The sequence below is a fragment of the Furipterus horrens genome, unplaced genomic scaffold (genome assembly GCF_987537825.1).
Source record: "Furipterus horrens unplaced genomic scaffold, mFurHor1.1.pri manual_scaffold_7, whole genome shotgun sequence".
NCBI lineage: Eukaryota > Metazoa > Chordata > Mammalia > Chiroptera > Furipteridae > Furipterus > Furipterus horrens.
In genome coordinates, this window is record NW_028327177.1 from 119,030,219 (window position 1) to 119,174,397 (window position 144,179).

Genomic DNA, 144,179 nt, shown 5'->3' on the forward strand with positions numbered 1-144,179 from the left:
AGGACAGAATCAGTCTCCTGAAGAAGGGTTGTGGCTCTTTGTCAGGTAGGGAAAGTGATGCTTGGCAGATAGAACAGTACATGTTCACTGCATTCCTTCCATTACTTACTCAGCCCATGATATAAAGTAGCTACCCATTTACTAACCCTGCAATTAAACAGTAGGTATTATTAGCAAGTATGAACTAATTAATCAGTGATATTAAGCTATAGTGATAGATATCAGGCTTGAAAGTCATTTCAACTCTCATGCAAGTCATGGAAAAACAAGAATATTATTTTACAGAGAGCATACCAAGGGGGAAAAAAGATGAAACCAGAAATTACATGTGGTGTCTGCATAGTTATGTGTGGTACACTGCGAGCTCTCTTCCCTTCTAAATTCATTTTTCTCTTCTTTCACTGGAATTGAATTTTAACCAGGCATATCGCCATCTTTCTGGAGACTACATTTCCCACTATGCCTTGTGGCTGGATATGGCCATGTGACTTTGTTTTCATCTCTGGAGTATGAGAGGGTGCAACGTGTACATTTTCCACATTGCTTAATTAAAAGAAAGTTTCTGGCACTATAATGCCTTTTCTCTGTCCCTGCCACCTGGATACAGACATGGTGGTGACCCCACTTCCAGCAGAGCTTTCAGAGACACGAGGTAGAAGGAAACTGCGTCCCTGACTTGCTTCATGAAGAGCTACCTTCCCAGCCTTGGCTTTCCCAATACATCTTTAAATTAGAGAGAAATAAACCTCTACCTTGTATAAGCCACTGAATTTTTAAATCATTTTTAAAAATCTGCATATCCTATACCCTACCTGACACAATTTATAAAGTATTATATTGTTAACTAAGTTATGTGGAGAATCTCACGAAAGACTGTCTAAATCAGTTTTTAAAACACAAATAGATAAATCTACTTTGCCCTTAGAGAAAATCATGTCAACATTTATGGTTATATGAGGAACATCAAATACTTTCATATTACAAGGCCCATTCCTGCACCATTATGCTCTTCATTATCAGTAGGGCACCAATGCTTGAAGTTGCCCATAAAGATCTTGGAGCAGTCAGAGACAGTATGAGACAGATAGAATAGAGGTTCAGTGCATAGAGCTGGGAGTAGAATTGCCCAAGTTTCCCTTACTTACTTGTTAACGACGTATTCTCAAGCAAGTTACTTACATTGCTTAACCTCTGTGGCTTCAGTTCCATATGTGAGATAGGGTTTAATAGTCTCTAACGTATCAGGTGATTGTAAGCATTAACTGAGACAATCCACCATTAAGTAAGTTATTTAGCACCTGGTAACCATTGAATTAAAAAACAGATATTTTTATATTATATTATTTTACATCTTGGAGTCTTGATCAGTAAAGTACATCTTCGGTCAGTAGGAAGGACAAATTTTTCTAGACATAACAATAGTGATTGGGATTCACTTTTGGCACACACAAAATAGCACATTCTGTACTTTACTTTGGAAATCAAAAAGACTAAGGTATTGTTTTTGCCCTGACCAATATGGCATAGTTGGTTGGGTGTTGTCTGGCAAAGTGAAGGATTGCCAGTACAAATTTCTGATCAGGGCACATGCAAGTTTGGTCGTAGGTCGGGGCATATATGAGAGGTAACTGATCAGTGTTTCTCTCCCTCTTTTTCTCCCTCCCTTCCCCTCTCTCTAAAAATGAGTAAACAAAATCTTTATTATTAAAATAATCTTATTATTAAAGAATATGCTTTTAAAAAGGCAAAGGTATTTTTGTTGTACCGTTTGAACATATATGATATACTACCCACTAATATGCCTAAATGGCATAACAGTACAAGTAATGTCTTAACTTTGTTATTCTGAAAGTAGCATATTTCAAATCATTATCCAACAAGGAGAAAGAACTTATTGGAGGAAAATAATCAGTTTTGATTTTCCACGGTTTCGTAAAAGGACAATGGAATCATGATCACAATTATGTAAAGCCATTTCTTTGAAGCTTTTGTTCCTGTGATAGCAATTAGTTTCATTGGATTACTTATTCTTGGTCAGGAATGTACGTACAGATGGTTCCTTAGTAAACACCTTTCTACAGTGATTTCATAGTGTCGGTATGCCATATGAGCCCCTTCCATTTTTCCAAATGTAGTCTTAAAATGAGCCAAGAAAAGGGTAAATAAGCAACACAGTTTATATCATTCGGTTACTATCCCTGTTATTATGTTAGTCCCATTGTGTTATGACCAGCTGCTTGAATGACTGACATTCCCTAGACTGTGAGCTCCTCAAGGGCAAGCAGTATGTTGTGTTCATCTCTGCATCAGCAGTGTTTTAAGAACTGCTTAGCATCTGGTAGGTATCTGATAAATGTTTGATATGAATAAAAGTAAATATGTATCATATTATGAAAATCATCAACTTGCTACATGGTTGAACAGTGTGTTCTGGATCGATTGCAATGTAACAAATTACCACAGGTGAAGCTCTTTAAAACAACATACATTTATAATCTCACAGTTTCTGCAGGTTCAGAGTCTGTGCAAAGCTTACCTAGGTTCTTGCCTTCAGGATCTCTCACCTATTTGCAGTCAAGGTATTAGCTGAGGCTGTAGCTCTCGGCTTGATTGGTTTATATGGTTCCTGCCACAAATCAGTTCCTCACCAGTTGCAGGATTGAGGGCTTCAGTTTCTTGCTGGCTGTCAGCTGGAGGCTGCCTCCCATTTCTTGCCAAGTGGGCCTCTCCACAGGGCAGCCCACCACACAGCAGCTTGCTTCATCAAAACCAGCAAGAGAGAGGCTGGGTAGTTCATTTGGTTTTGGTTGTAGGTTCCATCCCCAGTCAGGGCATATACAAGAATCAACAAATAAAGTGGAAAAGTGAAACAACAAATTAATCTCTCTCTCTCTCTCTCTCTCTCTCTCTCTCTCTCTCTCTCTCTCTCTCTCTCTCTCTTCTCTCTCTCTCAAAATCAATAATAAAAATTAAAAAAAAAAAAAAAGAAACCAGCAAGAGAGAGTTTCCTAGCAAGACAAATGTAATAATCTTAAATAACATCATCATGGAAATGACATCTTGTCACCTTTACAATATACTGTGTGTTAGAAGCAAGTCACAGGTCCTTTTCATACTTAAGGGGAAAGTATTACATGTGGCATGGGTACCAGGAGGCAGGGACAATTGGTGGCAATCCTAGAGTCTGTTCATCCCAAGCAAGGCCTTGGTATAAGTAAGATATTAGTACTTGGTCCACTCAAGAATCTTGGTTAAGGTTACATGCTAATTTATGAGAATGTCCAGATGCTTGCTAAAATGTGTTAATGCTCCAAACACATGATGTAAGAGGAAGTGTCTTTCACAGAAGTCCTTACATTTTGAATGGATGAGTCATAACTCATGAATCAAAAATAGTTGAACTTTCAGAGGAGGTAAGATGGCGGAGGAGTGAGGAGAGGTTGCGGTTTTAGGCTCCGGAGACCCGTCTACAGTTTGGTCTAATTGCAGACAGAACATCTCAGTGAGCAGCTGGACATTGGCGGGAGTTGAGCCAAGGCACTGCTGGATTAGAGAAAATCCACCTGGGAACAACCTGTTTAGTGAGGATAGCGGAGAAAAAGGGGACGAAACGGGATTCCTGACTGGGGCGGCTGCCCGAGCTGTGGCGGGAAGCACACAAAGGATTTTTGGCGACCACAGGCTACCCCAGAGAGGAGTCAGGCGGAGAGCGGATCTCTGCCCGCTGGCAGAGACGGGACTCGACCAAGTGGCATTGGCGCTGAAGGACAGGAGACAGCGTGCTACCGGGCAAGTGAGAACATAATTCTCCTTTATATTTTTCTCTAGTGGATGGTGGAGACGGGAGGAAAGTTTGGGTGGGGTAGGCCGTTCTGGAGGAGCCCAGGCGCAGGGGCGCGCTAATCCACTCCTCAACCCTACCATTGGGTCGCGGGGGCGCACATAGGGAAGTGCTCTCATTCACTGGCCCAGGTGCGCGGGGCCGTGAGTCCAGGCGTCCCTCGGACATTCCCCAACGGACATAAGATCAGTGCCCCAACGGGCACAGGGAGGGCCCACTGAACACGCAGAGGACTGTGCACAGACACCCCTAGACAGCTCCCGTGGGCGTAGGGCCCCAGGCCGGAAAGCAGACCACTAGCGCAGGCTCTGTTTGTGCCCACCCAGACGGGTGAGGGAACGGGGCGGCTGCAGCACGGGAACAGCGGGAGGCGGCGACCCACGGACGCTCGATTCCACTGAGCGCAAGTGTCCCTGGCCCTGCCCTAAGAGGCGAGAGACCAACTCCCGGAGCTCGGCTCAGCGGGACTGAGGGCACGGGGCAGCGTGCGAGCGTGAAAGCACCTCAGCCCGGGGTCAGTGGGAGCTCTCTGGCCGCCTGTGCGGGCAGGGTCACCTTGGCGCAAACGGGGAACCGCCGCGGCCCAGCGAAAGAAGGAGCCAATCCCGGGGAAAGCGCTCGGGCCGTCCGCGCGGGCAGGGTCACCTCGGCGCGAACGGGGAACTGCCGCGCCCCAGCGAAAGAAGGAGCCAATCCCGGGGAAAGCGCTCGGGCCGTCCGCGCGGGCAGGGTCACCTCGGCGCGAACGGGGAACTGCCGCGCCCCAGCGAAAGAAGGAGCCAATCCCGGGGAAAGCGCTCGGGCCGCCCGCGCCGACAGAGACACCTTGGCACGAACGGGGAACCACCGCGGCCCGGCAGCAGTGGGTTCCAACCGCGGGGCAAACTCTCGGGCCGTCAGAGCGCGCAGGGGCTTACGCGCAAGGGCACCTCAACTGGCTACAGCGGGCAGCAAGGTAGCGCGCCGCGCCGGCAATCGCGGGCACGCACCATAGCGGCAACCGGGTGCGCACACCAGTCTGGCAAAAGAACAAGAACCTCTGACCTGCCACACTAGACCAGCTGCGGACCCAGAAAAAGAAGGCAACACACCAAGGCTAAAACGGAGTAAAAACATCGTTTTTTTTTTCTCCAAATTTTTTCTCCCAAATTTTTTCTCCCTTGTTCTTTCTTTCTTCTTAATAATTTCTTTTCTTTCCTTCTTTCTTTATTCTTTTCCTGGGGTTTTTTTTGGGGGGGGTTTTGGGGGGTATATATATATATATATTTTTTTTTTTTTGGTTCAATTTTTTTTTCTCTCTCTTTTTTCTTTCTTCTGTATTCTTTCTTTTCTATCTTTCTTTGTTCCTTTCTTGCTAACCTTTTGGGGTTTTTTAGGGGGGTTGTGGTAAATTTTTTATTTTCTTCTCTTTCTCTCTTTCTTCTTTTCTTTCTCCTATTTTCTTGGGGATTTTTTGGGGGAGTGTTTTTCCTCCACCTCTTCCAATAATAACAAACTTTATCTCTAACGTGTTGCATATAACCTCTCCTTCTCATCCTTTCTCTTTAATAGTGGTTTATTCGTTTGTGTGTCTAGCTTAGCCCCCCTATTACTTTAAATAATACAATATAATTACTATATAAACCCAAATACAATACAATCCCACTTTCTTACTATACTAAGTATTTTTCTATCCTTTTCTTCTATTTTTCTTAACATACAATGTAAATATTACTAACTGGCTTGCACAGTCTCAACTATTATTAATCTATCAACCCCTCTATCAAAAATTATATTTTTCCTCCCCCAAAACAACTCGTATCTATTCTTCTTATAGTATAAAAGCTCAAATCTCTTTACATTTATATTAATACGGGCTAGTTGGCTAACGATAGCAGGATAGAGTGGGGGATACTTTCTGAGGGTGTGGGTCTCCTGCCTGGGCTGTGTGTTTATGTCTTTAACAGCATATCCACAAAAGAACTCAAGACAAAGCAGACAGAGTGACTCTCAACCAAGTAGCCAGAAGGAAGATCCTATCAAAGAACATCTGAAATATAACCGAACAGCATAAACAAACGACATAAAGGGTAACTTAAGACCATCAGGCTCAGGATATCAAAGAGACTGCACCACTGAAACTCCCAGACCTTCGATAAAGAATATTACACCACAAAGGAGGGAAGTCAAAGCAGACTACCCCCCCAATAAATAAATAGATAAATAAATAAATAAATAAATAAAAACAAAAAGAATCCAACATGGTAAGACGCAAAAATAACCCCTCAATGAAAAGAAAAGAGGAATCCTCAGAAAGAGAGATAGACGAAATAGACATAGCCCAAATGTCAGACATGGAATTCAAAACAATGGTGGTAAAGAAGCTCAATATACTCGACATCCTTAAAATCAACTATGACAACCTTCAAGGAAGTTACCAGCAGCTCCAAGAAAATTACAGGGAACTGGCAGAGAACTACACCAGCATAAAAAAAGACATAGAAATCGTTAACAAGAACCAGGAAGAACTTAAGAATACAATCTCTGAACTGAAAAACACAGTAGAATCAGTCAAAAGCAGACTAAACGAAGCAGAAGATCGGATTAGTGAGTTAGAAGATAATGTAGAGAAAAACTCCCAGACAATACAGCAAAATGAAAAACGATTGAAAAAATATGAACAAGATGTAAGGGAATTACAGGATAGCATTAGGAAAAATAATTTAAGGATCATCGGAATACGAGAGGAAGAAGAAAAGGAACATGGAATTGAAAATCTGATAGGAGAAATAGTGACAGAAAATTTTCCGAACCTGATGAGAGGAAAAGCTATGCAAGTCCAAGAAGCACTGAGAGTTCCAATCAAGAGGAACCCCCAAAAACCCACTCCAAGGCACATCATAGTTAAAATGGCAACATTCCAAGACAAAGAGAGAATCCTAAAAGCAGCAAGAGAAAAGCAGCAAATAACATACAAGGGAGCTCCGATAAGGCTATCAACTGATTTCTCAACAGAAACATTACAAGCCAGAAGGGAATGGTCAAAAATATTTCAAGCAATGAAAAACAAAGGCCTACAACCAAGAATACTCTACCCAGCAAGGCTCTCATTCAAAATAGAAGGTGAAATAAGGAGTTTCTCAGACAAAGGAAGACTGAAAGAATACATCTCCACCAAACCAGCATTGCAAGAGATGCTAAAGGGACTGTTCTAGGAAAAAACAAGAGAGGAGAGGAACAGAGGTACAAAGGGAAATGAATAAATACACGTCAATAATAACCTTAAATGTAAATGGATTAAATGCTCCAATTAAAAGACATAGGGTAACGGAATGGATAAGAAAACAGGACCCACATATTTGCTGTCTACAAGAAACACACCTCAAAACAAAAGATTTACACAGACTGAAAGTAAAGGGATATAAAAAAATATTCCAAGCAAACGGACCGGAAAAAAAAGCCGGGGTAGCAGTTCTCATATCAGACAAAATGGATTTCAAAGCAAGGACAATAAAAAGAGACAAAGAAGGACATTTCATAATACTTAAAGGAACAATCCATCAAGAAGATATGACTTTGATAAACATATATGCACCCAACATAGGAGCACCCAAATACATAAAGCAAATACTAGAAGACCACAAAAAGGATATCAACAACAACACACTCATAGTAGGGGACTTCAACACTCCATTATCAACAATAGACAGATCATCAAAGCAAAGAAACACCAAGGATATACAGGCATTGAACAACACACTAAACCACATGGATCTAACTGATATATATAGAACTTTTCACCCCAAAGAAGCAAAATATACATTCTTTTCAAGTGCACATGGGACATTTTCAAAGATAGACCACATGATAGGTCACAAAACAAGCCTCAACAAATTCAAGAAAATTGAAATCATATCAAGCATCTTTTCAGATCACAATGCCTTGAAACTAGAAATCAACCTCAGAGGAAAAAATCAAAGACACCCAAACTCATGGAGATTGAATAACATGCTATTAAATAATGAATGGGCTAACAATGACATCAAAGAAGCAATCAAGAAATTTCTAGAAACTAATGATAATGAGCACACAACAACCCAAAACCTGTGGGACACAGCAAAAGCAGTCCTGAGAGGGAAGTTTATAGCAATACAGGCATATCTGAAAAGGCTAGAAGAATCTCAAATAAAAAACCTAACCACAATGCTACAAGAACTAGAACAACAACAACAAACAAAGCCTAGGGCAAGAAGAAGGAATGAAATCATCAAGATCAGAGCAGAACTAAATGACATAGAGACTAAACAAACAATCCAAAAGATCAACGAAACTAGGAGCTGGTTCTTCGAAAAAATCAACAAAATCGACAAGCCTCTAGCCAGTCTAATCAAGAAAAAAAGAGAGAAGACACAAATAAACAAAATCAGAAATGAAAGAGGAGAAATCACGACTGATACCTCAGAAATACAAATGATAGTTAGAAATTACTTCAGACAACTGTATGACAAGAAATTTGACAATCTAGAAGAAATGGACAAATTTCTAGAAACATACAACCTTCCAAAACTGAATCAAGAAGAAGTGGAAAGTCTCAACAGACCAATAACAAAGAAGGAAATTGAAACAGTAATCCAAAATCTCCCGGCACACAAAAGCCCTGGACCGGATGGCTTCACAGGCGAATTCTACAAAACATTCAGGGAAGAACTAACTCCTATCCTCCTCAAACTGTTCCAAAAAATCCAAGAAGAAGGGAAAATCCCAAACTCTTTCTATGAAGCCAGTATTATCCTAATCCCCAAACCAGGTCAAGACACAACAAAGAAAGAAAACTACAGGCCAATATCACTGATGAACATCGATGCTAAAATCCTCAATAAAATATTGGCAAACAGGATCCAGCAACACATCAAAAAGATCATACATCATGATCAAGTGGGCTTCATTCCAGGGATGCAAGGATGGTTTAATATTCGCAAATCAATAAATATAATACATCACCTAAACAGAATGAAAGACAAAAATCACATGATCATATCAATAGATGCAGAAAAAGCATTTGATAAAGTTCAACACCCATTTATGATGAAAACACTCAGCAAAATGGGAATAAAGGGAGCATATCTTAACATAATTAAGGCTATATATGAGAAGCCTGAGGCCAACATCATACTCAATGGACAAAAACTGAAAGCATTCCCCCTGAACTCAGGAACGAGACAAGGTTGTCCACTCTCTCCACTCCTTTTCAACATAGTGTTGGAAGTCCTAGCCACAGCAATCAGACAAGAAAAAGAAATAAAAGGAATCCAAATTGGGAAAGAGGAAGTGAAACTTTCATTATATGCAGATGATATGATAGTATACCTAGAAAATCCTATAAACTCCACTAAAAGACTACTCAATATAATAAGTGAATTTGGCAAAATCGCAGGGTACAAAATAAATATACAGAAATCCAAGGCATTTCTGTACACCAACAATAAAATAGCAGAGACAGAGACAAAAAAGAAAATACCATTTACTATAGCAACAAGAAAAATAAAGTACCTAGGAGTAAACTTAACCAAAGAGATAAAAGACCTGTACTCTGAAAATTACATAACATTGAAGAAAGAAATTAAGGAAGAAACAAATAAATGGAAGCAAATACCATGTTCTTGGATGGGAAGAATCAACATCATCAAAATGGCCATACTACCCAAAGCAATTTACAAATTCAATGCAATCCCTATTAAAATACCAATGACATATTTCACAGACCTAGAACAAATACTCCATAAATTCATATGGAACCAAAAAAGACCCCGAATAGCAAAAGCAATCTTGAGACAGAAGAACACAGCAGGAGGAATCACAACACCAGATATCAAACAATACTACAAAGCCACTGTAATCAAAACAGTATGGTACTGGCATAAGAACAGACATATAGATCAGTGGAACAGAATAGAGAGTCCAGAAATAAACCCAGGCCTCTATGGTCAACTAATCTTTGATAAAGGAGGAAGGAACATAAAATGGAGTGAGAAGAGCCTCTTTAACAAATGGTGCTGGGAGAACTGGATAGGGACCTGCAAAAAAATGAAACTAGACCACCAACTTACACCACACACGAGAATAAACTCAAGATGGATCAAAGACTTAAATGTAAGCCGTGACACCATAAAAGTCCTAGAGGAAAACATAGGCAAGAAAATATCAGATATCTCACGTAACAATCTCTTCACGGATACATCTCCTAAAGCAAGAGAAATAAAGGAAAAAATAAATAAATGGGATTACATCAAACTGAAGAGTTTCTGCTCAGCAAAAGAAAACAACAGCAAATTGAAAAGGAAACCAACCATATGGGAAAACATATTTGCCAATGACATCACAGACAGGGGACTGATATCCAAAATATATAAAGAGCTGATACGACTCAACATCAAGAAAACAAACAACCCAATTAAAAAATGGGCAAGGGACCTGAACAAACACTTCTCCGAAGAGGACATACAGAAGGTCCATAGACACATGAAAAAATGCTCAACATCATTAGCCATCAGGGAGATGCAAATAAAAACCACAATGAGATACCACCTTACACCAGTCAGAATGGCCATCATCAACAAATCAACAAGCAACAAGTGCTGGCGAGGTTGTGGAGAAACGGGAACCCTACTGCACTGTTGGTGGGAATGCAGACTGGTGCAACCACTATGGAGAACAGTATGGAATTACCTCAAAAGATTAAAAATGGAACTGCCTTTTGAACCAGCGACTCCACTACTAGGATTATACCCGAAGAATCTTGAAACACCAATTCAAAAGAACTTATGCACCCCTATGTTCATAGCAGCACTGTTTACAATAGCTAAGTGCTGGAAACAACCTAAGTGCCCATCTGTAGATGAGTGGATCAAAAAACTGTGGTACATTTACACAATGGAATACTATGTAGCAGAAAGAAAGAAGGAACTCCTACCATTTGCAACAACATGGATGGAACTAGAGAGAATTATGCTTAGTGAAATAAGCCAGGCAAAGAAAGAAAAATACCATATGATATCACCTAATACAGGAAACTAAAGAACAACACAGACAAAGGAACTAAATAGAACAAAAAGCAGAGTAGCAGTCAATAGGGGGGAGGGGAGAGGGAGAGAAGGGGGATAAGTAAGGGAAGGGTTTAATTAAAGAGCCTGTATGAAGGACTCATGGACATGGACAGCGGGGAGGGATATGATTGCGGGAGAGGGGGTGGGCTGGGTGGGGGAGAGAAATTGGGGGAAAAGGGGACAACTGTAATTGAAAAACCAAAAAAAAAAAAAAAAAAAAAAATTAAATTGACAAATTGAAAAAGAAAAAAAAAAAAAAAAAAAAAATAGTTGAACTTTCAAGTCACCAGACAGTAGATTTGTTAGGTCAAATGCCCACCTAGAAGTTCTTTAAAATGGTGATTGAAATGTGAACATTGAAGATATGCAACATCTCTTTGCTACTTTAGGAATTTACAGCAACAACCACAAAAAGTCTCATGTGATCTTTGGCATGCTCAGTTGATTTTGTCCATTTGAATAGCCATCCAAAAACACAGATCATGCTCACAGAGCATGCACACAGGTAGACAAATGCATGAAAACCATTAACAATGGGTGAGGTATTAGTTAGCTATTGTTGCAACAATGCTTCATAACAAACAATTCTAATAGTTTAATGACTCACCAAAGCATTTATTTTTCTTGCAAGTTGGCTGTGGTTCACATGATCTAGCTTGGGTTTGGCTAGGCCAAACTGAGCAAGACTGGACTCCAGGCTTTGGACTCAGTTCAGGTCTGTTCCACATGCCTTCTTCATTCTTGGACCAGCAGCTACATCGGGGATGTTCGTGTCCTGTTCACAACAGATGACAGAAGGATAAGAGGAACAAGTAGAAACATTCAATAACCCTTAAGGCTTTGCCTCAGAACTGGCACACAATCAGTTCTGCCCACATTCTATTGGCTAAAGCAAGTCATACGGCCAAGTCCAATATCAGTATGGTATGAAGATATACTCTGTTTACTGTAGAGGAAGGCAATGCAAAACCCCATGATAAAGGACATGGCAAATAATTCAAATACAAGTAGAGAGTAAAAAATGGGCAATAATGGGTGAAGCACAAGGCAGCTAACCTTGGAAGTCAATCAAGGTGTTTGTGACATTATAACGAGCTCCCTGACTGCTACTTTAAAAGAACAAGCCACACCATGATGTAACTAATAACTCAGTCCATCCACTGGTATCATACTGTGCTCCCCTGACATGCAATCCTCTATAAAGTACAAAATCTACATTATGGTGCTATAACAGAAGTAAAAATTTTACAAGCACAGTGTCTTAAAAATTATAGTTCCCATTGCAAATAAAACTTATTTTTTTGTGTGCCCATATACTATAAAGACAAGTCCTAACTATGAACAGTAATGGGAAATCATGCATATTCAGGGATAAGGGTTATGAAAGAGTTATGGGTTCAGTTTGGGAATTTTATTTTATGGACGGAGCCTCTAGTAATGTATGGCATAATACAAGTGAATGTTTAATAGGTGACTGAATAAAGGCTGCTGTGTTGTAATCCAAATAAAAAGAAACACATTTTCTTAGATGTATTATGGATAGTGTCAATATTTTACTCCTGTCTTTCTTTTTTGTTTCAAATTTTAGTAGTTTTCTTTAACTCATGGTTCTTTGTTAGTGTCTATTTCCTCAAAAATGAGTCAGCTTCATGAGCCTGGAAAACGGACATACTACGATTGTGTTTACTTTTAAATTCACAAACCCTCCACAGATCATCTGTTTTCAACTATTGTTTACCTGGGCAGTTAAAATGAATAAATATGGAGTAATTTTCATCTTTCCATTTAACTTGGCTTGTCTGAAGGACATTAGATGTTATATTGTGTTTAATTACTTAAACATTACGGTTAATTTAAATTACACATAGAAACACCAGAGGTTGAAACACTCGTCGTCGTCGGCAGCCGTCCGTCTCGAGAGACGATGGTGTAGCTTCTTAAGAGTCTATCTGCACCACCGAGAATGGTTGTGCAGTCCGACTCGGGAGTGACACGGTATCTGTCTCCTCCCGTGTTGAATCGACCTCTTACGATGACGCTGGAGTGTCCTCTCCAGCGAAGCTGAAGCTACAGAGCCCGGGCAGGGTGATATGGAGGGTCTGCTGTTGCCCATGCAGCAGACCCCCCCTCTCTTCGCAGCTGAAGGGTCCAAGGGAAAGACGGAGTCAATACAGCTTGGCTTCAGGTGCGCCGCAGGAGTTGCCGGTGTTGACTACAACGTCAAACCGCCTTAGGGACTCCGGCTCCGGATTTTCTGTCGGGGTTTACTCACTTAGCCTTTCCCCTGAAGAGGTATGCCGCAAGGCAGCGGAGGTTTTTTGGAGTCAGAGTTTTCCTTCTCTGATGTGCCCTGACTGGAAGATCGAACCAGCGACACTTAGCTCGCAGGCCGACGCTCAATCCACTGAGCCAAACCAGCCAGGGTAGGTTGAAACACTATATTATCAAATATACATAAAGAACATAAGGCTATTTCTTCAAATATAATGCTATGCCTTCCAAATTCTGTAGTGTCATAGTAAGTGTCACATATGTAGCCAACTCCTGATATCCAATTATCAATTCATTTATGTATGCCTTAAGACATGAACAGATGCATTCCTGAAAAGCTGGAGTAGAGCTAAATTCCATATACCAGACTATTCTCTCATTTAACTTCCATATCTTAAGTTAATATTGAAGGTATATTCCTTGGGCAAAAGCCTTTAAAAGCATGCCTACAATTTGGATTCACAAAGGGACTGTGTAGAGATTCTGATAGGCTGCTTTACAATTTCCTGTTAAAATGCCCATAAAGACACAGAAAAGGACAAAGACTGGCAATGGTACTATGGACTCAAAATGAGAAAGAAACAGTTGCCAAGGTCCAGGTGGGATTTCAGCTAACTGGTTTATTGATGATGATGAACTGAAATGTACTTTCTGTAAGCTCCTTCCTCTAAAACAGAATGTGACAGATAATGTCAAAAGCCAGTGAAAAAATTGCCACCCCCCTCACTGTCTGCATTTAACTCCAGCATACAGTTAAAAAACCAAAACTAAGTTTATATGCTCAACATTAACAAGCACCAACCGAGCCAGTGAAAGCTGAAGCCCCATCATGTACCATCTCTTTCCACCCCCTGGCCTCGGTAGTATCCATCTCTCCATGTATTCAGAGACAACTCCCACAGAAAGAGTGAGCATGTGTGAACAGAGCCGACTCCATCATGAAGCAAATCTGCCAGCTTCATTTGCCAGGGATCGAGCCAAGACCTTTTGACCTCCTCCCCTTCTTCTGGGTGGACTTTGGAATGGGTGCAGAGGTTTGGGACAAGTCACAGAGTTTCTATTACTCCATCCTCTGGGACAAGAAGCTCCAAATGTTAACTATCTCTTAGCCCATCATAGCACCTGCTGATATCTGCCTGGCCTTTCAGGATCCCCCTAACTACCCATACATTCTTCTTAGAACACATAGATCCATGGCTGAGGGGAAATTAAAGAGGGTGGTTGAGGACAGGAAGGTGGTGGAGACTACTTGCGACCAATAGTTCTAAAATTCTTTTAATAGCATATACCAAATATAGTTTAAATAATATAATTTTAAGGCTGATTTAACATATGTGTATATAAAAGGCCTGTCCAGAAAGTAGCTACCCATGTACTATGAAAAATAGAGACATTTACCGAAGAAGATACAAGATACAAGAAACATTGTACATGAGACAATGGCGCCTCAGTTCCCTTCAAAGTAGGCACTTTGGGACCTCTCACAGTTCTCCCAGTTGCCATCAGTTGTCCCATAATATTTTCCTGAATCTCTGATGGCCTGAAATCTCTTCCCTTTCAAAGGTGATTTTAGTTTTGGGAAAAGCCAGAAGTCACAGGGCACCAAATCTGGACTGAAGAGGGGCTAAACTGCCTGGGTGATTTGATGTTTCAACTAAAACCTCTGTACGAGACTGACACATGAGTGGGGGTATTGACATGATGAAGTTTGCTAATGACCAGTTGCCCCATAGCTGCAGCCCTCTGAATCATCCGACTAGTTTCCTTGGAGGAGTGTTCAAGCTTAATGCAAAATTTCATGCAGATTCATTGCTCAGTCATTTTGAATGTGACAGCCACACAGTACACATGCTCACTCAGTGGCACCTACCACCCCCACTGACTGGTACAGTGAAGTTGTCATTGTTCACACATGTGCATTCCAGTCCAGTCTCCTTGGCTGCCAGGTCACATGGATGTCACTGTTCTCATTATATTAACAATGGTTGGACTTTTTCTGGCCAGACCTCATACATAGAATTCCATAAGGATAAGTTTTGTTTTTTGAAAATAATGTTCTATGTAACATTTTTCCTTCTTATAAAAAGAAGATGTAATTAACTGACTCTGATAATTGTCATTTGAGTTATACATATATATATTTGTGAATTTTTGTATAAATATACTATACTTCATTACAAAAGAACCCCCCAAAACAAAGGAAAACAATTCAAACAGAAAACTGAAAAGACAGAAGTATGGAATTGATAAAGCTAAAAACAGAGATTACAAAATAAAACAACAGATTGAAGAATTGATAAATTGATAAGGCACTTCTTTGAAAAAAAAGACAATATAAAGAAATATTAGTTTTTAAAAAGTGGATATAAAAGCAAATAAGATAAAAATTTTATTGGAAAATTATTCAAACAATTTTATGAAATTAATGTAGCTTTGATACCAAAATCTAAAAAAGTAACACACAATTTTACTTATCTATAAGATCAAAAATCACAACTGATATAATTGTGATTAAAATAAATAAAAGTAATCAGTTATATTAAAATAACCATTTGCTATGATTTAGTTGTATTTCGGTTTATAATGAAAGGTTGCTCTAAATTAAGAAATTATATATACATAGCATCAAATCATTAGGACAAACCGAAAAACTCATTATCATCTTAGTAGAGGCTATAAAAGTTCTTTAATAAACATTCATTCTTGATAGAAACTCCTAATGAACCAAGAATAAAATTATATGTCCTTAATAACTATCTTAAACAACAGCCTAAATAATCCTTTTTTCTTAATTATATTTTATTGATTATATTGTTACAATAGTTCCAATTTTTTCCCCTTTGCTCCCTTCCGCCCAGCACACGCCCTAGCAATCCCACCCCCCAGTCCATGCCCATCGGTTGTACATACAAGCTCTCCCACTTCACCCTTTCATATATTCTTCTTTTTAAAAATAATTAATTAATTAGTTAATTAATTAATTATTTTAACAATAAAAAATAACAATCCCTCCCTCTTGATAATAAAATAGTACAGCTCTGTTTCCCAAAATGTTATTGAATATTTTGGGGGCAATTGACTAAATTTGTGGTCGTTTGTGGGGTTGAGGTTGGGGCTAGGAAGAATTAAGTTTGATTGTCTTCTCACAGGACAGCAAGATAACTTTTGGAGAGTTAAAAATTAAAAATAAAAATTGAAACATCAAAAGTCCATAGTTTACATTATGGTTAAATCTTGCTGTTGTACATTATATGGGTTTGGACAAATGTATCCATTGTTATGATATCATACAGAGTATTTTTACTCCTCTAAAAATCCTCTGTGACCCCCCCCTATTTATCCTTCTCTTCACCACCCTCCCAGCCCTGGAAACCACGAGTATTTTTACTATCTCCATAGTTTTGCCTTTTAAGAAGAAATACAAAAGGTCTTTACACTTATGAAAAATGCAAATTAAAGAGAAACACAAATACTAATAGTATTTTGGTCTTACAAATAAGCAACAACTAATAAAAGATAATACTCTAGAATTATTGGACCCAAAGGTATGAATTCCTATTAATCTCTTACTGCATAATGTCAAACTGGTTGCAGGTTTCCAGTAATTTGGCAATGTGTAGTAAGGGATTGATATAAATTCATACCTTTGTACCCAACAATTCCAGTTATCTATCCAAAAGAAATAAATCAATAATGTATATAATGATTTTGTAGAAAGATGCTTACCAGAAGGTTATGACAGACAAAGCATTGGAAATAACTTAAACTTTAAACAACAGGGAAATAGTTACACTCTATCTATGGAACGGAATATTATATAAAAATTTAAAACAAGAAAACACTAAAAATATAGTGTGGTATTATAAATGTAAAGGAAATACAAAATTATATGCAGTGTGATCCAAACTGGTTTTAAAAAATTGTATATAGCTATATATATATTACATAGCATTTATATAAATTGATATAATATAGAAGAAAAAATAAGAGAAAAGCACTAAAATCTTTACAATGACTCTGGGGTGATAGCTTACAGACAATTTCTTTTTTATTCTTTTTGTAGTTTCCAAATTTTCTACAGTAAGCACATATTATTTTTATAACCAGGTATTATTTTTATAACCAGAAAAAGAAGAGATTTTAAAATGAGCTCTTCTCTCTACAAACAGAGCATTCCACCCTCAAGTTACTACTGTGTGACAAGTTACAATCTGAGGTTTGCACTTTCTTTCATCCTTGATGATGGTTGATAGTGCTTTCTTTCATTTTAGGATTACTCCGGACTCCCAATTCCACGTTCTTCCTGGCTGCTCTCTGGGGTGAACCCCTTTGCAATTCATTTTTAAAAGATTAAAACAGCAACATTATTTACAATGACCAAAAGGTGAAAGCAACCTAAATAAATAGATAAGTAAAATGTGGTCTATACATACAATGGAGTATTATTCAACCTTAAAAAGGAAGGAAATTCTGACACATGCTACAGCATAGATGAGCCTGGAGGCTATTATGCTAAATGAAATAAGCCAGTCACAAAAAGACAAATACTATATGATCCCACTTATATGAGGTACCTAAAGTAGTTAAGTTCATAAAGACGGAAAGTGCAATGGTGGTTGCCAGAGGCTGGGGGAGGGGAAACGAGGGGTTCTTGTTAAATGGATATAGAATTTCAGTTTTGCAAGATGAGAGGGTTCTGGAGATTGGTTGTATAACCATGTAAATGTACTTCACACTGCTGAACTGTATCCTTATAAAAATAAGATGGTAAATTTTATATAAAGTATATTTTACCACAAAAAATATTAAAACAGAGAGAGAAAGAGGACATCAGGAATGACTAGAAAGCTCTGTCTAGCACAGGCAAGGAGCATTGCACCACCAGCAGAACCTTAGAACTGGGCCCCTGGGGCCTCACCTTTGATTACTTCATTACTAAATCTGGTCCTTGCTTTATTAATTCTGTGAAATGAAAACTCTACATATCAAGTTGTCATCAGTTAATGGATAGCTGAATAATTTGTAGCACACCCACGTGGAAATAAGCTTTCTCAAAGTCACATTCTTTCAGGGGCTCTTAATCTGAAGATCAACACTGCAAAGATAGTCCATAAGAGGATTAGGGTGGGGGTCTTTATTTTTGTGCAAAATTCCGTGTGTAATTGAATATATATATTTTTTATTAAAGAAGTCTCTTTGCTCTTAGCAGATTTTCAAGAGGGGCTGAAAGTTGAGAATCACTCTTACTGAGGGTGTTCAGCCTGCTAAATTTCACTGCCTACATATTTCAGATAGCTCTCTAACAATATCTTAAAGGTTCTTTAAATCAGGATTTTATGGATATAACAATTATTTGAGAGTGACCTTTCACTATTGGAAGTTTATGGTGGGTATTTTCCTCCCTTTAGCTTGAGCATATAACAAGCAAAAATGGTATAAGTTTGAGTTCAGTACATTCCAGATTCCTCTATTTTATATGAAGGGTATATTGGTAATTTTGTCTCCTAAACTATTCTTATCTTGTCTCAATTTGTGCTGGAATATAACTTCTTTTTAAAAAATCAAGTCCTTCATTTGTGAATATTTCTCCATCTTTTATGTGTTTGTTCACTCTTCATTTTAAAAGTAGTTTAAAAAATTTATTGGCAGTGACCCACAGTAAGAAATGCATTTTATAGTATAATGCACCACACATATACTCTCACATACATGTGTATGGAACAAAAACATCTCAACATAATACCCTGAGTGCGTGTGGAACACTGATATTTTTTTTTTCCGTTCTATTTCAATCACTCTACTCTTTGCTATTCTACTTTAGTTATGAAAAGAATTGCTACCGTGACCTTCTAAATCTGTGGCCCCCACATTTGGCTATACATTAAGATCACTTAAGGAACTTTAAAAAATACTGATGTCTAGGTTCATCCCTCATTCTCATCATCGCCCTCAATTCCCACCACTGAAGATTGTGGTTTAATTGGTCTGGAAAAGAACCTGTGCATTGAGATTTTAAAAGCAACTCCATGTTCTAAGGTGTAGACAGGATTGAGAAACAGACTTACACTGATTTCTTCATTCTCTGTTAGGTCTCATCTCTCAGTTTGAAATGGCATCTTTGATAATTGTTTGATGCTATCACAATTTTAAAATGTTTTATTACGTTTCTTTTATTTTTAAAATAATACTTATATTCTCTTTATTATTACTCAAGCGCATCTCATAAAAGACAGGCTTGCATTTGCTCCTGTACCTTTGTACTTGGATAAGCTCTCTCACAATTATCTGCAGCAAGTGGGCCAGGCCAGTGCTTCTCAAACTTAAATCTCAAGTTTCACTGTGCATAAGAACCATCTGGGATTTTGATTATAATGAAGGTTCTGATTCATTGTGTCTGGAATGGAGCATAAAATCTGGTTTTCTTATGAGTTTCCAGCTAACATTGATACTACTGGTCCATGGACCACACTTGGAGCAGCAAAGGTACTAGACAAAAATGCCTCAGCTCTCCTTTTTAGTTGGATCCATTTCTATTCTCCAGCTAGCTAGCTCTGTGCTCTTTCCCTTAGTTGCTAGTTTTGCACAAACCCTGATGAAGTGAATACTATTTTATTTCATTCCCACTGATGGACAAAGTCACCCCTTTATTGGGTATTGAGATAACAGGGAATCCTCCCCACAACACCAGATGGACAGGTATGTGAACATTATGAATCTTAAACATCAGACCGGCAAACACACACTTTGCTTTAGTGTTGGGTTGGCCAAAAAGTTTGTTTGGCTTTTTCCATACGATAACTCTAGCAGTGCTTAGTTGTCCTTAACTTCATTCGAAACAATTTTATTAGATTTTATTGTGACAGCTGTCATAGCAGCATGCATTAAAAAAAAAACATAAAAACTGGTGAATTTTTGTGCAGCCATTTTCAATATTGAAGATAGATGAAAATATGCAACATATTTGACATATTAGGCTTTATTTCAAGAAAGGTAAAAACTCAACTGAAACGCCAAAAAACAATATTGTGCAATGTATGGAGAAGGTGCTGTAACTGATCAAATGTGTCAAAAGTGGTCTGAAAAGTTTTGTGCTGGAGATTTCTCACTGGACAATGCTCCATGGTCAGGTAGATCAGTTGAAGTTGATAGTGATCAAATCGAGACATTAATTGAGAACAATCAATGTTATACCATGCAGGAGGTAGCCTACATATGTAAAATAGCAAAGTCAATAAAGTTATTGGAGAAATGAAAAATGTGTCTTTTATTTTACAAAAAAAGAAGGAAAAAACATGGAGATTTTGGCCAAAATAGTTGGAGTCAGAATCTCTGATTCTGTCCCATATTGTGCAGGTGACACACACACTTGTGTGTCACTTATGATACAATATATTTTCACATTGTAAGCACTCTTTGTAATTGTTGAAACTGGGTGATGTTTTCATAGCAAGATATTTGTACTTGTATTTAGATCTACTTTCCACCAAAGTAATTTGTTTGCAAGTCTCTCTCTTACTTCGTATGTAAACACTTTGAGAACAGGGACTATGCCTTACTCATCCTTGCATCATCAAAGAGACTGCTAAGCACTCAAGAAATGTTTGTTGAATTAAACAGTGGTAGTATTAGTTAGTAATCACTATGCTAATGCTCAAGGTACCACCTTAAACCTCAGTGGCTTAAACTAATTGGCATGTATTTAGTTCATTAGTCTGTGGTTCAAAATTTAGGTTGGGCTTGGTAGGTAGTTCATCTGATCCAGACTAGACTGACTCATTGAAGTGTCAGATGGTAGACTCACTATTCTAGGTGACAGGGGTGACTGAGCATTTGTCTCTCTCACCCACTAGTAGGCTAGTCCACTCATTGTCTCATGGTGGTGGCAAAAGTGCAGGAGCACAAGCTGAGATCACAAGCATTTTTCAAGCTATTGACTCTAGCAAGTTACTTGACCACATCAGAGTCAGACTGATATGGCAAAGGAGGGTAAAGAATTGGAGCCAGTTTTTGCTATTAATCTACCACAGTGGTTTTCCTTTCCTCCTTCAGCTTTATGATATCATTACCCAAGTCTGAGATTCCTGCATTATATGGAAACAGCACGTTAGCACTGAAGTCCTTCCTGATTTTAATTTTGAAACCACTAGTTTGCTCTGCCATAATAGAAGATTGATCTCAAGTGATTTAGTCAAAGGTATTAAGATCCAGATTTTTGCTGGAGTACAGCCTGAGTTTCATTATAGTCCATTCTCATGTCAGGTGTATCAGTTGCAATCCTATCCACCTGCTGGTGCGCGATCCTTCCAGGCACTGGGCCAATATGCAGGGAAGCAGACAGCCATGTGTTTTAATCAGCATCTGTATCTTGATGTTTTGGGTTTGTTCTTTGAGCCACGTTAAACAAAAACATAAAAATTACCTTAAAAGCATCTTGATGAAAAGACACTGTTAACAACTTTCTCATCAGATGGGAGGAAAAAACGTGGAAATAAGTGGTCAACAGCTCTGACTTCACTGAACCCCAAATAAAAATCCTAATAAATGCCTAGTTTAACAAAATGATCATAAAGAAACCATGATTGTAATAACAAGAAAAACTAAATAACCAATGTCATTCTCAGCGTCCCCTTTCTCTTCTGCCACAAGGAGATATATTACTTGAAACATATGCACATAATTGAGAGGCAAATAGAATTGCTTAAAAAGAGATACTCAACTGACAGCAATAAAATTTAGACCAAATATCAGAAAACTATTAAAGCAGCAGTAACATTGATTAGAGCATGATTTTCTTATTTGGTTAGTCCTAGGAGGACCATTGAGTTGCTATTTTGTTTAAGCTGGTGAAAAGGTAAATTAATCTCTTTTAATGGGCAGGAGATACAGAAGCTGTGCTTTCTCTCTTCATTACAAAGGATAGTTCAGGGGTAGTTGAAGCTTCAGTAAGAGTTTGGGGTTCAATACATTATCTATTTCCTGGAAAGTTAAGGGACTCAGAGAGAAACACACCTCAGCCCAGTGGAAGGATATTCTACTGGCCCCAAATAAAATTGTGAAGTAGGTCAGCTGTACTTTAAGATCCCAGCCTCAGCTCTTTCCTCCAGGATATGCTCCTTTGCAAATCATCATCAGGACCTTAAAAGGAGGCCTCTGGTTTTTCCCTCTGTTAAAAAGACCTAAAACTCATTTGCATGTCACTGTTAATGATGGCTAACAGGTCAAAGCATTTTTTTCCCCCAAAGAGACTAAAGTTCCTGAAGCAATATTTTATTGGTGAAGGTGTATATACCATTTCCACCCATAAAACAACATCCAAGCACCTTTCTTTTTATAAGGCAGGATCCTGAAGGTTAGAGTTCATTGGTATGTACAGAAACAGACAAAAGATATATGGCATATCAGATAGAAAATGCAAGTTTAGGGACTTCTGTTTAAATATGCCTGGTTGAAGACCTCTCACCAAAAGTACAGCAAAAAATAAACCTAAATGGCAAAAACAATAAAAGAGGAGACAATGGCAGATGGAGATGATTAACAATATTTTAGAAGACTGAATTCAGGTAACTGACTTGCATCAACTTTCTCTGCCAAGTTTTTGTGGGATAGAGGCAATGGTGGTGGTGATGGAGGTGGTTGTATAACACATTTCTTTCCTTCTACACTGTATCTTGCTTGAGGGTAGAGGGGGCTCATCCTGTGTACAGTGGCCATGCCCACAAAAGCTGGTTAAGCAGTAGTTTCATAATAAATATTGAATTGAATAAAAGGTTCTCTCAAAAACTGTGAAGGATCTGAGATTTTGCCCTACTTGCCAGCAATAGGTTAGCCTGCCATATAAATATGACAGAGATATGGGATTCCTGGATCAGAGACAAAGGACCTTACTACTCAAGTCACAACAAGAAGCATGAGCTTTATATTCACATAGGGTCCTCTTGCCCCCAAGTCCCACAAAGGAGATGTACCTGAGGAACCAGGGCTTAAGAAACCCCAGTCTTCTATAATCTTCTCCTTTGTGTCTCATGCAAGTGAAAGTTTGAAACCTTTGCTCTGGGGCAAACAGTGTCTTTATTATATTGGATAACAAACAAACCTTTTCTCTATGCCAGAGAGAGACATTCTCTATATTTTCCAAAGCTATTTGTTATATGAACATTCTTGAAAAAAATAGCAGATAACAAAATTGTCAGTCCTCCTGCTCATAAGACATACAGAAACACAAGAAATCCATTGAGAATTGTCTCCCAGCCTGTCTCCCAAGAGGGTCATGAGACTCTTCTAACAGCAAAACATACCTACTCTTTAACCTATGAACCAGTCCTTACAGTCCCACAGTTTCAACTATAAGTTCAGAAAATACCCACAACTACTGTGCCAGTTATTTGCCTATTTTTCTCAGCACCAAGCCCACTTACCTAGGGTTGCTTTGCGATGTTATGTTAGTACAGGGACTCCAAAACTCCACCTTCCACCTCACGTTCAGATAGATTCTGCCGATTGATGGGAGATCGTAAGGCAGGAGAAGAGGAAAGAGGCCCTCTCCTAACTTCCAGCTTAGGTTTGCATCCCTCCAGCAGGAGAAGACAGCTATAATTATAGCCTCCAGCTTCTCTTGTCACTTCCAATGCAAGCCTGCAGCCACTCCTCAGGGTTACACGTGGTGGCCATGCTGTTGTAATAGCAGCCCCACTACCCTCCCTCACCCCGACCCAATCAACTGTCCTAGCACCTTCCACACTAGCCCCAGAATCACACTTTCATTATGTCTAAGCCCTGTCTCCTTGACCTTCTAGCACCCATCTGGCTATGCCCCTCCTCAGAGATTTGAAAAAAATTGCTCTGTGGAAGTGTCCCTTCCTATTGTACAACCACACAGAACTTTTGGGTTCTAGAAACACCATCTCTTCCTATTTGTTTTCTCAGCCTTAGCGGTGGTAGCTTTTCCTGGTGTTTTCTTTAAGTTACCTCAACATTCCACTTACAGCCTTTCAACGCCTGCCTAACAAATCTCTGTATTAAATACCTCTGTCTGAAATAGCTAGCATGATCTTCGCTTTCTTGAATGGACCCTGGCTGATATACTACTCATATTTAGAAATGATTTCATATTCTAATCTAGTGTTTAAATTTTCATTTCATTTAAATTTAGTTTTTATTTTTTTCAAAGGACACAGTTCCAAATATCAAACAGTACAATAGGCCCTTGTCCAGTGGCAGCTTGATTAATGATGACTTAAGTGTTTTCTATGGGTGTGATAGTTTATCAGTAGGACTATGGGTAGGGGCAACAAGTGCATGACTGACAGCTATGGATAAACTAGCTACTTTGAGGTACTAGCTTAGTCTCTGAGGTTAAATAACTTACCTAAGAGCAATGATAGTCCATAGAGAAGAACTTTATTTTTCTTTTGGAAATATGTTCCAAATATTTACCAAGATAAGGATAATAGCATTACCCCATATAGGAAAATGTTTTTATTGTTTTTATTTTTTACAAATATGTAATTTTATAAAAATCATATTGACTACTATTGACTGTATCATTAATCAATGAGTTAGTTTGAAATCCTATTTAGAGATTGATGCTGTGACTTAATTTTTCTAGTCATAAGATATTGAGACTCAAATATATATGTTCATGTGATATCTCTCAGAAATAGAAATGTAATAATATAATGTTTTTTAGATGAAAGAAAATATAAAATAATTTTAGTGGTAAATTTTTAGTGATAAATAAGTAGATGTCACCTGAGCTTGTAATACTTTAATGTATCAGTATTTTGCCTAAAACATGTACAAAAGAAATTTAATATCAGGCAAATATAGTTATGGAGACAGATGTCCTCCTGGATCACCCTGTCCTTTAAATAAGGAATACTGGTTAATACTGATTAATTTTAATAAATGCTTTCACAAGATGTATATAAAGAGGCATGTCAACTGAATATTGTAAGTAGTTTCTTGAGAACAAATTCTTTAAACCCTTCCATTGCATATAGACATTTAAATGTTATCAAATGCTAGTTTAGTGTATTTTGCTATCATCAGAATGGGGAATAAAATATCTGGGGCACAACTAATAATACTCAGACCTTGCTCACATTGTTTCATGAGAGTCTACCTTTTATGAAGCGGATCCTATCTCTATGAATAAATTGTTCTATAACCCAGCTCATTCTGTTGGTTAAAATTGGGATATCACTGCATAATCTTGTTGAGAAAAATAGAGTAACATCTTCAACAGCCAAGTAGCTATTTTATTCATTTTCAATAACAATGTAAAAATGGGACCACAGATTGATTTATGCATGTGGCACTATTTGAAATAAACATGAAGAAATTATCTCTTTTACAGGGTTCAATTCTTCAAGGAATTGCAAGAGCATTCTTCTCTCTGTGCATTCTGTTAACGTTCTGTTGAGTTTTAACCATTTCTTTGCTTTCATACAATTTCAATGGGATTGGTCTGCTTAAAAAAAAAATAAGGTTATGCTAATGTAACATATATTTTACCTAAAGGAATATAAAAAGGACAAGGAAAATAAACACATTAAATTGAATAAATGAAATCATCTTAATGACTAGAATGGACCATTCAGGAATGTAGCTGAATATTACCCCAAAATGCTTGCTTCCGCCATCCTGCCTTTTTGACAGTGGATTGTCTTAGTTGCAGTTTTCCCCGTCTTGGTCTTTTGCATCCTTAATCTCTATCTGGCTTCTTTACTTCAGCCAGAAACTTGCTCACTTCTGTTCCATTGTAAGTTAAAAACCTTTTCTCCACTCTGCACTCCCCTCAAGCTTTCTTTCTATTGTTCTCATTCATTTTACCACCAAATCATGAAAGAGCCTCCCAGATTCTCTGCCTCCATTTTCTCACCACTTAACTCTTCAAAAAGTGGCTTTAAGCACAGCTTCTGAATCATCTCTACCTCCTGCAGGGGAGAAAGAGAAATGTTATTAGAAATGAGTACCCAGGGGCTTCAACCATATTGATAATGCTCTATCTCCTTAAATATTTTATATGTATAAAGTATTTTATTTTATTTTTTTATCATCCTCGCCCGAGGATATATTTATTGATTTAAGGGAGAAGGGATGGGAGGAAAGGAGGGTGAGAGGGGGAGAGAAAGAGAGACAGAGAGAGAGAAACATCCCACCTGCACTTTGACCGGGATCGAATCCACAACCTTTTGGTGTACAGGACGATGAGCCACCCTGCCAGGGCTATTTTATATTTTTTTAAGTAACTTCCACTGTCACTATTCTATTAAAATTGCCATGTCTGTCCGACACATAAAGAGTGCTCAGGAAATACTTGTCAAGCATGGAAATTAATAAGTTTGCTAGTTAGTATAACATATTCATATCATTTACTCTATTTCCTTAATTTAACCCTATAAGTTTGCTCTTCTTCGCTTTCATGCCTCACAAATAACTGGCACCAGTCCCTCTTCTGATGTTGTTTTCCCTCCTTTTATAACAAATCTCACACATTAGTTTACTTACCCACACATTTTCTTTCCCAAGAAGTCAGTTCTCCAGCATAATTCAGAGAGGAAAATTATATTAACATGGACTCTTTTGATTACAAGTCACACAATCTCAACTCAAAATAGCTTGAGCCAAAAGGGTGTTGTTTGTTTGTTTGTTGAAAGATTTTTGTGATAGCTAGCAGAACCAGAGGAAAAGCTTTGGGATCCTGAAGGCTCCTGAGGATCTCAGAGTTTCAGATTCTATTGCCATAAAGACACTCTTTCTCTCTTGTTCTCTCCTGCTTCTAATTACTTTAATTCTGGTTCATCTTGGTTTAGCTTTATTCTCTCCCAGTGGAGGTGGTTGGAGACATTAGAGGCAACTGAAGACTGGAGACAAGTAGAAAGGGAAGCAAATCCAGATCCCTAGTCCTTAAGCACAGAACCTGCTACTCTAGACAAGTGTTTTCCCAGCTGCCGGTAACCAACCTAGCATACTAGTTTGCTTAAACTAACCTGAGTTCCTTTTTGTCATTTTTTATTAGAGAATCCTGCCTTATACAGGTAAATGCTGGCTGGTTTGGCTCAGTGGATTGAGCGTTGGCCTGCGAGCTAAGTGTCGCTGGTTCGATCTTCCAGTCAGGGCACATCAGAGAAGGAAAACTCTGACTCCAAAAAACCTCCGCTGCCTTGCGGCATACCTCTTCAGGGGAAAGGCTAAGGGAGTAAACCCCGACAGAAAATCCGGAGCCGGAGTCCCTAAGGCGGTTTGACGTTGTAGTCAACACCGGCAACTCCTGCGGCGCACCTGAAGCCAAGCTGTATTGACTCCGTCTTTCCCTTGGACCCTTCAGCTGCGAAGAGAGGGGGGGTCTGCTGCATGGGCAACAGCAGACCCTCCATATCACCCTGCCCAGGCTCTGTAGCTTCAGCTTCACTGGAGAGGACACTCCAGCGCCATCGCAAGATGTCGATTCAACACGGGAGGAGACAGATACCGTGTCACTCCCGAGTCGGACTGCACAACCATTCTCGGTGGTGCAGATAGACTCTTAAGAAGCTACACCATCGTCTCTCGAGACGGACGGCTGCCGATACGATACGATACGATACAGGTAAATGATTTTTCACAGCATCAGTTAATTGAATTGTGAGCAATTCAGTAGAATATAACAACTTCAGAACGAAGTTGAATCCACCATACCATTGAAATGTGTCAACAGAAATTTTTGGCCCTGTTTAGAACTCCCCAAATTTTGAGGTGGTCCTAATGGCACATTTTCAAGGTAGGCAGACTCTTTCATCTTTAAGGAAGCTTTCATTTAAGAAGAAATATAAGATTTCTATTTATTTCTTCCAAATTTTCTAAATCTACCATACTAGGTTCTCAGATTTATGTACTCTCATAATACGCCTTAAGGATATTCCTTATCTCTTTCCTCATTATCATTCCTTGTTTTGTATACATTGATGTTACATTGAGCTTTCGCTCTCCCTTTTATTAAGGTGCTTATCCATTTACCAGTTTTATCTGAGTTATCATAGGAAAACTTATTTTCCCTATAAAAATAATTGGTTTTCTTAACTGCAGATTTACTCAATAGTGCCTAAATTCATAACAGTTCTCCATAAAGTTTTAACTATGGGGAATTTAACTTCTTATTTAAAATCTTTTTGGAACAGCCCAACTTCCTTTACCTTTGGCATTTGCAAATTCTTAGTCAATGACCCCTAATCATCTCTTCCTAGATGCTTTGGAAGGCTCCCATAAACTATGATGTGATGCAATGCTATGCTAAATTAAAATTTATGTATTCTTTGATTTTCTTTTTAATGGCTATTAGAAAACCTTTATCTCTGAGTAATGGGTTATTGAATATACAACATGATATATTTTTATCATTCTCTGTTCATGTTATCTGTATCAATCCACTTCTACATGATCAGGTGAAAGGAAATCCTGCATCTAAATTTCTAATGGACGCCTACATACATTGTTTTTGCATGCTTAAATATATATTCAGTATTGAAAAAAACAAAAAAACTACTGAGTCAAAAGAAAAAAGTTACCTGTAGTCCTGTGTTTCAAAATTTTACTGGAATCTATTGGCAATATCTAAGCTCATACTCTATTGCTGAGTTATACTTCCTGGGCAATATCTAAGTAATCTGTATTATGATGACCTGTATAGAAATGTGAGAGAGTTAGAATGTATGGGTTTTTCCTTAAAAACACCAATTCTGAATAATGACAAATTAAATTGATTTTCTTATTCAAAGACCACATTGCCTTCTGTGTTTATTTTCTTTTTAAAAACTAATCTCAACTATAGTAAATCCACATGTAATAGGATTGTCTTAGAGAGAAACTTAATTAAATCAAAAGAGGAGAGGAAATCTGTGTTTCTAGAAACAGAGCATACATACTTCGTAATACATTTTCTTTAGATCAGTGGTCTGTGAAGACTTCTTCCAGATTCAGGGTGATCTCCTGAGTGGACTGTGAATTAATGCCATGTGGTGGTAATATCTATACTATGACAACATATATATTCCTTGCTCTCATCAAAAGTAAGTTTACATTACCTATTAATTTCATTGACATTTAACTGACAGTAGAAATTAGGAGAATATAGTAAATAAAGTAGTACTTAGTTTCATTAATTTTTAAAAATCTATTTTTAGCCCTGGCTGGGGTGCCTCAGTTGACTGAACTCAGGCCTGTGAACCAAAAGGTCGCCGGTTCGATTCCTGGTCAGAGCACATGCTGAGGTTGCAGGCCAGGTCCCTGGTTGGGGACACACAAAAGGCAACCAAACATTGATATTTTTCTCCTTCTCTTTCTCCCTCCATTTCCCTCTCTCTAAAACAAATAAATAAAATCTTTAAAATGATATTTTATTGTAGTGAAATATATAGAACATAAAATTGCCATTTTAACTATTTTTACATTAATTATGTAGCACCAATTATATTCACAGTGTTGTACAACCATGACAACTATCTATTTCCCTTTTTTTTATCACCTTAAAGATAAGCTGTGTGTTCATTAGATAATAATGTCCCATTCTCCCCTCTCTCCAGCCCCCCATAACCTCTAATCTACTTTCTCTATGAATTTGACTGTTTTGGGTATTTTATATAAGTAAAATCATACAGTATTTTCCCTTTTGTGTCAGGCTTATTTTACTTAGCATATGTTTTCAAGTTTCATTCATTTTGTAGCATGTATCAGAATTTAATTTCTTTTTCTGGCTAAATAATATTCCATTCTATGGATCTACCACATATATTTATCCATTCACCAGCGGACATTTGGGTTGTTTCCATCTTTGGCTATTATGTATAATGCTGCAATGAACATGGCATACAAGTATCTGTCTACTCGAGTTCATGTTTTCCATTTTGGCGGGGCATACACTTAAGAATGGAATTGTTGGGTCATATGGTAATCCCGTTTAGCTTTTTGAGGAACCATCCACAATGACTGCACCATTATACATTCTCATAACCAATGTGCAAAGGTCTAGTTTCTCAGCATTTTGGCCAACATTTGTTATTTTCTGTTATTTGTTTATTTGTTTATAGCCATCCAAGTAAGTTTGAAGTGGTACCTCATTGTGGTTTTGATTTGCATTTCCCTAGTGACTGATGATGTTGAGCATCTTTCATGTGCTTATCTATTATATTTTTTTTTATGTGCTTATCATCTATACATGTTCTTTAGAGAATTGTCCATTTAGGATATGTACTTATTTTTAAACTGGGTTATTTGTCTTTTTGTTCTTGAGTTATAAGAGTCCTGTGTATAGTCTGGATATTAAACCCTTATCACATACGTAAGTTCCAAATATTTTCTCTTATTCTGTAAGTTATCTTTCAATCTTCTGATAGTGTCCTTTGATGCACAAAAGTTTTTAATACATATATACCAGATAAATATATATTATAAAAAAGAAATATGATTATATGTATACAGATATAGGTATATATATATAAATATATAATCATTTTGTGTACATCTCATATACTGATCATATATATTGACTTTATGTATATACATTGATCATATATATACTAATTTTTTATTTTTTATGTATACTTACAGTAGAGAGAAAGATAAAGAGAGAAAGAGAAACACTGAATATATTGTGCTTGGGCCCCATCCTCAGAGATTATAATTAATTTGGGTAGGGCTCTGAGGGGAGGTAGGTTTAAAAGTTCCCCAGGTGATTATAATGTCTAGCTAGGGTTAGGGAGCTCTGTGTCAAATAAAAGATAACAAATGGGAAACAAATAGTGGTAACAAATACTAAGAGTACCATGAAGCCAGATATCTGGTTTCTAAAATATGGCCTGGTCTTCAGAACTTGCAGATACCCCTCTAAGATTAGTTTCCTCTACTTCTTTCTGCAGGTGGCAGCAATCATTCTAGCACATACCACGAAGGATCCCATACCTAGAAACTCTCCCTCTTTAAGGTCCGGGCAGGAGAGCTAGATTCACCTCCAAACTTCTACCTCCCTGTCCGAGACTCTGTCTCTTTTCTGACTGACATTGAAGTGGTTACCTTCTTTAGAGGAAAATTAACCAAACCTGTAACTCATCTCAGAAAACTCATTATTGGTAGCTTTGCATTTTACTTTTCCTAGCACTGTGTAGCAGCCCACAGCTCCTACATGCATTTCCTCTCCCTATAAGAGGACTGTATACTCCTGTCTTGTTGAACTCAGGCATGGCTCCTGTGATTTACTCTGACCGATAAAATGACGAAGGGAAGAGAGTTCTAGAGCAGGGTGCCATGTGCTGGTTACTGATCCCAGGGGACGACTCTAAGCATTTCTGCTCACTGCATCTGGTATCAGAGTAACCAAGGGAAACACAGCATAGTGAAACACTGGATCGAACAGCACATAGAGGAAAAAGAGAGCAAGATCAGTTTCAAAAGTGTGTAAAGGTCCCCAAGGTTTGTGGGTCTCTCCAGCAGCCAATGCAGAGCAATTCCCCTAGGTGCATCCCTGTCGTACTGCAGAAAAAGGACCCCTGTTCCTTTCTCACAGAGACAGAGTAGTGGGGCTGGCCAGGTGCCATTTGAAGCACTCGCTTTGAGCAGAACAAAAGAACAGCACTGAGCCTGAAACAAGGAAGGGTATTCCCACACAAGGTGATAAGCCCAGCACAGGCTGTGCAGGCTCTTTATGTCTTGATAAGGCAGTGTTCTAGGCCCAAAGCCAATTCTTACATGGCCCAGTGGGGGTTGAAAGACTGCACGCAGGAGACTGCCTCTCTTAACCATTTCCTAAAGAGCTCAGAATGTTTGTACCTTTGACTCTTTCTCTCCCTCACCACTCATACTCAGTATCAGTTCTGTTAGTTCTTTATTCGTAGTTGCTTCTACTCCCTCACTTCTGCTGCTACTGCGGGGCATGTTGGACTATTTTCCTTGCTTTGACATGTGAATTTATGAGCAGAAGATGCAAGAGCCAGCCAGAAGTTCACCATATCCTCTGTTCTCTGCCATACAGCCTGCAATGTTCTGGGAAAAGACCACTCCATCAGCCTGGATCAGAGTGGAGATAACATGGGACAGTACATAGCTGACCCATGATAGATATGAAATATGAGCAAGAAATAATCCTTTATCAGTTAAACCACTGAGGTGGGCAAGTGGGAAAATTCAAGAGATGGAGAGAGGTGTTAAGGATGACTTCCAAGTCATGGCTTGTATAATTGGATGGGTATGGCAACAATTCACTCTGATCCCAGGTATTGGATTGTATGCAAGGCTTTGATAATCAATAGTGTGGAATTCTTCAAAAAGCCATGGAATTGTAGAAGCAGATGAGATGAAGCTCTGAGCAAATTTTGCATGAGCCACACCAAGGAGACCTGAGAGCCTGGGAACTCCACATCCCCAATGCAATGTCCGTGGGCCAACTACAGGAAATGGGAAGAGGGAAAGACAGGCAGGCAAAGCTCCATCCTGGGTAGGTGTGATGTAAGGCAACTGTTTTGGTCCAAGCAGGCCATTAGGGTACCTCACCTGTGGCCAGGTGAGCCTGGTAGTGCCAGCTTGGGATAAGACAAAACCATCTCTCAGGCTGCCACAAAGGACACAATCAGCAGATAAGAAGGGCTCTGCTGTGAGGATGAAGTTCAGAGACAATATACAAGTCCCTGGGAAGTCTGATAAAATCATGATCCCTGTGTTTATGATTCTGAGTGGCAAAGCAGGTAAACAAGCAGGGATTCAGGCATTGATGAACATGACATCATCTCTATCTCCCCCATGTGAAGCCTGAGTGATGCTTTTAGAATGTAATGAATCACATCACTCACCTGCTTAAAATATGTCAAAGGATTTCCTTTACTATAATCTTAAAAGCAACCTTCCAACCTGGCCTGCAAGGTCTTTTGTTGTCTGGCCTGTGCTTTCCTCTTCGGTCTCCTCTTATACCAGGTTCTACTCATGCTACTATAGCCACTGTGAAGTTTTTATTGTTCCTTTGAATTCATCATATTCTTATCGGGCCTCTGTGCATGAGTTGTTCTTTTTCTACTTCATCTGGTCAGCTGCTGTTCAACCTTTAGCCTTGACCTCAATTTTCATTTCTCTAGGAAAGTCTCTCTTATTGCTCTGATTAAGTCAATTTCCTTTATTATATATTCTTGTAGTACCACATAGCTTATGTTCCTGACCCTTATCAAAGCTGCACTTTTAATTTATTTGTAGTTATTTAACTAATAACTCTCAGCCCGCAATACTGAGAGCTATAGGGCAAGGGTCAGAAATTTATTTTTCTTCTGTAAAGGGCCTAATAGTAAATGTTTTAGATTTTGTGAGCCATAAAGTTTCTGTTACAACTACTCAATCCTGTTGTCGTAGTGTAAAACCAGCCATAGACAAGATGTAAGCAAATAATTCTGGCTGTGTTTCAATAAAAGTTCATTTACAAAAATAGGTGGTGGGCTACATTTCATCCACAGCCCTGAGATTTGCCAGTCTCTAATCTAGGATGTCAGACATTGTCTGTCTTGCTTACCACCATATCCTCAGTCTTCAGCACATCGCTTTGTACACAGTGAGTACCAATAAATAGTTACAGTTGCCAAAATAAATGAATTCTATTCATTGTCATATATATAGACTTGGCCATTATATCTTTGCTATATTTATTCAAATTGTATTTATAGCCTACCAGGAATACCTTATCCTCAGTCCAGTTTGGATTTTGCGTCTCAAGACCTTTCTTGTTGAATACTTATTTTCATAAAGCTGTCTGTGATTACTTGAATTTCCAGCTTTGGGGTTCTGAACTCTAATAGCAGTAATTTTTTGTACCAGTAACTTGACTAAATATACTTAAGAAGGACTTTACAGTTTAATAGGAACTTACCCAATTTTGGTACTTTGGGCCAAACTCCCTTGAGTCCTGTTTGAGTCTGGGAAGTGAAGGAGGAAAAAAATAATAAGAACCAAACACAATAAATACATAAATTATTCTGTTGCATTATGTCAGTAAGAATGCCTTATACTGTTACTAATACCAGGGTAAGATGTGGGCCCACAACACAGAACTCAAAGTAGATCTCACTGAAGAGAAGACATCTAAGGTAATTTCTCCTCCTCCTCCTCCTTCTTCCTTTTTTTAAGGCACATGTTACTAACATTTGATTTAGGATAATATCAGGAACTTGCTTTGATTCCCTCCACCCACTGAAACTTTTCATTATGAAAATTTTCAAGTATAAAGGAATACTGAAAAACTCAATTAACATCTGAACACCTATCATTTAGATAAAACAACTGTTAACATTTTGCCATAATTACTTTATCTTCTCTCTCTCTATTTTCTGATCCATTGGGAAATAAGTTACAGACATCAAGCATTCCATCTTAGATAATTCATGTGCATCTCCTAAAAGGGCATTCTACTACACAACTGTAATATTATTAGTAACACTTCCTTACAATCATCTCTTCTAGGCCATACTCAAATTCTTTGATTATTCCTCACTGTCTTTTATAGCAGTGTTGTTGGGTTTTCTTTTTTTTTTTAATCTATGATCCAATCCATTTGGCTATTGAGTCTGACTCATTAAAGAAAAAAATGAGAATTCTCTAATATAAAATATATAAAATGTCCAGAATAGGGAATAGCTGGTGCAAAAACACAAGAGGTGTTTAGGGGGAATAGCAGAGTAATATTTTATTACCCAACAGGCAACCTAATTGGTGGGAAATGACTCTGAAGGAATATGAAGAACCAGATCATGAATGATCTTGAATATTATTCAAAAGAGTTTTGAATGAATTCTTCTATTGAGGTGGGTTTTACCATCCTATAAAAGTTGACAATGTCAGAACAGGATACTCAACTATAAGAGCAATCTCACCAGCACTAGTCTCCTTTTTTACTTAGCTTCTTCTACTACAGCATTTTCAATGATCAACTTTTTAAAGTAGTAAACTATTGGCTTATAGCTGACCATGCCCAAGTCTTTTTCATAGGATAATGAATCTAACTTATTGTCAAAGGAACAGCTGAGCATGTTCTTTCATTAAGGGTCTGACTTGCCTCCTGAAAGATTACCCTGGTAGTCTAGTCAGCTAAAGGTCACAGGGGAACTTGATCCCTGTCTCTGCCCCCCCCCCCCCCCGGAAGCCTGTCAGTTCCCCACAGCCCTTCTAGGGGCAGAAAACTATGGGTACTGGTCATTTATATAGATAGGTATTTGCCTTTTCTGATGTAAAAGTAGAAGTTCTTTGAACCAGTTACAATTAGATTACCATTGATGTGAAAGCCACATGTAATTCAGAATTTTTTCCTATATTTATAGTCAAGGACTCAAAGGCCAAGAGAGGTTAAATGAAATTCTGTGGGGTCACACAACAAGACCGGAGTGAATAACTACTCTTCAGAGGGCATGGCTCTGTGCCAGTCACTGAGCTCTGTGCCTTATATAGGGTGTCTCTTTGGTGGGGTTACCCGACAAACTCACGTGGTACCAGAGGTACAGGTTGCTCTGACCTTTCCCAAGATCCTTAACCCTTGGGTAGCTGTGACAATGTCCGCTCACCAATTAGTATTTCAGCCCTTTTTAGTTTCAGCGATCTCCTTTCAGTTCAGTCATTCAAGATTTCAAAGTATAACTTCTGATTTTAATTCTTTCAGGTAAAAGCTTAGCCTTCTGGGTTTTCTTTTTCTCCCCCTTTTTCCCCCCAAGTGGCTTCTGGGTGTTTGGGGAAGGGAAAAGAAAAAAGACCCTCATATTCACACTGTCTGAGGTTGGTTTCCCCAGAAACAGCCTTGAGATAAGGATTCTTTAAAGAATTGTTCCCAACATCCCAACTCTGGGAGGGAGTCCTCAGGGGGCTTCTGTCATGCTGGTAATAAAAAGTCCTCTAACTTGACCTAGGTAGCTGTTTCACAGATGCATTCATCATTAGAAAACTTATTAAGTTGTGCATTTATTTGTGTACTTTTATGTATATATACTATATTTAAAAAATTATATCTATACATTTTTTCTGGATATGAATATGGAAGCAACCAATTTACAGATATAAGACATATAGATATGGATCCTATGAATATAGTATATGGATATAGGAGCAATCAATTTCTTTTAACATTTTGTACTAGAGCAGTATCTTTTTTAAAAATAAGAAATTTATTGACATATAATTCATATTCCATAAATTTTACTCTTAAAATGTACAATTTAGTGGTTTTTAGATATTTAAAAAATTGTTTAACCGTTACCATTATTTAATTTTATAATATTTTGATCACCCCCAAAAGAAACTCTCTGTGCGGTAGCAGTCATTTCCCATTCTTTCTTCCCCGCAAGTCCTAGCAAACACTAATCTACTTTCTATCTCTATGGATTTGCCTGTTTTTGACATTTAAAAAAAAAAGGAATCATACAACTTGTACATATGACATGTTTCACTTAAGATAATGTTTTCAAGTTTCATCCACATTGTAGCATATATAAGTACATTTCTTTTTGTTGCCAAATTATATTCCATTGTATGAATATTGCACTTACCAGTTGATGGATATTTGAGTTGTTTCTGTTTCTTTGGCTATTTTGAGAAAGGCTTCTATGAACACTCATGTACAGGTTTTTATGTGGACATGTTTTCATATCTATTTATATTTAATTACATAGAAACAAACACTTGGACATTATAAGACAATCTTCTAATTCATCTTTTAGATCAAGGAAGAAATCAAGGCAGTAATTATAGAATATTTAGAAGTAGATGACTATTATATTAACATTATATTAAAACTCACAGCATTACATCAAAACTGCACTCAAAGGAAAATTTGTTGACTTTAATGTTATCCCACTGAAAAGAATAAAAAGTGAGTTAAGGATTCATTTCAGAAAATTCAAACAGAACCAAAGCAACAATAAGTAATAGGAGGAGCCAATAAAAAATAAAAGTAACATAAAAGGAAGCCAGCCAACTAATGGTACAATTTCAGGCAAAGGCAGGTGAGTGGTAGCTTCAACTGGATCCTGCAGGGGAACCCTGTAGTTACGTTCTTTCCCAAAGCAGTCTTGACTTGAGGATTTAAAATGAAGAGATTGGGCTTTCCTATTCCCGGCTCACATTCCCTTTCCCCTTCCTCATCAATCATTGGGTAAGGTCCACTCCCAGGACACTTGTAGCTCTAGGTGGTAGATGGATGAAGCTATTCAGTAGCCTGAAGGCATTTCTCCAAAGAAGAGTCTTACCTAAAGGTGGTGGCATGGTGGGTCCACACAGAACCCGTAAAGAGATCCAAGGGGATCTGGGGCGAGCTTTGAGAATGTCCACCTCATGGTGACCTCTGGCTCTCCTTGTCTTTGTAAAATTGTTCTTTGTCTATGTGGTCACATCTTACCATGCAGGCCAAGAGAATGAACTGGATTACATAAGCTGTTGAAGGGGACAGCTTGTATTAAGTGAGAGTACTTTCCTGGCTTGGTTGGGACCTGGAATCCCTCTACTTGTGACCATGCATTATATAGCCTGTATAGATATGTACATACCTGTTTACTTGGCATTACTATGGTTCACATTAGCACACCTTCCTGGTCATGGCTTAGGCAGTTTCTCACATGGTTTCTGCTATGGGTGACTTTGTTCCTTGCCATAGTGAGTCCCAGAAATCCCTTTGGCCCTCATCTCAGTTACCTCTCTCCCCTTGGGAGCATGGGAGAACTTTGAGTTCTGTCCACACCTTACTTGGACATAGAAAAACTAGACCCTGAGTCTTCCTCTGCCTTTCCATGCCCTTGCTTGACCATAATGGAGCTGTCCCTGAAGTTGAAGTCAGGGCAGCCTGTAGAGCAATGTCCTCCCATACCTTAAAACGGAATTGAAGAAAGTCCCCTCTGGTCTTGTTATTTCAGACATGCTATTTTCAGAGGCACTCATTTCCTTCCCTGCTTGTTTATCTCCTTTTTAAATTTCTTCATGTGAGAAGCGGCAAGTGTGGTGCTTTACACTTCCTGTGTACTGTGTATTATATCCTCTTTACCTGGGGCACAAGCCCCTGTGGCCTCTGGCCACGTCAAAGGTGGATGGGACACTTATCTTCACTACGGAAAACATTGTCTGATCTGAGTCACGTCCTCTTGATAAGTTAAAGTGGAAGATAACGGAATGTAGAAATTCCTTTTCTTTTGATAAAGCCTAGTTTGGAAGTCTTGCTGCGTATTTGAAAATTCAATTTTCCAAGTCAGAGGCCAAACTATAGCTTGCTTGCTTTCTCTCTATCTCTCAATCTCTCTCTCTCTTTCTTTCTTTTTGAATTCCTGTTTAACAATCTTAATTTGCCCCAAGGCAGATGCATGCCTCAGGCTGCCTCTAAAGAGAGCTGTTTCTAGCAGAAAATTTAAAGAAAAAACACAGTAATGTAATTGTTAGAGCAGTACAATTCTGACCCAATATTCTGATTTACAACTGGAAGAGAGGTATCAGGTTTTGGTTTCTATTTAAAAAACATAACTGAGCCCTATCTGGTGTGGCTCAGTGGACAGAGCACCTGACTGCAGACCAAAAGTTTGCTGATTCAGTTCCCAGTCAGGACAGGACACATGCTGGGGCTGAGAGCCAGGTCCTCAGATGGGAGTAGGTGAGAGGCAGGCAACCAACCAACTGATATATCCCTCATACATAAATGTTTCTTTCCCTCTTTTTCTCCCTTCTTTCCCCCCTCCCTAAAAATAAATAAATACAATCTAAAAAAACAAAACAAAAACAAAAAAAAAAGCCAAAACCCTAATTGGTTAGGAAACGCAGTGCCTGAAACCAGTGTCTTCACCTATCAGCAAATAGGGACCACATGTGTATTTTATCTCCTCAATATTCCCCCCAGGGTGTGTCACCCAAATTTGTAGAAAGAGGCAAATGATCACAAAACTTATTATTCATTGCAGTAGACCACTATTTCTTCACAGCATACTAATTTTAGGAAGCAGTACAATTTCCTAGTTAGTGGTTAGTCACCAACCCTAGTAGCCTTTCATTTATTTCTCCTTTTGTCTGACACCAACATGGCTCTGCATGGTGCTGTTACTGATCCAGTCTTTGTTTAAATTTTGCATTAATTTTGACTTTAAAAAATTATACATTAAAATATTACATATCTTTTTTTTTAAACAAGGTTACGTTATTTCATTTTACTTATCTGTTTTTAGAGAGGGGGGAAGGAGAAAGAGAGGGAGAGAAACATCACTGTGCAGTTGCCTCTCATGTGCCTCCAGCTGGGGACCTGGAGTGCAACCTAGTTATGTGCCCTGACTGGGAATTGAACCAGTGATACTTGCTTCGCAGGCCGACACTCAATCCACTGAGCCACAGCAGCCAGGGTAATATTACATATCTTGATTACTGTGTTTTCTGGTACCCCCTTAAATTTTACACCTGGGGCAAGAGTCTCACTTGCCTCACTCTAGTGCTACCCAGCCCTTTGTCCTCATGGTTCAATGCCACAAAGCTTTCTCTCATGTCACTAATGGGTTCATACTTCCTCTGAATTTATATAAACTTCTCTTTACCATTGTTACGACCTTAACACTAGAGTCACATTTGTACATGTCTTATCATCCATCCTTCCTCGTTCAGTTATAAACCATTGGAGGTTGAAATCCTGTGGGTTTTTAAATTTCTTTTGATTAAATTTATTGGGGCAACTTTGGTTAATAACATTATATATCTTTATAATACAACACTTGTATACTTACTCCATTGTGTGCTCACCACCCAAAGACTAGTTTCCTTCTGTCACTATATATTTGACCTCCGTTACCTTCTTCGTCCTTCCCCCGCCCCTTTCCCCTCTGGAAACCACTGTTCTGTTGTCTGTATCTATAAGTCTGTTTTGTTCGCTGCTTTTTGTTTCATCCCACAAATGTGTGAAATCATATCATTCTTGCCCTTTTTCATCTGACTTATTTCTCTTAGCATGATACTCTCAAGACAATGGACTACTTACTCAGCCATAAAAAGATGAAATACTGCCATTTGAAATCCTGTTTTGATTCACCTATGCAACCTTCTAACATGTTAAAATACCTGTACAATAAAGGTTTACTTAAAGAATAAAGCACATTTAGCTTCATAAGGAAGAAGAGTATAAAATACATTTATTTATTTTTTTAAAGATTTTATTTATTTACTTTTAGAGAGAGGGGAAGAGAGGGCAGAAACATCAATGTGTGAGAAATACATCAATCAGTTGTCTCTCACATGCTCCCAGCTGGGGACCTGGTCTACAACCCAGGCATATGCTCTGACTGGTAATTGAACCGGTGACCTTTTGGTCAGTAGGCCAGCACACAACCCACTGAGCCACACCAGCTAGAGAGTAAAATACATTTTAGAAAAATTTATACCAGAATAGTTACAACTTTTTTTTTAAGCAAGAGTTCTTGGGTAATTACTGGGTTGTTGAAAAATTAACACCTTATTCTTGCATGATACAGTGAAAGAGAATTATTATTGTATTTCACTGAATTTCTGTCCCTTTTGCATACTATGACTGATAGTAGTCAGAAAGGTGGTAGAAAAATACACGAAGGAAACAAAGGATAAAATCCTGGAACTCGATGTTTTCCATTAATAATCTACAAAAAGGATAATCCACATGGAGATAACCAAGAGTTGATTATACAATTTATCTTTAAGTGATCTGATACAATGTTGCCATAGGATGTGACACAGTAGTTTATTTCTAAAATGTTAGATTCTGTTAGTATTTCCAGATCAAACTTTGTTTCCTTCTTGACATAATTGATTACTGCTCTCACTGGAATTTATTTTAAAGTAATTCTAAACTGAAAAACTGCAAGGAAAGTAAAAAATGCGTATTTCTCTATTAGGGCAGCTGTGTCTAGAATAGCACAGCAGAATCCTTTTTTTCTTTTTGCTATTTGATTTCTGTACCTCTTTATTGCTCTATCCATTCTAGAAAGGACAGGTCACTCATTAGTCTTTTGAACGAAAATTATTTGAACACACAGTTTGAAAACATCCTACCATCAGTAGTAGTGAATTAGTGTATGAAACAAATTTGAGGGTACTATAAATGAATTATGCCTTTTTCCACCACACAGTCAAGTCCTTTGTTACATTTCCCCACATACATCAGTTAGCTATTGCTGTATAACAAACAACCCCAAATTTTAGTAGCTTAAAACAACAATCGGTTGTCCTTTCTTATAAGATTATGGATTGACAGAGAGGATCTGCTGATCTGAAACAGGCTTGGCTAGTCTTAGGTAACCTCACGTATAGGTCTTGAGGGCCAGCCAATCTAGGACTGCCCAAGATGAAAGCTTGCCTTTGCCCCTCACATTATGTCATGCATAGAAGGCAACCTGGGGTTGCTACCATGGTAGTCATTGTGGTTCCAAGACAGAACAAAAACATGCAATCCTTTTCCAGGTTTAGGCTGGGTACTCTTATATTATTACTTCAACTGCATTCTATTGGCCAAAGTAAACCATAGACTATCAGGATTTACTGGGATCAGGTGTAAAGTGACATTGTATGAGGCATGGAGGCAGGGAAGGAAAACTGGAGTTGGCCATTTTTAGAATCAGTTTATACAATGTGAGATGTTCTCTTAATTTCTTTTATGACTTATCCTTCCAAAATACTTGAGGTAGAGTTCAGAATAATGTATTTATGCAAAAACACTTTTATATAAAAATATAAACATAAGCTTAGGTGTGGTTGGCAGAATTTTGAGATGATCCCTAAGATCCCCACCCATGGTGTCCATGCCATCTATCAACCTCTTCCTTTGAGTATGAACAGGATCTGCGAATATAATGGGATAGTTACGCCATCGGTTAAATTACTCACATAGCAAAAGTGATAAGAGTTGCTTTCATGATTATGTGACATTATATAAAAAATACGTCTTAGTGGATTAGAGAGGTTCTCCTGCTGACTTTGGAAGTAAGCTGCCATGTGGTAGGAGGGTCTGTGAGAGGAACATGTGGCAAGGGGTTGTGAGTGTCCCCTCAGAACTGAGACTGGACCCAGGTTGAGCAAGGAAGTGGGAATCTCAATCCTACATCTGCCCAAAACTAAATTCTGCAACAACCATGTGATCTTGAGCTCCAGAAAGGAATGCAGTCCAGCCATCACCTACATTGCAGTTTTATGAGACAAACCAGTGAAAATACTGTTGGTATTTGGGGGTCTTCCTCACAAACTAGCAGCTTTGGTGCGGATCTTGGCTGAGGCTCCGGGTGTCTGTGAGAAGCTTTATGACATCTATTTTCTTTGCATTGCTTTGATTTATGGCTCCTAATAGAACTTTAGGAAGAAGTCAGTTCTGCAGGGCTGGTTCCATGTGGGTGTATCTGTTAAGAAGGTATTGGGCTTAAAGGGGCAGAAACCCAATATTAACTCATATTTTATTATAAGAATCCAGGGGATTTTATGGAACCTAAAAATAAGCATGTGGCTGAGATTCAGGAATCATTCAAAACAGCCCTTGAAAACTTCTAGTAAATTTCAGCTCTATATTTCAGGCTATCTATTTGTTACAGAACCCCTGGGCTGTTCCACTTGAAAACAAACCCACGGGTTCTTTAGTTAGGGGTCCGATTGCCCGCCGCCAGAATTACAACTCTGAATATTATAGTTGAGTGAAAAGAAAATTGTTTATTTAACAGTTACACATATCCTTGCCTCCCCTCTACCAAACCTAGCCAGTTTTAGGGAGGTCAGAAACACTGTTTCCCTACTTTCCAAACACAGTTCAGCTTTACCAGCGGCTGCCAATCATTCAATCTGATTGGGGAGGTCCCTTCTGTGCTGTGGTGCCCTTCAGCTCTCAAAGCAAAACCGCCAGGATTCTCAGCCTCCTTGCAAACTGTCTTCTTTCTGTAAACCGCATGGACCTCCTCTCCTTTGTCAGAGCACCCCTGCTAACACCCACCAGCGAGGGAGACAGCCCCAGAGTGCGCCCCCCTAAAGTGTTCGCAGCTGCCTATATATCCCTGACTGCGTCCTCTGACTCAGTGGGTGTTGCCAACAGTTCTGACCATTCACAGAACCCCACGTAGGCTCTGTGTGCTTTCCGTACCATCACCTGGTTCAAGACTCCTCCTATCCACCTGAGGCCTTGGAAGCATCCAAGCAATTTTACATAATGAAAGACACCAGCCATCAGCCTCAGGCATGTGGAGGCATTCTGAAAGCTGCTTCCTTCTCCCCATCCCCCAGCCATAAACTCCGGGGATTTTTGGACTCCCCTGTTTCTGAAACATATCCATCCATCTATCTATAATATGCATATATGTAAATGTATATATTTACATATATACACATATGTTTGTCTATGTCTCTATCTCTACTTATATTGTTTTTTATCTCTCTACTTTTCCATAGAGATTTCCCTCCCAACTTTTCTAGCTGTTTAATGGGAACCATGACCTTAAGCCCTGATAGTTTGGGAACTTCATATCAGTCTCAAAGTGCAGTCCCCAATCAGCAGCATTAGCCTCACCTGTGAATTCACTAGAACTGTCAAGTCTCATGCCCCACCCCAGACCTGCAGAATCAGAAACTCTGGGGTGGGGCCCAGCAGTCTGCTTTAACAAGCCATCTTTAACAAAGTGACTCCAATGCATGCCAAGTTTGAGGACCACTTGTTTCTATTTTATGGCTTCAGCCATCTGGCTGACCAGTTTGTAATCCCAAGGTCAAAACTTTCAGTGAAGGGTTATGGGCACAGCTTGAGTCTGGGACCCACCTCTGCACTGATCAGCTTCGGCTCCACAGCTGGGTCATCTGGGCCATGCTGTAACCTCACTCTCCCATTGCCAAATGCTTGAACAGAGTGGAGATGAGAGCAGTTTCAAAAAACAGGCCATTTGGAAAAGAAGTGGGATGTGGAAGAGAATGCTACGTGGAAGAAACAATAGGAAAAACAAGGGCCAGACTGACATCCTGTGACCCTGAGAGCTGTCACTGGCTCAGCAAAGCCTTGACCAGAGCTGTCAGAGAAGTTAATGAGACCCAGATGCTGACCTGCTCGGGGGCAGCATGCGGAATGAAGCTCCCTACTTTCACAGGGATTGGCCTGGCCCCGGTCATGCTTTATTGCATTAAATGTCACACTGACTCATTTCTTCTTACTTTGCATCCCTTTTCCTGGAGCTGCTCCATCCAGTTTATTGCTCGCTTAGGTCCTGGAGGCTTTAGTTAGAACAGTGATCCTCAAAAGGCAGGTCCCTTGCCTCTATGGGTCTCAGGCTCTTCCAGGCGTTTCATAGCTCAAACCGTTTATATAATGATACTAAAATATTATTTGTCCTTTTCACTGTATTGACATTTGTACTGATGGTGCAAAAACATGACAGGTAAAATAGCTGGTTCCTCAGCCTGAATCAAAGCTGTGATCCCGAAGTACTAGTAATGATTGTCTTCACTGCCATGCACACCCAGTGTATGTATTTCAAAAAGGCAGTTTCACTTAAGAATGTCATTGATAAAGAAATATAAATGTTATTATATTTATTAATAAAATAAAATTTATTTGATCAAATTTCAACCCTGGAGTACATACTTGTCCTTTTAATGTTCTGGGTGACAAAATGTAAAATGCACATAAAGCACCTCTACACAGAAGGATGATAGTTTTCTCAAGAAGAAATACTCGAGCCTTGACCAGTGTGGCTTGGTAGGGCATCATTTGGCAAGGTGAAAGATTGCTGGTTCAATTCCCAGTTGGAGCATATGCCTTGGGTTCAGTCCCCAGTTGGGGACTATCTCTAAAAAGTAAATAAATAAAAGCTTTTAAAAAATGGAAGTATGTGGGCAGTTGTTTGAGCTGTGAAATGAATTAGCCACTTTTTAATGGAAAACCTTCTATTTTTTTTTTCTTGAAAGAATAACTGATAGACAAGCTATCGTGGTTGGCAGACACTTCCTCAAAAGTAAAGTGAGTCTGTCACTTCAAGGAAAACAACTAATGTATTTGTTGCCAAAGATAACATTTGAGCTCTTAACTGATAACTATAACTTTGGAAGACTTGTATCTACCACCATGAGCTTGACAGCTTCCCAATACTTAAAACTTTCTTTGATGAGATCTATGGTGGTATTAATCAATGTAATTTTTCAATATTGTATAATGCCGTATTAACATTTAGGAGATCTGCTTATCTCAGTGAACCAATATTTTCAAAATGACCAATTCATGATGTTACAAAATTATGTGTGGGTAAGAGATCCATTCAAAATGCAAGATAGACCCATGTATTTTAACATAAACGGCATTATGTTAAAATTTCATTAATATAGTTTGAGATTCCACATTATAACTAACTTTGAAGAAATGACCACTTGTAGAGTTTTAGTATAGTGTCAAAAAAGAATCCAGAAATGATCTGAAATGGCTATTAAAATAGTCCTCCTTTTCCAACTACTTATCTATGTGAGGCTTAATTTTCTTCATATATTTCAACCAAAACCACAGAGCAAAATATATCGAATGCAGAATCAGCTATGAGAATCCAGCTGTCTTCTATTCAACCAGACACTAAAGAGATTTTCACAAGTGTAAAACAATGCCTATTCTTCTCACTAATTTTTTTTTGTGTTGGAAAATACAGCTATTCTTCATAAGAAATGTTATTTATGTTAACATGTAATGGGCTTATTATTGTTATTTTTTAATGAATTAAAAAATAAAAAAAAATTCTTAGTTTTAATTTCTAATGTGGTAAATATTGATACATTAACCCATATAAAAGTTGTTGGAAGCCTCAATAATTTTCAAGATTTTTAAGGGGTCAGGAAACTGAAGAGTTTGAAAACTACTGAATTGGAGTGCAGCTAAGCTGTTGTTACTAAGAGGCATATAGAGAAAAAAGGATGACAAAGTGGTTCAAACAATATAGAAATTTCTCTTTTTAAGCAAGGGTCCAGAGATCAATAGAGAGGAAGTCGGGGCAATTAGGTCTCAGATTACTTCTGTCTTTTTGCTCTTATTCTATCCTATGGCTAGAATTCAGGATGTATATATTGTATCATACATATATTTATTTAAAATATTTTATAATGACATTTCATTATGATTGGTTTCTTTAATCACTTTTATAATTTCAGGATGATTGATTTCATTCATAATCCTTTGTATCTTTATATATTTAAAACATCATGTTGTTAAGGTCTCAGGGGGTTCACTGGCAGGCCAAGCCAGTCCGTGATACAAAATAACTAAGAAGTCTAAGGTCTTGTTCCAAAAAGGAAAGAGAATAGCCGGCAAGAGGGCAAGAACCATCCTTTTAGTGAAATGCACCCAGACTTTCTGTTCACATGACTTTGTTAAGAACTTAGTCACAGGGCCACATCTAGCTGGGAAATGTATTTTCAAGTTGGAAGGCCATGTGTCTTGCTAAAACTTGAGGATGAGTGGAGGTTAAATTACTACAGAGATAAAGGAATATTGAACACTGGGGTGAAGGACACTTCAGTCTCTTTTCAGGGTTCGATAGGGCTTTATTCTCTTTGACCATTCTCATTTTGCCTCTCTGCTCCTCATCCAGTCTCTGGAGGCTGTTCTTTCTTCTCAGTGATGAGTAAATTTGTTCTCTGATCATCCATCCCAACCACCCTCTTCTGAACAGTTACTCAAAATAGGACTCTGAAGTCAGTGTCATATCTGCCAAAATCAACAAGCTGGCATGTGAAAGTTAAAAAAAAGCTGGCAGGACGATCTCAAAGCATCTCCTCTTCCTCAGATAAACATTTATTAGTTACAAAGTGAAAACATAGTTGCTTTACAGTGGAGAAACCTGATAGACAACACCTTAATCAAGTGATCAAAGCTAACATCCCTAATAATAGACACATTGATAACATATATCCCCTGACATAAAACACCTCTGTGGTGTTCTTCTGCCCAAATCCTGAATTTTAATATTATCATGGCGAAACATTCAGCAAATCCAAATTGAGGGGCGCTTACAATATAACTGACCAGTACTCTTCAAAAATGTCAAGGTTATGAAAGACGAAGAAAGACAGAGGAACTGCCACAGATTAGAGGAAACTAAGGAGAGATAAAAACTAAATGCAATGAGGCATCCTGGATGGGATCCTGGAACAGGAAACATGGCATTAATGGAAAAGCTGACAAAATTCAAGTAAGGTCTGTAGCTTAATTAATAGCCTTGTAACAATGTTAATTTCCTGGTGTCATTAATGGTCCTATGGCTATGTGAGATGATAACTTTAGGGGAAACTGGATAAAGGACATTTGGGAACTCATTGTATTATTTTTGTAACTTATCTATCAGTATCAAACTATTACAAAATAAAAAGTAAAAAAATAAAAAAAGACTGGCAAGTACAGAGATGTCTTCTCTGGGTGGTGGCATGCCAAGGATTTACTACTGAGTGAGGGTCAAGGACTAGTCTATCTCCCTCCCATTCAAAGCTGAAGAAGCAATTCCTACCAGGCAAAGCTCTACTCAAGCTGATGATCCAGGAAGAGTACAGTAGAGCAGATTGTCAAGAAGCACTGGCTTTGGCATCAGAGAGATCTGGGTTTCAGCTTGGTCCCTCTTCTTAAGGACAGTGTGCCCCTCATAAGGTATTTACCCTATGTGAACCTCAATTTTCTCATCTTTAAAATGGGAGAATACAGTATGTATCGTACAGGATTGTTGGGGTATATTTAAGGACATAATGTCTCTGAAGCATAAACTAATGTTCAAAAAAAAAACCCCATTATTATTGCATTATAAAGAAAAGCCTGAGAAGAGTCTTATTACTATTTAAGCTAAAGCAAAGCAGCCACATAAGTATTTATAAAGTGCTTCAAATTTACCACATAATCTCCAAGTCAAGTTACCATTAGTGATGGTAAGGTCACTGCAGTGCTGTGGGCTTTAACTAAACTTACGGCACTGCTGGGGAATCTAATTTAATTGAAACGCACTCTAATTTGGATTACATTTTTTTTCTAATTTAATTCCTCATGCCTTATATTTTCACATAGTTGTTAGTGTATAAATTATTAATTTAGTCACTTTGTTTGATTATATTTTTTCTGGCATTGCTCATCAGTGCTAACGTGTTTAAATATTAGTCTCAGTGGTTGCTAAAAGCAAAGTTATGTAGGAGAAGAACACCCCTCCCCTCCCAACCCAAATCTAATAAAAATGCTGCTTTGTTTACATTGTTTCATGATACAAAGCTTGTGTCTGACCACCTCTGTCTGCCTAATCGTTTTAGTACTACTATCATTCAGCATCTCTAGGGGAGACTAAACTAGGGGAGTCTGAACTCCCCTGGGAGGTTGTTGATTTCCCTGGGCTTCCACAGCTCTTGCTGTGCCCATCTGGACCAGTGCTACTCACCGCGTGGTCTGTGGACCTGTCCCAGTCGGCAGACTCTTACTGGTTTGTGGAAGAAATTGAGAGTGAGCTTTCAGAAACTCCGATAGAAATTTGATGGAGTTATTCTATATTTGTTCATAAAATTAGAAAAGGGGCTTGTATTTTGTATTCTTTGCTTTTTCATTTCATTTTCTTTTTTAGTAATTTGTCGTGATTGTATTTGACCAAAGTGTTAGTAAGCTACACATTAGAAAAAGAAAGCACAAACTGGGTCTTTACCTACAGAAGGAGAAATACTGATCTAAATTATAAGGTGGATCTGGCAAAAGACTATCCAGGTAATGTGTAATTAAACGTAATCCATAAAAAGGAAGACATTTTTATCTAGCTCTACATATTTCGTTAATACAACTTGAGCTAACATTTCTGCCTAGAAGCATCTATGTTAGATTAGAGGCATTTGTCTGTGCGAAATTTTCTGTGCCTTGTGAACCTGCCTAAGGGTGAGTGTATGGCGGGGTGGTTTTCTGGCTGGGAACTTCATCAGAGCATGTATGCTAAACTGACACTGTAATAACTACCACAGTCATCTCTTGACTAGGCCCCTGTTTCCATCCCGGCTCGTAATTTATCCCCCATACTCTTGCCAGGATAACAATCTTAGTAAAACACAAAATTTCATCATGTTACCCTGATGCTTAAAATTCGTCAGGGATTTTTCCATTACTCACAAGGTGAAGTTCAAACTTTATTTCTCTGGCCCATGCATTTTAGAAAGATTATCCTTCCTTGTCTATCTCCTTGTCCCTCCTGGATTCAAAGAACGTCCCAGGTGTCACCTTTTTTAAAAAACTTTTATTAGCATCTGTTTTATGCTGACTTTACTCCCATACCGTAACTTTTCTTTAGTAATTTTTTTTTTTCTGGAGTATCTTTTTCTTCTGTGCAACCTCCTCTTCTGGTTTAGGAACAATCTGCCCTTTTTGAGAGGAGCATCTCAGTGTTCTCGGTGTGGCAGAGAGTGCTTCTGTGTGGGTTAATCCCCCCTGGAGATCTGTAAGTTCTGCAACACATCTTGGAGCTTTGTTCATCTTGATGTGCTCAGTATCCAGAGACTACATATAAAGCCCTAAGTTCAACATTACTCTGTGCATTTTAAACATATGCAGCAAAAAATCAGCACTCTTTTTGGGCCACTGACCTTGTGTGAAACCCCACTGTTTGGTCTGGGCACACCTGCCAACTCCACTATCGTAGACGGAATGGCACACATTGTTTCTCTAAAGTGACATTCTTCAGATACTTGGTGGCTTTTAAGATATGCATACCCTTGATGGCCTGGGCAGTTTCATGAGTGTTTTCAAAGTGAACTTGAAGTTTTGAACCTCTTGATTTGCATGACTTTGTGGGTTTTGGGGGTCAAGTGAAGAGCAAACCATTTTCAGAAGTTCCCTCAGGCCACTTACAGGAAGAACTCAAGTGTCTTCCTTTTTATGAAACCTTTTCTAAACCTTCCCCTGCACACTCCACCCAGGTAGAATTGACTCCTCCCTCTTTTAGGTGCCTACCAGTTTCTGGAACTGCATCAGAACTGCTTTAGTGGGGTTGAGAAAGCAAATAAAGTTATTTAGTTCTCAAATTGAGAGTTAGATGTTGAGTGATGCTGTTTGAGGATACATGTGGGGGAGGCAGTGGCTAGTGAACGCTGATGAAGTTCTGGAAGACATTGGAGAGGTGACTGGGATGGCTCCCCAGCCCTGAACTCTTCTGAGTGGTGCCTGGAGAGTGGGTGGAAAAGGCCCGCTTCCCTGCAAGAGCTCCCTGGCCTGGGGCACTGCTAAGGAAAGCAGAGTTTTACGTAACTGAGTAACTAGATTACAATTAAGTTCACTAAACCAGGCATTCAGCTCTTCACTGAAGGACATTCTAACTGGCACCCCAAAGCACCTAATGGGTGAAGACTAGTATTTACATTTATAACACATTTTTACTAATTAATTTTAGTGTGCTCTCTTTTCAGGTAACTCAGTTAAGAAGTTGTGCCTGAAGTTTCATGTCATTCAATCAAATGGAATATCACGGTTGTAAAGAGGTGAAGACCTGAAATAGTAGATTAGGCATTTGGTTAAATGCAGTCTGTATATGGAAAGAAGAGCTTCCGCTGTCGGCAGTACTTGGATTTAACACACTACTTCTTGATATACTGATGATGCCAGAATATATTAAGTTAAAAATATGTTCAAGTTGAATTAGCTTTATATTGCCAGTCAGATTGCAGAGTTTTTCAACTTGGATCTTAGTTATATATTAGCAACCATGGTTGAATTCCTTAATTTTTCTTTTTAAATGAAGAATTCTGAGAGCCATAGAGGTGAAGTGGATTGTCTAAAGTCACACAGCTATTTAATGGCTGAGCTCAACCCATCACCCAGGTATTACCCATATTTCCTGAATAAATATTATGACATTTGGCTTGACAAAGTAAATTTTCTGATTTGTAAACCTTTTAACGAGAAAGTCTTTCAGAGGTATCACATTTTGTAACCCGTTACACAAAGAACCTTCATCACTGCAAAGAAAATAAGATTGAGTCTGTCCTGGGATATCTATCTAGTTTATTTGATTCCCACGACCTCAATAGTATGGAAGGAAGATGTCCGTTTATGATCTCAGAGCTGGTGTCAACGTGTCTGTTCAGTCTTTGGTGTGACTTCCTGATTCTGTTCAACAGCCTTCTACCAGCAGTTCTTCACCAGTACCCCAGTCTCCCATGGAGTAAGTTATGTTGCTGAATGACTTGTGTTTGAATGTTTGCCACTGCGTAGAGGATGGAGAGTTTTGACACAAAAGATGAAAAGGCATGAACCTGTAGTAGGCAGGGCAAGTTGCCCACAAATGTTAATGTGCTCCAGCCCTGGCTGGGTAGTTTGGCTGGTTGGGGTGTCATCCCATACACCAAAAGGTCAAGGGTTTGATTCCCAGTCAGGGCACATACCCTAGGTTGCAGGTTCGATCCTCTATCAGAGTTCAGGGCTCTTAGGGAAGCAATTGATTGATATTTCTCATACCTCTTTCTTTCTCTCTTTCTTTCTGTCTCTCTCTTTCTCTTCCTTTCCCTTCCTAAAATCAATGAACATATCTTTGGATGAAGATTAAACAACCAAACAAAAAAGTTGATGTGCCCCCTTTCCATTGTATGGAGTCAGAGTTGTTACCGAAAAGTGGCTATTCAGTCATGAACTACATTTCCTTGTCCTAATCCCCACCCCTCCCCCATCTCTTACTTTATGTGTAGATGTAATCACCTGACTAGTCTTCACCAATGAAATGAGAGTGGAAGTGATATGTTATTTTCAATTCAAGGTTTTTTGCTCTCTTCCTTTCTGCTAGCTGGATACCTTAGGCATTGGTGAAGTCAAGAATATGTGGAATCTAATGAACAAACTGAACTAACAAGGAAATTTGTGACAGACTTACAGATGGAGAGCAGAATGACAGCTAGTGGAGGGGGGAGGGTAAGGGGTGGAGGGACTGAACAAAAAGGAAAAAGGACTCGTGGGCATGGACAGCAGTGTGGTGATTGCTGGGGAAGGGGGGTGTAAAAGGACTAAAGGGTAATGGAAAAGTACAATAAAAATTAAATTTAAAAAAAATTTAAAAAAGAATGGAAGGAACCCAGGTCACTGGAAACACCACATGGAGGAGAGCTGCCTGTTGACTAGGAAAAACTCCCTCAGACTCTTAGATAAACAAAAAATAAACTTCAGAAGTGTTTGAGTCCTTACACATTTTGGGTTTGTTAGAGCAGCCAATATTCCCCTAGATAATATAGAGCCTCTGGTTCTAAAAAGTTTTGTTTTCACATTGAAGGTAGACTTTCATCTAAAAATTAGTTTTAAGTATTTTTAAAAAGTATTTAATTTAATTGAGTACTCTAAGTGTTCAGAGAGGTCTCAATTTTCCCCAAGAGCTTAATAATGCAAAATGGATTGAGACACTTGATGAAGCATCTAATAAACAAATTAGGTGTCTAAATTTTGCTGATATCATGCTGTTCACTTCCATATAAATTAGCATTTAATTTTTATATTAATATATAGAGGTGAGGAATGTTCTTCTTTGGACATAGACTAATTTTTATATTTTATGTTCATTTTACATATTTTTAACCTCTTTCTAAAAGAGTTTGCAATGACATAAAAAGTGACTTAGCAACAAAGTTAATAGAAAATGCATTTTAAAAGCAGGATATAGAAAAAAGGACAAGAAAAATTTACAAACTATAATTGTTCATGTGGTTGCTCTGACTGAGTTTCAACTGTAAGTAAGCTTTGAGTCAGGCTGGGTAAGTGGGAGGCATGATCAATTACAACTCAGCCATCACAAAGGAGAAAGAGTGCTCACCCCTCAGGGGAGGCAAAGCTTTCTCTGGTACCAACATCTCAGAGAAAGGGCCTTCAACATTTTCATCTCAAGGGAGCAGGACCGACAGGTAGCAAAATCAAAACAGAATTTTTAAAACTCTCTAACTTAGTTTTGTGAAATGGATTTTTGATGGTAATGGAAAGGGAAGATTAGACTAAGTAATTACTGAAAACCTTTTGTTTATTTTAATTTCTCACATATTTTAACCTTAGAGAACTTGGTATAGCATGCAAATGGCAATCTCAGATATGTTCACATAAAAAATAAACCTTTAGCCTTGGCTGGTGTGGCTCAGTGGATTGAGTGCCTGCCTGTGAACCAAAGGATCCCTGATTCGGTTCCTGGTCAGGGCACATGCCTGGGTTGTGGGCCAGGTCCCCGGCTGGGGGCATGTGAGAGGCAACCACATATTGATATTTCTCTTCCTCTCTTTCTCCCTTCATGCCCCTATCTCTAAAAATAAATAAATAAATAAGTAAATAAATAAAATCTGTAACAAAATAAATAGATAAATACATCTTTGGCTCAGGAAAGGTAAGCTCTGGACCAAATTGCTGGTTTGATTCTAAAAGCATTTTGAACAAATTATGTCATTAGTCAAGGTAAATTGATGTTTGAAGGTGATTGTTTTGACTTCTTGATTATCTCAATGTATGACCTTGGAGTTTTCATAGACTGAGGGTTCTCAGGTTAGGATTCTAAAGAAGTATCCCCATATTAAAGTGCAAAGCATCCTAACCAGACATTTTCAGGTACAAGTCTTTCTCAGCTTTGATTTTATGTGCTCAAAAAATATTGTAGCTGGAGAGATGGTCTTTTAGTCACCATTTTTCAGATGAGAAGATCATGGTCCAAACTATGTTGATGATCAGCCAAAGGTCCCACAGATAGTTAAAAGAGAACTGATATCGAAGAACCCTAATCTGGTTCCAAGCTTGTTTCTACTATGTAACATATGTCTCTGTTAAGTACTAGTTTAATGACATTCTAAATGCAGTAAGGCTTTATTAAACATCATTGAGAGGAAGGACCACCCCAAAATATTTCTAAACTTTTTAAAATTTTTGCTTATTTCTATATTATCTTAAACTTTAGTTGTTTTCATCAAATACAGGTAAGCAATACAAAAAAGAACAACGTGAAAATATTGAAATAAAATTTAAAAATTGAAATATTAATCTCTAGTAGAATGATGTTATGTTCAGATGGCTAATACAGGGTATTTCTTCTATTCTCTGAAGATTTCAAAGCACTTAACATTATCTTAAAACTCATTAAGCCAGGTGCTGAATCAGAGATTGTATGTTAAAACTTTACTCTTATTATTTATTTAATACTATCAAAGGAGTTGGTTCTCAGTGGGAATTGATAGCTCTAAAAGGATAAAACCCTTTCTTCATGTTCTAAAAGGACAAGTACCATTCAGTCAATATTCTTTTCCAAAGATAATCAATAATAATATTAAAAAATAGTCGCAAGTAACTCATAAAAGTATTCTCAAATGAATAATCTAATCAAACAAGTTTTAAAAGTCTTTGTGAATTTATATTGGTTTGATTTGGCATGTGCTGCCTAAAAGGAATAAAGGAATTTGTGAGATTTTATTAGTTAAGGAAGAAAAGATAAAAACCACTTGTTCTTTCTTATCAATTAAAATTTAGAATCTTTATCTCTTAAAAGTTACCCATTGTATTGCAAATTCCTTCTTGTTTTTAAATACAAGAATACTTGAACTGAATGGTGGCTTTATGTTTATTATTCCCTTTTGAAATGTTTGAAATGCATAAATGTTATTATTATGCAATTTATATAGTTTTTGGTTTTTCAAAATATTGAAGTCAATGAGGTTTATTTTTTATATCAAAAAGAGGTTACTTGTTTTCTTGAACTTTGTTTTTCCTGAAAGAAAGTTTGCCAGAATTCAGTTAATTTAATTACAAACATTAATCCCTTAGCACATAAGAGTAATAAATGGATTGTCTATTTGACCCCGGCTACCTTTCAACATGAGTGACTAACTGTTAATTAGAGACCTGTATATATAGTCTAAGAATTGTTCATATTCAAAATAAAACTTTCAACCATCTCTAAAATGACACAGGTCAATGACAGCAATGCATTTTTGAGAAATGGTAGACTACATTGACAAATGCTACTGTGAGATTTTTAAGTGTGTAACACAGACTCATATTCATGGATGTTTTTGATCACTTGCTTTAAGTGTGAACATGTCATCATTTTGGATATGCTGCCTAAAGTTCTAGCCTAAAAACAGAACTCTAGTAGGTTTATTAAAGCGGATGCAGATCCATGGGCAGGGGAATGCAGGCTCATTTCTTTATAATGCAAATTACAGAGGCTGTGCCAAGGGCGAGGGGGGTTAATGACTAGTAAGTGTTGATAACAGGTTCCAACCTCTTCTATCATTTAGTCACTGAGGGACAAAAGAGCAACGCTACGGGGTCACTGAGAAATAACTTCAAATTTTTGATTTGGGCTTATTTCACAAGCAGTATTTTTAAAACAGGAACAAACAAATGAGAATAAAAATCACCTCAAATTGCTTCATCTAAAGATAACACTTAACATTATGCTCTATATAACATGTTAACACTAGTAACATATGCCCTATGCAATACAGTTTAACATTTTTTCTTTCAAAAACTGTATCATTGTTTTATACCATTTAAAATGTTATTCATTTAACCTCATGAATTTCCTCCATGCCTGTAAACATAATTCTAAAACATGAATGGCATCGTATTCCATCATTCATCTCTGTACCATAATTTATTTAACAAACCTTCAGTTTTTTTTGACATTTAAGTTGTTTCAGATATTTTTAGTATAATAAAAAATGCTGCAATGAGCATCTCTATACGTATATTTTTGTACTAGTTCTTATAGAAGTAAGGCTGTTATGTAAAAGGTCATACAACTCCTTAAAATTTCTGGTAAATATTGAAATTTTCTTTGCAGCTTTTGTACCAATTTATACACCTGTGAAATTCCTTTTTCCTCCAAATCTTAAAAATACTATAATTTTTTCAATTATTGCCAGTGTGAAAATACAGATTCCATTTTTAATAGATATTCTTAGATTACTAAAGATTGAATAAGTTGAATATTTTCTCCATATGGTTGTTGGTATTTTCTATTCTTTTTAGTTGCCTCTCTATGTCAGTTTCTTATTCTATTAATGTATTTCTGTTTTCCTGAGTGATTTTAAAGCAACCTTTTATATTGAGGAAAGGAACTCTTCATTTGTCATTGATGTTGCCATTATTTTTTCTTAGTTTTCCATTGAACTTGTAACATTGCTGATGGTGATTTTGATATATAGACACTTTTACTTCTAATGTAGTTTTACCTTGTTATACCTTTCAGTTTTTTTGGGGGGGAAGGGACTTCTACTTTGGATGTCATGCTTAGAAAAAAACAAACCCATCCTAAAATTTAAAAATACTTGTCTATAATTCATTTAATGGTTTCAATGTAACCTTTAAACTATTATGAAATATTTCACATATAAAAACTGATATAAAGAATAATTTAAGAGAGGGAGTGTATGTACTATTTAAGAGCATAGACTTCTGAGCCTGATTTCCTGGATTCAGTTTTAAAACAAATTCATAAGTTCTTGGACTCTCCTGCCTTCAAAAGGTGGAGCTTAATTTCCCTTTTCTTGAGTATGGGCTGAACTTAGTGACTTGCTTCTGATAAGTACGTATTGTAGAAATGATGGGTTGTGTCTTTTTACACTGGGTCATTAAAGACATTGAGGTTTCTCTATCAATCTATCTCTTTATATATCTGTCTCTGTTTCTATCTCTCTTTCTCTCTCATCTCCCTCTCTTTCCCTCTTTGAGGGATGTTAACTACCAAGCCCTGTACATTCAATCAACTCTATGGAGAAGTTTATGTGATGAGGAACTGAGGCCTTTACCAGCAGCCATGGAGGAGGCCAATGGAGGCATCAAGCCAACAGCTACATGATACAGTTAGAAGTGAATCCTCCAGTCCTGTGAAGCCTTCAGATGGCTGCAGCCCCAGGTAATATATTGAATCCAATATTATGGAGACCCTGAAACAGAACCACCTAGCTAAATTGATCCTGGATTTCTGAATCTCAGAATTTCTATGAGATAATAAATGTTTGTAGTTATAAGACTGCCAAGTTTGAGGGTAATTTGATATGTTGCAAGATGACTAATACAGTGGTAATGAATTTTTAAGTTGTGTGATTTTGTGCCTTAGCTTCCTTATTTTAAAATGGAGAAAATAATAGAACTCTCTTTATAAGATTGTTTTGTGAAGTTTATGTAAATGAACATATGTGTAATGAGCTAAAAGTTTGCTATTATATAACAAATATCTGCGTATCCCCACTCAACTTAAGAAAAGATGCTACTGCTAGAACTGAAGATCCATTTATGTTCCTCCTCAAATGTACAATATATATATTTATCTATATAAACACATGGGACTTGTTTTGGTAATGAAGTAAGGTAAAAATCCAATATAATATTTTTTCAAAATGGATAACAAATTTTCTTGGCATAATTTGATTAGTCATTTATCCTTTTCCCATTGATTTAAAGATCACCATTTTAATCTACTAAATGCTTATATATTTACATTTGTTTCAGGATTTCTAGTTTTTCTATTGAATAATGTCCATTCTGCAATCAGTTAAGGTGCTATTTTAATTATTATAGCTTCACAGTATGTTCTAATGCTGGCAGTGCAAGTTCCCATGAATTATGGGGATCGGCAGACTTTGAGATGGGCTCCGGTGAACCCTGCCTCCAGTGTTCATGCTGTTGAGCATGCATATTCTTCCCTTAAGTGCAGGCTGGATTGAATGACTCTCTAGTAAATAAAATGTGGTAAAAATAGTGGCATGTCACTTCGGATGGTAGGTTACAAGAAGGCTGTGGTTTCGATCTTGGAGAAGGTTTTACATTTTCTCATTTGCTTTGAAGCCAGCTGCCTTGTTGTGAGCTGCCTTATGATCAGGCGGCTATGTGCCCAAGATGTGCAGGAGGTCTCCTGACAATAGCCAGTGAGGAGCTGAGGCCCTCAGTCCAACAATTCCAAGGAACTGAATCCTGCCAAGGGCCCCATATGCAAGTGTGGAAGTCGATCCTACTCCAGTTGAACATCTAGTTGGGACCATAGCCCCAGCTGATACCTTGACTTTAGCTTGTGAGAGAACTTGAGCCAGAGGCACCCACTAAATCAAGCTTGTGTTACTGATTCAAAGAAGCTGAAATAATAAAAAGTTTATTGTTTTATGCTGTTAAATGTTGGGTAGTTTTTTGTGCAACAACACACCACTAACCCAATTATTCTTTTCAATATTTTTGTATCCTTCCTCATTTATCCTTTCACAAGAACATTATGTTGTCTTACTCCAAAAACACTTTTGAGGCTTTTAATTGGCTTTACATATATGTCTAAACTATTTGGGGGCCAACTTATACCTCATATAATGAATTTTCCAATAAAAGAGCATGTATTGCACTCACATTATACTTCTTTCATGTGCCCTCCAAATTTAGTTTTCTTTATACATATTTCTTATTAGGTTTGTTATTAGCTATTTTATACTTTTCATTGGTATTCAAATGGGAATAATTTCTAGTTGATTATTGCTTACTTGATTAATGTTTATATATAGAAAATCAGTGGATTTCTCTACATATATCCAATAATCTACCACTTAATTGAATTCTATTATTAGTTTTCATTGTTTCTCACTTTATCTCTTGGGTTTTTCCATATGCACAATAACCTACTATTTTTCTTAAGCAAAATGTGTGTGTTTGTTAATGTGTGTGTTTGTGTGTGTGTGCATGTACCATGTGCATGATGATGGGACACCAAGATTTTAGAAAGAAATAAAAACTGAGTAGCTATGTTTTATTCATTTCTCTCTGCATCACTTAGCATAGCTATTAGGATATAGAAGAATATTGAATGAATGAGTGAATGATCTTCCCTCTTCCTAATTTGCTTTCCTCAGCCTTGTCTTAATACCCTTTTCTGAGCCAGCTCATCATGAGGTTCCTCCATGTTCTGAGCTGAGTCCATGTTTAATATGACATCTGCTAAGTCATCAGCACTCCTCCAACATGATCTAAATGAGTACATTACTTATGCTCAAAGACTTAATGATTTATTGTGGGAGACAATATGAGTATGCATGCAATCATTAAATAATAGATTTATGCTTGATAATGTGGCACTTCCCTGGACACACAAGGGGCTGGTATAAACTAGGCAAATGTACTATCCATTTGAACAGTACTCATGTAGAAGAGGCTGGGCTACACTGAACCAGGGAGTGTGCATGTATGTAACAAGGTAGTGTTTGAGATGGAGTCAGGATCCTATGTGAAGGAATATATTGGGTTCCCAGTCTAAAGGGCAAAGAGAAGCACAGAACCAGGCAATGAATCTGAAAACTGGATGGGCACAAAGTCTCTTCAAGAATACACTGGGACAAATTTCTTAGAATCAAAGTTGTGATAACAGAGAAATTCAACATCTGTCTGGTTCCTGGTGCATAGCTAGGGGTGGGAGTGGCTGCAGAACACTTAAAGGAACCTCACAGGGTTGAGCTGAACTGACTGCAAGGGTAAGTGTTATTCAGAGGAGAGAAACAAAAGTCAGGGATTTTATCAGCTAAGGTAAAGATTTTATTCAAGGTGCAAGGAAAGGTTTTATTCAAAGTGCAAGGAAAACCAATGGAGGGCTTTCAACTTAGGAGTGACATGACCTGACTTACATTTTTAACAGAGTCTTTCTGTTCAATTGAGTTGAGATGGGGGGACAAAAATTGAATTTGGAGTCAGTAGGAGCTAGAAAGAGGTAGTTCTGGGCTGGAACAGGTTGATGGTGGAGATGGAGCGTGATATTCATTGAGGCCTATTTGGATGTAAACAAACAAGAAACATTCTCCAGCCAAGTATTTGAGGTCTTGTACCCTGATGCAACTAGTCTTCATTGTTATTCTGGTGAGGATTGAAGAACTCAAACTGGAGATGGGGAACTCCATCAACCTGGGTGAATGGGCCAGCTGAATGGAATTTTATGAATACATTAAAGGTAGTTCTAGCATTGGAAAGTGTAGTTTATGTCTCTGTGAAGAGTTTCCAGTGCTAACGGAAAATATTTTGAATCTTTATAGCATATTTTATTTATTGTACTACAAAATAAGTTTATTGTAATAAAAATAATGATTTCTGATATTCCCAAGGTGACCCCATGCAAAAACTTAAGGTGAATTTTATATAATTCATTTTATAGGCTTAAGAAACATTACAGGAAAATGTCTTTTAAATAAATGCATAACCATGCTTAGAAATTTAGAAGTTTTATGGCCTGTGTTTTAATATTTTTCATCTTAATTTTTTCCTTTTAATTCTAATATATTCTGTAAAAAACTATTACTGCTTTCCTGCTGGTAGTTTAGCCTATTATAAATTTGGTTAAATTAATACGAAGTTAATGGCTATATTTTAGAGTAACCTCTTGAAATGTAATAGCTTTATTGGAACAAAACTATTTTTTGCCAAAATTATGTGGAACTAATGAAAAATTAATTGCTTTATAAAATGCTGGCTTTTATCTAAAACTAATAATTCCTGTACATCTCTTAATCCTCCCACAAACAGTTGGCAGGAAATAAAATCTAAGTTTACCCATTCAAATTCCCTAAGATCCTCAGAGTCATTTTTATTTTTGCATGATCCAACCTTTTAACATTCTCACAACTTTAATCTTAAAAAACCAGCTTTCTAATTAAATTCAAGCATATCATTCCCCTAAAGGGGAGTTAGGAATACCAAGTCTAACTCAGATTTAAGACCTGTGAGCTAATACTTTTACTTTCTTTACAGTTCACATTGGCATTTTTATATGTCTCCCTCTAAAATGTAGTGATTTTTATTTTTTAAGTTCATGCCTAGGACTATGCCTTTTATCTATTCTTTACTGTGTTTCAATCATAAATAAATCATGCAACAAAATAAATTACTTAATCCTGTGTTTTATTTGAAAACATATTGAAGTCTAGATACAAAGGAAAAAAATCACTTTATGCCTCTGAATTGCTCACACTTTTATGGTTTTGTGTTGCATTCAAACACTATCAAGGTGTTCTATCAATAACAATTGTACACAAGAGCCACATTTGGAGATTTTTAAAATTTTGTTACTTTTTGATAAGGATTTGTTCAAATAAACTCTCCCCACAAACTTTCCTTTGTCATCAGCTTTCACCATTATTCTACTGTTTTAATGATAATTCATTTTGGTGTATAACTATTTAGCAGGAAGGTTATTAATCCCCAGCTACTTCTGAAAATGAGACCACATGTGATTATTTTATCCCTTGTTTTTTTGCTTAGCATTCCCTCCTGTCTTGATTTAGTAGGAGAGCCTTTCTTAACACTCTGAAAGGGAAAAACAAAACATTACCCAACTGAATTTGTTTATTAAGCTTTTTTAACATGAAAGGGAAGTAGTCCAAATTTCAAAACAGGTTTGGAGAATGCGATTCATGTGTTATCGAGAAGCATTCTCTTCCACAGACTTCTCCCCTCGAAAATGTTTTTTCATACAGAGAATGGACCCTTGTTTCTTAGGTTAATTGCTGGCATATAATGAGGTTTGGTTGCATTTTTAGTAATTTCCAGATTCTATTCCAGGACATTTGGGATAGAGCCCAAGAGCTTAGCATGTTTTCCTTTTTTCATGGTAAAATTGTGCAAATATGCATTAGAGTGTGAAAACAAACAGTCTAATACATTTTTGCAAAGCTCTTTATGTTTACTGTTTATTGCAGATACCAGATCCTAATTAAAATGCGCTAACAAAAGCCAAGATACAAAGAACAAAGATATAACGAAACTTCATCTTTATAAAATATTTGTGATTAATCCTGCGGGATGTATGGCCTCGTAGCACTGCCCTGGAATTCTAAAAGCCTTCTTCAACCACACTAGAAGGGTGATAAGATTCAGCTCGTCTGGTAGGTCAAGAACGACAAACCATGTTGTGGTTACTTCGGGGTGCTATACCCTTTTGGAAAGGTACTCATAATTCTTGATTCAAGATCTTGAGTTTTCCCCCCTATATATTTGAAGTGAATAGCAATGAATTTCATTGGAGTAATAGAAAGAAGAGTCATTAAAAGCATATTTTGGGCTAGAGATGAATTTAGGTCTTTTTTGTTCAGTTGATATTTTCTATGTGTGAGAGAAATTATTTTTTGTTACTTGTGAATGTAGGAAAATTTAAAAGGTAAATAGAAACATAGAGGATGGCATCAAACAATGGAACAAAAAGGGATTTGGAGTGACAACAACAAGAATTTGGATTGGGACTCTCTAGCTTTGTGATCTAAGGTCAGTGATCTAACTTCCAGAAGTCTAGTTTCTTCATCTATAATAGGGGGTTATCAATAGTAACCTTATGAAGTTGTGAGGATTAAACAAGATTAGTTAGGTAACACACTCATGTTGTTACAAGCAAATGCATTCATTTTTCCAAAAGGAAGTGCGCACCACAAACTGTGCAGTGAGATTAAGGGGAAGAGAAGTGGAGAATCCAATAGGCGAGAAGCCCAAAACACCATTTTACCCTTGTTCTATTTAGTTTGCATTTAAAATTTTTCTCTTGAACAGCTTCTCTTTTCCATCTATTCATTTGCTATATATGGGCAGATTGCAGGAGGAGGGTACTATGTATTTTTAAAAATGGAGAAATCTTGTGAAAATTCTTTATGTATTCCAATAGCCTTCAAAGTGGGGTCCTTGACCAAATAAATCAGCATCACCTGGGAATTTGTTTAAAATGCAAATTATTGGGTCTCCTCCCTTAGACCTACTGATTCTGGTGATGGGGTCCAGTAATCTGTATTTTAACTATTTCTCTACCTGATTGTAATGGAATTTTTTAACAGCAGTCTTGATAATGCACATGTCCCAACACCCAGAGATCTTTTTTGTACATAACAAAGAGATCTTGAGAGACAGTGTATCATAATATTTAAGAACATAATATGTAGATCAGAATATCTTGATTTGTAGCTCAGCTCACTTACTTATTAGTTCTGTGTCCTTGGGCAAGATTCTTAACATTTACCTCAGTTTCTGCTACTGTAGAATGGAGATAATAATAGTATCTGACTCACAGGAATTGGTGAAACTGTAATACATTTAAGGCAGCACCAGACAAACAGAAAGCTTAAAGAAATATAAGCTATTATTTTATTATCTAGTAAATATAGAGGATATTGCAAAATGTAGAGAATCAGCAAACCAGCCAGTCCGGGAGGTAGTGAATCTCAAATTGTGGCATAGACAGTGGTACCCTGGTTACTCATCAATTTGTTCTAGAACTTGTGATGAGTGATGAAACTGATGCATACTAAATGATGAAGTATTTTCTCTCGCAGGGTGGCGTTGTGACTCATACAAGTTCTAGGAAGTGTGATGAGTCCCGAGCAAGTGCCAAGTGCCAAAACATTTTTTTCTGGCCAAAATGTGACAAGTATAGTGTTTGATGAGTTCCGAAGCAGATGAGTACCGAAGTATGACTGTATTTCTTTAATCATTCATTATTTCTTCACCAAAGATTTGTTGTCAGCTTAGTATAAGCCAGGCATTATGAAAGATAGTAAAGTTATGGTAAAGAATAAGAAACATCTGATTTATGCCTATATGATGCTTAGAAGGAGAGAGAGATATTAAAAAGTAATTTTACAATTATTTAATTGATGACAATTGTAATGAGTGCTATGAAGGAAGAGTCCAGCATGTTATGAGTGTTTAACTGGTAAACCTAACTCAGCATGTAGTGGATGGTGGCGGAGGGTCAGTGGAACTTCGCTAAGAGAATATGATGTTGAGCCCTGAAGGATTCATGGTAGTTTGCTAGGCAAAGAAGGGTGTGAAGGCAATTATTCCAAGGAGAGAGAACAGCATATGTAAAGGTCCTGAGGTAGGTAGGAGCTTGGTGCTTTGGATGACCTAAAAGAAGACTTGTACAACTGGGATATGGGGACAAGACAAGATTAAATTATCTAGATGGAGATAATTGAGGGGTTTAAGCAAGGAAGTAACATTTGTTTTTAGAAAGACACCTCTATGAATTGGAGGGGGTAAGAGATAAGAGGAAACTGGTAGCTATGTCAGTAGCCCAAGAGATGGAGAGAGGCTGATGGAATTGAGGAATTATAGATTTGGTGAGATATGGAGTAGGAGCTAGAGGGAGGTGTCAAGAATGTGTTCTCTGAGGCCATTGACATTAAATTCCTTCAATAAGAATGCACCTAGAAAGAGCAAGTTTAGCAGGTCATAAGTCAGTTGAGAATGAGGGACATGTGGAACATCAAAGAAAATGACATAGAGTAGGCTGTTAATTATGTGAACCTGGACATCACAGAGCTAGAGACCTCTCCAACAGAGGGAATGATTGGTTTGTATAGAGTAACTGACTCAGTGGGAATGGATAAGATTATGAGGGTATCCAGGCAGATTTTAGATAAGAAGTCTGAGGATTGAGCTCAACAGAACACCGGCAGTTGCAAGTGAAGCAGAAGGGGACAAGGCCTTAAAGGAGCAATGGCCAGAGAGGCAGGAGAGGAGGTTGGGAAGGCACAGAAGCTTAGGAAAGAGAGGGCTCCACAGCGGAGGAGGGAGCCAACTGGGCCAAGTATGATGGCAACTGAAAAGCGTCCATGGAATTAAGCTCAAGAAAGGTCCTTGGCAACCTTCATGAGAACAGTTTTTGAGGAAAAGTAGCTTGTAAAATGAATGAGAAATGAGGAAATAGAAATCATAAAGTCAGACATATTTGGCTGAGCAGGAGCAAACAGAAATAAGATGTTAATTTCAGGGTGACATGCAGCCCAAGGAAGATAGCTATTTATAGAAAAGAGTGTTGAACATGTTTTAAGAATGGCAGGGAACTGTAAAGAGTGTGTGTTGATAGTGGGTGTTTTGAGGAAGTAAGAGAGAGAAAACCACAGTGTAAATGGAGGGTCTGGCTTTAGACACTAGCCTTAGAAAGTACCAGCAGTTCCTCTGTTGAACAGGAGGTCAGGAGGATGGGGTGTATACAGATTCTGGTGAATTTGTAGGTTGGGTGGTGGGAAGTTGAGAGGTTTCTGTTTGGTGGCTTCTATTTTCTCTGTGAGGAGTAGGCAAGGCCATCTGTTCATTGTGATAGAGGAGCTGTAAAGGTTAGAGATTTGAGGAAAGTGAAGACTGAATTAGTCATTGAGAGTAGAAAAGGGAAGTAAAAATATAGCATGGTTATTGTGAGAATCCAGATAAGAATGGTGACCGTGAATTTGTAAAGGCATGTATGTGTGTGAGCCTCTGTTCTCCCAAGGCTCATAGATTCGTGGGGACAAACACACAAATGGTTATTTATAACACAGTATAAGAAGTGAAGTATTTCTATGAACTGTAAGAGTTCGTAGAAGGGAGGCTTCTAACTTGGGACCTAAAGATAAGTAAGCATTAGGCAGGTGAGGAAATGGAAGGAGAGTGTATGAGTAGGGAGGGCAAATATGACTAAGCCAAGAGGTGTGGGAAAACATGGGTCCGATGGGATGCTGAAGGAAGTTCCCAGGTAGAGCAGAGTGTGTGAGGGTGTGGGGAATCCAGGTGAGAATGACTGGTTAGAACAGCAGTTGGACAGGAGGCGGGTGGGTAGCTCAAGCATGGCCTAAGCCGGTGGTTCGCCTGCAGAGACCAGCAACATGAGCATTCCCTGGGACCTAGTCAGAAATGCAAATTCTTGGCCTCCACCCCAGATCTAACCTACCAGAAATTATGAGAGTGGGCCCAGTGGTCTGTGTTTTACCAAGTCCTCCAAGTGAGGCTGATGCTTGAGAACCAGTGTTCTTAAGCAACGGGGAGCAATTGATTGAAGTGCTTTTTAAACAGGAGGATGGCATGATGAGAGACAAGCTTATGGAAATCTGGAGGGTCCTGTTTGTGGATCCCAGCCAGGGATTTCTGCAGGGCTAATTTGTCAGCTGGGTTACTGATCCTGGGGCAGAGAGGGTTTTCCAGCCATTTATCTGGTGACCAGAACCAACTTGGAAACTGGCTAATGATCTCCAGCAGCTCTCTGCTGCCCCCTTCTGTCCACAGGCCACACTCAGGGCTCCCAGGCCCATGGTTCTCAGGTCCACACCTCCCAGCCTGATCTCTCTCTCTCTCTCTCTTTCTCTCTCTCTCTCTCTCTCTCTCTCTCTCTCTCTCACACACACACACATGCCTGTCTCCTCTGTACCCTAACTTTTGCCTAACCAGGGAAATGGGGAGTGCTTGGGTAATGTCAATATATTAAATAAATTCGACACTGTTGTTTGACATTTTTTGGTTCTAGAAGGCCCAGGAAAGACTACCAATCAAGCAGTGACCTTGAGCTAACTTTGGGACAAGATTTGTTAATTTTGAGACAAAGTTATACTTATATCCCCTTGCATTTCCAGACAACATGTGTCTGGAAAACAAAAAAAAAAAGGACGTATCTGAATGCTTTTTCCAACACTAGTAAGGATGTAACATCAGAAGACGTAGTGTGGGATAAGATGATTCCATCAAATTTCACCACCCATCTCTCTCTTTACAATAAAATTTTCTTGGTGGGTTGGCTAGTCTGTGCTTTATCTCACTTGGAGACATAGAGAAGGATGATTTGCCTATAGGTACAGATTGGATTGGCACAGCTATTTAAAAATAATGGAATCAAAAAAAAAATAATGGAATCATTTTTGGGAGAATAATATAGGTTGTCTTCCATCCAATGATTACCTTCTAAACAGATGAGGTGCCACACCTCCCAAGTGTAATGTCCAAAACATGGAAATGCATGGAATTTGGAATCAGCCAGACTGGTGTTGGAATCTCCATCTCACCAATTACCAAAAGTAATGTACTTTTAGTAAATTACTTAACCTCTCTGGGCCTTCATTTTCTCTTTTGTAAAATGGATTGTTTCAATGAATAGATAGAATAACACAATCTAGGTGATCACTCATTATTAGTTTTTGTTGTCTATTAGTATGTGAATGAAACTTTAGCTTTCTTATATTTGCCTAATTACTTACCATTTCTTTTCATCAAAAACCTTTCCCCCTTTGCTGAGCTCCTATTTTATTCTGAGATTATCACTTGGTGTAGTCTTACATCACTGAGGTGCTACAATGCACCTTTGCCATGTGCTATAACTCTTTACCTACACATATATCTATCTACATTCACAACCATTCTTATATCATTCTCTTGAGTCTCAAAGACTAGTGGTATTAAGACCTCCCCTCTCCCTCCCTCTTTTTAAAATTTAATGTATAATGTAGTTAAAAAATGGTATCTGAGAAATCTGAGTATCTCATGCTTATGAATGTAAATGGCAGTACTTTTTTTGTCTAAAAATGATGAATCCCTGGAGACAGGGTAATAAGCAATGGAATCCTGGGAAGGTTCATAGGACAGCCCCAGAACATACTGTGATTATGGTCAAGTTTGATGGTAGATTTCATTCTCCCCAAAGTAGATATCTCATCTTGGGTTTTCAATCTGAACTTGTTCCACACCCTAAATTAATATGCATTAATATTATTAACATTGATGCCTTTATTTTCAACTGGGATTACAAACTAACAGAAGTCTAACTAGTCTAACACCAAGATTACTGGACCAGCTATGTCCAGGGCACTCTATCATAAGTTTTAAAGCTTCAGAAAGGACATAGGACTTGAGCTAACCCATAAAACTGGGGGTACAATTCTAATATATGGAGAGAAGAGAGACTATTCTACCATGTTTTCCCTAAAATAAGACAGTGTCTTATATTAATTTTTGCTCCTAAAGATGCTCTAGGTCTTATTTTCAGGGGATGTCTTATTTTCCCATGAAAAAGAATTCACATTTATTGTTGAACAAAAAATCAACATTTATTAATATACTGTAGTTATGTCGTCACAAACATCAGCATAACCAGACAAACTTTGAATCCCATCAAGAATTTGGGGGGAACTGTAGCAATGACTGCCTCTAGGTCTTATTTTCAGGGGAGGCCTTATATTTCTAAGCTTGAAAAAAATTGCACTAGATCTTATTTTGGGGGGATGTCTCATTTTAGGGGAAACATGGTAGATGAAGGAACAGCATGAGCATAGCAATGAAAAGGGGGATCAACTAGTTGTGATCTCCACGCAACGAGTATGCCTGTTTGGCTGGAAAGCAGTAGGAGGATAAAAGCTATGGAAAGGATATGTTGGGTTAGGCTGAGAAAAGTCTTGAATGATAGAAGAGGAATTTGGGAGCCAGCAGGCATTTTTGAATGATACAATACAATGTGATATCTCAGAAATAGCAATCAGTTTTCTAGGTGGAATCTGGGAGTAGGGCAAATAAAGGTAGGTAGATTCATTAGGCGGCTTTTCTAGAGTTTAGGCATAAGTACAAATTAGTATAGTGATGGGAAAATAGAGAGAATGTGGCCTGTGAGGACCTGGGGGAGGGATGAAGTGAGGGAAATAGAGAAGAGACTTGGAAGTTTGCTTCCAAGATGGCTTCCAATGATTCCCTCCTCATGGTATTTATATCTTTGCCTCATCTCCTATCCTTGAAGTGTGAGCTGGACCTAGTAACTTACTTCTAACCAAAAGAACAATATCAAAAGTGCTAGGACATTACTTCTGAGGCTCACTTACAAAAAGACTCTTGCTTTTGCCTTGCTTACCTTCTTTTGCTCTCTCACTAGCTCACACTGAGGGAAGACAGCTGCTATCCTATAGAGAAGTTCCTGTGGCCAAGAATTGAGGGTGGCCTTTGGCAAACAGCCAACAAGGAACGGAGGTCTGCAGACCAACAACCTTTGAAGGACTGAATTCTGCCAACAACCCTGTGAGTGAACTTGGAAGTGAATCCTTCCCCACTCAAAGAAGTGGAACCCGGAAATGACTGCAGATGGGGCTGGTGCCTCGCTTTCAACCTTGTGGTAGCCTTGTGATTTGTAACAAGTTACCCCCAAATGCAGTGACCTAAATAACGTGCATTTAGTATTTCACCGTTGTTGTGCTTGAGGTATCTGGGTGTGACTTAGATGGATACCATGGCTCAGTGTCTCTCACAAGGCGGCATTCATGTCAAGGCTTGACTGGGAAGGATCTACTTCCTCGCTCACTCACGTGGTTGTTGGCAGGGTTCTGTTCCTCATGGGTTTGTTGGACTGAGGCCTCGTTCCTCAAAAGTTGTTGGCCGGAGGCCTCCCTCCATTCTTTGCCATATTGGCCTCTCCATACAGCATCTCACATTATAGCTGATTGTTAGAGAGAAAGTGCTAGCAAAATGGAAGTCACAGTCTTTTGTAAGCTTATCAGAAAAATGCTATGCCATCACTTTTGCTGTATTCTAATTGCTAGATTGTGTTAGAATTCCTTAGTCACTAAGGTTGGCCCACATTCAAGGGGAGGCAATTACATAAAAACATTAATACCAGGAGGTAGGGATCATCGGGGCCCATGTTAGAAGCTGCTTACCGCAGCTACAGTTATTTACTGCAATTTTTGTTGTCTTTCCAAAGGGCTTTAGGCTCCTGGGGTGGGGGCAACTAGTGCTTTGTATGTAAGTGCTTACTAAATATTTACTGAATAAATGAGATGATGCTTGCAAAGACTACTAGAGGCCTCTAAACTGTAATTTTCAAAGTAGATGTTAAAGCATTGGTGGTCTTCTCATTGGTCAACAGTATAACGGGGACGGAGTGAGCCTTTGACAAAATTCTATACTAAGCATGCAAATCTAACTGTACAGCTGTGCTATGTACAAAAGTGCCTGGATGAGGGGACGAATGGGTGCCTAAATCCAGTCTGTGTCAGTCTACAGAGAAGTGTGCCTTTTTGAAATGTATCCTCACAGAGGGTTTTTTTTTTGTTTTTGTTTTGGTAAGTAGCACAAAGCTTACATCTGGTTCTCTAAGGAGGCGTCAGGCTTCACCTCCGACCTCCTATTTGCTTTCACCTGTGCTCCCTGAACTATATACCCTCTAAAATGGGTGTCGCGGAGCAGAGGGACAATGTTCCATGCCACACCAGACTTCTGGGAGGATGAGGTTCTGTTTTGGGAGCCTTTTGAGAGCCCAGGAGGGAAGGTGCTATACCAATGCAGACCAATCCCCTCATCCCTATAAAAGTGCCAAGAAAAATTGTATGCACGCAATGATGCCACCCTCTCCCCGAGTGCTTGGTATGACCTGACAATGGCAAACAAACTGCAAGCTGTGATCTGCTTTTAATTCCAAATGGAAATGCACCCCGAATAGAGGCGAGAAGGAGCAAAAGCAGCTCCGCAGCAACAATGTGTGTTTTGGCTGAGGACTCCAGGAAGCCTTGCTTCTGTTAACCTCAGCCCATCTTCCTCCCTACTCCCCGTCATTCCTGAAAAGCTCAGCTCACACCATTTGAATGGTTGTGTGTGGAGGATAAGGATGTTCACAATAGGGTTTAAGCTGCATAAATAACTGCAAATTGCTATTGGGCCCCCACAACTGCCAGCAAAAAAACAAGGAGATGATATATGGAGCCTAAGTTGTGGAGGGGGGCGGGGCTGGGAAGTCAGTAATGCGGAATCTGGCAACCAGCTCTGGGTGTAAAAGACACTCTGACAAGGTGCTCACAGGCCACCCACAATTGACGCAGCTATAAGAAGTTATTTTGACAGGACATGTGGCACCTTTCAAACAGAGGAATCAAGCCCCCAAATGATTAGTGATGTGTTACAGGAAAGTTCTCGTTTAAAGAACAAGTTATTATAATGAGTGAGGGATAGTACCTATGTAGGCTCCAAATACTCATTTTGTAACTTCCATTTAGTTCTGTTGGTGGTGATGTGTGAAGTGAGAAGGAAAAAAAAAAAGATAGAAAAGTGGTTTATAAGAAAAAGGGGAAGCACGAGGACTAGACGCCCGTTTGTGCTTCCTTTCCTCTGGCTTTTGGGGGCATCACTTTTAATGGCTTCTCCAACATTTGTCCTTGGAATACTCTTTCAGTGCACCCCACAGGTGTTGCCATGTCAGGTGTTTGTGGACAATTTGTCAGCCCACCCCAGCCTCTTCACTCTCTCCCTCTCCAGCCTACACCTTGGCTCTTTTTTTCCACTTCCCTTCTCATACTACTGAGCCCTTTGCTTGAAACCACTCAGGCTTCCTCTTCTCACAGCCTCCTTTGATTCTCGCCAAGTCCAGAAAAGCATTTTTGTTAAATTGTAGCAGAAGAGTTTCAAAGAATTCATTGGATGGTGTGTTTATGATATAAAGGGATGGAAATGTAAGAGAGAGGTTAGGAAATTCCAGACTCAGGTGCATCCCCATTGGTTTGCATGCCCAGCACCTTTCCCACCTGCTACAACCTCCTCCTGAGAACTATTTCCTCCTTTTTTTTCAAACATGTGGTTTCTGCAAAAGATGTTTTCTTTCACAGGCATGCTTTCTGGTCCCAGATTATCAGTGTCAGAGTAATCATTTATAGACATCTGGGTGTGTATTAGCTAGCTTATGCTGCCTAACAAGTTACACCAAAATTTGATGGTTTAAAATAATAATTACTTATTCTTGTTCATGCATTGGAGGGTCAGCTGGGGTGGCTCTACTACATATTGCAGGTCTTCAGATTCCTGGGCTGGCTCTGTTCCATACACATTCACTCTAGGGTACAGGCTGAAGGAGCAGAAGCCACCTGGGGAAAGGGTTTCTCACAGCAGTGGCAGAAGTGTAAGATGGCGAGAAGAAGCATATGATGATTCCCCATTTGTGTGCTCTTGCTGTTCTCTGATCTTGCTTGGCCATCTTGCTTTCTATTTCTCTATGACTTCCTTCCTTTCTGAGGCTGGTTGAAGAATTAGAGGGTGGAGAGGGAGGTCCTATTCAGCCATTGTGAAAGGAATGCTTACAGATCACATTACTTAGAAAATAAAAGACAAATCCACGTGCAAAGAGTGAAAGGGAGCCAGACTTCAGAAAGACTGTCTGGTCTACTAAAACATAGCTAATAGTTAAGAAAAGACTGAAAAGTTATCAATTACCAAGAATACAGTAATTTATTCATGGTGAAAATAGCAACTTGCTCACATGATTATCATACCCACAAAGGTTATGATGCCAAAGTTGAGGGTAAAATTGTTTTTGTTAGATAGTTACAGGTTTACAGGAAATATTAAAGGAATATTGAGGACCAGGGACAATAGAAGCATACAAGATGAAAATGGTGATTTTAAAATATGTCTACAGATTCTTAGAAACTATCCCTTCAAAAGAGGGAAGCTAATTTCTTTTCACTTGATTGTGGGCCAGATTAAGTAAATTGTTCCTAAAAAATAAAATGTGGTATAAGAGATGGAGTGTGGTGTTTTGAGATTAGGTTATTAAAAGCATTATAGCTTTCATCTCGCTTGTTCATGGATCTCTCTCTCTAGGGGAAGCCAGCTGCTGTAACATGGGGACACGCAAGCAGCCCCATGGGAAGGTCCTTGTGGTGAGAAACTGAGACCTCCAGCCAACAACTGGCACTAACTCATCCAGCATGTGAGCGACTCACCTTGAAAGCAGACCCTCTAGCCCCAGTTAAGTCTTCAGATAGTTGCAAAGGACATTTTAACTGCAACCTTATGAGAGACCCTGATCCAAAATCACTCTCCTGGATTTCTGAACCAAGCTAACTGTGAGATAACAAATGTTTATTGTTTCAAATTGCAAAGTTTTGGGGTAATTTGTTATGCAGCAATAGATAACTAATACAAGATTATTGTTTTTGGTTTATTACAGGGTACTAAGTAGAGGTCATTTATTTTTTATGTTATGTAAAATGCTTAGACATATTAGAAGCAGGACTGAGTGTCAGCATCTGGCCTCATATAAGCAGTCCAGCCCACATTTAGGGGGTTTTGCATTGGGAGAGAAGGCACCAATAAGGTGCCAATAACAGACCGATTCTTTATGTAGCTGATGTAGACTTGTTGCAGAATGGTAGAGGCACCTGGCTTGGAAGGATTCAGACTGCTAGATTCCAAGGCATGGTTGTTGAAGCCAGAAACCATGCTTGTTCTGTTCACCGCTGTTATTCCAGAACCAAGCACAGTGCTTGGCACATAGCACAGATTCAATAAATATTTACTAAATAAATAAATTCCTGGGTGTCAGGTAATTATATCGCCAAAATATGGTCACAACCCCATCTAGGTACTTATAGGGATATCTTACTACTATTTCTACAAACTGTGCTATGTTTTTGGCCTCTTTGGTTGTTATATTCTCTTTATAACAATAGTGTCCTTCAATACAGAAAGAGATCCTTCCTGACTGGAACATAAACTGAAAACAAATCCTTTCCATTCAGAAAGCATAATGACACTTCTGTAATACCACCAAATATCCCCAGGGAGGGATAAATTAGGATGTTCCTTTTGATTACCTCCTGCCTAATACTGGTTGAATTTTTCCTAGGACCCATAAGCTGGTAGAACATTGGGACCTTAGATTCTGAAAACCACTAGCATCGTGTTTTCCAAATGTTCTGATAATGGCATTGAACCACTTAGAAAGTAAAATGGAAGACAACTGTAATTAATTACATAAAAACTTGTGATTGACTTCTACTCACACTACATTATCAAACTCATGAAAAAAATAAAAGTTTGAATTAAATCTCTTTACTTGACTCACATCTGTATTGATGTCCAATAGTTGTACACTGAGAATGAGTTCTAGTCTTTTTAAAGATGTTATTTTTATTTATTTTTAGAGAGAGGGGAACAGAGGGAGAGAAACATCAGTAGGTTGCTTCTTGAATGCCCCCAACTGGGGGCCTGGCCTACAACCCAGGTATGTACCCTGAATGAGAATCGAACCAGCAGCCCTTGGATTTGCAGGCTGGCACTCAATCCACTGAGCAACACCAGCCAGTATGAGTTTTCTAACTCATCATTTATCAGTAAGGAATCTCTGTGGTCTATACATATATGCATATTAGATCCTTGATCTCAAAAATGCCTAGTACATGCTTGGTGCTGTGAATATTTGATGGCTAACAAATAGATGAATTTAATGAATAAATGAAAACAATGCACATATTTGTTTACTCGCAATCCATTTAACCTCAGTGACTCTTACAGGCAGCAAAAACTGACCTGGTGATATGATAAAACACTGTAACAAAATGGGATGAAGATTGACCCTTCCTGGCTCTGTTACTGAAAGAGTGTTATAAATTTAACTCTGAGCTCCCTGGCAGCCGATGTAAAACTGGGAACACATGGTTAATTATAAGGATCACAGTGAGTATAACTTTTCCTTTCACTTGAATGTCCTTCTCCCTTTTATATGTGTCAAGCTCCTGTCAAGTCAGGACCTGACTCTCAATGAATCCCTGACTGAGCTATGTACTTTGCTGTTTCTTTGCTCCTGCAGATGTTGAACATATTTTAGTTCTAACACCTGTTGAGATGGAGGTACAAGCGGGCTTTGGTAGTCATATGCTTGAGATCAAATTCCACTTATGTCTTTTATGTGAACTTAGGCATTTCTCATAATCCATGGACGTGTAATATGACCAAGAAATAAATGTCTCCATAACTTTTCTAAGTTCCTGTTTCCTCTGTGGTAAAATGGGAATATTAGTAGTGCCTACTTTAAGAGGTTGCTGTGAGAATTAAGTGAGATCATGTAGATAAAGCACTTAATACACACTGCCAATTAATATGGTAAATCATCATAAATAATAACTGCAACTGTTTTATATCTATAACCCTCACAAGCAACCCACACTATCTACTTTCTGGAGTCTTTCAGGAAAACACAACCTTTAATATCTACCTGGTACTCTCTGAATTGCTAATACTGGGTTCATCTGAAGAAAATACAAAAATCCAAAATTGAAGAAATGCAAGAACTTTCAAGTACCTACATTTCTATTCAGGATCCACCCCTTGATATTGGCATTTCCACAGATGTGGCCAGATGGCTACCTTCCTTATTTCACAGGAGACATATCAGAAGATCGCAAGTGTCAGCTTGTTTTCAGATGCAGATTTGGAAAGAAGACCTTAGCAATCAATGAACATGTTTCTACAGTATAACATCGAGCCCGGGTAGATTGGTTTGTCTTGCATGCGCAGTCGTTAATACTTATGATGTTTCAGTATAATCAGCTATGATCCCACAGCAGCTAAGGGATGCACAAGCTAATCAGCTAATTTTCAAATTTTATTTTTAGTGATATTAATTAACACTGCAGACCTCTAAGGTAAAAAACCTCTTAAAATTCTTTGTCTGCCAAATGTCCTGCAACTTTCATGTATCAGTCAAGAAGAGCTAGGCTATGCTGCAATAACAAACAATTCCAAAGTCTCAGTAACATAACACAACAGATGTTTATTTCTCGCTCATGTCACATGCCCATGGGTTGTCAGGTGGCCTTTGCTCATTGTATTTATTCAGGGATCCAGGTTAACATGTGTTTCCATAATTGCCATGGTGGGGGGAAGAAATTAGGGCATAGCGGTTCTTAATTCTTTTGCCCAGAAGTGATACTCACCACTGCCATGCCAAAGAAAGTCAAGTGGCTAACATAAAAAAGGTCAAGGAATTGCAGTCCTACTGTGTGCAAAGGAGGGAGAAATAGAGTATTTGTGAGAAGCCTGTATCCTGGTAATACCAGTTGTTAGCCATTGTAAAAACACTTAGCGAGTTCTTCAGGGTGCATATCTCATTAACTCAAGAGTAATCCTATAAGACAGGATGACAAACTCTCTGTTCAATAAAACCCATTTTCTCCTTCTCCTTTCAAATGGAGCTCATGTGGACTTCCAGCTAGATGTTATACTCCCCAGCTTCCTTTGAAACCTGTGAACATGTTGGATCAGTATGTGAGTGAAAATGATAAGTACACTTATGTGTCATCTCCTTAAAATACAATCCACTTTCCCTGGGCCAGTGTTCTGTCGTGTGTCTGTTCCTGTGAGCTGATTCACATTTGTGCCCATGACCCAGCTTCAATAAAGTAAATAAGGACAATGACCTAGGGGAAGGTAAAATAATAAGATGGGGGAACCCGGGCCTGTGAATGAATGAGCAGAGCAGAGCTACTCCACTCACTGGACCAGAAACTGGGGGTGCTACATGAGAGAAATAAACTTATTTTTTAAGCCACTGTATTTTTTGACCCTTTATTTTTATCCCCATTAAGTTTAGGTAGGTATATTATTCTTCCCATTTTACAAATGAGGGGCTGAGGCAGTTAAGTAACTTGTTCATAATCATTTGGCTAATTAATAAAAGGTAACATTTTGCATTTAGGCAACATGGTTCCAGAGACCACATTTTAAATTATTACATTATTTTTAGTGACCTTTCAACCAATCAATAGCCATTTAGACAGCAGCTGTGATGAAAGCATTTTAAATGATCAGATATCTATTACATGTTTCCATTCTGTGACCTGCTCATATGTATAATGGAAAACAGAGTGGACATAGTATGACTGCTGAGTGACTAAGTAGCAGTCTTTTTCTCTCTCTTCTATCTTTCACGACACTTCTGGGCCTTTGAAAATCTCAAGTGGTTGTTACCCTCCTTCTCTGCTCTGCCTAACTCCCAAAACAAACTGTGCTCAAGTTATCTGTATCCTGTAGGTCTCACTTAGAAATACTAAGTTTAAAGTATTCATCTAAGGCTGGCCTTCCAATCTGGCAATTAAAGAACAATTCTGAACATGTTCATAGTTGACCACTGTAGTTAACTGCCCAAGGAAAGGTATTAGAAAGATTTTTTAGGTCTATTAGTACTGTCGAAAATTGATATAAGAATATAGATATTCCTGTCTTGTTAAATCTGTCTAAACTCAGTCAACAAAAACCTGGATAATATAACGAATAGACATTTTATATAAAAGAAAAACTGCCAAAGAGGTAGGCACAGTGATGCCATGAACATTATCTCTTTGGAAATTCTACCATGACCACAATATGCCTTTTTATTAGTTTTATGCACACTGGGTAATTTTCAGAATGTTCTATAATCAATATTTTCTCGTTTAGTACCCTGAGAAAATAGAGATAATTCAAATGATGGCTCTATAAGTATCTATGGAGAATAATCACAATGCCTGAGATATTTCCTGGGGAAACAGCATCCTCGTGATTTCTGTTGGAACAGAAATACTATGATGTTTCTGGTAGGTAATAATACAAATATGGTCTCTAAGATGTCAATAGGTCAGCCCTTAATATTTAAAGGCTGCCTCTTGCTTCCTAAATTAAGGCCAAACTTCTTATCATGTCATTCAACACAAATTAATCATTAGTCTATGGCAATATCATTCCTGCTGGACAGAAAAGATGTGACTCTACATTCCAGTAGTGAATTCTTTGGATAGTCATACTGGCTGCACTAAGTCTTCTCTTTGGTGGGCCATCCCTTGTCCACTGTTTCCATCATTCTGAGAGGTAATATATTATTGTGATTGAGTAAAAGCTTTGGTGTCAGAATGTTTGGATTCAAGTTCTACCTTCTGATTGTATGACCTTGGGCAAATATCTTAAACATTTTGTGTTTCATTCTCTTTAAATGTAAAATGAAGATCACAATAGTACTTACCTTTTAGATTATTAAGCATGTAAAGAGGAAAAGAATGTATGCAAAGTGCTTAGAAGTTTGCTTAATATATATCAAGTACTCAGGAAATGTTATGATTATTTCAGGTGGACAATGGGGAGGGTGATGTGTTTGAGGGTTTCTTTGGCAATAGAGTTTCCTTCAATATTTAATAAACTTCTGGCCGAATTGCTTCTGGTCAGTGTCATAGCCAGGTCTCTAAACAAAGTGAGAAATCAGATTCATAGTCCTTGAATTTGGAAAGCAGATTTTTTTGAACCTAGGTCTTAGCTAATGTGAAACTTGGCATAATTTTCTGTTCTACCTGTGCAGAAACAGAAGTATCTCAGATCATCTCACTAACGTATATGACTAGTTGGATCTTATTTCTTTGCATTTTCTTGAACCAAACTGTCCACTGGTAACACCCATTGTGAGCTATGTCCATGGCGGATATTATCCAAACAGTACACTAACCGTTAGGCAAAGTAGAAAGGGTAAATGCTCAGCCACCAGTGCTCAACCACTCTGCCTTACTGAGGTTGGTGCTGTCTTGGCTGACTACAATTGTGTAGTCACTTTTGTCTTTTCTTACCCATACTGACAGAAGCTATTCATGGACAGAAGAATGCTTCATGACAACATGTCAACCACCAACAAAATGGGCACCTGTCTTATTGATGGCATTATACCAAGCATCTTCCCCTATCATTGCTATTACTCCAACACCGGTTGAAGTTCAAGCTGCTCTGTGAGACTTTTCTTTTAGAAAAGTCTATGTGGGGAAAATACGAAGAAAGGCCCAGACTGCTATAGAAAGACTTTATTTTGTACCCATTTTCACACACTACCCAGAAGAACTATGAATTCAACTTCCCCCATTTTTATATAAAACCACATACACCGCACTGTACATGTAAAACAAATTTGGAAAGGAGCCTCAAGCTGGCCTCTGAAATTGTGTAAGCAATTATCACATTTTTGTGCGCAAATGCAGTAATTATATGTGTAATTTGGCAGCTGGGTTTGAAAATTTGGCCTTAAATGGAACATAGACAGGAAAAATAAATGTTGGGAAATGCCAATATTTTATAAAGATTTTGAATCAAATAATGGTGAAATTATTGCAAGCCATCTTAATTTTTAATTATAATGATCATTACACAATATACAATAATTTTTTGAGGAAGAAAGAACTATAGATCAATTGCCCATCGTTTTTGACAGAAAAAAATGCCTCAATTCTTGGGAAGAATAATTGTATTTTTCAGAGGTTATGGTACATATTTCAAAAGCTTTTTCTTCTTGTGAAGAAAAGATAGTGATTGCCTACTAGTTCAAGGTCTATGACATATTTTACAATAGGAAGAATAGAACCCTTTGTACTGATTACTTAGGAGGAAAAGTAATATTAACTGTGTGCTTATATTTAAGCTAGTAATCTTGATTTAGATAAAGCTTTCTTATAAGCATTTAAGCTTTGGAATATAAGATTATAGCCCAAATGAAGGGTAATTTAGATTTCTTTGATCTAGATTTAAATTGAACTTATGTAGTAAAATCAGTTTTTATATTGTCATGAAAATTGATTCTAATGCACATGGCTTTTTCATATGATTATAAGGGCTAGTCCCTGGCTGGTTTGGCTCAGTGGATTGAGCGTCGGCCTGCGAGCTAAGTGTCGCTGGTTCGATCTTCCAGTCAGGGCACATCAGAGAAGGAAAACTCTGACTCCAAAAAACCTCCGCTGCCTTGCGGCATACCTCTTCAGGGGAAAGGCTAAGGGAGTAAACCCCGACAGAAAATCCGGAGCCGGAGTCCCTAAGGCGGTTTGACCTTGTAGTCAACACCGGCAACTCCTGCGGCGCACCTGAAGCCAAGCTGTATTGACTCCGTCTTTCCCTTGGACCCTTCAGCTGCGAAGAGAGGGGGGGTCTGCTGCATGGGCAACAGCAGACCCTCCATATCACCCTGCCCAGGCTCTGTAGCTTCATTGCAAGATGTCGATTCAACACGGGAGGAGACAGATACCGTGTCACTCCCGAGTCGGACTGCACAGCCATTCTCGGCGGTGCAGATAGACTCTTAAGAAGCTACACCATCGTCTCTCGAGACGGACGGCTGCCGATAAGGGCTAGTGACTTGGATATGATATAAGGATGACCCTGGAGCAATCTTATGTTCAGTTGGGGTAATGTAGAGATTAACTCTTCAGGCTCTGGAGTCAGCCTAAATTCCAATTCTGGCTTTTCATTCTATTAGCCCGTGACCTTGAGCCAGTTACTTAATCTTTAACCTTTCTGCACCTATCCCCTTGTCTGGTGAGATGGGAGTGGTAATGCCCCCAAAATAGGGGACTGAATGAGATAATCATGTAAAGTTTTTGGTATGATGTCTGGCACTTGTAAGCCCTCAAACATGATACCATTATAAAAAAATTCATAATTTGCTTCCTACTGTTAACCCCCAGTCATGACTAAGTGAAAAGGAGGGATTAACCAACTCAGAAATGCAATGTGAAGGCAGGAGAAAGTCAATGAGTGACGTAAGTACAGTTGACCCTTGAACAACACATGGGATGGGGTCATTAGGGAGGCTAACACCCTCCACCCAGGTTGAAAACCTGAGTGTAATTTTTGACTCTACATTCAATTCTTCTCATTGGTGGATTCAACCAACAGCTATTAAGAACAGTATTTTCCACCCTGGTTGGGAAACTGAAGTTAGGAATGTAAAAATACTTTCCCTTCCACAGTTGGTGAACCTGCAAGTGCAAAACCACAGATAGAAAGGGCAGACTGCATTTATTGGGGGAAAAAAAAAAAACCAAAAAACAAAAAACAAAACCCAAACCAGCGGAGTTCATACCGGTGTTGTTCCAGGGTCAGCTGTATATGGAAAAGTCCATGGGAAATCCACATTCTCCAGGATGAGGTAATGTCCCTAATCAAATAGTGAAGGAAGCAGACAGTGTGGGCAGAACTTGCTTATGGTGCTTTATTTCAACTCAGTAGCGAACTATTGAGAGCCTTCTGGGCCCATGCTAAACCAGGGCATACATGAAGATTAAGAAACTCTGTTTCTCAAGGAGCCTATAATCTATAGAGGGAATTAGATAAGTACCTGAAAGAGTATAATGCATGATGCAATATAGTCATTGCTAAATATTAGGGAAAATAAACAAGATGCTATGGAAATTTTTTTTAAAAGTAAGGAGAATATGTAAGTGTTCTCGCCTACCCCACTTCTTCCAAGATCATGTAAACATAGTCAGAATAGGTAGTTTTTGAGGCAGGCATTGAAGATGATGAGATTTTGGTTAAGCAGACCTAATAGGACTAGGAAGAAATCCCAGGTGAAGAAAAGAGCATATAGGAGGCAGTGAGGAGGGAAGACTTGGGGTATCCAATGTGGCAGAGAGTCCCGGGAATAGGCCATTAAAGGAGGATTTGCTGTATCTGGAGAGTTTGGGTGAGTTTGGACTTAAGTTAGCAAGCAACTGGCAGCTTTTCAAGAGAGGGTCTTGATCTGTGCATCATGACAGTATGTTTCAAAATGTATGGTGTGTCAGGGACTCACTTCAGGGTCTTGTGAAAATGCATGCTCTTGGTTTCCTCTCCTGGAGATTCTGCTTCAGTAGATTTGGGGTGGAGCCCCAGAATTTGCACTTCCAAGAGCCTCACATGTCAAGCTGATATTGTAATTCACAGAAAACCTGGCATAGCATTGACTTAGGGCACATAGCCTTTCAAATTTTTTTGCTTGCACATTCTTAGTCATAAAAATTTTTTATTGTACATCCTTGCTATATATATTTATTTATTTTTAAATTACAGACAAACTATCATGTCACTATTGTAAGGCCTAAACCAATTACAACCCTAAAAGGCTAAGCTAATGAAGAAACAAACAATCATTGTTTTATTTTTATTTTTAATGGTACAAAAGTCATTTTGCTCTACCTGTAATTATTACTATGTTGGAATATGCTTGATTAGTTTTGAAAACTTAAAAACATTGTGATACAGTCATTTAAATGTTTCTTAAATTCACTTTTAATAATGAGTACTCTTGTTTAATGGTTTTTGCAACTGAAAAATATTTTTCATAAAACATGTAACTCAAAATGGAAGAATTTTCTTACTGGATGTTTGAACTAAATCCCATTCACCAGTTATTGAAGGGCTTTTATTGAAATTTAGCTAGAAGATTTCCATCTCTGATGTCAATCAGTTGTTCTTACAAAGTAATAGGCAGGTGTTACCATTTTTTATTACCAAAATGGGTTCATGAGACTTCTGGCCAAGATGGAGGCCTAGATAGACACGCTGTGTCTCCCTCCACACTAAGAAGGAATACCACTACCTCAAAACCCAAAACCATAACTTCAGAAAATCAAGCTGCATGGAAGTCCAACAAACAAAGATATAAAGAAGAAATACTCATCCAGACAGCTAGAAGGGGCAGAGCTAGGAAAGAGAGGATGCGGTGTGGAGGAAGGGCAGCAGCAATAGCGGCTGTGGCCAGCCAGCAGAAAGCAGTCATACATTAAAAAAAGTAGGGAGAGACACCTGGGAGCAGATGGCTGGGGAGCACCAGAGCAGACCGCACAGCTCATGGTTCCAGAGCCAGAAAAAAATAAAGCTTCACTGCTTCTGATTGTGAAAACCAGTGGGGATTGGGGTGGAGGAAGAACTGCTGGTCTCTCAGCAGAGTCCACTTATTTAAAGGGCCCCCACAGTTCTAGAACATCTGCAGAACCACCCACTCTGGGAACCACAGCCAGGACAACAGCTAGAGAGGTGCCAGTCCCATACGGGAAGTGGAAGAAGTGCCTGGAAAAGGGACAAGTGCTGAGCAGGTGGCATTGTTCCCTCTCAGACCCCTCCTCCACATACAGTGCCACAAGGTGGTGAAACAGGTCACCCAGTACTGACAAATACCTAAGGCTCCACCCCTTACAACATAACAAGTGCAATAGCTCTACTTAAAACATAGGGGCAAACACAGGAGACAGTCAAATTGATGACACAGAAGTGTGGTCCAAAAAAGGGAACAGATCAAGGTTCCAGTGAGAGGACTAAGCAACTAGGAGATAGCTAACCTAACAGATGAAGAGTTCAAAACACTGGTGATAAAGATGCTCACAGACTTGAGAGATATTCTTGACTATGGCAAACACAGAAGGGAAGAAGTGAAGGCTATGCTAAGTGAAACGAAGGAAAGTCCACATGAAACCAATGGTGAAGGGAAAGAAGCTGGGGTTCAAATCAATGATTTGGAACAAAGGAAGAAATAAACAGCTAATCAGTACAGAAAAAGAAAGAAGAATTGGAAAAAATGAGGGAAGGCTTAGGAACCTCTGGGACACTTTAAACATGCCAAGATCTGAATCATAGAGGTGCCAGAAGGACAGAAAACTCATGTGAAAACAATGAAGGAAAACTTCCCTAATTTGGTGAAGGAAAGAGACCTACAAGTCCAGAAAGCACAGAGAATACCAAACAAGCTAGACCCAAGGAGGACCACACCAAGACACATCATAATTAAAATGCAAAGGTTAAAGATAAAGAAAGATTCTTAAAAGCAGCAAGAGAAAAGAAGAGTTACCTACAAAGGGGTGCCTATAAGACTATCAGCTGGTTTCTCACAAGAGACTTTGCAGGCAAGAAGGAGCTGGCAAGAAGTATTCAAAGTGATGAAAAGCGAGGACCTACAACCAACATTATTCTATCCAGCAAAGCTATCATTTAGAATGGAAGGGCAGATAAAGTGCTTCCCAGACAAAGTAAAGCTAAAGGAGTTCATCATCACCAAGCCATTATTACATGAAATGTTAAAGGGGCTTATTTAAGAAAAAGAAGTTCAAAACTATGAACATTAAAATGACAACAAACTCACAATGATCAACAACTGAATCTAAAAAATAAAAACAAACTAAGCAAACAACCAGAACAGGAATGGAATCATAGGTATGGAGAACATTTGGAGGGTTATCAGCTGGGAGGAGTAAGAGGGAGAAATGGGGGAATGGTGCAGGGATGAAGAAGCATAGTTAGTTGGTACAAAACAGACAGATGGAAGTTAAGAATAATATAGGAAAGGGTGAAGCCAAAGGACTTACATGCATGACCCATGGAAATGAACTAAGGGGGGTCAGATTGCTGGAGGGAAGCAGGGTACTGGGCAGAGGGGAGTAAAGGGAAAAGAAATTGGGACTACTGTAACAGCATAATCAATAACATATACTTAAAAAAAAAAAGAAAATGGGTTCAAATTCTAATGAAATTCTTTGGAAGAGTTTTGAACTGGTTAAAAATCTTGTTTCCACATTTTTAGAAGTTGCTAATATGAGATTTTTAAAAACAGGCAGCAGATTCACTAATCTTATATTTGGCATCCAAATTACATAACAACGGGAAGCTTTCTTCAGGTCATTTCCCAAAATGCCCTGTTAGTATCATGAGCTTCCTCAGAAGGGGAGTTGCTTCTTATTCACTATTGAAACATTACCTACACCCAAAAGGGATAGATCATGGTTATTAATGTTATTATTGTTATTTAAAGAGAATACTTGATAGGTGGCATGCTATAGATAGCCCATTTGTCATCACAGAAAAGTTAGCATGTTTTCAACACTTGTCTTCTTGTAAATACAGGCTGGGGCAAAAATAGGTTTACAGTTGTGAGTATGTAAAACAGAGTTTATTCTTGCATTGTTATTTATTAATTATTGGACAATTTTCCATACAAACAACTGTAAGCCTACCTTTGCCCCATCTTGTATATGTTTTCAGCTCATTTGAGTACTTTACCAGGAGCAAATTCCTGTGTTGTAGAAAATATGTTCATGGTTACTCGCCATTTCGATTTATTTTAAAGAGTGAAATCTATTTTAAAGATTAAAAAGATAAAATTAACCACATTGATGACATCCTGTAGTACTTTGCGCACTTCTGGCTCCAACTCCTTAGTTACAAATGTTTATCTATATATATATAATAGGGTGAGTAAATGTCACAGGGTATCTGTCTCAGTAACCTTAGTCATATATACCATATGATTTTGAATGCATTATTTCAGCATTCATTAAAGCAAAAATACATTAGAATTTCAGTAATAACATGTAGCCTTTGCTTTTCACCTTTAGAAAGAAACTACATGTTTAGTGAAATTTTGTAAAGCAATAGATTGAATATTGTCTAATTTAATTATTTGAAAAAACCACAAAGGTTTTCTCTGTGTATTAGACACTTAGTTTTTAAATGCTTTGTTAATTATGATTGGTTTATATTATTAGCTATTACTTCAAAGCAAAATTATATATATTCATATCATAATTATTAAACAATATGTCAAGATACAATGTATACACAAGATAAAGTTCTCCGTTAATGAAAATAAATATAAATCTATGTTTTAAATGGTCTTCTAGATAATTTTGAACTTTTTAAAGCTGATTAATTTCTTGTCACAATTTTATCTTATGTTAGATGAAGAGTTTGTATGAGGGGTAGACATGTTACCTCTGCCATTTTCTTGTTCACGTGAGCTTGCAAAATTGGTATTCTCTTTCATGACTTCTTTGCAGGAATCTTAGAGTCAGATGTCCGTTTACCAGAGTTAGTTTAGTTAAGAATCAACTATAGGGTCATAACCCCACTTTTTTGGGCATATACCTAAATTTTTGTATAATGCACTGAATGTGGAAGAAAGGGAAAGGGGTTCTGGTCATAATCTCTGTGTTTGGATCTCTGATGTATCTTATGTACCCTTGATGTTCTTGCATATAGACCAGGGAAGATAATAGCATGACTCTATATATCAAATGTAATTAAGCTTATACAAGTTCTCATTTTTTAGATAAAAATGAGTATCAATAAGTAGACATAAAAGTTCTAATTATTTTCTGCACATGCCCCCAAAATCATCTTGCTTATTCCCTGAATATGAGGACCCCTATTGTGGAGACCACTGCTCTGGGTGAATGAAATACAGACAGGCTAGAATGGACGGAGACTAGAGGATGGAATCAAGTTAAGAGACAAATATAGTTGTCCAGGAGTACCCGAGAAATAAAAGGCACATGTGACCTAAGGAGCTTTAAATTACCTATAGAGACAAAAACACATTCTCATGATGCAATTTCAGGACAGTTACAAGGCTCTGAATTAAGGATTTGGGCAGGACTCTAAGTTGGGAGTATGAGGAAGGAAGTTACCCTTGTACCCTGATGCATGAAGTTGTAACAGAGTGATTCATTTCTGTTGACTCTCTCGGTTTCATTCAGACAAGTTACTTTGAAGGGAATATAGTAAGTCCCAAACACTTTAGTATAAATGAGTTTTAAGATATTTTCATACTTTTCAGGGTTGTCGTGAGGACTAAATGTTCACCATATTGCCTGGCACATCACGTATGCTCAGCAATCAGTAGTTATTATTATTGACAGGATCAACATGTGGGGCTTAGATGTGGGGAAAGAGATTGTAAAGCAGAGAAATCAGGAAAACAAAAGGTAATGTATTTTTGAGCTGCTCACACCTCAGAAGAAACACCTGGTTGCTGGGTCACTCAGGACATTCCCAGAGACCATATGGAGCTTTGTGCTTGAGGGGCGATGTTGGGGGTAGGAAGAGAGAGCAATATATATTGACTTCTTTCCATCTGTTGTCTTTCTGTGGTCAAAGTTCACCTAACAGTGTTCTGCTTTGGTTTGTATTATTTAGCCTTTCTGTGCAGCTGCTGGGGAGATTGGAACCTTCATAGGTTAGATCTGCTGATGGCTGGCTCTTTCTGGGAAGAGAAGGCTGAGTCAGCCAGCAAAGGTAAGAGATGAGCAGATGATGGTGACAATCTAGACTTTGGTCATAGACAATGTGTTTGCTGGGGCTACTCCATCTGTGGAGTAAGGCAAATGAGTAATGCCTGAGGACAGGTGGAACAGAATGAATGTAGGAGGCACATAAATCACATCTAATACGTGAGCTTTTTCTTGTATATTGGCCAAACCTCTCAGATAAGGTACTATTTGAGCAGAATTGTGAAGCAAGTGAGAAAGCCAGCCACATGGATGTTTTGCAGAAATTTATTCTAGGCAGAGAGAACATTATGTGCAGAGACATTCTTTGGGCAAAAGCAGAAGGTAGGAGCATAGAATACTGGAGGACCAGGAAGGAGGCCAGTGTGACTAGATTGGCATAAGTGAGGGCAAGGTGGTAAGACACGAAGTCAAAAAGGCAGCAGGTGTCTAGGCCACAAAGGACTTTCTAAACCATGGGAGGTCTTTGGCTCTCACTCTCAGTAAGATGGAAGCCACTTAAAAGTTTGAGGTAAAGGAGTGATGTGAAGTGACCTACATTTTTATAGGATCATTTGGCTTCTGGTGGAGACTAGATTACAGAGGGGTAAAGGAGGAAACTGGGAAGCCAGTTTGGAGAGTCTAAGGCCAAGTGGTGGCTGTGGAGGAGGTAAGACACTGGCTTGTGGCTATTTTAAAGTAGGGCTGTCAAGGTTTGCTAATGGTTGGATGTGAGATGTGAAAGAAAGAGAAATCAAATTGGATTCTAAAGGTTTTGGCCTTAGCAACTGGAAGAAGAGAAATTAGTCTCACCAAGATTGAGTTCATTTATTTTGATAGGACTTACCTATTTTGTCAATAAGACACTTCACTGGGCAAGATCCTCCACTGTGAAATATTTTGAGTTGAGTTCACTCATAATGAATATGTTCAACTAATTTATATATTTTAGATCCACTGGGTATAGGTAGATTAAAATTTAAAATTTTCATTATATATTAAGTCTGGCTATAGTATCTCTGTTAAAGAAAAAGGTTCAATTAGCCCTAGAAGTAATAAGTTGCCTAAGTGGTGTGTGTGTGTGTGTGTGTGTGTGTGTGTGTGTGTGTGTTGCACATGTGTGAAGGGGGGGTGATGAAATGTACTTATTTTTAGTAATCTTCAGATGAAAGGCATGCTGGAACTCCCCATACAATATTTCAGATTGCTTAAGATGTTGTCGTGTTGGTTTTCATTGTTATTGATGCTAAATACTCTAAGAACATCTCTGGCTCATGAAAAAGGTCCTGAAATATTTCAATGATTTATGAAACAAAGAGGTTTCCTCGATGTCTGTGAAACAACAGTGATGACTTCAATGAGCGCAGCAGCGAGCATTTATTACAGCACCTGGGACACAGTTACCTGGCTGCTTTCTGCTCCATTAACAAGTTGTGAAAAAGTCTTGATGGAGCTTTTAGCCATAAAACATCTTAGAGTGTAATCTGTTTTTAGAAGATTAATTTCATCTGAAATAGTGAAGCAAATGATAAACAGCCTAAAGGAGACCAGATAAATAGATCATGTTACTGCTGATGGCAATCATGTTATTCTACAGTTAAGGAAACTTTGCAGGAGAAAAATCGGATGAGAAAATTGGGTTGAATCGTGTTTATTGGATGAAATCAGTTAGGGTATTCCTGCCAAGGTATGTCAGAGTGAGGGAATAAATAGAACCACTTTTAGTTAAAGAGAAAAAAGATGTGGAAAATTTTATTTAAAAAATATTTGGTTCATACCATTATTGTAAAGCCCCCCGCAAAAGTCCTCCAAACGTTTTATTTATTATTTACTTATTTTCAACCTAATGTTGCTGAACAGAGTGGACTCAAACTCAAAAGAGCCCTGAGGCCTAGCTGAGAAGAATGTAGATGAGATCTAGTTGGGACAAAGATTTTAATTAGAAAAGATAAATGATTTGATTGTGTCCTCTGACTCTGGAGGAACTGTATAGTTAGCATGTAAGATTTTGCTTGTTATGTTTTAAATTATTAATAATAGAGGTCAAAGCACACAGTTATTGGCCGTGTCAATGAGAAGAAAGTTCATATCTGTAAATCAGCCCAGCTGAACAGGAGAAACTGATCCACGTTTTGGTGCAGCTTAAGACACACTCTGATAAGCAAACACTGAGCACCCAGTTTATGCCCCGTGGAAAGACACACTTGATGACAAATAGCACTCTTTAGAGTTTTAGACAGACAGGCACAGGGAAAGGATATGTCGCTCACCCAGGGGGTAGTAGCATATGACATGCACCACCCCAAGGAGATGTTGCAGATGGAAAATATTATCAATTCCAGAGGAGTTTTCAGACATATTTACAGATGATAAACCCATGGAAGTTTGAGTGCCTGTGGAACATTCCTGAATCTTTGGACTTTGATGTTATTTACTACTCATCCTTTGATGATGAGCCTGATTTGCCATTCTTTAGGCTTCCATAATACCTTATCTCTCTCTCTCTCTCTGCTTTAAAAAATGTTTTACTTATTTATTTATTTAGAGAGAGGGGAAGGGAGGGAGAAAGAGAGGGAAAGAAACATCCATGTGAGAGAGAAGCATCAATTAGTTGCCTCTCGTGGACCAAATCCGTAACCCAGGCATATACCCTGACCAGGAATTGAACCGGTGACCTTTCCATTTGTGGGATGATGCCCAACTAACTTAGCCGCACTGATCAGGGCTTTTCTCTCTTTTTTAAACAGAAGTTTTACTTTTTCAATTTCATTTACATTCAATATTGTTCTGTATTAGTTTCAGGGAGGGGTACAGCATAGTGGTTAGACAATCATATGCTTTACAAAGTGTTCCCCCCAATATTTCCCATATCCACCTGACACTGTACATAGTTATAATAGTTATTACAATATCATTGATTATATTCCCTATGCTGTACTTTATATCCCTGTGACTTTTTGTAATTACCAATGTGTACTTCTTAATTCTTTCACCTTTTTCATCCAGCTCTCAAACACCCCTCCCTCTGGCAACCATCAGTCTGTTCTCTGTCTGTATAGGTCTGTTTCAATTTTGTTTGTTTGTTTATTTTGTCCTAATATGTTTTATATTCCAATTTCAAGGAAACCTGATGCAATGAAGTAGTCACGCATCTATTTACTCATTTAGTCAGTCAACATTAATTCAGCACCTATTTTTAGGGGATTAAGCTCAGCAATGATAAAGAAGACATTTAAAGATATTTTTCTTATAAAGATAGCTATTATCTGGTAAGCAATAATAGTAATTATCATTATGCTTACCCAAGATACACAAATCCTGGTGGCATGACATTAATAACAACACATATTTCTCTGATTCTCCTCTCATCTATAACTGCAGGACATCTGCTTCTGGAAAAGGGTTGGGCAGTGATTGCCGGGAGTCCCATGTTGTTTCTGATGAAAACCACATGTGGCCCCATGATTTTCCTCTGCTGCTCTGGCTTCCTTCTGCTAAGGCCTCCAGCCCTGGGCATGGCACTGCCTCTGGGGTCCATGACCCAGCTGCTCTTCATGGGTTCCACCTCTTGGGCTGAGTAGCACTGCTGCTGATGTGCGGAACTCCTTAGGTGGCCACTGTGCATCACTCTTTCTGAGTCCTCAGGGTGCCAGAGCCACATCCTATTCCTGGCAGAGGTCGGTGAAATAGCTCTGTCCTAATTCTGAGCCACATGATGAAGCAGGGATATATGCGCTATCTTACAGAGCTCTGCTATGGCCACTCTTACTGTGTTTACCCCTAGCTTTTCCTCCTTGACTCTTCTTCCTGTCCATCTTCTTCTCTTCCCCTCCCCTCCCCCTCCCACCCCACCATCACCACAGACTCAAATGAAGCTCACTGAGGTTGGGGGTGCAGGGCAGTGAGGGCAGGATGAACAAATCCAAGTGACACCTCTTAACTCTGAATCATGTCCTACTCCAGTAACCACTGTGATTAGACTGCCTTATCTCTCTGATTCCCTTCCCCCACAGGACAGACTTCTTTTAGTTCTTGTTGCAAACAGACTTGTAGTTGGCCCACTTAATTGAGCCTGGTAAGCATGCTCAACCATCACAGGCTAAGGTCTATTAATATATATATTTGAATTTCATCACAAAGTGATGATTTTTCGTAGATAGTATCTCATTTTTCTCACAAGAGCCCAGAGGTTTTTATCCATTTTACAAATGAAGACATGGAGGTTCAGAGAGGCTAAGTGATCAGAGTCAAACAGCTCAGGCTTTTCATGCTGCATCCATAGTGTGGCAGTCAGGGCTCTTTACTGTGTGGCCTCTACCTATCTCCTAATTTTTTCTCCGTCTCTCCATGTGAATCCTGTGCCCCAGTCTGAGAGAGAGAACCATGTGCCATCTTCTGAATGTTCCACGCTCCCTTTTACTTTTGTGAGTTTACCCGCATCTCAGATTGGGTTTCCTGGAAATGAATTCTGAGGTGGAGAGCTGCCCCAGGGCATGCTCTTGGGAGATTCACGCATAAAGAAGTGAGGACGGAAAGGGTGTAAGGAAATGAATAAGGGGAGATTGTAAGGAAGTGAGGAAGGCAGGACTGGGCAGAGGGAGAAGCTGATGTGCAATGCAGTTCCAACTCAAGCCTTGGACAACACTACAAAGAACATAACCTTGGGCAAGACAGTGCCTTGAGGCTGAGGGCCCATGAAGAAGAGGTGAGCAGTGAGCACCTGATGTTACCAGCAGCTGGGGGATGGGTGAGTCAGCCCTGAAGAAGGGTCCCGCCCTGAAGATTACCAACATTTCTACTACATATACTTCCCTTCCACTTTAATGTCTTTACTTAATTGCTCAAAACCATGCCATAATTTAGTTTCTTTTATAGTTGAGTTATTTATTTTTTTTGTCTCACACAACTATTTTCTCTTGGAGTTCCTAACTGACATCCTTTCCCCCTCCCCACCATGACAAAATAAACATATGTTTTAATCAAGTTGCTAAGCTCAACTTCCTTCTTTATTTAAAAAAAAAAAAAAAAGGAATGGAGTCTACTCTTTCTTAGAGATGATTTTCTTGGATCCCCACTTCTCATTCCATTGTGGAATAATCGTGTTCTTGTACTGCTGCACAGCTCCCGTCCTGGGAAATATTGTCATTGAACTCCTGTTACAGAAATAGTATTTCTTAGGTTCTATGCCTTCTTCTTATGTTTCTTTTACAGCCTCAAGTTACTTTTAACAGAGGATTAGTGGAGATAAACTTTTTATCTAAAAATGCATTGTTTTGTGCCCTGGTTGGTTGGAGCATCATCCCATGCACTGAAGGGTTGTGGATTAGATCCTTGGTTGGGATGCCTATGAGAGAAAAACAGTCCATGTTCCTTTTGCATTGATGTTTCTCTCTCTCTCTCTCTCTCTGTGTGTCTCTCTGTCTCCCTCTCTCTCTCCCTCCTTCCTTCCCTCCCTTCTGCTCCCTGGAATCAATGAGCATATCCTCTGGTGAGAATTAAAAAAAAAAAAAAAAAAAAAGCATTGCTTTGTCATGAAATAGAACGCTAGATTCAAAATAGTTTGTACTTAATAACTTTAAAGGATGACTCCATTGTCTTCTGGCAGCTAGGTTGCTGGTGAGAAGTCTATTTCTTCTCTGATTCTCCTTCCTTTGTAGGAAACCTGTCCTTTTTTGCTCATCATTTTTGGATCTTCACATTATCATCGGTTATCTGAAATCTCATGGAATTATCAGAGGGTGAGTCATCTTGAGGTCATCCTGTTTGACACTTTCTGATTGTCCTTAATGCCATGACTTCTGTCTTTTCTCAGCTCAGGAAATTTGTTTGCAATTATTTTATTCCCTTCATTTTCTTAGTTTCTTCTTGTATTTTGTTCACGAATCTCCTCCCTCAATTGATTCATTGTTTATTTCCCATTTTTGGTATGTTTTGGGAGACTTAACTGTTTGTTTTTTTGCCTCACCCTTTCTATCACATTTGTTATGACAAACATTTTTAATTGTCAAAATCTCTTATTCTTAACAATCAATTCTTGTTTGCAAATACAGCTTTTCTATCACCCGAGGAAAAGGAATCTGGACGGAGCACTGAAGTCATATCTTACTGACATGATTTTGATTGTGGTGTGACATTGTTCTATTGAGCCCTATGAAAATGATTTAAACGAGTGTATCTCATTTTAATTTTGTTAAAATTCTACCAGGGAATTTCTTGGGTTAATCATGACTTCTCAGGCATTCTCTGAGCATCCCTAACTGGCAAAACAGGATTAAACCAGACAGGGTAGCAAAAAAGGTCAAAGTCAATTGAATTTATTCAAAGTGAGGAAATCTGAAGAGCTGCTAGTCTGTATAGACAAGGGAGTCTGATAGAGAGAAGGAAAGTTATGGTGAGAGGTGTGATTTTTAAGAGAAGTTCATAGAATACAGTCAGTTGTTGGAGGGTTTTTTTTTTTTTTTTTTTTTTTTTTTTTGGCAAAGAATGATGAGAGGCTCCAATTTAATGTATTCCCTTATCCATGATCTTCATTGCTGAAGTGATTGCAAACAAATAAGTATTTACAGTAAATATAGCATAAGAGACTGAGAAATCATTTCCAATGCCATGAGATAACAGTGCTGATGAATCACTTCCCTCCTCAGAACTGTAGATAGTTGAGATTTCGGAAGACTTTCAGTTTAATGTAATATGTTACAGTTATTTTTACATTTTAAAGTCTGATATTTGTGAGTGTTGCCTAGGTTATAATAACTGAAGATGCATTATTCCTGAAGACTCTTTGGCATAATCTTCATGGTGTATTTTTTGGGGCATGGGCAAGGAGAAACAGTGACTTTTAGTTCTGGCAAAACTTCCACATTTCTCCCTAACTCCTTTAATAAAAAATATTTATTTTATTTTGGGGGGGAAGGGAGGAAGCACTAGACTGAGGATGTAATGCCCCGGGGGAAAATCTGCAAAAAGACTTCCCATTGATAAATGGGCCAGTCTGTGCCTCTGAGGGCTACAAAATATTATCATTAATACTATATGATGGCAGTGCTAAGAGCTATACTATTCACCTATCAAATAACTTGTTTGTTTTTTTATTAATGTGACTTGATTAATGAATGCATTCATATTGGGGTCCTAATTCCAATTAGCTAGAAGCCCTGCCTTTTACTCTTTGGTGTCTTTCCAGATCAAGTAGGGCAGAATTCTGTGCACAGTTGGGATGGGTACAGTAAAGGCTATTGGTCCACTCATTTCCCCTGAGACTTTGCTGACAGCCTTTGGAAATACCCAATATTAGTATAGATTTTAGAGAATACTGAGAAATATGCTCTAAGAGAATATTCAACTTCAAAATTTTGAGAAAGGGAAGTAACAGTATATGGGCACAGAGATGAAAATGTTTATTAAGTTTCAACGTAAGTGTAGAGTCAAATGTGTATTATTCTCTAATCTTGTAAATTGTAAAGTAAAATAAATCATGTCCAGTAGTTTCAAGCTGATACAAAGGGCGAGGTTTCTCTCTTAAGAGTCATCACATTAATACACATACAAAAATAAAACCAAGATTATCACTATGTATTTTTTTTTAAATTTTTAGTATTGGGCCCTCTCTTGGATTTTGAAATATAGAGGGATTGATAACCAGTTTTAAATAATAAGAAAACCCACACACAATAGTAGGTATGAAAACATTTTCCATGGTTAAAGAGCTCTTTATACTTACCCACTCAACAATTTCTTGGACACGTTTAAAAGGCTTTCAGGTTAACTATTGCAAACCCAAACATTCCAATCCTGTTCTGTCCATATTCAGAATCTAAGAAACAGATCAATATTTGAGCTACATGCAGTCGAAACTATAAGCAAACCTTTCAAAGGAGCTTAATACAAACAAGGACAGTTTTCTAATTAATCACATAACATTTTAGAAACTTACTTTGTTCTAAGTTTCTATATAAAATTTTTTGGTCTTTGTTAATAGTCTGTGATATGGTAAGTATACAGATTTATGTCTTACCAAGAAAAGTCCAGTTGAACATATTTTGTGTAATTGAATAAAAGAACTTTGGAGAGAATTGAGGTTTGAAGGGTTAGGTAATGAATAAGAGAAACAGATTCACACGAAATAGGATTTCCTTCATGTAGCATATTTCAGGAAATCTTTAATTTACCTGAATATGACCACGAGTTATGCTTCGAGTACTGTATTAGAATTCCTAGTAGAAAGGGATTTAGATGTACATACATGTGAAGTTAAACATGGTTAGACAGTAAAATATTGATTGCTTACCACAAACAATGCAGCAGGGTCTCTAACACTTGTTTTCCTTGTGGAACATAATAAGGTAATTCATTTATCACTAGCTGAGTTTTATTTGTGAAGAATTTGTTTTTTTGGTGGAATAGATTTAAATGCATTTTGTGTGTCTCAAATCGCTCTCCGTTTTTGCTATAATAACCATGTGCTGCAGTATGTGGCAGTACTTTAGGAATCATCATCCTGGAAATGGGGATACTTTCTTCTTCTTTTAAATAGTAAAATACAAGGCTCAATAGTAAAACAGCACTCTGGATATAAAAGCTAATGACTAATAGGAGAATTCTGACCCTCTGAATTGCGTTTACTGTTCACCAATGATTATGTCATTAGGAATGAATTAGGTAGTCAATGAGGTGAATCTTCAAATCAAAGCTGCCACTTTGAAATTTTCAATAATCTGTTCACTTGTAGGAATAGGGTGGTATTTAAGAGCCATTACTGTTCTATTGCTGGGGTTATGCACCCGTGAAAAACAGTTTTCTTATGGTATCATTTTTCTCTCTTTCTCTTTCTTGGAACTGTATTTTTTAAAGCTAGAGTTCTTTGATTATTTACTCCTGATATGACCAGCAAACAAGAGCCAAAATAATCTAATATTTACTATCCAGAAATCACAGGAAGCTAAAGAATGGTGAGGCTGAGCAGAATTAGCAGACTGTCCTGGACAGTGGACAGTCCAGAAATGTTGATGGGTGATGATTCTTGTTCCTGCTTCATATTTTTCTACATATTATTTTCACTAAATAATGTAAAGAAACATAATGACTATCTTTTTTTTTTTTTTGTCTACTGGGGGAATTCATTTATGACTTTGTATATCTAGTTTTGTATACCCTCTTTTATACTGCAAAAACATTACCTTAGTTCTTTGTGGATATTCAACTATTTGTGTAAATTGGAATAATAGCTATAATAATAGCTTCTATTTATTGCATGTTTGCTATGTCCTAGATGCCATGGAAGGGACATTATCTGTATTATCCCATGTAGTTTACTGCACATGAAGAAGTGGTAGGGTGGGATAAAAAAGGAACTGGCAGATAGAAATGTAAATTTTAATTGGATGAAAACTTCCCTTCCCTACTGAGAATTAATGGCTTAAAGGACAAATATCCAATATTCTCTAGGAATGCAGAGGGAAAAGATATGATAAAATTGACTAGAGGAGAAGAGCTAGAGGAAAGAAAGCAGATGAAGAATAACTAAAGGAACAAGGAACAATGTAAGAAGAAAACTTGCATTCAAAACAAAACAAAACAACTCTGGGACAGTAGGTTGCCATGATTTAGGCAAAATTCTTGAACTGGGAATTATGGAAATAGCAATTATTGGTAAACAAATTTGGGGAATTTTCTAAAGTTTAAGGATAAAGAAAAAATTTCCTTTGAGACCTCCTCTTTGACCCAGATATTAGTTAGAAGTGTGTTGTTTAAATTCTAGGTTTTTGAGATTTTCCTAATGTCTTTCAAAAAAGGTTCCTAGGTCCACATGATACTGGGCAGCACATGATTGAATTGGAATCTCTTGAATATGTTCGGTGGAATATTAAAGTGTGATTTCTAAGTAGCTCCCATGAGAATAAAGTCAAATATGTTTGGGACATACCAGGTTAAACAAAGTTAAACAGATTTATTTCCTGCAAATACCAGCTCCTTTACAGTAAGAGGAATCAAGAATTTCTAAGAAGGGAGTAAAGTATGTAATGTTTCCCAAACATTTAGTCATTGAGCCCCCAACCTCATTTTTCTCTTGATGAACAATTTGGGATTTGCCTCTGAAGAATAAATACTGGGAAATATTCTAATTTCTAGTTGCTGAGGAAATTTGGATGGATGTTCTCCAAAAAGGTCATAGCCCCAAGTTTCAGAGCAATGGGTTGTTGATGGTTCCTTTCTGTGAGTTTGAAGTCAATTTATTCCTAAGAGAATTTAAAAACATCTCTCCCACTGCCTCATGCCTGAGAAGCCTGCTGATTTTACCTGCTCAAGAAAATACAGTTATAAAGCACTTCGGTGGGGGGGGGGGGGGTCGGGGAGAGGGAGAGAGGGCGAGAGAGCGCAAAGGAGAGCCAGAGGAGAGAGGTAGAAAGGGAGACATAGGGAGAGAGAAGGAAAGGAGAAAGCAGGCAGAGAGAATGAGAACAAAGGGAGGCTGGTATCTGGTTCATTGTATGTGTCAAGTGAATATCCTGTGTTTTGTGATATAGTACATAGAAATCCAGACTGAATGGGTTTCTACAGTCCGACGATGAGTTAAGATTCTGGTGTTAAGTCCTCCAACGACCTGGCCATTGTAATGAAATTTTGGCTTAAAGTTTTATTTCTGTTCAGTTGTGCTGTGTGTTTTGAAAGGACTGTGATACTCTACAGATGTAGAAACTGAGGCACAGAGAGTTAGTGAGGGATTCACTAATGTCACACACACAGTGAATGGTGGAACTAGTACTTGAACTATTCCTAATGCCCAGGCTCGTCCACCTTGGCCATACTCTCCAGGATAGGTTATAGTTCTTGCACAAGGAGCCATGAGATATTTTCCCCAGAAGTCAGAGTGATGGGTTAGTAGGAATATGATGAGTATATGTAATGTTACCATGTAGTAGTCATTTACATAACAGAAAAAAAATCATATGGAGTTTTCCTTCCATAAGTAAACATACCATTCTTTGCCAAGATGGAAGCTTTTATTCAGTCCCTAATCTTTGTAAATGAAAAAAAATGAATTATTTTAACAGGATGTTAAAATTGGTTCTATATTGTTTTCAAAGTATATACTCAAATCACTTATTTCCTGAATAAGCCTTTTGAGAAAATGACCTGTCAAAACAAAAGTCAGATTTTTAGAATTATCTCCCTTTGAAACATAATTTTTTTACGACAATAAGCTACATCCAATTAATGTTCTTGAGAGCAAAAGACATTCAATTAAGTTCATATTTCAAAGTTAACCTCTCTGCACATTTTAAAAAATGTTCTTGATTCTAGTCTCCCTACTTTATTCACAGCTAATCAGGCCCAGTTTGGGTAGGGGGAAATATCTGGTTTAAAGTGGAATTGTGTGAGAACCTGCTGAATTCAAATTTTACTTGTTTGAAAAGTTGATTCCATTTCCATTGTTAAGTAGCATTCAGGGTTGAACCAAGTAGACCCCAAATGAACAAAAACCATGCTATATATGTTTTTCTCTTAGAATTTATTGATTTTTGAAGTCATTGGAACATTTGTTTGCTTTTTTAAAACATTTGCCATCTGACATACAGTATTCTTTGCTGGGTATTCAGAAATAGGCTTACTTGCTCTTTGTTTTGTGTTAGGAGATAGATTCTTTCCCCTTAGCCTTGTTTATCTGCATCTGCTGTAATTAGTTGGGTGGTGAATTAAATAAGTTACACCTGAGTTAGTTGAGAGCTTTAATCTGCCCGCATGAATGGGAAAATTCTAAGCTTCCACTGAACTGAAAACTCAACTCACTGGCAGGATAGAGGGTGACAATGGTAGCAGCTAATGAGGTTCTGTTGGAAGGGATTGAATAATCATTTAATAATCCATTCATTGGCTGATCCAGCTGTCAGGACAGGGCATTGTCACACATGTGGCCTGGCTACCTGGACCTCTGTACTCAGTGATTAGTGTAACCCTTTCAGGAGAGTCCACTCCACAAAGCATCAGCAACCACATTTTAACAAAAGGGGCAAATGTATAATGGACTTATATTTCTTAGTTAAATTGAAATTCTGCATTTGGCTAACAATATCCTGTATTGAGGAGGGGGAAATGGCTGTTTTATCTTCTGTTTGTTTCTGAGAGCCAATAATAAGCTCTTGGAATCAAAATTCACAGTAGGTTTTCAAACACTCAGCAAAAACCACCAACAGCATCTGCTCACACCCCCTCACCCTACCCCACATTCGTTTGCTGGCTGGTTAGATTCTGCACCTTTCTGTATTTAAACTCAGCACTGTGGGCCAACTCTAGCATAGTTAGAAAGTTGCTTCAAAACAGTTGCATTTTGGCTTCAGTTTCACCCAAGAGGCCTGGCTACCTGACCAAAGACTGTGGATTTCAGTCCTAGTCTCTCTCCGACTTGCTGAAGGACCATGACAATACATGGATAGAGTCAAAAGGCCAAGATTTAAACCATGATTCTGTATTGACTAGCTTTGACATCTTGGCCAAGTACTTTATTTTTATTTATTTATTTATTTAAAATGTATTTTTCCATTACAGTTGACATACAATATTATGTTAGTTTCAGGTACAAAACATAGTAATTAGACATTTATATACCTTATGGAGTTATCATCTTGATGAGTCTAGTATCCAACTCTTGGTCATCTGTAAGTATGGGGATCAAATTATAATCCCTGTCTATCCCATAGGTATCTAGTTCCAGCTGAGAAATGTTATTTCTAATATTAAATTTAAACAAATGTATATTGTCTGCTTTCTGGTCACAGGTTTATCTGGAGAATGTTTACCACCATTCCAAATGGATGACTGTCTTACAACTGTTAAGCCATTATGTTTTCACTGTAAGAATCCCACCTTACTGTGATCATGGAATGGTTTTCCAAATCTTTAACCTTTCAGTCATACTCCTTTAGGAAGACATGGATTTTTCTCAGTACACCTGTTAAGATATTACACTTGAAACCAAACATAGGACTCCAGTTGGGGGTCTGATATGGACTTAATATATCTTAATTGTTTAGAGTTCAGAATGTGTGGCAGCTAGATCCACTGACCTCATTGAGATGTTAGTTCAGAACACCCATAGAGAATTTCATGAAATTTTCTACAGAGACAGTCATGTTGTCAGTGAATAGGACAGTTTTATGTCTCCTTTTCCAAGGTATGTGTAATTTCTTTCTTTTTCTTACCTTATTGCACTGGCTAAGACTTCCAGGACTATATCACAGAAGTGGTGAGAATTGATATCCTTGTCTTGTTTCCGATTGTGCGGGGAAAAGCATTGTTTTTCATCATCAAGTATTAGCTGCAGACCTTTTGTAGATGTCCTTTATAATTTTGGGAGGCTTCTATTCCTGTTGGCTCAGAGATTTTAAGAAATCACGAGTGGGTGTTATGTTTTACTAAATATTTTTTGTATCTATTGATAGGATTACATGGTTTTTAATTTTTTAGTCTGTTAGTAGAGTGAATTGTATTGATTTTTAAATATGAAACTAGCTGTGCTTTCCCAGGATAAACCCTCTTGGTTGTGTTGTATTATTCATTTGATATATTGATGGATTTGATTTGTTAATATTTTATTGAGGACTTTTATGTCTATTTAAGGGATGCTGGTCTGTAGTTTCATTTTCTTGTAATGTCTTTGCTTAGTTTTGGTATAAGGGTAATGCAAGACTTATAATATTAAAATAGAAATATCTCTTTCTATCTTCTGAAAGAGAATGTATATAATTAGTGTCATTTCTTCTTTAAATGTTTGCTAGATTGTGCCAGTGAGACCATCTGGGACTGGATATTTCTTTTCCAGAAAGTTTTAAACTATAAATTCAATTCCTTTAATATTTTTAGGATTCTTCAGGTTACCTATTTTATTTTGGGTGAGTTTTGATAGTTGGTGGTTTTCAAGGAATAAGTTCATTTCATTCAAGTTTTTGCATTTATATTTATAGTAGTTCCTTATGATCCTCTTAATATTTTGGAGGTCTATAGTGAGATCCTCTATTTTATTTTTAATACTGATAATTTGTCTTATTTCTCTTTTTTCTTTCTTCAGAATTGTTAGACATTTATTAATTTTATTAATCTTTCCAAAAAATCTCTTTGCTTCATCAATTTTTGCTATCGTTTTTCTGTTTTCAATTTTATTGATTTCTTCTCTTTATTTCCCTTTTCTGCTTAAACGGGGCTTATTGTGCATTTCCCCTTCTAGTTGCTTGAGGTGGAAGCTTAGAGATTTTTTTTTTTAATGTAAGTGTTTAATGCTATAAATTTCTTTCTAAGAAGTTTGTTTAATTCTAAATATTTTCTCATTTCCCTTGGGAATTTGTTTTCTTTTATCCATGGATTAGAAATGTGTTGTTTAATTTCTATTTGGAAATTTTCCTGTTATTCTTCTGTTATTGATTTATAGTTTAATTCTATTATAGTCAGAGAATATACTTCATATGATTTAAATTTTTTTTAAATGAAGGTTTGATATGTGACTGAGAATATGGTCTCTCACTGCAAAGGAAACTCACTCTTTAATAACCACGTATCCTGCCAGAGTCAAATCTGTTGGTAGAGAGTGAGATAATGGGTCATGTGCAAAATGGTCCCTTTTTACGGGTTTGATATATGTGTGGTATGTTTTGTTTCCAGCACTAAAGGAAAACCAGACCAAACTATTCTGACAAATCAAGGATGAAATTTAGATTAGTAACCTAAGAAATTTAATGGGTCCAGGAGTAGAGGTGCAAATTGTGAGGTAATTAAATATACATTTTAGTATATCAGATGCATTTTGCTTGTAGAACTAATTGGATGGGAACACCAGGAAAGAAGGACACTCACGAGGTTCCTGGCTTCTTCCAAGTGGAGGGTGATGGTATCTGGCCTTGTCATTGGTTGAGTTCTCTCCTTTGCAGAACCCAGGCTGGTTCCTGCCACTCCTTGTGGTCTGCTGAACAGCCACTTGGATGTGGTTACCCAGCAACTGCCATATCTGCACTTCTGCATCAGTAGCTCATTGCAAATTAACCCCTGGCCACTGGATGCCACTCTTCTGTCAGAGTTTTGGTTTGTCTACCTCTCGCTGTTAAACTTCTACCATTGAATGTTTATTTCTGGTTCTGCACAAGAGTTACAGTGTGATGTTTGATGAAATTGTTTAACTGATCATAACGTCCATTTCTCCAGTGGGTTAGGCAAACCACAAAAGTTTCAGTTCCAGTTTGCTTGTCTCCTGGGTTAATCTCAGTCATCAAAAGCCCCTTCCACTCCCAGGCTTCCTTCCACTGTAATGATCTTGCCGAGGCCTGGCTTGGTGTATTCATGCCTGTGCCTCTCCTTGTCCTCAATCCAGAGACATTTGACCACAATTATATTCTTTTCAGCAGTCTCATTTCTTGCTGCATCTTTTCCCTGACTCTCTGGGATGAGTGAGGTGCCCTTTCCACCGAACTTTCCCAGCATCTTAGATGTATTTCTATTAAACCTTTACAGGCATTATATTTATTTGTTTATCTTGGGAGGCTGGTGGGATGGAGGAACATGTACAGGCTGTCAAGTCAGACTCTGGTGGATTACCTAGATGACCTCAATTCTTGACCCCTTTGCTATATGATTTGGAAGTTCTCCTCACTAAAATGTAGAGTATATGCTGTTCCTCTGCCCTTGCCTGGGTTTGTTCACGTAGCTTTCTTGATGGAATGTTAGCAAGGGTGATGTAATAGGGTTTGAAATGTACTTGCCATGGTCATGAGAACAACACACGGGAGACAATCTGATGCTCACAGAAAGGCATTTGGAGCAGAATCACCCTGAATCAAGCCCAGCCTGGATCAAATGGCCCTCAGCTGACCAGCAGACCACTGAGAATAACTGAATATAGGTTTAATTTTCTGACATTTGGGGTGGTCTTGGGGGGCAGCATTTTTGTAGCAATACATAAATAGACTACGGTTTGAATCTGATTTCTAAAACTTACCAGCTATGGGACCAGTAGTAGCTAGTCTTTAGGGTCGTTGTCAGGACAAGGAGTTGTATATGTTGAGCATGGGGTCTTAAAGTCACTTCTACAGCTGCTGAACCATAGTAGGTACCCAGTAAATGTGTGTGGAGTGCATGATTGAGAGTTTAAAGGTGGTGGTGAGAAATGTCACATTTGGGATTTGTTTACAATGTTGTAATTGTGGAACGAGTCTCTAGTTTTCTAGGGGCATCAATCTCTCTAAATTTCTGGGGAACTAGAATATTCCACTATTCCCAGGGGCCACTTTTACCCCTGTGATTCTTGTTTTCTGAGAGTTCTTTTCTTCCCGCATGCCTTGGGTGTGCTATCCAAGGCACGGCTCCTCCTCTGTCACAAAGCCTGCGGTTACTGAGTACTTGCTATGTGTCATACACTTGCTGTAACATTGTCTTGTTACTTTCACTCAATTCTCACAACCCCACCAAAAGAATCACCATGTTACAGATGAGGAAACTGAGATTTGGAGAGCCAAAACACGCTACACAGCTAGTAAATAGTAGAGTCGATAATTCTACTAACATCTAACTCCTTGCTTTTACTTCTACTTCCGACTCTACTAAACAAGATGAATGGCTTGTTGATAAGTGTTTACGAGAAACTCCAAAGTTACCCTATTGGGATTATCAAGGGACCTTGAACAGATACGTGTTGTCTGCAGAGGACAGGGCAGGCAACATCACCAAAAAGCCCTGACTATGAGTGTGCTGGTGATCCTGTTAGCAACTCAGATGCATGTGACTTACTTTTTATGTCTGAAAGAGGTCTGTGGGTCACCCTCTAGTAGTTGAGTCTTAGTGTGATTTGTCACTGAGCCCCAAGAAGGGTGCTAGATGGCCTGCCTATTTGTCCTCTGATGTAGTTGTGATGGACAGATGTGATTCTAATTCTGCTATCCTCTCAGGAGGCTAATGGGTCTTCCCAAATAAGATTTATAGCTCCCCCAGGTCCTCTGAGATGGAAACAGAGGGATGAATGTGCCAAATGGTTGCACCTTGATTTTCATCCCTCTAGTTGATAATTGACTCTCAGGGTAATCTAATTTCCATCCTTGGGTTTAGAGTCTGGCTGGCCCTCATGTGTGGGCAGGTTAACTTCGGAACCCAGTGCATGGGATACAACTGCAGGTTTGATAACATCTTCACCGTTGCTACAATTAGGGCTGCCAGGAATTTGGTACAGCTCTCTTCTTCCAAGCATGAAGAATCCAGATGCAAAGTTAGACTGTCTTCTTCCTCCCCATTGTTCATTGCTTTGTTTATATCACATTGAACTGATTGGCAACACCGTCAAAGAACCTGATGTCACCAAATTCCTGCTGCTCAGAAGGTGCGACTTTTTTCTGAGCAAGTCAAGCAGAGTGGAGACAAGACAGTCAGTTATCTACCTCAGATAAGCCCCCCACCACCACCACTTTGCTGACAGAACTCCAATTTTCTTTTTCATCTATTTGCCTTTCAGGTAACTGTATCCCCACCTGGAGGGTAAATCCTGGTCAGGCTAAGCCACATGTGGTCTTCTCATTGCCTGAAACAGTTCATGATGTGGGGTGGGCTTATGACCCAGTTCTGGCTTCTGGGATCTGAGAAGTCTGATGGCAGAGACATTTGGGGAACAATTTTCCCATTCTGAAAAAGAAGACACAAGGTAGAAATAACTCATTCTGCTCTGGCCAGTGGTTTTCCTGTCTACAAGTGAAACCTAAATTATGGCAGCCTTCCTGTCACCATGATGGAAGCTCATTGGAAAAAAAGCAAAGAGGTCAAATAAGGTCTTGTTTGAAGGAGCTTTCCTTGAACTCCATTCAACACTAGAAGACTCTGCAGTGTAAGCCCCTTAGTGTGGTACTTACCCATGTGATGCAGAGGGGACATCCACATGGAGGTGTAAAGGACAGCCTCTAAAGACCCTTTGTTCACTCTGAGTGTTTGAGTGGCAGGGCATAAAAAGGGATAATCCAAAAAAGGAAACTTGCTTAATTTCCACCCAGCCACTTCCTAGAGATATGATCTTGGATTCTATTATTTAAATTCTGTGCTTTGGCTTTCTCATTTATAAAATAGGAACCAAAACATTCTCTATGTAAGATAGCTATAAAGATTACATCTAATAAATGTCTGGTCTTTGCCTGCCTCTGTAGTCTGCTTCTGTTCAACACTCTCTTTCTATTCCAGCCACTCTAACCCTCTCCCAAGTTTTCCAAAGTGCTTTGCCTTGTCTCACCACAGGACCTTTGCACATACTGTTCTCGCTGTGAGGGATATTCTTTCCTTACTCTGTTACCTCCCCTCATTTGGTGAACTCCTCTTTATCCTCCATAGTGTCAGCTCAAGCATCCCTTCCTTTCCCGAATCTCCAATATAGATCACCTTTCTTCGTTGCTTTCATGGAACCATATTCCCTTCAGAGCATCTATCACAGTCCTAGTTATTTTCTCCTTACTGTGATTTTGGTTAATGTTGGTTTCCCCCAGGAGCTTGAAGTTCCAAGAAATCATGTTAATATCTGCTGTATCCCCAGGTGGCTAGATCAGTGCTTTTCCTATAATAATATTCAATAAAATTTGTTAGATGCATGCATGAATATGCAATTTTCTGATATTTAGCAGGGGCTTAGTAAATTGTAATTGCCATTGTTATGGTGTTCTCTTATCAGACACTCCAGCCATTTCATATTTCCTTATGTTCTCTTGAATGAAATCCAGAGTATTTCATCACCAAGTTGCCCTTTACATATGGTACAAAGGAGCAGATGGTAGAGTATAATCAGAAATCCCAGAGGACTTTACCTCTCTGAGCCTCAGTTTCTTCATTTATACAATGTGAGTTAGATCCTTGCTGTTCTGGTGTTCATCACACTCTCAGACATAGGGCAAGTCACAGAGGTCCTATGGCACATCTTCCTGGTTCATGGGAACATAAATAATGAATTAAACAAAAATCTTTTATTAAATCAAATTACAAGATTAAGGAATCTATCCCCAAGTTCTTCGGTGATGTACATTCATGTGTCAGAATCACCAAGGCCCTGTCCCTGGAATTTGGCTTCAACTGGTCTGGAGTGGAGCATCAATATATGAGCATGTGTAAAAGCTTCCCCAGGACACTGATGTGCAGGCAGGACAGAGACCACTGCTCTGGGCACTTTGGTAGAAAAAGGCACTTGGTGCCTTGGGTGAGTTCAAAGGTCCTTTCTAGTTGGGACCTCTTTCCTCTTCAGCTCTTGTCGAATGATCTTGCAGTTCTAAAGTTCTACATCTGGGTCTTTCAAAAGCTGCTTTTGGCCCTTCCCCTTGGGAAACATTCACTAGCAACTTAGGCAATTATCTCAGGAGAATGTCCAGAGTGCTTGGAAACCATTCCGCGGCCCCTGTTGAGGAGCCTGTCCCTGTGTTTCCAAAGAAGAAAAAAACTCACACGTCTAAATTTCTTGATGTAAGGTCTGGCCAGCTCTGCCCAGATTTGGGACCACAAATTCCAAGGTACCTCCGGCCTACAAATAAGAGAGCCTGCTTCAGCCTTCTGGCTCGGTTTCTGGACCGTGTCGCATGTGGCCGGTGCCTGCATTTAATTGAGCAGGAGTCTGACCCTCCGCCTGGGCCTCTGTCACCATGCAGACTGCACAGCAAAGGATGTGAAAGCTTCTCTCAATAAAGCGTCTTCACACACTGCCTTTTCGAGCAGGCACATCTAGGGAACTTAACGCTCAGCATATAGGGATGCTATGAAAATCAAATGTGTTTTATTTATAAGTCCCTGTGCTCCCCCTCCCAACCTCCCAAAGAAAAAAAAATTGCAAGCAGTGAATGCAAATAATTTTTCAAATCGATCATTTTATGAAAATGCCTGTTTTTATTCTATCTTTTTTAAGGACTAGAGAATCACATAAATGACAATTCCAGAGACCATAGATTTATGACTTTTTTACTTTCCAAATATGTTGGCACGGAGCAAAAAATAAATAAAATTTTGTAATTTCGGGAAGAGAATAATGTACTTTTTTATTAAAATGGAAATGACACACTGCTGCATATCTAAGTTGATTTAGTGTTTTTATTAGTTATATAACTGTTTTAATACCTCACTAACTATTGCATTCTCCCTTAAGGTTTCCATTGTTCACATACCCTAGAAACAAATTGATAATTCTGAAAAAAATAAAGTATTTCTTGGTTGTTTGCTAACAGCAGAATAGCAATCAGTCACCACAGGGTTACTACAATGGGCATCATTATATCTGGATCCTTATCAATTTCACTATATGGGTAAGTATTATTGCTGTGTACCGGAACTCCTTTGGTGTTATTGCTTAATTTTAATTGTGATTGTAAAATGTGAACAATGTGGATCTTTAAACCACAATTAAACACCTGCTATACTTGTTGTCTGTTGGCATTGGAAGATATATTGAGTATTTAAAAACTGCTGATTCAGATATTACATTGAGTGTAAAAATAGATTTAATTTGAGAATAAATGTCTGCTCAAGGAGGAAGTTACGGGAAAGTTTTCAGAAGTCAGATAGGTGAGTCCAAATTTGAGTTTGATGGGAAAACACAGACCCGATGGAAACGCTCCTGCCAGGTTTCATGCCAATTTCCTTCAGCAGCGGAGCGCTGACTCTGTCCCACTGACAACTTGCTAATGAAGAACCTCCGGACAGGAAGCACCTGCCCGATGTTGATGAGATATTAATAGGAGAAATAACCGAGTTACAGAGGCGCAGGGGAGGGTAGTGAAGAAAAGGGGGAGGGGGATGTCCGATATGAGCCCCAAATCCCAGCCCAAATCAAATGTGAAAAAGAGACGGCCCCGGCCTTGGGGGCTGACATCCTACGTGCAGAGGGTGATTCGAAGTTTCCTGAAATCCATATTCAGAGTGCGTGCGGGTCCCTGAGCTGGGTCTGCAGAATGTAAACCAAAGGTTGCCGTTCTTTTCTTTTTGTCTGATAGGTTCGTGAGCGTCTCCATCATCCCCATCATCAAAATTAACCATTTACACAGTGCTTGCAAACGCGGCACTCAGTTCTGAGTTTATAATATCATTCAAAACAACGTCATTTGCCTAAGCTCAGATATGCTTCAGTTTCTTTGGAAATAGCGTTTCTTGTTTTAATTTCCCAGCAGTGTTTTTACAAACAGCGAAGAAGGGAGTCATACGGGTGGGACAATGGGACAATAAAAGAATCTTTCCTTGGAGAAATGGGACCACAGGTTGGATGTGAGGAGCAGGAAAGAATAAAATATACTGGGTTATATTCCTGTAAGCTTAATTTTTTTTTACTCACACACACACAAAATCAAATCGAAATAGGTTTGCAAATCCCAACTCTCCATTTCAAGTAAACAAATCTGATGGTGCGTGAGGGAGCTGCTGAGCCATGTGAGAAGGTTCGTGAGAAATGGTTAAACTTTCTGGAAAGACTGCAGAACAGCTAGCTCAGAGGCAAATGCGTGATGAAACGTGACAGAGGTGGAATGTGCCCGTTTGGGAGTTGCCTCTGGAGTAAGGTGCACAGGTAAATTCTATTTAATTGTAGAAATTGGAGTGTCGCTCTCAGATATGTTATAAAACTCGGGGCCCTTTGCTCGTCCCCTCGGCAGCTCTGACTCAGTGACACAGGAATGAGGAACCAACCAGACGTTCAAAGGCCTCAACAAGTGATCCTGATGTTTAATGAGAGTCACTTGAGAACCCAGAAGAGGGAATCACACACACAAAAGACTCTGACACTCATTTTACAAGGGCAAACCTTTCTCTCCTGTGTGTCTGTTGTCACCAGCACAGTGGAACGGATATCCTCCCAGGTTGAAGTCCCTGTGAAATCACGGATCTGAATCTTGGGTGAGCAAAACCTCCTAGGGAACTTTTTATTTTCTTCCTTCAAAATCATATGGCTCCAGGCTCCGCCTCTGCATTGGCACACAGGGATGCAGGGCTGGAGGTGGGAGGGGTAGAGAGGAGGGAAGGGCGGGCTGTAGAGACTGCAGGTGCATTCTACTTTATAATTATAGCTCTAAACCTAGTCATTTTTGGACCAGATTTGAAGTAAAATTTGTTTCTCTTGGGTTTCATTTAAAGGAACCCTTAGGTGTGATACTTGTGCCCAGTGAAGACACAAAATAGGTGCTTAGTAAATAATTTTGAATGAGTGAATAGAGAGCAGACCCATTAATGGCTTGCGGCAAGAGTCGATGTATGTATAAAGTAGTCCTAATTCACCAGCCAGCCTCGAAAAATGATGGGGAATCTAGTTAATATCTATGATTATGAAGGCATATTAATTAAGGAAACATCAGCTGCTGTAATAGACAACCCTCCAAATCCCAAAGCCGGTGGCCCATATCTGATTTCGCCGTCACTTAATGTCTAGAATGAGTGTTCCTGACTGGGGAGAGGCTCCTCCATGCTCTGATTCAGGGACTCCCACTACTCAAATATGTGGCTCTTTCACCTTCAGCACGTGGCTTCCAAGGTTGCCAGAGGAGAGGAAAGAGCATGAGGACCAGGCACGGGAGGTTTTTATGGGACAGGCCAGCATGTGAGACACACGTGTATCCCCTCCACATTCCATCATCCAGAACTCAGTCTTGTGGCCACCCCGAATTTCAGGGAGGAATGTAAACTAGTCCAAGAAGAATAGAAAAGAGTTTGGCGAACAGAGCAGAATTTTTCAAAGGTATATTAAAAGAAACCAGTGCTTTGGAGAGCATGCCTTGGCTCTTCAACCTGCTGACGGAAAATAAAATATGCTGAACAGTTTGGATGACCTTTGGCACAGTCAGGAGCATAAAATCTTTCCTGCTCATCGTGTGACCCTTGAAATGGCCAATGTCTCAGACTCAAAGCAGGAGGGGGAACTGGAGGTTTGGAATGGATAGATGCTTTTGTTTTGGAAATTGCCTTGGACCTAAGCATGTGCCACATTAAATAAATGCACATGCTCTTTGTTGACTATTATGGCAATCTGAATTAACTGTTAATACATCCCTAGAGATCAAGTCACCATATCCCAAGGACTGACCTTTCCTTGATAATATAGTAATAGATGCAGGTCAGTGAAACTCATAGGATATATGAACTGGATTCATGTCATAAAACCTATGTGATCTATTGATATCTTCTTATCCCTCCTCTACCAAAATAAATTATTAGGGATATTTTGGTTTTGTTTTTTAATGTATGACTTTTTCTCAAGCCAAGGACCCAAAGGCAAAGAGAAAGGGAGTATGTCTGGTGTCCTAAAGGGCTTTTTCCAGTGCTGTTCGGCATTCTTCCCTGACCACTGCCAGGCCCTGAGCATTACTGGTACCTGATAAGTCCAGATTTTGGCAGTAAATATTCAGAAACTTTTAAAGTAGTTTGAACACATTTTTATGTCTATTGAATGTAATAATAAAAATGTGGGCTTATATTTTGTACATTTTTATTATAAAAATGAAGAAACAATTCATTACTTTGCAGAAGTATTGGGTCTGCAATGGATCAGCAACTGAAAAGTCAAGTGGTTCACCCCCATGGATAGTTTGAGAAGCACTGCATTAGCTTGTTTTCTTAGCGTCCATGAGGTGGGTTACTGTGAGAATCAGTAAGTGATGACATGGGAAATTATAAATTGCTCTACAAATGGCTAACATTTTTGTCGTCGGTGCACTTGTCAAGCTGATACTCTCCTAGGAGAGACCCTGCCTTTGCTGCCCCTCTGGAATCTTGAAAGCATATGATAGGGCAGGAGAATGCACAATGGAGTATTTCTTCAAAACCACTGCTGCTGGTCCCAGAGGAACTGTGTTGTGATCTGTGGTCCAGAGGCTCACTGGATGCTTAATCTGGGCATGGGAATACCAGTGGGATGGTCCCTGAGAGATGTCCTCCTTGCCCTCCAGGTCTCAACCGTTTTGTTTTATTTATTTATTCTCCCCCACTGTGGAATGTTTTTGAACAAAGGGACAACATGACAGAAGTGATATTTTATAAAATCAGTCTTGTGTGCATGTACAGTTTGGATCGGACTAAGGAAAGCACAGGAGGACCCTGGGATGGCGGTTTTGATGGTCTGGGAGACCATTTTTTGAAATAGATCACCGAATCGCATCACTCTTTGTGTTATCATGGTTGTGTGCACAAGCACCCCAGTGCTGTAAGCCCCTTTGCACAATCCCCTGGTTAGGGTGCCAAGATACCATGGGGTCATTCTTTGCACCCCACATAGAGCTAAAGGAAAGTCCTTTTGCCTCTTTCCTAGAAAACATTAAACAATTTGTTGACAAGAACTAAATCTCTACTCAGGAATAAGCTATATACAGGTTTTGAGCAGTTAATTTACATATATTACTAAAAGTCTGGATAAAGGTATCATTGAATAACTGTAGTAAGTCTGTAACCAAGAGAGATGTATTAGATACACAAACACAGGCAGAGAAGAGACAATTATCCTACTCAGATCCAAATGCAAGACCTATTCTTCACAGCCATCCTTGTCCCCTGGTGACCCTCTGGCTGCTCTTCATCACAGAGCACTGTTCAACACTCACTAGTGTTGTTTGTCAGTTATTTATTGAGTGCCTATTATGTGCCAGGCACCATGCTGGACATGCAGAATACAAAGATTAATGAGATGTATCTCTGATCTTTTAACATGTACATTTCAGTCTTGAATTAGGCCACTACATAACTTGGTCAAAGTGTGTATCAAATAATTGATATCTGAAGTGGTTAAACCCAAAGATTTTCTAACTTCAGAATTTTTGCAAATTCTTAACCTGTATAACTGGTTAGAGCAACCCAATACTATGTATCTGGGTATATTGCCCACCTATTATGTAATAACGTGGACCTATTTTTAGTAAGCAGAAATATTAGAAACATAGAAATATAAAGAACATAAATTCCACTTCAATAAAACTTGTGTTGAAGGCTTTGACCCTAATATCTAGTGTCCCTGAGCAAGGGCTTATAAAGTAACTTATTTGTATAGTTCAGTGCCAGTGAAAAATTTCTCTATTCTGGTATTTTTTCCTTACTAGAAAATAGGATTTGTGCAAACTGTAAAAAAATTTTTTCTTGCCTTGGTTACCAGGATGCTCAGGACTTGGTTTCTGGTACAGGTACATGTCTTCCTTACTTTATGATATTTTTTTTCACTAAAAAAAAATACCTCTTTTTTTAGTATCTTATCTTAAGCCACTTCAAATTCTTAAATAACACCTAGGAAAAATATAACAAACAAACAAACACATAGATTCTATCACCATTTTTCTTCTTTACAGTTATTGGACAGATCCTTTCATAGCAAGAAAAAAAATCCCAGAAACTGGGAGGATTAGTTCTTCAATATGCAGTTCTCTTTGAAGACCCATTCCCATGTGTGATGGCTGGAATTCTACAGACTTTAGGTGTTTTAGGTAGAAGAAAAGAGTATCTTCTGGGCTAAAAGCTGGTTGGAATAATTTTTGTCTTACCCTAAAGTCTTTTTCTTATAAGCTGAGTTCTGCTTGTCCTAAAAAAACAGGTGTCGAGATGCTCTGAGATGCAACCAGCTGAGCTGTGTCTTTGTTGTATAAAACTGTGTTGCAGCCTGGACCTGCATATCAAACTGTTATATAACCTCATGACTTTTTTCCTGATTAAGGATAACGATTATTTCACCCTAATTGCATTCATTCATTTATCTAGGCATCATTATTGAACATGTTCCCAGAATATACTAGGTATAACTATGCAGCAGAAGTGTGGAGCTGAGGTAAATGCTGAAGTTTCTAAACTGATCAGGTCTTAGCCTTGAGGGGCTTGCATTCTGAAGAAGACAAACACAATGGATCACTTGTTTTTCAATCATGAGCTCGATGTCCTCCCGCCCCCAAACCAAATGAATAAACACATGGCTTATGTGACCTTATGGGAACTACAGAGTTAGGGATCAGGATAGAGAGAATCTATGAAAGCTATGGAAATTTATGGAATCTATGGGAATTAAACTCATTAAATTAAAAAGATAACAAAAAATATTGTTATAAAAATTCTCCAAAGCTTAGCAATAAGGCATGTCTTTTCAGTGATATAATAAAAACATTACCTAACAAGGCCACCTAAAGGTAATTAATTATTCTTTGCTTGACTTTGCTATTTACTATTACTTAAGGGTTCAGCCTCTGTGAAGTAGATCTTGTATGGCAGAGATGCAAATAACTTCTGTCTGGCTGCAAAGATAACCCCAAAGATTATGGTTTTTATTGTCCCATGGAACATTAATCTGTTTTGTATCTAACCTAGCAATCTAATTCTAACATTTCTTATTAAATACTTATAAATACCTTGTTCCTCAAAATGCTCTCTGAACTAGATTTACCTTCTCACTGCCTCCTTCATTAATGAGTTAATAAATCTTTGGCAGGTGTTCATTTTATATTTGTATGAGAGTCTTGTTTACAACTATAAAAAATTACACTTTGACATTATGTATAGCATTATCACATCTTACATTATTAGTGCAAAATCAATTTCCATTCACCATTCTTGCTTAATAGAAAATGTACAGAATCTCTCCCCGCAGTTTCAGTGAGACATAAAGTTGTTTGCTTTGTTGAGGATGCATTGAAGGGCTTAATCATCATGTGTCTGATCTTCCATCTGAGAGTTCAACAATTACGCCTTTTATGTTTTTAACTCTTGATTCCACTATGAGATCTCACCATGGTACAAGGCACAAGGATGGTTGATGTGGAGGCAGTTTTGGGGAATCTTCATTTAATCCACTCAGTTCACTATGGCAGAGAAGAATTATTCTGGCATTCTTCCCAATGTCCCCTCCCATAATAACTCCCTGTCAGAACCCAAAAGGAGATCACAGGACATTATCATTGAAGTCTTCTATCTCTCATGTTTGATTTAGTTCTGTCTTTCCAATCATAATAATTAATTAACAAATTTAGCAAACATTTATTGCACACCTGACAGGAACTTTCCACAATTATAGAACAACAACAATAAACATTTATTGATTGCTTGCTATGTGCCAGACACAGTTCTAAGCATGTTCTGTTACTAACTCATATAAACAAGATCCCTATAAATGAAACTATATACAGCCATATAGCTTAATAGGATTAAGAACTAAACCTGCATTAACAAAATTTTACTATCCTAGAGCATTTTTGTTCAGAAATATGAGTTTGTGAATAAATTTATTGTTTCAAGAACTTGTGAAAATTCATTTTTTTCTATAATAATAGGCTGGTAAACTAGGTCTCATCAGGTTATAGTAATAGCTCTCCTTCAAAATAATACTTGACTAGGTTATCAAATAACAATTTACTTTTCAAAGGTCTCTTCAAAACTCTTGCCTCTGAGTCTATCAATCCTAAACTATTCTATCATAAAGTTTACTCAGTACCAATACTTCCAATGAAGTACTTGTCTTAAACAGAACCCCCAGACTTTAAACTATCCTCCTTCTCACCCCTTTCTTCCTGAGATGCTACTAAGACTTTGTCAAGGCTTTGGATTCCTTTGCTGGACTAAGCATTGAACTTGGCTTTGCTTGATCAACAACTCATTTTGATGAACTCCTTAAGGAGTCAGGAGTTACAACTGGTCTTCAGTGAGGGAGACAGATGTTAAATACACACACAATATAATTTAAGGTAGTGATAATTGCAATGAAAGAAACTAAAATAGTAGAGGGAATAGAGAATGGTAGGTGGCAGGGGCTACTTCAGGTAAGATGCTTAGGAGGGCTTCTTTGGGGACATGAAATCTAAGCAGAGACCTAAGGTGAGTGAGAAGATCCAGGGAAAGGAATATAGCTGAAAACAACATGAAATATAAATGTTCTGAGGTAGGAGTGACTCTGGTGTATTCAAGGAATAGAAAGCTGGTCAGATCATGAGGTGAAGAACTGAGGAAGATGAGTTTGGAGATATAATAAGATGCGACAGGAAGGGAGTTGATTTTGTTCTGAATGTGAAGGGGAAGACATGGGAGGAACTTAAGGGAGGAGTGACATGCTCTGATTGAGAGTTTTAAAAGATTACTCTGATTGTTCTGTGTAGACTGGATTGTGGGGGAACTAGTGGATTTGGGGTGATATGGAGAGACTATGGTAGAAATGCAAGGGAAAGGCAGTGGTGGTCTAACTCAAGTGTCCTCAGTGGGAGTGCTGGCTGCATTTGGGATGTTTTTGAGTCAGAGCTTGGTTTGGAGAGTGGTCTTTTGGTCTCAACATTCCAGTCACTGGTGATGCTATAGGGAGGCCAGAGACTAGAGGAGAAAGAAACTAAGAACTCTGATTTGGACATAACGAACTTGTGATGAGATGGGTAGACAGGTTGGCATTATATAAACTCACTCCCTTTGTCTCTCTCATGGCTTGATGGCAAAATCCTGCTCTTAGGTTCTTCCCATCCCCCAATATTCTCTTTTTCTAATCATTTTCATAAGAATGTCTTGGAATTTACATGTGCTCAAGCCAAAATGAATACACAGTAAATCTACATATTCTAGAGTTTCACCTAAGGGAAATTTATAATGGGGAGAAGGGTTATTTAATTAGCAATATATTGTGAAAAGGGTATAGTACGATTTTTTTTAAGAAACAGTTACAATTTTGAACCCACTAGTGTGTTGTGAAATCAGCTTAGTGGGAAGGGAAATCAATTTAGTGGGTCACAAACAGCATTGGAAAGAACAGAATAGAGAATAAAAGAGTGCATCACACTTAATGAGGGTAAATAATATGTGAGATTTTTGTTTCATACACGCATGTATGTATATATTGGGCCACAACGTAAGAGGTATTTCTTTTTTATAGTGAATTGTAAAAGACCCTGGAAGTCACTGCTATAGGGGAGGTGTGCTGCAAGTATTAGTTTTCAGATGGATAGCAGCAATTTTAAAGTCTAATGTTATGGTTATAGTCTGGGCCAAGCCACATAACCTGTGGTGCTTTAATGTTTCTTATGTATAAAATAGGGATAATATTTTCTCCCTATGTATAAGTTTAGATTCTTCTGGTTGTTAAGTGAGGGAAACTCAGCTCAAAATAGCTTCAGTTAAAAGAAAGAAGGCTTTCGCCCTGGCCAGGTGGCTCAGTTAATTAGTGTCATCCCACACACCAAAAGGTTGCAGGTTCCATCCCTGGTTGGAATGAGTATGGGACGCAACCAATCAATGTTTCTCTCTCACATTGGTGATTCTCTTCTTCCCCCAGCAAAAGAAATCAATGAACATATGCTCAGGTGAGGATTTAAAAAAAGAAAAGAAAAAAAAGAAAAAAAGGCTTTCTTGGAAGGATTCTGAGTCTGAAGCAAGGACTTGAGGAGGAAATGGGCAGCTTTGGGACCTGGGACTAGACCAGGGGGCTCAGAGTGCTAGGACTCAAGCTCAGCCTTTCTGTCTCTCTGCTCCACTTGCCTTTGCTTTCTCTCTTTCTTTCCTAGGGCAGACAACTGTCTCCACATGGCAAAAAATTATGATTACCATTAACCTTGGATTTATATTCTGTAATTCTGACACTAAGAGACAAGAGGTCTCAGTTACTAGTGCCAGTTAGATCATCTCAAGGAAAGGCTCTGATTGGTTCAGCTCTGGTCACATGCCCATCCCGGAACATGGGATGAGGGCTTAGATTGGCCAGGCTAGGTATTGTGTACAGCTGTGTGTGGTGTGTGTGTGTATGTGCATATGTGTATGCTTTTAGAAAAAGTTGGGGAAAGTAGTTCAATGAGAACTACTACATCTTTTGTATGCCACAGCAATGTTCTGGGAATTAATAAAATATATTCATGAGTGGTTCTGAACTTGTAATTTACCTTGAGGAATAACTTAAATGTCTTCACAGTAAACTAGCATCTGTGGAACAAATTCTTGGGCTCATAAAAAGAGCAAGATGTGATTAATTCTACAGGAGGTGGCTTACGGGCCACCCCACGCCCCTGCTTGATGTGCAGAATGCCTTCCTGAAGTCTTCTGTGTATCAGTCCTAACTCAGCTGGGTCTGAGCACAGTTTTGTGATTTATTAACACAAGAGAGACCCAGAAACACTCTGGGACCCCAGAGTTCCTCAAAAGATTGTGAAATCTAAATTTCGCTGTTGCTAAGATTTCAAATGCCTCAGGTTTATAATAAGCTTCCTACTTAGAAAACGATGATATCTGGTAATGGTGAGGAAAAATATTTGCTAATGAAAATCTAAATGAGGGATGATGAAGCTAAACATCATTAGATTTGGTTAGTTTCCCTACATGATTGGTTGAGGGATATCTTATCCACAGAAAAAGTTTCTTTATGCCAGCCTTTTTTTTTTTCTTGGAGTTACCACTTCACTCTCAATAAATCATTTAAATATCTTATGCTGCTCCTGAGAATGTCCTGGCTACCCAAATATTTTCTTGTCAATCTTCTGTAATACATTCTGTCACACTGGACCCTCCTGGGAATGAAACAGGTTTACTTTAAAATTTTATAAGATCAACTCCTCTATATCCAATGGTCGGTCATAGAAAGGGATTATTAATACAGAATAAGTAACAGGCAACTGAATTAGAGGACTGTAATTCCATTGAGAGGCTCTAGATTTTTAAATTAATTTAATGCTTATGAAAGCTATAAGACTGACAGCCCAGGAGAATGAAGTGGCTCTTTTTTCCTCTGATGAGTAGGTACAGCAGTATCAGAGACTGTGACTGAAATTTTGGCAAGGCTTGTCAAGGTACAGTAGTTTCTTCTCCCATGGTCCTTGTGAGGATAGATCGCCTGCCTTGTTCCGACCTCTTACCCCCAACCCCAGGCCCCTGTTCCCCAGAATTAGAGAAGGTAACAGGGCTTTGGGGTCAAAGAAACGTGACTTAGATTACCAGCTCTGTGTCTTACTGATAATGTGATTTAAGAAGGGCTGCCAGCTCTGGCCAGTAGCTCAGTTGGTTGGAGCATCGTCCTCTGCACCAAAAAGTTGTAGGTTTGATCCCTGGTCTGGGTGTATATGAGAGGCAACTGATTGATGTTTTTTTCCCTTATTGATGTTTTTCTCTATTTTCTCCCTTCCTTTTTCTCTAAAACATATCTTTGGTGAGGATTTAAAAAAGAGAAGAAAGACTGCCAGATAAAATACAGGGTGCCTAGTTAAGTTTGAATTTAAGATATAATTTTAGATTTTTTGTAAGTTATGTCTCAAATATTGTACAGGACATACTTAAATTAAAAACTTTATTTTTTGTTTATCTGATACTCACATTTAATTGGATATCCTTTACTTTGATTTGCTAAATCTGACAACTCTAGATTTAGGGAATGTCATTTACACTCTTTTTGTCTTAGTTTCCTCACCTCTAAACTAGAACTAATAGCATTTTTCTTGCAGGGATGCTGAGGGCTTAGATGATATCACTTACTCATTTGAAAAATGTTTATTGACTGCCTACTCTGTGCAGTGAACAAAGCAGATAAGAATCTATGCTCATAAAGGTTATATGCTATCGTGGAGGAAATAGACAATAAAGAACAAATATTGTGTCAAATTATGATATGTGCTATTGAAAATAAAACATCTGGAAAGATCAAGTATTGGTGGTGAGGAGTTGGGATTTTAAGAAGGTTGGTCAGGGCAGACTTCACAGAGAAAGTATTTGACTAAAGGCCGGAAGTAAGAAAGGGAGCCAGCTGTATGAGTCGTTGGAAGGAGCTCATGCCAGGCAGAGACCAGAGAGGGTCTCTGAGGCAGGAGCTGCCTGGCATATTGAAGGAACAACAGGGAAGCCAGACTGACTGGAGAGGAAGTAGCTGAGGGAGAGGAGAAGGCTACTCTGTGTAATATGCCTGGCCTGTGCATGGTGCTCCTCCTCCTGCTGGGGAGCGACATCAACCCTAATGAAGGCAAATTGATGACCAAAGCAAGTTCTGGATGGTTGTAAGTCTTCCAAAACTAGCTCATGGCCTCAGTTTCCTCACTCACAGAGTGAGGATGAGAACACCAGCACAGCCTCCCTTACAGAGTTGTTGAAGGGATCAGCAGAGGTAAGACATTTGTGAAGCATTAAAATGTCACACACACATGTAGCATTATTATTCAGAACTGCACAAAGCCCATTAGGTCGTTCTACTTTCCTCCCCTACATGGAGGAGGCATAATTTGGTAATTTCTATAATTGAATATGCTTTCCTGCCTTTAGCTGGTTAGCTCAAAGGTCTCAATTGATGAGTCTAAGGCATATACGGGTTTTAATACAAGGTACAGAGTAAGTCTTGCTTGCCAGAAAGGGCAGCTCAGATGATGTTAGCTCATATGTCAAGAGGGAACCTTGCTGTGTGCTTGAGGGGCAAGACTAAGAGCATGGAGGCAAGGTGGGGGTAGGCAGGTGAGAGGCATTGGAGAAGGCCTTGGGGACTGATGGGCATGGTAGAATCCAAGGTAAGCAACAAGTAGGTGAGGACAGAGACTAGAGCCAAGATCAGTGCAGAGTTTATGGTCAAGTCTTGCAGGAACAGTGGTAAGAAGATAATTTGTGATAAGAGACTCAGGAGTTAAGGCAAGGAGAGGGGCTAATGTGTGGGAGGCCAGATACTTAGAACTGGGATACAGGGCACAGCTTGCTAATGAAAAATGGGATGGAGCAATCCCTAACTCAGTTTTTATTTTCTGTGTATGGTTGTAAATTCCACCTATCAGTCTCAATTGAAGAATTTAAAAAAGAAATCAGTTGGAGAATTAAAATGCAGATTGCTAGGCACCTCTGACTCAGAAGTTGTGGGGTAAGTCTTGAAAAACTTTTCTCATGAGTATTCATCTTGACTTCTCTAACTAAATTAAATTTATCTGATGATCAGGGACCATGTCTTTTACATCTTTGTATCTGGAGTAGTACCCTAGTTAGTGCTGGGCATGTAGAATTTCAGTAACTACCTTCTGACTTCAATAATTAATTACACAGCTATTCTTGCTTCCACTTTACCTGTTAATGTTTTTTTACAAATGTGCTGAAGGTCTTAAAGAACCAGTATGATAAGACCTGGATTCATGTGTGTAAAACTTTTTTCATTATTTGTAAATGCCTTATTGCAATGGTTTTCCACTTCAGATTCACAATAGTATGTTTAAAAATCCTGCCTGGTCATACCCAAGACCAATTAATTGAGAATCTCTGGAGGTGGGACTCAGAAATTACTGGAAAAGGAAGAGGAAGTGTTACCAGAAGCTGGGAGCTTGGCAGAGAAGCTTTTGCAGGGCAAATGGTCAAGTCTTAGAAGTGAGTTTTGAGGGCCTGATGCTCAGACTTCTGTGGAAAGCATAGCTGGTTAGTGTCTGAGCTCTAGTAAGGGCACAGCCAACCATGCATGTGGGAAGGCTTGGTTGGCACTCAGTCAGCCACAAGAGAAAGGCTAGCTGTACTCAAATCATGAAGAAGGAATGGGGCCTGCTAGTGTGGCTGCTACTGGTACTGCCGATACATAGACTGAAATAAGGCTGGTTCCATGAGGGTCAAAAGAATTAGGAGATTGGATTCATAGCTGTCCTTTCCTGCTGAGTGACATAGACTGGAGCTAGAAGCAGGGGAGTTAAGTCTCCCTTCCTCTTTTCTTCCAATCTGTAAAATGGTAGGCCACCTGGCAAGGGTGGCTGGAAATGTAGTTTGTAGACTACTAGCCCCAATTTTATGCTATACCATAGAGAAGGATGAAAGCATGGAATCATTGCTAAGGGAAAATAGATAAATAACTAGCACACCCAGCTAGTAAAATTATAAAGCCAGAACTGGAACCCAATTAGTCTTGCTACACTTCCACTTTGCTGAAGAGGCTAGCTCACCTTTCATCCCCTGTGGGCAGTACTTACCCGGTATTTTTTCAGATGCTGAGAGAGGGGCAGGGTGGGCGGACAAGTATCTTGTTCCTGGGCTGGGCGTCTGCTGAGCCACTGGGCTTGCTGACCTGCCCCAGTGTTATCTGAGCAGGGGGAAAGCACAGGGCAGAGATGTTAGGATGGCTTTGGCAAGAAGAGTAGGGGAATGACTTGCCTCCTTGAGTTCCCAATTCATCAGTGGTAGTAAAGGTGGGCCATCATGCCTACAGGTTTTAGAATTAGAAATTTGGAGGAGAGATGAGATTAAGGACTGCAGGATTTTTGGAGACCACTAAAGTGTGAGGCAAAGATATCCATGCATTAGGAAGCACCTTTTGGAAGTCAGTGGTATACGCAGTTGCGTTTTTGTTTTTGCTTTTGTTTTTTTCAAGGAACTGTGAAATCAGGGTGAATGGTACAGGTGTATTCCTTCTTAGTGAGGCTGGTAGAGACCTCTAATTGCCTCTCTGAGGATATGGACCACGAGATAGATCAGGTATCTAATCCAGGAACTACCTCAACAGAGGATGGTCAGGTAAGGGAACAGTGCTTTTGGTCAGCAAAGAAGAACATAGCCAGTTTGCCAGAGCAGTCACATTAGAAAACAACCCTCTTCTCTTCTTTCTTCCTATGGGAAGGAACACAAGAATAAGCATAGGGAAGGAGGATGTATGGGACAGAGTAAATATTGTTCCCTTCAGATCACCAGGGTCACAATTCTGCCACCCAGGGGTAGGGGGAACTCTGAATTGTATACATGTTCTTAAATAGTAAGGGCTACCTCTTAGTAACCCAGCTGGGACTGTTTTATAACTGAAAGTGACTGAAAACTATGGAATCAGGCTGGGGTATTATAAAGAATGTCTACTAACATATAGAAAAAAATATGAGTGGTTTGGCGGAACACAGTTGGTAAGCTAAAGACAATTTATATACTAGAAAAAAAAAAAAAAAAAAAAAACTTCAGGTTTATGCCCTGATAAGTTCAAACTCTTCAGTCCAACAAGCTAGAGTGAATAATCCTTATAAAACCAGCTCCCCATATGGCTCAGTGTGGAAGCCACATCTTGTTCAGGAATCATATTTTCAAAGCCAAAAGTAATTAAAAAGGAATTCTCTTCTCTATTTGAATTTTGGAAATCTGTAATAGGATCTAAACATAAGTCTACAGCAAGTCTTTTCTCTTCAATCAACTCTCTCACGCTCTGGAATAATTCCAGTGCCTCTCTCCTCAAATCACTTATAAATTCCTCTATTTCCAAAAGACACCCATACTTCTCTCCCCTACCACTTCCCTGTCCTTCGGCACTTTTATATATCATTTGTCTTTAGCCAATTTTGTCTTCTTCTGGTTTCTCTTGGGTTTCCTCCATTCTCTCAATTCTGCCTCAGAAAAGCCCAAGGAACCTGTTAAGGGAAGGTGGACGCCTTAGCATGTGCTGCAGAGATGCCGGGGCAGCACATGAGCCTGGAACAAGGGAAACGTCGGGCAGGTTGTGCTGTTGACACAGATCCTCAAACATTACTAACTTTTGTCTATCATAATCGTGAAAAAAATCGAACATTTTCTGGTGCTTTTTGCTCACTAAATATTTTTTTGCATGTCGTATCTCAACTGATTCTCAAAGCCCTGAGAATGAGGATTATGTCGCCTCTACAGGTGAGGAAACTAGGCTCAGGTAGGTTAAATGACATGGATAAATTAGTAGGACAAAACCTCAGGATTTGAACCTAGGACTTCTGACTTTGTTTACTGCTTTCTTTCCAATACTCACTTTATTCTTTCCCTGCGCTGTTCTCTCAGAGGATGATTGTTTTTCCTCTTAGCTTACTCTTATCTTCTCACCTACTATCTTGGACTTACTGGCAATTTCTCTCCTGATTTGAAATCACATAATTTTTATTGACCCAAAACCAGCAAAGACTAAGAAATTTTGTTTTGTTTTGTTTTTATTGACATAAGAAGGAGATTTTTAAGGAGACTTCATCAAATTCGTTCTTCCTCAGAATAGCATGTGTGTTTGGTCTGCATGTTAACATCATGACTAATGCACAACATGTAGTTAGGAAATAAGAGGACAGACTATTTTGATAAACAAAAACATCCAAATGCTGGGGACTGCTGTCATTGTCCAAAATGAGGCAACTGCTTCTTTTGGGCTGTTTCTCAGAGCTAGTTTATAAGCTGCATAAGATGACCCATGGGGTAGGCGTAGGATGGTGGGTGGAGGTGGAAGAGGGTATAGGCGGAATAAATGGTGATGGAAAAAATACAATAATTTTTTAAAAAGGATAATCCATCTAATTTTTTCACTTACTCTCCTTTTGGCCCCAAACAAGGTAATGACTTAATCTTTTGTCTATCTCCAAGAATGAAACTACTCCCAGAGGACAAATATTTGATATCAAAGATGGTGTCTGTCTGCCTGTCCGTCTGTCCTTATGTCATCTCTATCTCTATTAAAATACCCAAGAGCCTTTTAGGGTGATTAGTTGTGCAGATTCAGGAACATGATTTTGTAGTCATCTGCATTTAGTATTCCTAATATGGTAATGCTATATCACTATACAGTATATCAGCCGAGCTGATGGATAGTTTGTGACGTGTCAAGTGACTGGCTACTGACTGTTGGGTAGGTGAGAAGTGGGGGTTGGGGGAGGGCTGTTTTAAACTCTCAGGGGCTCCCAGCTTCAGCGCGTGAGGTGCAGCAGTTTCATTATGGGAAAGGTCATCCTGGAGACAATTACAATTGTAATTGGCAACCTGGGAGTGGAGAATTCTAAAGCTGGGAGATGGGTACACAGATACCCACCAAGGGGATTTGAGGGGACCAGGGCCAAACACTGATGTAATCAGATTGGTTATACATTTGATCACATGGGTCAAGATAGGTGACAAAGTGGGTTTGACCATTTTCACTGAAAAGACATTTACCTGGAAGTACTTAGTACTTATTGGGCAATGGACATTTTATGGGGATGTGAAGATTCTTAAATAAATTATTATTTAATCTATTTGAACTTCTTGAAATTTTTTTCCTTCTAAATACTACTCTTTTAAAAAATATTATTATTATTCTGAACCCTAAAAAAGGCAGAAGAAAATTCCATTTATAAGATTTAATTAGTGTGTGCTTTTGCTAGTCCATCCTTTCCTAAGCTTTCTTTAATTTGGTTGGTAGGTTTGTCTCATGCATCAGAAGTTTGTGGGTTGAAACCTCAATCAGGGTGCATACATAGGTTGCAGGTTTGTTTCCCAGTCAGGACACATACTTACCTTGTGGGTTTGATCTCAGGTTGGGGCACAAATGGGAGACATCTGACTGGTGTTTCTCTCTCACATCTATGTTTCTCTCTCTCCCTCTCTCTCTTCCTTCCTTTCTCTCTAAAATAAATAAACATATCCTTGGGTGATGATTAAAATAAAAAAATTATCCCAATTTTATATTGTGGCAGACATGTAAGTGTGCATTAATAATATATATAATTACAGTTAAGGTATAGTAGGTGGATTAGTTTTCTGTTACTGCTGTAACAAATTACCACAAACTTTGTGGCTTACAAATAAAAAAATATATATTCTTTCACAGTTCTGGAGGCCAGAAGCCTGACAACAAGGTGCTGGCAGGCCTGCACTCCATCTGGAGGCTCTAAGAGACAATCCTTCCTTGCCTCTTCCAGCCTCTGGCGGCTGCAGGTGTTCTTGGCTTGTGGTTGTACCAATCTCTGCTTCCATCTTCACATGGCCTTCTCTTCTTCCTCCATGTGTCTGTCCTCTGTGTGTCTCTTATAAGGACACCTGGGTAATCCAGGATGATCTTCTCTCAAGATCTTATACTCATTTGCATCTGCAGAAATCCTCTTTACAGAAAAGGTTACATTCACAGGTTCTAGTGGTTATGATGCATCATTCTGGGGGCCATCATTCAACCCACTACTGAACCCTTTCTCTGTGCCCTACATGGTGCAAAGTCTTTAAGCTTATTGTTTTATGTAAGCCTCATAACAATTCTATGAGGCAGCTCCTATTGTTATGTCATTGTGCAGATGAGAAAGCTCAGGATTGGAGAGGTAAATGGTGTGTCCAGGGTTACAGAGCTTGTGTGATGCTGATGGATGGCGCCAAGATTATGTCCAAGTCCATGTGCTTTGAGTTTGGGCTCTTAAACATTAAGCTGTGGAAGAAATGAAAAAGCATACATTCAGTGTCTTACCAGACTTCAGTTTAAAAACAAATATTTTTTTTCTCTTCAAGCTCTTGAAAATTGCTGGTGAACAAGTTATATTAACACACATGCATTTTCTAATTATCATTGTACTTATCTCGATCTCAGATCCAAGACATTATAGCACAACCCAGTAAATGAGTTTAATTGAAAATGAAACAAACACACGCCTCCAGGAAATAACCATTGGTAGGGTCTTCCTTCTAAAATAATTCAAAAATTTGGAGAAGGTCAAAAGGCTGTCTTGCCAAGAAACTGACTTTTCAAATTTCCCTCAGTGTAACAAGTATCTGAGAGCCTGTGTAACAGTAACACAGAACACAACAAACTTTCAGCTGGGCATTGCCTTGAAATCCTGAGGTAATTTGTTGGCCTTCTTGACTTACAAGAAGATCCAAGGATGTTGAATTAACTTTGGCATGCAAATTACCTACAGGCAAGAAAGAAAAATACCCTCTGCAGCCTGCTACTGTGGAAAGGCAGTAGATTGTGACTCCGGAGAGCAATTTCCAGTTGCACCAGACTAGCTGGTGTGACTTCTGGGCGGTTACTTCATTTCTCTGAGCCTTAGTTATCTTAATATAAAATGGGCTGGATCAGACCATTTCTTTGGTTTCTGTTTTTTTTTTTTAAGTTACTTTTTATTTATTGATGAGAGAGAGCAAGAGAGACCAAGATCAATTTGTTGTTCTACTTACTTATGCATTTGTTGGTTACTTCTTGTATGTGCCCTGACCAGGGATCGAACCTGAAACCTTGGTGTATCAGGACAATGCTCTAATCAATATAGCTACCTGGAGCCAGAGCCTTTGATAGTTTGCTCAAAGCTATGAACCTTCTTAGAAAAATGCTCATGCACAATTTTATATATAATGAAAGATTCATGTGCTTCTTGTAGCCCATTCATGAATCTCCTAGTTTTTTGTGGCGCTATGTCCCATCTAGTTCTAAAATGCTAGGATTCTTTTAGTACTTGCATTACCCTGATCTATTAGAAAGAGAACTAACTACGTGTGTCTTTATGAAACAGAAAAATCCTTCAGCCAACAGAGTGTGTGGGGAAGGCCATGTGAGAGTTGTCAGAAATGCACCTATTTTACTCTAGAGAAAAATGTACAGATTTTGAAAGTGCTCTGGAATATGAAGGCCCTGTGAAAGGCTTTCAATAGTCTGGCACATCCTGATGAGTTTTGACTTTTGCAAGATTTTGACTTTTGAGTTTTCATAAAATTACTTTTTCCATCTGATGCCATGAAGGCACTGGTGCTTCTGTCACAGCCAGAGCCGAGTGGAATGGCTGCTGGCAGTTCCGAGGAGTCAGGAAAAGTTCATGTGGCAGAGGGATCCTGCCCTGTGCACAAAGAAGCTGTGCTGTTCTTCCAGGGTGGGTTTGTGTGCGAGCGGGCGCCCTGAGGATGCTCAGTTGGCACTGGGGAGATGCCCAGGAGATAAGATTTCCTCCACAGAAATGACTCGATTATTAGAGCTAATGTGTTAAGGGAAGAACACTTTTGTTCTGAATCAGTTCTCCTGTTTAAGGCCTATTGCCTCGCCCTTTCCCTTTCTCCACATCCAAGTTGTCACAAAATTATTCAGTTTTGTGGCCTTTGGGTTAGCTGAGGTTTGGTCGTTGATGCTGTGGCACCCATATGCGGCCTGGATGGTGAGAAGGGGATTCCGCAGCATTTTGTCCTCAGTCACCAGTTGGAAATAATGGACCAGCAGTTGAAGTCTGGTCAGCAGAGCTGGGCTTGTGGGTTGGCTTTTCCTTGGGGTCCCGTGAGGGTTACAGTAATGGTTCCTTCATCAGCCTTGTTTTTGTGTCAGTATATGTGTGTGTCTGCACACACAGGTGTGCAAGGGAGAGCCAAATGGCACCGGGCCCCATGGCTAGGAAGAGGAGGACTGAGTGCCCAACTCTGTCTCTCCATGTTCGAATCTAGTCTCCCTGCATTGCTCCAGAGCAGCGCTGTTCAATAGAACTTTCGGTGGTGATGGAAGTGTCCTTCATCTGCATTGTCTAACATGATGACCACTAGCCACAATGTCACTAAAATGATGGGACACTGAAATATTTAAATTAAATTAATTAAAATCTAAATTTAAATAGTCACATATGACAAATGGCTACTTTGCTGGCCAGCACAACTCTGGATGGTCCCTTCTGGTTTCATTTTTAAGGACTATTCTCCCACATCAGACATTTTGTCTTAAATCACTGTCATCCTTCTGATAGGCAAACTTAATGATCAGCTTAGAATTTTTTAGAAAAGCCTTATTAGCTTGTCTGTATAAATAAAGAGTGCTCTGTTACTGCCTGATTGATAGCTTGGTTTCTTGGTAATATCTGAATCTATATAAACACACACATCAAAGCAGTGTCCTACTGGGTGACCCTGTCCTCCACATGTCCCTGAAATTTCTGCCCAGGTGGTACCTGCCAAACCTCCTTTTTCTACCCTTAGAGTTTTTTTGTTCTTATTCCATTCACTCCAAAATATCATTACCATTGCAAACAAGGAAAATGTGTTTATCAGAAACTGCAAACTCCTTTAGGGCCTCATAGGATTAATCACGGTTATAAAGTTTTATTAAACACAATTTTTGTTTAATGACAAGCTCCACCAGTCCTTCCCATTCCACACCAATCCTGTCCTAAGGGTGAATCGCGCTTAGCAGATTGTTTTCAACAGACTCTTCAAGACAATCCCTATTACTTTGTCATGCACAGAGATATTTTTCTTCCTGGATAATTTGAACTTCCTTAAAAATCACATCTGTTTCATACTTTATTTATTTGTAATTTAAATCCTTAAATTGAATCTTTCATTACTAACATCTGGGCTTGAAATGCAGCCCACTTGAAAAAATACAAATTTTATTTTATTTGTAGTTACCCCCCTTCACTCGGTAGCACTGGTACAAACATTCTCTGGCCAGAGGCAAAACAGCCGGGTATCTCAAAGCTGTGATGCTGTACCACGTGTAATGTGGCTCACTTGATTGTCCCTGAAGTGACTGGCAATTTGCCCAGAATTAGACTGAATGCACGTAATAAGCTGTAGAATTTCCACAATATTGACAATTAGATATCTCTATACAGCAGCAGCTGTGTATTGTTCTCATGGTATGGTCCCCTCAAAGCACCTCCTAAAAAGGAAAAAAAAAAAAACCTGGCAGAAGGTTGCAAGCAGCAGAAAGGTAATATACATTGTATGAAATATCTCAAATTCAGATTAATCAGGATGTTTCTATTAGTACAGTTTTCTGCAATGGAAATCATGGCTGAAACAGAATGCTTTGGAACAGGGGTTTATAACACCGCATCTGTATCGGGTAATTGCTATATTTTTAGCATGTTTCCGAGGAAGATACCTTTTCTCATTTCCATTCATTGTGAAAGGCAGGGAGTTGTACCAAGGCACTGCGGAGCATTTCGGGTCTTTGAGAGTGAGCGGTTCTGACCCTATGGTCATGTTGATATACTCTTAGCCTTCAGAAATGGCTTTGGTCATTTAAAATAACTTTCACTACCCCCTGAATGAAAATTAGCCCCAAGAAATCATCTTGTCGGTGGACAGTTTTGATGAAAAAGAGGTCGGCTTCTAGTTTGTCATTTTTGTTCTCTTAGTACACATGGAGCCCTCCAGGTAATCATGGAAACATCTCTCCATGTTTCACCATTTTAAATAATATTTCTCCACCAGCCCATTTGTTCTATGGTTGCAGAAAAGAAAGGAGAACATGAAGGAATCGAACCGATAGTTTCTCACTATCTAGAAGCTACTGTCTACAGTCCTAGGATTTGAATATTATTTTAAACCACACGTTTGAAGTTTGCATTATGAATGGCTAAGCTTTGATATTTTGCCCAGTGGACTGTTGGCTAGAGCCAGACTCGGCAAACTCTGGGTTTTGTTGTTTGCTTCCCTGCAATAGAAATGAATGTTTTAAAAGAAAGCTGCTGTTTTTAGAAAAATAGCATAAAACCTCAGGAACAATAAAATGTCATGTTTTCTATTGCAGATCTTAATTTATCAAGCTAATTACCAACAAAGTATAGCTAAATTGCTGATAGTCTTGAGACTGATTAATTCAGGAACAAGACATTGTTGGGTTATTTAAAGGTTAGCAGTAGTGTTTGTGTAGCATAGTAGTGTAGGATTCTTTCTCACCTCAAATTATATGTATCCTTCTTTTAGAAAATGACATATTATTAAGAATGCATACATTTATTTTCCCATTAATGCTAATTAGTGGAGAAAAGAGAAACAAAATTTCTCATTAGCAAAGGAAACTTATTTTGAAACTTGTAATTCCTTTGTCTGTCTGTCTATCTCTCTCCCTCCCTTTCCTTTTCCCTTCCCTGGCTTCACTCTTTAATGATACATCATTAATGATTGTCTTTTTATTTAAAAAGTATTAGTACATGTGATAGAAACCCCCTTCTTGGAATCGGGAACTCCGAATTCTCGAGTTTGGGCTCCACTCCTAACAAGCTGGGTGACTTGAGACTACTTGTTGCTGCCTCTCTGGGCTTCAGTTCCCCCAAACGTGAACAAAACATCATCAGAACTTGGTGATCTAGAAGGCACTGCCGATCACTGCAATCAAGTTAAAGGTGCCCTGTTGTTGGTGATGGAGATTTCTTTCATTGGGCATGAGGAACATGCTTTCTGGTCACCTGCTCTCACCAGCCTCGCCCCCCCCCCCCCCCCCCGTCTGTTCTCACACCAGACTACAGCAGAATCTGTGCCTAATGAGGTCAGATCACGTTGCGTGTTCCTGTGAACTGAAGGCAGGGCTGAGACGGCATGAAATGGCATCGCTTGGGTCTTTCTGTTGCCAGCAGCATAACGTCGATTCCCTTTGGTGCCTAATGTACTCTAATAAAGGAGGTTAAAGAGCCAGTACATTAATTGACTCCAGTCCTAAGTCCCTTTTATAACCTGTGTTATCAGCATAAGTACAAGTGTGGCGTAGTAAGGAATATCATTATGAACAGATTTCCTGAGAGAGGAATTAGCGGGCTCTGGTGGGCATCCCTGTTGTAATGAACAAACTTCCGTGTTTATGAATACAGTTATAGATGCACTCTTCACAATTCTGCCGGGGGAAAGAAAACCTTCATTGGATGGCTCATGCCTAACGGAGCATATTCTCCAACTGGTTCTTGAGGGGTTAATTTGCAGTTTACTATTGAATAACATAAAATGAGCTGTAAATAATGTAATGATATGTATTGTTAAGCTACATATACTATACCAGGTGCTAGTACACCCACTCCTCACGTAGGTATAATCTGGGGCAGTCAACAAACACAGATGTATTTTAACAAAGAGAGAGAGAGAAAGAGAAAGACAGAATGAACAAGAAAAAAAATTAAAACCTAGGTAAGGTAATTTAACCAAGATAGAGATTCAGGTAAAAACGTAGCCTTTTTTTTTTCCTTCAGCCTTTTTTTTTTTTTTTTCCTTTAGCCTTTTTTTTTTTTTTTTCCTTTCTCAGAGTAGCATCCCTGTAACTGGGTGAGATACAACAGCATTTTGGTTTGTTTTTGGAACACACATGAGCCAAACACGTGGGAAACACCTTGACAGGCCTTTTGTATAACTACAAGGAAACTGATAATCCTAAATAAATTACACAGGGAAAAATATGAATCTTTGAATACTAGTAATTATAATGGTTATTTTTCACTTTTGTAGCACCTGCAAATGATGTATATATAACAAAGCTTCAAAAAGCTCTAATTAACTTTTTATTTTTTTCCATTTACTGGCTTTAACCAGTTTGCATTAATTGGCAATTTATATCTACGTATTTTTACCAAATATTTCTATTACTTTTGAGTGGCTGGAAATCATACATTATTGAATTTATTTTCACCGAGCTTTTTCTTAATTTTTGTCAGCCACTTGCTCTAACCTTCTCCCTGCCTGCCCCGCTCTATCAAGGGGGTGTGAGAGAAATGGAAATTTCTAGGCTGATCTTCCTGTCCGGAGAGACCCACGGCTGCTTCCGCGGTCCACTGACAGGACTTCTGACTAACGGTGCCAGTCAGAACTCTTAACTGCTCCTACCACACGTGTGGGGGCTCCGTTTGGAAGACCTCCAGGCTCAGCTTTTCGACAGATGACTCTGGGTTATTCACGGCATAAGATTAGTCTGACCGCCAAGAAGGCCAAGCTTTGTTCTGTGTCTGGGCTCGGGGCAAGACAGCCCTAGATGAAGCGAAGCTCTGAAGGGTTTTAAACCGGACACCACATTTAAAGCCTCTGAATTTGAAATCCTGATTATCCTGAAATGACCTAATTGCTGCCACTTTGGGTGGGAATGCCAAGGAAGAGGGAGTCTGAGATTTTCTGGGGGCTAGCCTTGAGACCTGGGGAAAAAAAGCATGCACTGTTTACCTTAGGAAATCTGGAGGAAGGAAGAAGGAGCCTGTAATTCAGCCGTCCCCCGCCCCCACTTTTTTTCCTGGTCTTGTTGTGTTTTAAAGGAACATGTAGGTGCTTGTGTCAGCTGCACAGAAGTGGATCTGGGTCGAAAGTTTTGGTAAGTATCAGGGAAGTCTCTCAGTTACCAAGGAAGAAGAAAGTATAGTATTTAAGGGTTGGACTAGTGACTTTGGAAAAAGGTAAAAAGGCATGTTTATATCCAGAAAGCTGAAGAAGGAAGAATCAGATGTGTGTGTGTGTGTGTGTGTGTGTGTGTGTGTCGTCTCGTTTTATAAAGTAATGAACATTTTTCACTGCTATGCATGAAGAAGTGATAGAATGTCTTGGCTGGTGTCAAGTGCATCTCAGGCCGGGGGCCACCTCTCTGGCTGACCACGTGGGCCTAGGCCAGAGTGAATGCTGCCTGAAAGCAAGACCTAGGCCTATCTGAATGCAAAGACAAGGTGGCTGCCACAGCCATCTGCAGGACATCAAAGGCTGCTGTCTGATGGCGCTTGGGCTGCCAAAGCTTCTAAAGGGTTTGGCGCCTGCCTGGAAATCGGATGCTAACTGTCCATCTGCCGCATGGCACTGGTGGCAGCTGATTCTTTTGCATGTGCAAGATGGACCAGGCCTCAGCCAATCAGCCCCTGTCCCTGATGGCACAAGGTTTGTCTGACCCGTTTTGTTAGCCAGACACACGAGATACAGTATGCGGTTTTTCATTTTGCTCTGTGTGTGACACTATAAATACCATTGCTGGGGAGGAACTGAGAAACCAAAGGGGACACACTGCTGCTTCTGCGTAGAAAGCATATTGGCAATGTTCAAAGCATATTGGGGCATAACAGTAGCCTGAAAACCCCAATATGGATTAGGACAGCTGACCAGATGTCTTGACTGACATTTTTAAACAAGTTTCAAGGGTATCCCTACAGGATATAAATGCTAACTATACATCTGTGTACTACTTTTCTGTCCCACCCCTTCCCAGCTTTTACTCAATGTGTGGTACATGAAACTCAGAACGTAGCTAACAGCTCCAATGACAAAGAAAAGCATTGACATGCTTCGACTGTGGCCTACCTACCCAGAAAATAGCTCAACTCAATTTGGAGGGTATGATCGCTCTCTGCCAACGGATTGAATGAAGGCATGACCCCAAAGTGGAAGTGGGCAGTTATCCGGCAAGCCTGCCCTGTGCAGGGGAGAGAGTATTTTGGAATTGGAGGCTGTTTCTTTCACATCCTCTGCAGCAAGCTCTTACGGGCATTCTAGCAACTCAGTGTCATGTGGTAAATTTGGTTTTGATCCTGGCTAATCTGGTTGGGGCTGCTGTCACATGCAGACGTTTATGGTGAGGTGGAGAGTGGGCATGAAGAGAGAGAGTTTAGAATTTTAGAGGAGAGGAGCAAATTCATACTTTTAATTTCCTAAATTATAGGCTTGTCGGTTTGGGAGATTAAACTCGGTTTTAAAAGTTTGAAAATCACAAGGAAAAGCCTTAGTTTTAATATTTGGGTTCTCCAGTGTTATGCTGAAATTCTGGACTCTTTGTAGTAATGGCATATTTAAGCAGACATGATTTTAACTTAAGGTTTTATATGGTCTAAAAGATTATGTTTTTCATAATTTAAAATATGTAGATATTTATATGAAACCCTGCTTCTGAGCTCTGGGTGGCTGTCGTATGAATTAAATGCAGCATCTCTTGTGCTGTAAGAGCAAATTAGACATGTACCTTGCCACTGGATATCTTTGTAAGACTTTGTCTGAGTTATCTAATTGCTTTCTGTCGGTTTGGTCAGTACAGAATATGATATTAGATCTGCAGATATACTGTGGCTGATGGTCAGGACCCACAGGTTTTGTAGGTCAGAACTTTCTTTTTCTTCATGATAGCATTTAAATGCATCAGAAACATTTTTTTTTTCACATCTAACTAAACTATGCATGATCGTAAACTTAGGCTCTTCAGAAGGCATCATGGAGTCATGTGACAGTTGGAATGGACATTTGAGACGATCTTGGCCAACATTCTTGTATAGGTGAGGAAGTTTGATGAAGGAAAAGATGAAGTGCCATGTTCAAAGAACTGTCCCAGCCCTTCCTGTGTTCCTCTTCATGCTTGTACCAGGTCAACTCAACAAATGAACTTGCTCTCCTTAGCAGAGCGAGACATAACTATATACCTGGGTCATATTTCCTTTGATTAAAAATAAAACAAAAAGAAAAGAAAAAATAATGTTTTTATTTATTTTATTTTTCTTAATAATAGGTAAGCGATGTTTTTGCTAATAACTTTATTGAGCTATAACTCACACTATACAATTTATCCGTTTAAAGTGTATCATTCAAAAGCTTTTAGCATATTCACAAAATTGTGCAACTTCACCATAATCAATTTTAGAATATTGTCATCAGTCCAAATAGGAACCTGTACCCAAGAAGTTAGGGACTTTACAATTAAAAACTCTGTAGTCTTGCCTTGACTGGAAGGAGATAGGCAATGAATGAAAAGATTTTCTCAAGTCAGTTTTTTCCATCTGCTCTTTGAAAGGCCTTTTTACCCAGAGGTGGGAAGCACTGACTGTCAGCTACAGATGTGAGCTGGCCCAAAGTGTAGGGGCTCAGACCAGAGCTCTTGATGACAACCTTCTGTATGTAGAAGAGGGAGGCACATCCCTGACCCAGCCAAGGAATGCAGGCACGCCCCCTCTCCTCCAGGGTCCTCCAGTTAGAACCAATATCGCTGACAGGAGCCAGGGGTTCACAGACACATGACAGAGGTTCATGTGTTGGACACCAAAACCCACTATTTCCTTGTCAGAGTTGTCATAGGCAACTCCATCCCACAGATAGCTAAACATCATGCCAGGTGCAGCATGAGCATGAATAGAAGATTCTAACGGATGCTGTGCCATGCAACTTGCTTTTGTAAACAAAAGTCTTCCTTTGTTCCCTCTTTCTTGCCAAAACAGCTTTCATGTCAGCAGATGAGAGGAAAGAGGTCCCAGACTCACACCTTCCAAAGGAACACATTGTGTGAGTGCAGAGTCTGGATTCCAGGGCCAACTCTCTATATCCCTTCTTTCCAACTTGAAATCCACTTTGCGTGTGGCTCAGTAGGTTGGGTGTCGCCCTGCAAAGCGCATCGGTTCGATTCCTGGTCAGGGCACATGTCTGAGTTACAGGTTTGGTCCCCGGTTGGGACGTGTGTGAGAGGCAACCAATCGATGTTTCTCTCTCACACCGATGTTTCTCTCACTTTGTTCCCCTCTCTCTAAAACTAAATAAACAAAATCTTTAAAAAAAGAAAACATTTTCCTTACCACATGGCATCAAATTACATGACAGTTTTGACTCCATCCCATGTGGCAGGTTCATAAAAGTCATTCCATTGTGCATAGTCACCACATTTATTTAGTCTGTTTGAGTGATCTAAAAAAAAAAAAAAAATCACAAGTGTGCTGAAGTTGTGATTTAAAAAGTCACAAATTAAAATTTGGGGATGTGAAAACTGAGGGCCAAATGCTTCAGCACAATTTATGAGGGTTTATTCAAATACTGTAATTCCTGCTAATAACTTTCAAATGAATCTCCACTTTTAAAAAAAGTCACAATGAGCAAAGATTATTTTAGATTTTTTCATTTATCTTCTCATTATCCTCCCATCACTATGGCTGGTCTCTCCATGGAGTCAAGAATACAAGTGAAGGCTGAATGTAGAATCAAGCACTGGTGCTTCTTTAGCAAGATTCTGTCCTGAGCCCTGACTTTGTTTGTCCAGGAGATCCCATGGCAACAACTGTCGATGGGTCTTCTGGGTACTACCCCTAGAACATCTGGGCTGTAGAAAATGGCCAATTAGTTGCCTTAGAAGAGAACATGAAGATAGATTGAAAAGTTACTAGGAGGGGAAACAGCAGTTTAAGGGGGATGTTACTTCCTTCCATGTGCACCTAGGCACTGCTTACAAACATGCACAAGCCTGGCATTTGTCTCTTTTCCGGATTTCTTTGGATCTATATGATGATAAATAGCTGCGGAGAAAATAAAGAATTGGGCCAACCATCCAGGTGTTTTGACTGGATGTTCCAGGCATTTCAGTATGCATTTATTGAGTGGTTCTTACAAATCAGGCTGAGAGGCACTGGGAGACCCAAAGATGAACAAGACACATTTCTATTCCTAAAATGTTTGTAACAGTCAGGCTTTGTCCTGAAGCCAGTAGAGCTTAGCTGCATCCTAGGAATTTTCAGTGAATTCAATGGGTACATGTGGAGGAAAGTTACAGTTTGCCAGGAACATTTGCCTGTAGGTCACATCTATGAATCAGATGGAGTAGATTATTTAAACAGGTAAAAGAAGAAGAAGAAGAAGAAGAAGAAGAAGAAGAAGAAGAAGAAGAAGAAGAAGAAGAAGAAGAAGAAGAAGAAGAAGAAGAAGAAGAAGAAGAAGAAGAACTGTGCCCATTGCATGGGGGAGGAGGATTATAAATTCCAACTGGTGTTGGTAATGTTGTAGACTGCCACATCCCAGTGCTGGATCAGGACTAGAATTTTTTCTGATGAGGGACTTTGTGTATGGTCATAGAATGTATTATGATTAGGGCATCAGTGTAATTTATCATCCCTAACCAGGGATTTTTTGAAAGTGTGAGTGGAAGTTATTCATAATTATACTGGGATAACAGGTGTAAACTGGGATGTCCTGAGCAAATGGGTTGTATGTTCACTCTAGTTATGGCTGAGACAACCTTAGCATGACACTTTCTTAGTACGACCTGTGAAATGCAGGGAAGGGTTGTTAATGTCACCTAGTGCACTATCTGCAGAGGCAAAGACACCAAATTTAAATGGTATGTAAATGCAGCTTTAATGGTCATACCCTCAGCATTTATTTTGTCATAACTTGCTTGGGATATGACCCTTCTTACCTACATTCCCGCTAACTCAAATGGCTGATTCTGGTTGGAAGTGGATACCCAGTGGAGGATTATGCTTAACTATGAGCTGGATCATCTACTTTCAGATAATCTACAGTTACCAGATGAGTTGTATTTTCAAAGTTAAGTGCGATGAAATAATGTATTCTATTTACTGCAAAAGAATGACTGGAATAAAATTTTGAGGTAGTTTTCATGAAAACAAAAGAGACAGTTAAGGTATTGACTCTTTAATTTTTCTTTGATTTTAAAAATCAGATTTCAAATATTTTATTAACAATATCTTATCCATTTCTCTTGGTTTGCAAATTTTGTGGAAAGTGCTTTAGGAATTAGAGTGATTTCTTTCTTAAACATTTTATTTCTCTCATGGATCATATTGAACTCAGCACAAACATGCTTTTTGGCACCTAGTAAGAACTCAAAAAATGTTAAATAAATGACAAGTAAGTGAATTTGGTTAAAACAAAGTAAAAATCAGTCATCTCATTTCCTTTTCAACTTATATACGAACTTCCAAAATTCTTTAAGAAATTATCCCCGAGCAGATATATCAATTTGTGTTTATGAGTCATTTTTAAGTCACTAACTTGTTGTATTGCTTGATAACATTGGTGTGTCTATGTGAGTGTGTGCACGTTTGATTTACTGTCTGCTAAGCCTAAAGCCTAAAATGTTACCAGCGCATAGTATTTAAAATTCAACACTTTTCTACATTCTGTGTAGGAATTCTACCCGATGCTAATATTTCATGATCTATATGTTTTGTGTGGGTGAATCCATCTTAGTCATGGGCAGTGATTATAACTGTATCAATGGCTCTACCTACAGTCCCTTGCATAGGATCAGACAGAATTCAACAACCAAGTGATTATTTTTTAATAATGATGACAGTGAGGAAGTAGAATCTTTATTTGGGTAGATTTTATAAGTAGAAGCTTGAGGAAAGGGACCCAGAATTTTTTTCTTTTTACCAAATTTTCTTCTAAATCATTAAAAGCAGCATAAAATAAAGATTGCTTAGTCTATGAACATTTCTATGTTAATTTGATATTTGCTAGGCACTGTGTCTTAATAAATCCATCTATCTTTTCCCTTGGAGTTAAGTTTTTTTTTTTTTTTTAAAAGAGATGCTATGCAAAATCTCAATCGTATGAGAAAAAAATTAATAGACTATATTTGGAAGGAGTGTGAAGAGTAACTGGCAAATTGTGGATACTGTACACTGTTAACATTTTATACTTTAACCCAAACAAAATTAATAGTTCACTTGGGCTTTGGAGAGATTGCTCCTGGACCAGCAGTGTAGTTCTGAATGACACAAATATAAGAAAATTAGAAATTAACTTTAAATGGATTTAGGGTTCTTACATAAATGGGAGTCACCCTTACATAAATTACTAAATCTCTTCAGAGTAATTTATCAGGCAGTTACATGTTGTTTTGTTATGTTGAAATTCCAGAAAATTTAATAACATACTTTCTGGAAATTGCATTAACATGGACCATTAATAAGCTAGACCTATAGAGCTTGTGTGGGAGTACTGTATAACGTTGCCATTAGCAATGTATAGTAAAGTGGAAACTGGTTAGCACTTAAGCCTGTGTATGGTAATGCTGTAAGACAAGGTTTTCCAACAGCTTTCAGTATCATCTAAAATAAGCACTTAGAAAATTGTTCTACGGTATTTAGCAGTTAACATGAGCCAACAGTGGTGAGATAAGTGGTCCCAAATGAAAAGGATATATGGGGAGCCAATTGTAGAATTTTATAGCCAGAAGAGCTCTTATCATTTAACTACTTCAAACCCAGATAAACAAGTTCAGAGAGGTCAAGTGACTTGCTCAAAGTCACACAGCTAGTTTGTGGCAGAGCCAGACAGATATGGTGGGTCTCCAGACTCTTGGCATAATGTTCTGCTCATCATATTACACAGAAATTGTAAAATGCTGGGTTGCCACTACTCACAAATAAGCAGGGGTCTGGCAGCTGATGGATAAATTTGGCTGGTGCAAACAATTAAGCAGAATAACTGCAAAATTGCAAAAAGTGTGAAAATTTATTTTCTCTTTGATTTGGATTTTTGGAAAAGAGGCTTCTAAAGCTGGTCAAATTCAAATAACTGCTAACTCTTTGCAAAAGGTTGCCCTACTTTTAGAGAACCATAAAATAATGATTCAGAAATGTGATTCTTGCTTAAAATCTATTGTCATCATCTAACAATGAAGGCAAAAATATTTGTTGCAGCCCTCTTACTCAGGTCTTCTCAGAATAATTAGGAAACAAAATAAATTACTTAAAGTGCAAGGAAAGAGGTCATTCGGGCCACAACCCAAGGCATTTTTATCTTTGTTGGGGATTTTCCAATTGTTTTAGACACAGCAAACTTGGAAAACAAAGACAGCTTATCATTAAAAATTAAACCTAGGTGCATTTGTAAGGACCTCTTCCCTTGGTTAAGGGAAGGCAGTCTGACTAGAGACTTCCAGCTTTGTTACAAGTTAATGAGAGGTTTTCACCCTATTTGCCCTTTGACCTTGTTGGCGCCTCTGCTGGTCGCCTTTGTGCTGTGGTCCTAAAAATACAGCCTTCCTTTTCATGTGGTTCAACTGTATTTGCAATTACGATGGTCTTGCCGAGCATTAAGAAGGCGAGGTCATCAGATAGCCACAAGCTTAAGGTCTTAACAGCAGCTATTAACAGTTTTGCTGGAAACCCAAGTATCATTTCAATGGTGGGGAAGACCTACAACGTGGCCGCCATAGCAGCAAGAAATTAAAAAGATAAATAACTTGGTTTGGAGTGTTCTAACAATGGCAGGTGTGAGACTAGATTATTTCTTTCCTTCCCACAGCTACCCGTGGTGTCACTTTCTACCCTTATTCCTCTGTTATTATTGTACGCGTTTCAGCATTGTTATATCTGCCGCATTTCATGACACTGCAAAAACATGGTTCAGAAAAGCTGAACTTCTAATTGTGGTGAGAAATAAGTTAGCTTAATTATTCTCGGGTAGTAGGAAAGATGGGTTTTGTTTCTCTCCACAAGTCTTTCGTTCCTAATCGCAATTCAACACCCTTTTTCCAGCATTGCTATGTATGAACTTCATGCTGCTAGACAAATAAATTCTTTGGAAAAATGCACATTTTTATTTGGAAATAATGCCATCTCTTTGTTAGATTTGCCGCAATCCTATTTCGCCTCTCCTGTTTTTAAGTCGAAAATGAAAAATTATATAGAAGATGTTTGTGCATCATATTGTGCCGAATGGTATGTAGGTCAGCATGCTGCAGCACCGAAGATAAGGGACAGGGAACAAGTGTTCTATGTACTTACAAGCAAATATCAGTCATAATAGAGGAAGACAGATCTACAAGAGCGTTTTGGCTTCGGAAATGTTTCTTGTCATTAGCATTTAAAAAAAGCTATGAGATTCAGGCCTATCAGCACCGATTCACAGCAAACCCTGGCTTGCACAGGTTGTTATCTATTTCGCACAGAGGTACAGCTGGTTAGCAAATGGATTTGCAGATTTTTTTTTAATTTTTTTATTTTTTTGCAGGGATGAGTAAAAAGGCAAAGAATCAGGTACTTACAACCCATTCAGAATGTAACAATTTTGTTTGTGTTATAAACCAAACCTTCTGTTTTTGCAAACTGCATTATTTTTAGAAACAGCTGATTTAAAAAAAAAATCTTTATTCATATTCCAATATCCCTAAGGGTTCTAATATCCATGAAGTAATACCAGCAACGAGAGCAATAAGAACAGCAGACTCCCATGATTCAGTTTACAATGTGGCTTTATTGTGTTAGCAGTCAAGTCAAAAGGCAATATCTAATATTTTCTAATTTTTTATTTCTCTCTCAACTCTAGATGTAAAGGAGGAGAAGGTGCTGGGTAAAGGAGCATGTGTGTGTGAGAGAGAGAGAGAGAGAGAGAGAGAGAGAGAGAATATACTACTGAGTCCTCATTTGGTAGGGTAAGGGTAATGTGAACTGATATCAATTATCAGAAAGAACATCACTATGCAAGAAATACAATAGTATTTTTTGTTTGTTTGTTTGAAACTATACTATATGGTAGATAATGCTGATTGTGTCCTTGGGGGGAAAAAAAAAAGGTAATTATTCAGAAGAGGAAATCGCAAGGTGTTTCGGTCTCCTGGGTCTGGAGATATTTAAATTATAGGCTTTTATTAAAGGGGTGCTTGGGGAGTTTCCTAAATGAAGACATGGTGCAGGGACCTCATTTTTTAACATGGGTGCATATAGCTATCGGTCAAATATTTTCTGTAAAGATGCTGAATTGTGAGGAGTGTCAGACTTGGCACGTCCAAAAGCATTGCCCCTGAAATCGAACCCAGTGGATGAATTACTGTGAGTGATTAGTCCTGTAATCAAGCGATCTGTGAGGCTCCTGAGGTCACATTCACTGTTCATTTAGAGTCTACTTATGTTAGACCCCTCCTAGTGCGACTTGCTCCATTACTAGGGAGGTGACAGAATCCTGTTCAGTGAGTCAGGATAAGCCAAATCCTTTGTCAACATCTAAGACTGAGATCAAAGATTGGAATAAGGCAGGGGTCGTGGGGGAGGTGACGAAAGAGCACACAGAAATTAAGAAGTGGATTGCATGTTCCAGAAACATTTGATAAATGAAACACTCTGTTGAAGTACACACCAAGTATTTTTTATTACAGCGCTTTATTAGAAAATAGACAATCAGCCACTTCACTTTTAAATCAAGTTTTCTTGAGTTAGTTCATTCCCCTGTCTGGCAAGGCAAATACAGTAGTTTTCACTGAAATCATCATACCCTAGCCAATCGCCTTTTGTGGGAGCATCTGGGAAAGAACTGGTCTTGCTTTTCCCATTTTGTTTCATTTTCCTAACCTGTCTTCTTAGGGAGGTCCATGGATAGAACTGCGTTTCAGTAATTGGCTTCCTTGCAATCTGTATATTTTTATTTTATGCGTTTAAAAACCTTATTCTGAGAGGGGGTCCATAGGTTTCCCTAGGAGTCCATGGCCCCAAAAAGGGTAAAGAGGCATACCTGAAAAAACCCAAAAAACCCAAAACCCAAAGCGAGAGGTACTCATAGAAAAGCACACCTGGGGTCAAGTGACAGGTAAATTCTGTCTACCTCTCTCACTGCATCTGAAGACCTGGAATGTCTTAAAATGCTGCGGACGAAGAGAGCTAAAGGACTACCTGAAGGAAAGTGTATCGAACAGGGTATGCTGGGGCATAAGGAAGTTAAAAGCTCTATAATTCACATCTGTGCATCTTTTTTTTTTTTTTTTTCAGAAAGCTTGCCTTCTTTCTCTTGCCTCTTCCTTTTCCTCTCTTCTTTTATTCTTTCCTTCAAATGAGTCTGACTTACCTTACTAAAATTCTCATTAACTAGAGGCTTAAAGAGAACAGAGACTGTTCTGTGTTAGTCACAGGACCTGGTGCAGAGTAGGAGGTCAATAAACATTTACTGCGTATGACGTAGTGAATGAATGAATCAGTTTTGTAAAGAGAAATGATACTCTGTACTGGAGACTTCCGTCTGGACAAACAAAGGCTTAAAAGAGCCAATAAAATCTCAATGAACGTTGGCAATGAAGTCCTATTGAAAAAATTCAGACCTACCAGATAACAAACTGTAAGATTCAGATGTATAAACTCTGTGGCCCAGAGCTAATCTCACTGTGTGGACAGTCTCTCTCTCAGTCTCTCTCTCCCTCTCCCTCCCCCCTCTCTCTGTCTCTCTCTCTATCTATCTATCTCTCTTGTCCCTCCAGAATAGAATTCTCAGATAAAAAGGATAGCCGTTGTGAACAGGAAGACCACATGACAGTCTCCAGGCACATCACCTGGGTCATAATAAGAATTTCCCATGTTAGGTCAGCTAGTACTTTTGTAAGCCACTAATCTCTAAAAACATTAAAATCTTTTTCATGCAGAAAAACAACATAAAAGGATAGTAAAATAAGTAACAGTCGTCAGCAGCCGTCCGTCTCGAGAGACGATGGTGTAGCTTCTTAAGAGTCTATCTGCACCGCCGAGAATGGCTGTGCAGTCCGACTCGGGAGTGACACGGTATCTGCCTCCTCCCGTGTTGAATCGACATCTTGCGATGACGCTGGAGTGTCCTCTCCAGTGAAGCTGAAGCTACAGAGCCTGGGCGGGGTGATATGGAGGGTCTGCTGTTGCCCATGCAGCAGACCCCCCCTCTCTTCGCAGCTGAAGGGTCCAAGGGAAAGACGGAGTCAATACAGCTTGGCTTCAGGTGCGCCGCAGGAGTTGCCGGTGTTGACTACAACGTCAAACCGCCTTAGGGACTCCGGCTCCGGATTTTCTGTCGGGGTTTACTCCCCTAGCCTTCCCCTAAAGAGGTATGCCGCAAGGCAGCGGAGGTTTTTTGGAGTCAGAGTACTCGTCGTCGTCGGCAGCCGTCCGTCTCGAGAGACGATGGTGTAGCCTCTTAAGAGTCCATCTGCACCGCCGAGAATGGCTGTGCAGTCCGACTCGGGAGTGACATGGTATCTGTCTCCTCCCGTGTTGAATCGACATCTTGTGATGACGCTGAAGCTACAGAGCCTGGGCAGGGTAATATGGAGGGTCTGCTGTTGCCCATGCAGCAGACCCCCCCTCTCTTCGCAGCTGAAGGGTCCAAGGGAAAGACGGAGTCGATACAGCTTGGGTTCAGGTGCGCCGCAGGAGTTGCCGGTGTTGACTGCAACGTCAAACCGCCTTAGGGACTCCGGCTCCGGATTTTCTGTCGGGGTTTACTCCCTTAGCCCTTCCCCTGAAGAGGTATGCCGCAAGGCAGCGGAGGTTTTTTGGAGTCAGAGTTTTCCTTCTCTGATGTACCCTGACTGGAAGATCGAACCAGCGACACTTAGCTCGCAGGCCGACGCTCAATCCACTGAGCTAAACCAGCCAGGGCTAGTCAGAGTACTACATCACAAATATTGCTGAAGTTCCCTTTCACCTCTTCCAAATCCATTCTTTATCCTCGCCAAATTGAAAAATGTCATCACTGATTTTGGCCTATCATTCTTTTGCCTTCCATTACAAAGATGTTTATCAATGGCATATTGTTTCTCTTTGTATTTTTTTTTTTAACAAATAGTGTCATATTGACTGTTTTATGTATTTTTATGTTATTTGATGTTTTCACTGAAATTATGTGTCTGAAATTCATCCACGTTGATCTATATAGCAATGGGTTACCAATTTTTCAGTGTTACATAGTATTCTGTTATGCAAGTAAACTCAGCTTTTGTACAGTTGCCTGTTGATAGCACCGTGATTTGTTTCTCTGTGGTGCCACAACTCACGGTGTTATGTGCACTTCATACAGTCTCTTGGGACTGAACATAAAGGAACCGAACAAGTACATTTTAATTTAATAAAGGTATATTTTTGTTGCAGAGAACTATCATAGAGTGATCAGTAAAGTACTTCTAAACATAAAAGGAGTTAAATTAGGAACAATTTAAAATTTCTGACTGAAGAATTTGTACATATATTTTTAAATGGATGATAGAAATTATTATGATTTATCAAACTATTATGGTTTTAGGTACTTCTGGATACATTTATGAATGATGTAATAACTTTTACATCTATAATATGCTAGAAATGACACATTCTGCAACTGTTCTAATTGGTGATAAAATTTTTTTAGGTGACTTAAAACTATGGAGAAGGCACCCAAATAAAAAAAAATTCTTTTGAGATTAGGGGAGCAAGCAGTCTTAAAGACCATTTAGGAATAGGATTACTGGGTCATAGTGTATGATCATGTTCAACTTTTCAAGGTAAGCTCAAACTGTTTTTCCAAAAAGGTTGTTCCGATTTGCATTTCTACCAGTAAATGATGGTTTGTTCCTCCTCACTCTTGTCAACAGCACTTATGATAGTCATATTTTTAAGTTTTTGCCACTTTGGTGTGGGTAAAATGTTATCTGATAGGGATTTGATCCTGTAATTTCTTTAATGCATTAGAATACTTCCTCATGTGTTTCTTCGGCTACTTGTGTTCGCCCTTCTATGAAATGTCTGTTTTTGTCTATCCCAGAGGAATTTCTGTTCACTATGACCTGTATAGTCCCTCTAGTTTCCCATTCTCCTTCCTATTAGTTGGGGTTATATGAATAGTTCTAGCCAATGGGCCATGAGAGGACCTAGAGCATTTAAGAGTTGGTGCATGATCACTGTGTCTCCTCCTGACATAGTGATCATGGAGGCTAACCTGGAGAGGATAGAGCT